The sequence below is a fragment of the Pan troglodytes genome, chromosome 1 (assembly GCF_028858775.2).
Source record: "Pan troglodytes isolate AG18354 chromosome 1, NHGRI_mPanTro3-v2.0_pri, whole genome shotgun sequence".
Taxonomy (NCBI): Eukaryota; Metazoa; Chordata; class Mammalia; order Primates; family Hominidae; genus Pan; species Pan troglodytes.
Genome location: NC_072398.2, coordinates 95,651,466 through 95,795,644, shown reverse-complemented (window position 1 = coordinate 95,795,644; position 144,179 = coordinate 95,651,466). Strand labels below are relative to the sequence as shown.

Here is a 144,179-nt window from a genome sequence, read left to right as displayed (position 1 = left end):
CCTACCCTGCTGCCCACACTCCTCCACAGCTTTCCTGTTCTGTGAAGCTGGGGATGGACCATGCCCTGGGAGATGGAGGCTGCTTGGGGTCCCTCGGCTGCACAAGGGCTTGAGCCATTGCATAAACACAGCAGGGAGCCTTTCACCCTCTCTTGGTTAATTATTGTGTCTGGGACCCCAGGATCACTGGCTGAAGAGAGGAAGCTAACTCTGAGGTAGTGGAGGGGAAGAGTTCTTTGGAGAAGCCAGATGCGCTTCATGCCTAAGAGGAGAAGAGGAGGTGGCCAATTCCCCAGGATTTCAGGAGGAACAAATCCTCTCCCCACCACTAACAAAATGCTACTCAGATTAACTGGCTTCCAACCTTGAAGACTGTGGTGTGTTTCTGTTGTTACAAAGAAAATATTTGTAAAACAAACATCTGATAAGGGATTAATATCCAGAATATAAAAGAATCCCTACAACTCAACAACAAAAAACAAACAAACCAATCAAAAAATGGGGAAAAGACTCAAATAGACACTTCTCCGAAGAAGATATACAAATGGTCAATAAGCATATGAAAATTACTAATCTTTAGGAAAACATGAAGCAAAACGACAATGAGATACCACCTGACACCCACAAGGATGACTACTACTTCTTTTAAAACCCAGAAAACAACAAGTGTTGGTGAGGGCATAGAGAATTGGAAGCCTAATGCACTGTTAGTGGGAATGTAAAATAGTGCAACTGTTATGGAAAACGGCAAGTTTGTTCCTCAAATAAATAAACACAGAATTACCATATGATCCATCATTCTGCTCCTGGGTATATATGCAAAAGAATTGAATGCAGGGATTCAAACAGATGTTTGTACATTCATGTTCATAGCAGCATTATTTACAAGAGCCAAAAGGTGGAAGCAACCCAAGTGTCCCTCAACACATGAATGGATGAAGAAAATGTTTTGTGGGGACATGTGTTGTTGCCAAGGGCTAAATCCATTCCTACCCTGCTGCCCACACTCCTCCACAGCTCTCCTGTTCTGTGAAGCTGGGGATCCACCGTGCCCTGGGAGATGGAGGCTGCTTGGGGTCCCTCTGCATTGCACAAGGGCCTGAGCCATTGCATAAACATAGCAGGGAGTCTTTCACCCTCCAAAATAAATCCAGCTCTCTCTGGATGTGAGCCATTGGGGACCCAGCACAGTGCCCAGCACACACAATAACAGCAGCCACAATCACTGATCAGAGCAAATCATGGCAAAATACTAGTTCACACTCACTCAGCTTTTCCCATGTCCGGGAACTATTCTAAGTGCTTTATTTGCATTGATCATTTAATTCTCACACTAATCCAATGACGTATGTACTATTATAATGCCCATTGTACAGATGAGGAAACTAAGCCCCACAGAGAGACATAATAATTCAGCGTATCAAATGTTTGAGTGACTCATGATGTGATGTGACAGCATCCACTTCCTATTCCTGCCTGTAATGCCTTTTGTCCCTGTAATGTCCTCCTCACCATTCCTGATCCAGCTCAGGCATCATCTGCTCCAAGTCCATCCCTGATCCACCTGCCCTCACCCCATCAAGGCAGAATTAATTCTTCTCTCCTCCAAGCTACCCAAATCCTTACCCATCACAGCATTTGCCCTGCTATGTTATGATTCACTTGTTTATTGTCTGTCTTTTCTTTGGGACCAGGAGACCATTTAGAAAAGAAATCACATTTCTTTTCACAACCCTAGGGCCTGGCACCTACTACATGTTCAATTAATACTTATTGAGGGATAAATGAATACAAAATTAAGTTTGGCCCTTCCCTTATCCAAGGCAGAAATTCTCTTTATCACAATCAGCCATCTTAAATCATTTCTGGAAGAAGGCAGGGTATAAATTCATCAAACAAATGCAGTCTGACTTCCTTGACAAAAGATGAATCAAGCTCCATCTAGGAAAACAACGCCATTTCTGACATGACAAGTTTTCAACCAAGGATCCACCCTTGGTTAATACCTATTATTCACCACGTACTATCCTATGTGACCAGCATAACAGCACCTGCCTCAAAGCACCATATCATATTTTCAAAGTATTTTGCATCCACTGACTCATTTGATATTCCCAGCAACCTAGTGATGTGGACATTACAAGTATAATTATCCCTATTTGACAGATGGGGAAACTGAGGCACAGGGCATTACTTCAGGTCCTTCCCCAGGTCCAGTGAGGGAGTCCTAAGTGGTGACCTCCTTCCCACATCATGTACAGGCTGACCAGCAAGATCGTGAAATGTCACCCCCTCCCCAGAAACTGCGCCCCTGGACAGCCTTGGGTGCTTTGGGGACAGCAGGAGCCAGGCTGAGCTGACCTTGCAGCAAAAGGTATCAGGACTTGGGTAAGCACATCTGGGGAAAGGCAGAGGCTGTAAGCAGCCTGGCGGACATGGGGCAACCTAGAGGGAGCGGAACCTGGTCATGTTTACAGGAAAGGGCTTAGTCCCTGGGTGTGTCCCAACAGACCTGACAGGCCCATCCCTGAGGCCAAGGAAATGAGGACAGAGCAGGCAGAGCTGGTGAAGAAACCCCCAGAAGGGGGCAGGAGAGGGCAGGGAGGACTCAGGCTGGGTGCGCCTGCTTCGTACTCAATGCCTGTGGAGCCCAGCACTTCTCAGGTGAGACAGGTATTTCTCCCCTGGGCCTGCAAGAAGAGCGGCCCAAGTAACTCAGGCGATGGTCTTCATGCCTCTAGACACAGCCAGGGGCCTGCAGGAAGGAGCACAGATCTAGGTCATCAATTCCAGCCCCACAGGCCCCAATTCTGCATTCCTTCCCCAAACACCTGCTGAGCATTTATGGGGACGCTGAGGTCCTGTCTCGGTGGAGAGTACGAAACAAGCACAGTGTGGCAGAAGATGCCCTTCCACAGGAAAGAATGCAAAGGGGAATGGGGTGCAGACATCTCCCGAGGGGTGGAGGGCCCAGCTAGGTCCTGAAAGGCAAACTAAGCTGATGGCAAGTGTGGGAGGGACAGCAGGCCAGGCCCAGAGCAGCAGGGGCAAATTCTGCCCCAGAGCCTGACTGATGAGAAACAAGGTCTCCAGCTCAGCTCCAGGGACAATCCACCATGTATGGCGCAAAGGACCAGGTGGGGAGGGAACCAGACCAAGTTTCTTAAGTGACCCTGCAGTCCTGTATGCAGGTGGTATATCACCTGCCATCACTCTTTCAAAATCCATTATTTCTATCTCAGTAAGCTCAGGACACCGGTTCCCAGACCAACCCTCAGAAAAGACAACCCTCTAAAGTGGGCTCTGGCATTTCCTGAAGGCAGAGGAGACCCTCCCTAAGGGATTCTGCATTAGATTCCTAGAGTCCCAGGGGAGAGGAAGAGGAAAAAGAAACAGAGCAAGGGCAGGGACAGGTCTCAGGTGGGTGGGGTCAGGGACACCGGAGGACTCAGATCAGTGGTTCATGAATAGCCCTGGGTCAGGAGTAACCCTCACATCCATCATCAAGTTGTAGAAAAAAACAGACCAAACCCTTCTCTCCCTCAGGAAGCCTTCCTGGGTTGCCTGTCACCCAGGTTCTACTCGTTGCTCTTCCCTTAACAGGTGTCTGTGGTTCTGCCAGGCTGGATTGTTGGCTCAGCTCCTGTCAGTGTCTGACTCAGCATGTGCAAACCCAGCACACAATATTCCCTGCAGGCTGGCTCCCACCCAGGCACCGAGGTCCCATGCCAATCGCCAGCACCTGAAACCTCCACCTCATTCTGGATCCTCCTCTCCCTCAGTCTGCGCCCAGGTCTGGACTTTGATGTTCTGCCTTTTCTGATGCCGCCTCCCTCCCTTCCGTCCCCATGAAGCTGTTTACCTCCTCTTCACAGCCTCTAGCCAGGCTGTGCAGGTCTGATCTGTCTTCCTCCACCCCAAACCCCTACCACTAGTTTCCTAAAGCACAGAGCTGGTCCCAGAGCCCTCGCCCCTTCCCCACACTTAACAACTAAGGATCCCTTACCAAAAGAATAAAGTCCAAATTCCAATGCTCAGTTTTCAGGGACTTCCAGACTCTGGTCCTAACCCACCCATTCAAGCTGACTTCCTACTGTTTTCTCCATGAGCACTAATTTCCAAGCAAACTTTCTGTTGCTCCTAGACATACTTTATGATTTTCTACTGTTGTTCCCTCTGCTAGAAATGCACCTGCCTCCCGATCCTGGTCTCTTCCCAGGCTCAGCCCCACCCTTGCTCACTGATTCTTGGGGCTCTCTTTCAGAGCAGGGATGCTGTCGGAGCGGCATGTTAGTTCACCCCTACTCTCACCCCTGTGCTACCACCTGTGTGGTGGGTGAGTGAGTGACCACGAGCAAGGCTTCGCTATCTCCCCAAGAGAGGAGACTCTTCCTTCTCAGGCTGAACACTGCGGGTGGGGACTGTCTCCCTATCAGATAGGGCCCCCTGGAATCAGAGGTGGTGTCTCTCCCATCCAATATAAACTCCCTAGAGGAATAAGCTGTGTCTCCTCCTCAGACAGGGGCTCCCTGGAGATAGAAGCTGTTTCTTCCCCTCAGACAGGGGCTCCCTGGAGGCAAGGGCTATTTTGTTGATCTAAAATGGATCTTTCCCAGGTTGGGACCGAAACTTCTTTTTCTGGATTGTAGGTGAAGCCCAGAACCATATACTGACAAATCCTTGGAAATATGTATGAAATTGCTTTATTCTCTCTCACATTGATGTCCTTTCCACAGACATGTGCACACATGTGCACACACACACAGGGACACACACAGACACACACAGCTGTGTTCTCCATTCAGTTCCTGATATCCAGGTCACACCTCCTCCTGGGTCTGGCTCCGGTGGGCAGGAGGCTGCCTGAGCTCCCTCTAGTAGAGGCTGTGTTGGGCACAGTAGTGGGCACACAGCTGCCGGTGGTACTGCAGGTGGTAGTCCTTCACCAGCTTGCCCAAGATGTAGAGGAACTCGTCGAAGCAGATCTGGTTGTCCTTGTTCTTGTCTGCCGCCTGGAACAACTCTGTGATATAGTATGGCTCCTTCCGGCCCTGAGAAGTGGGCAGAGCATCAACAACCCACCCAGGCATACAGCCCACCTGCCAGGCTCCCCACTGCCCACTGGGAGGGGATGGGGTAACTGTGGCCTGGCCTTGCCTGCAAGGAAATGACTCCTCACTCCAATAGTCAGTGACTAGGACTCTGAATGCTGCAAAGTCAGGCTCAAGAGACAGGGGCATAGTTGGTGCCCCCATAACCGAGCCTGGAGCTAGCTGCATGTGTGCAGACAAAGGAGGTAAACTGGGCACCATTGACGGTTTACTGTCTGCAGTGCCCAAGAAGCACTGGCATCCCAGACGACTTCGCATCCACTGGCAGCAGCTGTTTATACTTCTCTTCACAGCTGAACTGGAGGCTCCTCTGGAGAAACACCCCAGCCAGGGCTTCCTCAAGGCAGGGCAGTGCCTTCCTCCTCCACACTGGGAGCTCCCCAAGAGCAGAGTCGACCTGGCCCTCGAGTCTGCATCCCCAGCGCTGCTGCAAGGCTGGTGCCCAGGGGGTCAGAGGTTTGCATGTCTGTGCATTTGCCTGCATCAGGAGCAATTCCCAGGCAGATGGTCAGCATGCGAACCTCTGACCCCCTGGGTGCTGGGCCCACATAGAGCGCAGAACAAAGGAAAGGACAAAGCCAGGAGCCCTGGAGCTGTCCAGGTTGTTCCGAGGCAGGCGGCCCAGATGTGGCCCTGAGGGCTGAGAAATGGGGATGGTAGAGGAGAGGAAAGAGGCATTTGAGGTGGAAGAAACAGCATGAAGAAAGTCAGGGGCCAGAGCACAGCACGGGGACAGAGCGGGAAGAGACAAGGTGGGCATCGGGAGCACTGGGCAGGGCAGGTGAGGCAGCTTTCAGCAAGATTTGGCTGGTGGGCATGAGGACCAGTGTGAAGCCCTAGAAACCATCTGGGGAAGCAGCTGTGGATAGGTTTGCAACCTCTCTCTCCTCAGGGCCCACCCCCACCACCTGTTCCTGTGATCTTAACTGTTCCACAAAGCTGGTTACCCAGAGAGGAGCTGGAGGCTCCCTGCCCGGGACAGGCTCTCCCAGCTTCCCTCACCTTGGCCCACCTTCCCCAGGACTGCCTTCTGTGTCCAGGTTCTATCCCCGCAAGGGCCCCGTACCCGGGCGGGGCTGTGACCCCCATGAGTGCAGGGTCCGGGCCATCCTGGTACAGTTTGCCCTGGAAAGGACAAGGTTTCCTGGAAACAGGACCACCAACAATCACTTCCTCCTCACTCCGTCCCTCTCTACAACCCTCAGAGTAACACTCCAGTAAGCAGAGGCAAGGCAGGGGAGATGGGAAGTGACTGAAGAAGAGCCTTTTCCTGGATGGAGTGGCCTTGAGTCAGGATGGACCAGAAGTCCTCTGGAGATGACAGTCCAGACACCCCGGGGCATGGATAGAGAGCAGCACCCCACAGACACCCTTGCAGGCCCCAAGGAGCCCAGTAATCATGGGTCTAGGTCTGATGACAAAGAAGATGGGCAGGGCCTGAGGGCTGTCTAAGCCCGGATTTGGTAGCTGGGCCTGTCCAGGTCTGAGAGACTCTGGGGATAAGAGGTGGAAGGGGAAGTAATGTTTCCTAACCCCACCCCACCCTACTCCCACCCTGGTTAGGGGGACCACCGCAGCCCCTGCTATCCTTCCCCCGGGCATGGGGGCAGGAGGGCCAGGTTTGTACAGCCCAGGAGAAGGGGCTGAGCTCAAAGGGCTTGGAAGGTGGCATGGGGTGAGGGGCAGAGGCGCTGCCTGGATGGGCCTGTGGGCAGAGGGGAGGTGGAAGGCCTGTACTCAGGAAGCAGGATGGGCCGAGGCATAAACAGATTTGGGGTTAGGACTGAGTCCCAGGAAATCAGCTAAGTTTGGGCTGGAGTGAGGCCAGGCAGGGAATTCTGGGAGAGGGAAGGACAAGAAACACAGCTGTGCTGGGGCCACCACACTGTGGCCACAGATCCTGCCGTCCCATGAATTAAAGATTCTCAGGGCCGGGCACGGTTGCTCACACCTGTAATCCTGGCACTTTGGGAGGCTGAGACGAGTGGATTGCTTGAGGCCAGGAGTTCGAGACCAGCCTTGCCAACATGGTGAAACCCCATCTCTACTAAAACCACAAAAATTAGCCAGACGTGATGGTGTCCACCTATAATCCCAGCTACTCAGGAGGCTGAGGCACGAGAATCACTTGAACCTGGGAAGCGGAGGTTGCAGTGAGCAGAGACTGTGCCATTGCACTCCAGCCTGGGTGACAGAGTCAGGCTCCATCTCCAAAAAAAAAAAAAAGATTCTCATGGGAGACAGCGCCCTCTGTAATAACCTCAGCATTTGCTTTCAACACTCACTTGCCACCCCAGAATCCACCCTGTACCGGTGCCCTGGCCCCACTTCAACCCCCACCCTGATCCCAGACCCTGCGCACCAAGCTGTCCATGAAGCGGGGCACGTTGTCCATGAGCAGGGCCTGCAACTCCTGCAGGGACAGGGTCTCCATATCACCTTGCCGGGCTGCATACTGGTGGAAGCAGTGGATGATTTGGAAGAGGGATTCCTCCACTGGGGTGTCTGTCATGACTGCTGGGCCCTGGCCCCAGGCAGGGGGCAGACAGACCTGGAGGTGCAGGGGTGCAGCAGCCGGGGGCAGTGGATGGAGAATCTGGGAGAAGAGAACAGCACCTTGTCCCAGCCAGTCCACAGATGGTGCTTCCTCCAAGAACCTTCCACCCTCTTGTACCTGCCCACATTCCCGCACCCTGTCTCAGGCCCCCAGGGTCCCTGCACTCATCTGACCCCTTGCAAACGTGACTCAAAGTCGCTGCCCTGCAAGAAGCTTTCCTGAAATTTCTCAAGACAGGACTCTGTCCGTTCGCTGGGACTGAGGGCTTCCTGGGCACAGGAGCTGCATCCTCCTCCCTCCAACCTACCCCAGTTTAGCAGATGCCTCAAGTCAAGAATAAGGAGAAACTAAAGACTCTGAAGCAAGCCAGTGTTTGTGTTGCTTTCCAATAGAAATATTTTTAAACACTTGAAAAGGCAGAATCCGCACTACCATAAACTGTCTTGTGCGACAAATGGAATATTAGAATAACCACACTACGCAGAAAACTGGGCCCTGCTCTTGAGTCGTTGTTTTCTTTCCCAGTTGAATGCACAGGCAGCACATGTATCCCACCTCTCTTCCTGCTGCCACCACACTGTGCCACCCTCTCCAGAGGGAGTCCCCATGCCATCAGCACCATCCCTTCGGCCCTCACATCCCATGGCCCTCCCAGAGCCTCTGTGCAGCTCCTCTCTGGTGCTCTGATGCCTGTGACCTCCCATTCCCCACTTCCTCTGGAGATGAGACAAGATCACCCTGTCAGGTCAGCAGTGCTCCCTGGACTCTACAGATAGGAATCAGGACAACTGCTGCTTCCACCGCTCATGGAGCCAGCCAGGCACCAGGTAAGCACTTTACACAAATTATCCTGTATCCCACGTAACCCTCACGTGGGCCATAGAAAGCAGGCATATTTACCCCCAGTTTCCTAAGGGAGAAATGAAACCCAGAGAGGATAAGTAATTTCCCCAAGATCACACAACTGATCCACTTGGAGCTTCGTTCAAACCCATGTCTTTGGGAACAAGCCCAAAGGCATGCTTTCAGTTCCGGTCCTACACCCGCCTTGGGCCACAATTGTGCTGTTGGGATGTCCATCCACACTGTAAGTGTTCTCCAAAACAGGTAAGCTGTCCCCACCTCTGCTTTTTAGAACCTGCACAGACCCAACACAGACCCTCACCCCCACAATTCTCTTGGAAGAGGCACTGACCTGTCACTGTTGGGGTGAGTATCCAAATCCACAGATCCAGCCTGTAGTTGATCCCAGAGATTCCCCAACACTCAGGCAGGAGGCACCTGTGTGAGCCGCGAACCCACCACCAAGCCCCACATCCCACCCATCCTCAGTGCCTCCAATTATGGCAGCCAGTGTTGTGATGCTTCACAGGTCCTTCAGGAGCAGGACTGAGCCTTAATTGCATTCCTGAGGTGACATCACAACACTTAACTTGCTAAGATTAACTCAACCAGTTTCAGGGGCCCATATCCCTTGGAGCAGGATCTGAAGCATCTAAGAATCACAAAAGGTCCCATTATCTGTCTCCCTGCCTCAGAGCTTGTCCTCTCAGCTCCAGGGCTTGGGTGGGGTCAGACACACACTTAACTACATCTCCCTGGGGTGTCCTCCCTCCATTAGCGAACCCCCAAACTCCACTGTCATGAAGCACATTCATTCCTTCATTCATTCAACGAATATTCTTGAGTACCTACAGTGTGCCAGGCCTTCTGCTAGGCAATATGCATCAGATACAGGGCCAGCTCACAGGGTAGGGACATGTGAGGGGACAGTCACACACTGTCACTAGGCACATGGAAGCCAACTGAGTGACACAGACAGGTGCTCCAGGCACCCAGAAAGGGATACCTTCCACCTGGGGAGTTGGGGGGGACTTCCTTAGGGAGGCGATATTTCAGCTGCGACTTGAAGAGACATTTTGAGTTGCAAGGAGGAAAGGAGAACCAGGCACTCTAGACAGAGGACATGGCACAGGCAAAGGCCTGGGGCTGTAAAAGAGCGCGGCCTCCTCAGGGGATGGAGTCCACAGGGTGCACAATGAGAAGTTAGAAGAAACAAGGCTGGAGAGGCAGGAGGGAGACAAGACCGGAAGACCCTGTGCCAAGCTACAACTGTGACTTTATCCTATCCAGCTCATAGTCTGTCAGTGGAGGCAGACATCTAGCCAAAACTCCAAGGTACTGTACTTAGAAAAGCACCACAGACTTGGTGCCAAACACGCATCTCCCACCTCACAACCCCCACTACCCATGGCCAGGGCAAGACTGTGATACACAAACAAGAGAGGAAGCTAATAGAGGATTTTTTAAATCAGTTGGGTGATGGATGGGAGGTGAAAGAGAAGTGGTAGAACCAGATTTGTTTACTAGTAAATCACCGACTGCAATGTGGAAGTCACCCTACTCTGAGGGGGGCCAGACCTTCAGGCTCGACATCCCTACAGATGCTACCTGGGCCCTTGAGTGAGTGACAGGTGGGGTCCCCTCTGCCAACTCACCCCAACACAAGACTTCTCCCAGCCGGCCCCTTCTACTTGGCCCCATTTCACCCCACACAGCTCCCTTGGGAGGGCCCGCACAGGCTGATGACTGAATCTTCCAGAATGGGGCGCCAAAGGGCAGGTCATCAAACCAGAGACTCCATCTATGCATCTCTGAAGGCTGGAGAGAAAATCATAGGTAGATACCGAAGCCAACAGCTTTTCCAGTTTGCTGGGTGAGCCTTCATCTACTCAACATAAAGATTTCCCTAGCAAACAAGTGGTTCATCAATACACTTTCCTGTTTCTAAACTAAAAACATGGCTTGAATTTCTTAGCATTGCCAAGCTAGAGCTGCAAAAAATTGTATCGAATTCTTTGGTTCAGCCATCATTACCCTGGCAATTTCTCCCAAAACAATTAATTAAACAGATATTTTTAAAATTATCAGGAAAATGTCCACCATTGCAATATCCATAACCAAGAAACAAAAATAAAAGCAAAACCTTAAAACTATCTAATTAACAAATTTGGTATACCCATATGGCTTACTGTTGGACAATTGCTGGATAACAGCTTGTTGTTTAGAAGAAACTTCATTTCTGACCTATGGCTGGGGATGGGGGGCAGACTGCACTCCTTTTCACCCTACCTTTTGTTCACTCTGGGACAAAACAGCCCCCTACGCCATGCCAACACCCAGTGATGATCCCTTGCACAGCTGCGCTGTAACTGCACTTTTTGCTTAATGTTATGCTGTGGACATCTCACATGCTTAATCAATGCTAGCCTGATTTTTGGCGAGTACATAGCGATCATCTGTTTGCATTTATCAAAATTTGTCTTATGAATCCATTATTGTTAGACATTAAATTACTTTTATTTATACATTTTAATGTCAACTCTTCCTTAATGTTTATCAGAATTTTGCCACGTGTTAGGTGCTAGGTGCACCTGTGCTAGGTGCTGTGGAGAAAGGGGGCGGAAATGAATTGAATAACATTCTGCCTTCCAGAAACTCATAGTCTGTAGGTGGAGACAGACATTTGGCCAAAACTTCAGGTTACTGTACTTAGAAAAGAACCATAAACATGGTGCCAAGCATGCATCTCCCATGTCACAACCCAACCACCCATGGCCAGGACTAAGATTGTGATCTTGACAAACACAGTCTTCATGTCTTTCCAGTGTGCAGACCAGACACTGAAAACAATGTCCCGTGACATCCAGAAGCCAGTACAGCAAAGGAGTAGCGCTTTCTGGTGAAATTGAGAAAGGAGGTTACCCAAAACTGGCCCTGAAGCACCCCCATCCCTGCTTCGGCCGCACCCAGGGTTTTAGACACCTCAAGAATTGGAAATACTTCAAGCAGGATAATATTCAATTTCTGACTAAGAGGGCAGTGAGGTGGTGGTGAAGAGGATCAAGTAATTACCTTAAAAATTAAAGAAATCTCGTATGGTACTTGAGACGATGAATCGGGTTATACTGATGGAATATTGAGGGATTTTTGCCAGTTCTTACCAGCGTATATCTATTTTCTTTTTTCCAAACCTTTTTTATCTTTAGGATTAGAGCAACCTGATATCCCAGTCAACAGCCTCAAGAGTATCTGAAATGTGTGTTAGATGGGCTGTGCTTGAAGGGGAGCTGCTAGATGCATTAGAATCCTCACAGAAAATGTGATAAAGGAAAGAAAGGGCGCATTATTGCCGTGTAGAGAAAAAGAATAGGATTTGAGCATAGGGAGTCCCTAGGCTGCTTCTGTAGGACCAGGAGGCTGCTGGAGAGTGAGAAGATGATTAACAGTATTAAGTTCTTCCTCTTTGCTGAGCACTGCTCCATGGGCTTTACATCCACCCATTCATCTCATCTTCTTAACAATTGCTGAAAAAGCCCAAGGAATGACAATTACAGGAGCATGCTGGGGACACAGCTAGTAATGCAGAGGCACATTTCTAACCCAGGCCCATGGGCCCCACATACCTGTTCTCAACCGCTACATTACCCTGTCCCCGAATAACAGGAAATCCAACCTTGGGGAGAGCAGGAGAAGGGCCCCATGGTTAGAGGAAAGAGCTGGAACAGAGGTGCTCAGGTGGGAGCCAGCTAGGGCTGACAGAGGGGCAGAAAGAAGGGCTGGAGTGGTGTAAATGGAGCCCAGAAAGACAGGAGATGAGGTCTGAGGGGCAGGCAGAGGACAAGCCAACGAGGACTTTGCAAAATTTGGACTTTAAGCAGGATGGGAAGCTACTAAAAGTTTTTAGTAAGGGATATGCCATGTTCATAGCAGCTTTACATGCTATTGTAAAGCTGACAGTTCTCCCAAACGTGACCTATAGATTCAGTGCAATCCCAGTCCCAAAGTCCTTGCTGGAATTTTTGTAGAAATTGACAAGTTAACTGTAAAAAGTATATAGACAGGCCAAGAATAGCCAAGGGAATCATGAAAAAGAAAAGACATGGGAGGATCTACAGTACTAGATGTTAAGATTTATCATAACAGCTCCGGTAACTAAGATACTGCCTGGCTGGTTCAAGGACAGTCACATAGATCAACAGAACTAAATAGAGGTCTGAGAAAAAGACACACACGTATGGTATATTTATTCTGTGACAAAAGTGGCACTGCTGAGCACAAGCCTTTCAATACATTTTACTGGATCAACTGGATGCTCATGCTCATGAAACTAGACCACACAAGCAGACAAAATGACAATTCCAAGTGGATGGTAGGTCTAACTGTGGAAAGTAAAGTCATAAAGCCTCAATAACATATGCAAAGATATTCAAGACCTCAGTCTTGAAGATTTACTTCTATATTTTCTTCTAAGAGTTTTAGTTTTAGCTCTTATGTGTAGGGCTGTGACCTATTCTGAGTTGATTTGTGCCTATGAAGGAAGGAAGGGGTCCAGCTTCATTATTTTGCATGTGGCTGTCCACTTGTCCCAGCATCATGTGTTGGAAAGACTACTCTTTCTCCATTGAATTGGCTTGGCGGGCTTGTTGTAAATCAATTGACTGTGAATGTGAAGGCTGAGAACACTTTATCATGAACTGTTAGCTTCACCTATGTAAAGATATCTTCTGTCGAAATCTGACACGACTCTTGCTCAAAACAAGCTTTGTTTCCTGAGTTCCGTGGCCTTGTCTCATGTGGAGCAATCATGTCACATTAACCCCCTCCCCACCCCCACTCCACGTCCACCCTGTGGGCCACGGCCCTGCCCTTTCCCAGCTGTTTCATGATCTGCTTTTTCAATTAGGACTATGTTTAAAACACTTCCCCAGTTCTTAAATATTTTTGAGCGATTGATTCCAAATAGCTACATTATATGGAATTCCTGAACCATTCTGACTAACAACACTTTTGACGCCAAATGTGTGGGGGTTATATTTCCTTTTTTTAAAATCCCCACACCAACCAATTCTCCAATACTCTGAACACCATCGGGGTATCGTGCAATTCCGTTCTGATCCTAACTACTCAGAGTTAGCACAGACCCCACAAGGTGAAGGTTCAGCCCCACAACACTGCTCCCACTTCAGATGCCAATCGCAGCACCTGACCGCCCATACTTCTGACTGACTGGCTAAAATGGGAGGTTCCTACGAACCCCCTCCTCAGGTTAGATAATCTGCTACAAGAGTTCACAGGACTCAGGGAGGCACTTTACTCATGATTACTGGTTTATTACAAAGAGTACAACTCAGGAAAAGCCACTTGGAAGAGACACGCAGGGCCATGTATGAGGGGCAGCACGGAGCTCCCAGGCCCACTACAGGAGCCCACCCTTCCGGCACCCCACCTGCTCAGCAGCCCGACAGTTCTCTGAACCCCATCGTTTGGGGTTTCTATGGCAGTCACTTCATTTAGGCATGGTTGATTAAATAATTGGCCACTGGTGATTGAAGTCCTTCCCCAGCCGCTCTCTGGAGGCCCAGTGTGGGGCTGAAAACTCCAGCCCTCTAATCACATGGTTGCTTCCTCTGGCAACCAGCCCCATCCTGAAGCTATCTAGGGGTCCACCAAGAGTCACCTCATTAGCACACACTCAGTATGGCTGGAAGGGGATTGTTATGAATAACAAAAGATGCTCCCTCTCCCCTGTCATTCAGGAGATTCCAAGGATTTCAGACGCTCGGAACAGGGACAAAGACCAAATGTCCATTTCGTATCATCACAGGGATTCCATGTGTATAGGCATCAAGATTTACTTAACCCACCATTACTAAAAATTTAATTATTTTTATCTCTTCCTGTTTCTACCAACTTGATTAACAATTGTATCCCCAATATACTATTTTATGCAGTGTCCTCTGGTAAGCATTGGAGAGAGAAAAGAATACAAATTAAGTAAGAAAAGCCCTCTGCCTTTCAGAAGCTTTTGGTGAAGATCTCTTTTTTTAACAGGGGCAAGATTGGTGCCCGACGTGGGACTCACAACCTGAAGAAGGGCGGGAACCACGAAGGACCCAGCCACGTGGTACTGCCTCCGGCGACAACCAGGGCGAGGTGGGTGCTCGGTGGCGCCACCGTGTGGAAGCTTGGGAAACAGAAAACCAATTCTCCGCGCTCAGGGCCAGAGTTTCGTCCTGGGCCTCTGACTGGGGCCAACTGTAACAGGAACAGCCCTGACTGTAAGTCAGAATCCTACAGTCCTCTTTGGCCAGGGAGCCTTCCTGGAGTCCCCCCCACCCCGCACTGCTTTCTCCAGCTTGCCAGTTTTACCTACACGGCCCAGCCTCCTCTTGAAATTGGGCGAGATGAGGAATGATCATTATCAACTTGAAATTTGGTTGAACAGATCAATTTCTCAGGGTACGCATGGGTCACTTCCCAGCACTGTCTGTGTATGTGGCCTCCGAGAAAGCAACCTCCCTTATCAGGCTAACAGAATTGACAGTAAATCCTCCCAGCAAACCCATTCGACAGGATGGTGGGTGTTAGTCCAAACTGCACCATTTTGTAAGCCCCCTGCCATTTTGCGGACCCTGGTCAGACTGAAACATTCCATGTGGATTCAGGCCATGAGAAACATCCTGCCTAACCACCTGACCGCAAGGCACAAGAGCATCCTTATCATACCCTGCTGGGCAAAGGCACAACTGAAGGAACATCCCCATCATATCCTGCGGGGCAAAGGTCCAAGAAACAGCCTATCACATCCCGCCGGAAAAAGGTCCAAATCACCTGATCACAGGAACATCTTATCAATGTCCTCACGGTGAGCTAGCCATACTGCCCAGACCCCCACCTAGACCTATAAATTACCCCAGCCTGTAAGCGGCAGGGGGCTCTGGCATTAAGCTTGTCCCCCACCTCCTCAGTTCTTGTGCTGGATATAAAACCTGCCTTTCCATAGAGCCACCGACTCTCTCTGTGTCTTTTTTTAACCCTTGCCTTCCCTTCAAAACCTAACAGTGGGACCACAGGCTCTGGGCTGCAGCTGGGTGTTCTCATCCTCCAGTGTGGATGGCTCACAGCAGAACTGAGTCCTAATAATCTCTTGTGAATGCTGCGGAACTCTCTCTCTGTCTCTCTGTCCCGCTCCCCCAACTGCTGCACGAGTCCAGAGATGCAGCTGGCCAACACCACCCAGAAGGACCCCAAACAGAACAGCTGGCTGTCTCGGAACATTCCCGTGGCTCCCTCTGCCCTGTCCCTCTCGCCGTGGCTCCTGGAAGTGCTCTATGGCCTATTGAAAGGACGCCCCTACAAAGCTTCCCCTGGTTCCCCCACCTGAAAAGTGATTTCTCCTCTTCCAAATTCCCACACACTTTATCTGAACCTTTCTGAAGACACCTGCCTCACTTGCTAGTTTGGCCAATGTTTATGGAGTTCTCTGCACTGGAGGCTGGGGACACAATATAAGACATGGCTGGGCGGCAGCAAACATAGCATATTTGTGGCCAGGGCTGTCACTGAGACATGCAGGGACATGGGGATGATGGCTCTGCCTGGAGAAGGCTTCACAGAGAAAGTGACCACTGAACTGCCTGGGGACCTGGGGGCTTCCGGGCTCTGTCAGACTCTACTCTCTCACCACCCAGTGCCTTATATTGGAGTTCTCTTCTGGGGCCAGAGCATTGCTCAAAGCATGGTCCACATCCACTCCATCTCCCTGCCACCCTGACACCTGCACACCCACAACAGAGTCAGCACTCACAGCATAAATGAATGGATAAAATACAGCAAAAAGAACAAATTGCTTTCTGTCCTCTTCCCCCAGCAACTTGAGATCTTCTAGAGACCCAGGAGTATGTTGCTTCTACCTCAGACTGGGGAGAGGCGAGCTCCCCAAAACGATGGAGGAGATGAAGATATCAACCAGCCAAATTCCTGTTCACGACCAGCCTGTTGTGAGCTCTCCTGGGGGATCAGCAGTGGCTTGGAGGTTGGATGTGTGATAGGATGGGGTGGGTTTATGGAGAGTGTTTGTTCCAGACATGACACAGGGGAAAGGCTCACAGGGTTCAACCTGATGAGCAGGTGCAAAAGATAAGGCCCCTATTAAAGCTAATTTGCTAAGATTTTGATTTTAGCAAAAACAAATGATCAGTTTTTTGGATGTCTCAAATATGTTTGATATTTTTGGAGAGGTTCCAAGATGGCCGAATAGGAACAGCTCCAGTCTACAGCTCCCAGCGAAGCAGAAGACAGGTGATTTCTGCATTTCCAACTGAGGTACCGGGTTCATCTCACTGGGGCTTGTCAGACAGTGGGAGCAATACGGTGGATGCAGCCCACAGAGCATGAGCTGAAGCAGGGTGAGGCATCGCCTCACCCAGGAAGCACAAGGGGCCAGGGAATACTTTTCATAGCCAAGGGAAGCCATGACAGACGGCACCTGGAAAATCAGATCACTCCCACCCTAATACTGTGCTTTTCCAGTGGTCTTAGCAAACAGCACACCAGGAGATCATATCCCGCGCCTGGCTCAGACAGTCCCACACTCACGGAGCCTCGCTCACTGCTAGCACAGCAGTGTGATATCAAACTGCAAGGCGGCAGTGAGGCTGGGGGCAGGGTGCCCGCCATTTCTGAGGCTTGAGTAGGTAAACAAAGCAGCCAGGAAGCACAAACTGGGTGGGGCCCACCACAGCTAAAGGAGGCCTGCCTGCCTCGGTAGACTCCACCTCTGTGGGCAGGGCATAGCTGAACAAAAGGCAGCAGAAACTTCTGCAGGCTTAAGCGTCCCTGTTTGACAGCTTTGAAGAGAGTAGTGGTTCTCCAAGCACGGAGTTTGAGATCTGAGAACTGACAGACTGCCTCCTCAAGTGGGTCCTTGACCCCCAAGTAGCCTGACTGGGAGGCACCTCCCAGCAGGGGCCAACTGACACCTCATACAGCCAGGTGCCCCTCTGAGACAAAGCTTCCAGAGGAACAATCAGGAACCAACATTTGCCATTCTGCAATATTTGCTGTTCTGCAGCCTCCGCTGGTGACACCCAGGCAAACAGGGTCTGGAGTGGACCTCCAGCAAATTCCAACAGACCTGCAGCTGAGGGTCCTGACTGTTAGAAGGAAAACTAACAAATAGAAAGGACATACACGCCAAAACTCCATCTGTACGTCACCATCATCAAAGACCAAAGGTAGATAAAACCACAAAGATGGGGAGAAGCCAGAGCAGAAAAGCTGAAAACTCTAAAAATCAGAGCACCTCTTCTCCTCCAAAGGAACGCAGCTCCTCACCAGCAACGGAACAAAGTTGGATGGAGAATGACTTTGACGAGTTGAGAGAAGAAGGCTTCAGATGATCAGTAATAACAAACTTCTCCGAGCTAAAGGAGTTTGTTCAAACCCATTGCAAAGAAGCTAAAAACTTTGAAAAAAGATTAAATGAATGGCTAACTGGAATAGACAGCATAGAGAAGACCTTAAATGACCTGATGGAGCTGAAAACCATGGTACGAGAACTACATGACTCATGCACAAGCTTCAGTAGCCCATTTGATCAACAGGAAGAAAGGGTAGCAGTGATTGCAGATCAAATGAATGAAATGAAGCGAGAAGAGAAGTTTAGAGAAAAAAGAGTAAAAAGAAATGAACAAAGCCTCCAAGAAATATGGGACTATGTGAAAAGACCAAATCTAAGTCTGATTGGTGTACATGAAAGTGAGGAGGAGAATGGAACCAAGCTGGAAAACAGTCTGCAGGATATTATCCAGGAGAACTTCCCCAATCTAGCAAGGCAGGCTAACATTCAAATTCAGGAAATACAGAGAGTGCCACAAAGATACTCCTCGAAAAGAGCAACTCCAAGACACATAATTGTCAGATTCACCAAAGTTGAAATGAAGGAAAAAATCTTAAGAGCAGCCAGAGAGAAAGCTCGGGGTACCCACAAAGGGAAGCCCATCACACTAACAGAGGATCTCTTGGCAGAAACTCTACAAGCCAGAAGAGAGTGGGGGCCAATATTCAACATTCTTAAAGAAAAGAATTTTCAACCCAGAATTTCATATCCAGCCAAATTAAGCTTCATAAGTGAAGTAGAAATAAAATCCTTTACAGACAAGCAAATGCTGAGAGATTTTGTCACCACCAGGCCTGCCTTACAAGAGCTCCTGAAGGAAGCACTAAACATGGAAAGGAACAACCGTTACCAGCCACTACAAAAACATGCCAAACTGTAAAGACCATTGAGGCTAGGAAGAAACTGCATCAACTAACGAGCAAAATAACCAGCTAACATCATAATGACAGGATCAAATTCACACATAACAATATTAACCTTAAATGTAAATGGACTAAATGCTCCAACTAAAAGACACAGACTGGCAAATTGGATAAAGAGTCAAGACCCATCAGTGTGCTGTATTCAGGAGACCCATCTCATGTGCAGAGATACACATAGGCTCAAAATAAAGGGATGAAGGAAGACCTACCAAGCAAAAGGAAAGCAAAAAAAAAGCAGGGGTTGCAATCCTAGTCTCTGATAAAACAGACTTTAAACCAACAAAGATCAGACGCGACAAAGAAGGCCATATGGTAAAGGGGTCAATTCAACAAGAAGAGCTAACTATCCTAAATATATATGCACCCAATACAGGAACACCCAGATTCATAAAGCAAGTCCATAGAGACCTACAAAGAGACTTAGACTCCCACACAATAATAATGGGAGACTTTAACACCCCACTGTCAACATTAGACAGATCAATAAGACAGAAAGTTAACAAGGATATCCAGCTCTGCACCAAGCAGACCTAATAGACATCTACAGAACTCTCCACCCCACATCAACAGAATATGCATTCTTCTCAGCACCACGTCACATTTATTCCATCACATTTATTCCAAAAATGACCACATAGTTGCAAGTAAAGCACTCCTCAGCAAATGTAAAAGAACAGAAGTTATAACAAACTGTCTCTCAGACCACAGTGCAATCAAACTAGAACTCAGGATTAAGAATCTCACTCAAAACCACTCAACTACATGGAAACTGAACAACCTCCTCCTGAATGACTACTGGGTACATAATGAAATGAAGGCAGAAATAAAGACGTTCTTTGAAACCAATATGAACAAAGACACAACATACCAGAATCTCTGGGACACATTCAAAGCAGTGTGTAGAGGGAAATTTATAGCACTAAATGCCCACAAGTGAAAGCAGGAAAGATCTAAAATTGACACCTTAACATCACAATTAAAAGAACTAGAGAAGCAAGAGCAAACACATTCAGAAGCTAGCAGAAGGCAAGAAATAACTAAGATCAGAGCAGAACTGAAGGAGATAGAGACACAAAAAACCCTTCAAAAAATCAATGAATCCAGGAGCTGGTTTTTTGAAAAGATTAACAAAATTGATAGACCACTAGCAAGACTAATAAAGAAGAAACGAGAGAAGAATCAAATAGACGCAATAAAAAATGACAAAGGGGATATCACCACCGATCCCACAGAAATACAAACTACCATTAGAGAATACTGTAAACACTTCTATGCAAATAAGCTAGAAAATCTAGAAGAAATGCATAAATTCCTGGACACATATACCCTCCCAAGACTAAACCCGGAAAAATTTGAATTCCTGAATAGACCAATAACAGGCTCTGAAATTGAGGCAATAATTAATAGCCTACCAACCAAAAAAAGTCCAAGACCAGAGGAATTCACAACCGAATTCTACCAGAGCTACAAAGAGGAGATGGTACCATTCCTTCTGAAACTATTCCAATCAACAGAAAAAGAGGGAATCCTCCCTAACTCATTTTATGAGGCCAGCATCATCCTGATACCAAAGCCTGGCAGAGACACAACAAAAAAAAGAGAATATTAGACCAATATCCCTGATGAACATCAATGGGAAAATCCTCAATAAAATACTGGCAAACCGAATCCAGCAGCACATCAAAAAGCTTATCCACCGTGATCAAGTGGGCTAAATCCCTGGGATGCAAGGATTCAACATATGCAAATCATTAAATGTAATCCATCATATAAACAGAACCAAAGACAAAATCCACATGATTATCTCAATAGATGCAGAAAAGGCCTTTGACAAAATTCAACAGCCCTTCATGCTAAAAACTCTCAATAAATTCGGTATTGATGGGACACATCTCAAAATAATAAGAGCTATTTATGACAAACGCACAGCCAGTATCATACTAAATGGGCAAAAACTGGAAGCATTCCCTTTGAAAACTGGCACAAGACAGGGATGCCCTCTCTCACTACTCCTATTCAACATAGTGTTGGAAGTTCTGGCCAGGGCAATCAGGCAGGAGAAAGAAATAAAGGGTATTCAATTAGGAAAAGAGGAAGTCAAATTGTCCCTGTTTGCAGATGACATGATTGTATATCTAGAAAACCCCATCGCCTCAGCCCAAAATCTCCTTAAGCTGGTAAGCAACTTCAGCAAAATCTCAAGATACAAAATCAATGTACAAAAATCACAAGCATTCTTATACAACAATAACAGACAAACACAGAGCCAAATCATGAGTGAACTCCCATTCACAATTGCTTCAAAGAGAATAAAATACCTAGGAATCCAACTTACAAGGGATGCGAAGAACCTCTTCAAGGAGAACTACAAACCACTGCTCAACGAAATAAAAGAGGACACAAACAAATGGAAGAATATTCCACGCTCATGGATAGGAAGAATCAATATTGTGAAAATGGCCATACTGCCCAAGGTAATTTGTAGATTCAATGCCATCCCCATCAAGCTACCAATGACTTTCTTCACAGAATTGGGAAAAAACTACTTTAAAATTCATATGGAACCAAAAAAGAGCCCTCATTGCCAAGACAATCCTAAGCCAAAAGAACAAAGTGGGAGGCATCACGCTACCTGACTTCAAACTATACTACAAGGCTACAGTAATCAAAACAGCATGGTACTGGTACCAAAACAGAGGTATAGAGCAATGTAACAGAACAGAGCCCTCAGGAATAATACCACACATCTACAACCATCTGATCTTTGACAAGCCTGACAAAAACAAGAAATGGGGAAAGGATTCCCTATTTAATAAATGGTGCTGGGAAAACTGGCTAACCCATATGTAGAAAGCTGAAACTGGATCCCTTCCTTACACCTTATACAAAAATTAAATCAAGATGGATTAAAGACTTACATGTTAGACCTAAAACCATAAAAATCCTAGAAGGAAACCTAGGCAATACCATTCAGGACATAGGCATGGGCAAAGACTTCATGTCTAAAACACCAAAAGCAATAGCAACAAAAGCCAAAATTGACAAATGGGATCTAATTAAACTCAAGAGCTTCTGCATAGCAAAAGAAACTACCATCAGAGTGAACAGGCAACCTACAGAATGGGAGAAAATTTTTGCAACCTACTCATCTGACAAACGGCTAATATCCAGAATCTACAATGAACTCAAACAAATTTACAAGAAAAAAACAAACAACCCCATCAAAAAGTGGGCAAAGGATATGAACAGACACTTCTCAAAAGAAGACATTTATGCAGCCAAAAGACACATGAAAAAATGCTCATCATCACTGGCCATCAGAGAAATGCAAATCAAAACTACAATGAGATACTATCTCACACCAGTTAGAATGGCGATCATTAAAAAGTCAGGAAACAACAGATGCTGGAGAGGATGTGGAGAAATAGGAACACTTTTACACTGTTGGTGGGACTGTAAACTAGTTCAACCATTGTGGAAGACAGTGTGGCGATTCCTCAAGGATCTAGAACTAGAAACACCATTATTTGACCCAGCCATCATATTACTGGGTATATACCCTAAGGATTATAAATCATGCTGCTATAAAGACACATGCACACGTATGCTTATTGCAGCACTATTCACAATAGCAAAGACTTGGAACCAACCCAAATGTCCATCAATGATAGACTGGATTAAGAAAATGTGGCACATATACACCATGGAATACTATGCAGCCATAAAAAAGGATGAGTTCATGTCCTTTGTAGGGACATGGATGAAGCTGGAAACCATCATTCTCAGCAGACTATCGCAAGGATAGAAAACCAAACATCACATGTTCTCACTCATAGGTGGGAATTGAACAATGAGAACACTTGGACACAAGAAGGGGAACATCACACACCGGGGCCTGTTGTGAGGTTGGGGCAGCGGAGAGAGATAGCATTAGGAGATATACCTAATGTAAATGACAAGTTACTGGGTGCAGCACACCAACATGGCACATGTATACATATGTAACAAGCCTGCATGCTGTGCACATGTACCCTAGAACTGAAAGTATAATAATAATTTTTTTTAAATGTTAATTATCTAATACAGATTATATAATTAATTTAATAATAACCTCAATACAAAAAAAGAAATTTATATGTATTCTCTATGGTCAGGCACAAATTTATGAATGCACGTGTATATAAATAAATTTGTGTGTCCTTCAAATATTTTGTATCAGGAATCAGCAAATTATGGTCTTAAAGCCAAATCCAGCTGGCCAACCAATTCTGGAGATTAGTGTTTACTAGAAACAGCCGTCTTCATCCACGGGGCCCTTATGTCCAGGGCTGCTTCTGGGCTGTGGCAGCATCTGCCCGCCCTGCTCTGCACCACTACTGGTGTTTTGTTATCTGACAACTCTGTTGAGTTCCTGGGCAGACTCTGCCAAAACCTGCCAAGTGATATAAATTTGTCAGTTTTCATTAATTTCTTTCAATGTTTGCTTTGTATAATTCAATATTATGTTCTTGTGTATATAAGGATAAGACTATTGCCAGGTGCAGTGGCTCACAACTGTAATCCCAGCACTTTGGGAGGCCGAGATGAGTGGATCGCTTGAGGTCAGGAGTTCGAGACCAGCCCGGCCAACATGATGAAACCCCATTTCTATTAAAAATACAAAAATTAGCTGGACATAGTGGCAGGCACCTATAATCCCAGCTACTCAGAAGGCCGAGGCAGGAGAATCGCTTGAACCTAGGAGGAGGAGATTGCAGTGAGCCAAGATGACACCACTGCACTCTAACCTGGGCTGCAAGAGCAAAAGTGTGTCTCATGTAAAAAAAAAAATTAAAAAAAAAACAAGAAAGCAAAAAAAGATAAGACTATTGCATCTTGGTGACTTGCACACTAATCAATAGGAAATATTCTTCTTTTTCATTTAATCCCTTTTCTTAGAATTCTTTGTTGTCTTGTATTAATATTGTTGTCCCTGATTCCTTTTGTATTGCATTTCTTCTGTTCCTTTTTTTTCTAAACAGTGATGATACGTAACTCAAAATGAATCATAGACCTACATGCAAACACAATGTTACAAAACTCCTAGATGGTAGCATAAGAGGAAATTTGATCATCTTGGTTTTGGTGATGAGTTTTTAGATGCAACACCAAGGCACAATCCATGAAAGAAAGAATTCATAAGCTGGACTTCTTTAAAATTTAACATTTCTCTTTGTGAAAGATATTGTCAAGAGAGTGAAAAGATAAGCCACAGACTGGGAGAAAATATTTACAAAAGACATATCAGACTTTGTATGTTATCCAAAACATACAAAGAACTCTTAAAACTCAGAGATAAGAACACAAACCAAACAATTAGAAAATGGGCCAAAGACCTTAACAGACATCTCATCAAAGAAGATACAGAAGGTGACAAATAAGCATATCAGCTGATGCTCCACATCATATGTCCTCAAGGAAATGCAAATTAAAACAACAATGAGATACCAGTACACACTTATGAGAATGCCCAAAATCTGGAACACTGACAGCACCAAATGCTAAAGAAGGATGTGGAGCAACAGGAACTCTCATTCATTGATGGCAGGAACACAAAATAGTACAGCCACTTGGGAAGACAGTTTGGTGCTTTCTTAAAAAACTAAACATACTCTTACCATAGGATCCAGAAATCACACTCTTCGGGATTTACCCAAAAGAACTGAAAGCTTATGTCCACACAAAAACCTGCATACACATGTATATGAACACATTGCACAGTGGTGAAGTCCGGGCTTTTAATGCAGCCATCCTAAATAACATGCATTGTACCCACTAAGAAATGTCTCCTCCTTCACCCACCACCTGACCTCCTGCTCTTCACTGTCTCCAGTGTCTATGATTCTACTCTCTCTCTACCTCCATCTGTATGCATGATGTACCTCCCACTTACACATGAGGGTGCACAGTATTTGACTTTCTTTTTCTGAGTAATTTCACTTAAGATAATAGCCTCCAGTTCCATCCATGTTGCTGCAAAAGTCATCATTTCATTCTTTTTATGGTTGAGTAGTATTCGTCTGTGTGTGTGTGTATGTGTGCGTTTGTGTGTGTGTTTGTGTGTGTGTGCGTGTGTGTGTGTGTGTATCTTTTGCCACTAAAAGTAATATTGCCGTCATATGGGAAACTGGGAGAGGGAGAAACAGGTCCCCCTGGTTACATAAGAACTGACAGAGAAGGAAGTTGAAGAAAGATGATGGGTGGAGAAAATAGGTCCCACCTAGGGAGACAGCACATCAGCTCTATGGAGCCCCAGAGTGCTTAAAGGGCTGGCACTAAATGAACCAGGACCTCTTGCGGCCTACAAGGAACATTGTAAGGGGGTAGCAGAAAAAGTCCATTTCAGTGATTCATCATCTCCTTTTCCTCACCATGCCCCAGGGACTCCTGTGCCTTCCCAACCCTCTTGCCCCTACCTGGGTCAGCCTTTCCACAGCAGGTTAGGGCACATTATAGCCAAGGGCACAACTCCCAACTCCTACACAGGCTGTTTTGCATAGGAGGAGGAAAAACACTGAAGACTTTCTGGGAAGTTAGTGCCATGGGGCAGGAAAGAACTTTTCCCACTCCCTACCTCCAGGCTCATTCCATGGGGGGGTCACTCCACCACTAAACCTAGATAGTGAGGCCCCTGACCCCAGTCCCCCCACCTAAATCCAGGGCTTCTGTGAGGGGCTGACCAATGGTTAGCAATGAAGTAACCCTGCTTCCCTGCCCTGTTCCCATAGGGCAGACCCTGATGCAACCCAAGACCTATAGCACACGGGATAAGAGTAAGGATTTGATTCAGGCTTTTCTTTGTTCGTGTGATGATTTGTTGTGTTTACTAGCTGAGTAAACTTGGGAACATCTCAACTTCTCCTTTCCTAAAATAGAGATTGCAGCACCTGCCTCTTAAGACTATGAGGGGAGGGTTGAGGAGGATGCAAGAGCAGCAGGTGTCTTGATGTCTAGACATTAAAACGCTCAGTAAGCGGTGGGGGTCATAGAACAGGCTGTCACAACAAATGTGTGGAAGTACTGGGGGAGGGAATAAACAAGACCATGCTGCCTTTGGGAGTCTGAAACTCCAACCTCTTTGGGTCCAGAGGCCCAGTGCTCTTTTCTCCCATTTCGTGACCTGTTACTACACATGTACCACTGCCTTACCGTCAAATCAAGATTGAGCCAGAGAAGGCCCCAAGTGAGGTCTCTGGGGTGGGGTGGGACCTGGTGACCTGGGACCCTGGCCAGAAATCCTGAGCACAGCCTCCTGAGTGTGTCCCACCCACCTGATATGGGGCAAGCCTCCAAGAAACAGATGACAGAGGTGGCCCCAGGCCTCCCAACCCGTGGGAAGAGCCAGGCTGAGCCTTATAAAGGACTGCTCTTTGTCCAAACACACACATCTCACTCATCCTTCTCCTCGTGACACTTCCCAGTTCTGGTAAGTCTCACCTGCCTCTTTGCATTTTCTAGAAGTGCCCAGTGCCCGGCCTGCCATGCTGCCTGTAGGAAGGGAAAGGGCTGTGGACAAAGACTCAGAAGCCTGGGTCTAGGCCAGCTCTGCCATTAGCTGGGCTGTGTGACCTTCACTTGACCCCAAAAGCCCACATCTGTACAACCAGGTGGCTGAACCAGACCTGTCCATTGCTCCTTTGGGATCTCCTGAGACAACTCCTGTGGAAATGTCCCCAGTGGGACCTGAGCACAGGACCCTCCCTTTCCTTCCTGTCTTCTTCCTCCCTGGATTCATTCTCCTTTTGGGATCCCCGTTGCTGAATCCCCTCGCCAGCTCTGCCCCCACAGAGGGAGGAGGGATAAGGATCCCCTGTGAATGCTTTGGAGGCTCTCCAAACCCCCAGGCCTGGGACCTGTAAATTCTCAGTCAATCTCTGGGCATAGGGCTTGGCCTCTGGCCTTGGCCTTGGCCTCAGATTCAGAAAGCTTTGAGTGGCTTCTCTTAGTCAGTTGCTGGCACGGAGCTTTCTCCTGCGTTGAGAGGTGTTGGGGGTTTATTGTCAGATGCCCACATGTGTTAGCCAAGGTCCTTTTCTGGTTCTTTGGAAAGTGTAGAAGTGAGAGCTGCACTGTCTTATTTTTCAGGCTTGGGGTGCAGGGCAGCCCAGGCTGGCTACTGGCTGGAAGATCTGCTTTGGAAAGTCAGACATTTTTATTTAAACAGGGTCAACCCTTGGTGATTCGGAGGGTGCAGATATTTCCCAAGAGCCGACATGAAGCGACTCCCACCTCACTCCCACCCCATCCAGCAGCTTAAGAACCAGGGAGTTATTTCTGTTGCTTGTAACAGAGGCAATTCTTGTTTCTCATTCCCAAGGGAATGTAGGAAGGGCCCCCTGTACTCGGGAGAGGGCTGTGTTTCCTGCTCACACTCACGTCCACGCTCACATGTGCACCTGGAGCCTGCACGCACTGTGTCATGCAGGGCTTGCACTTGAGTCAAGGTGGGGCCCACGGTGTCTGGTTCCTGAAGCAGCCCAGGAGGGTCAGACACCAGATCACTAAGGCCATTGTCCTGCCCCCGTGACTCTCACCCCGACTGTGAAGCTGGAGGAGATGGATTTGGTGCTGTTTCAAGAGTGGGGTCTGCCATGTGCTGGCTGAGGCTGGGGTGTCCCAGCTTAGTTCTTCCATGTGTTGCTGGCCCCCGACTCTCCCTGCTTCTCCCTCTCTGAAGCACTGTCCACAGCTGGACTTCTGCCATCCACCTGCATCTCTTCTTGGCCCTGGCCAGGATGGGCCGGGTCTCAGACTTGGTCCTACCCTCTCATTTTTGAACAACTTATCCCATCACATTTAAAAAAATCAAGTTCCTTCTGCTCCATCTTAGGGCTGTTTTTACTCTGTCCTCAGCCCTCCTTCTAACACCCCCACATAGAGACCTTAATTCAAACTAAGGTAAGAAATGATTGTCTTTATTTCCTGAAGCCTTTTTGAAAGCAAAGATGAGCAACACTCAAGCTGAGAGGTCCATAATAGGCATGATCGACATGTTTCACAAATACACCAGACGTGATGACAAGATTGACAAGCCAAGCCTGCTGACGATGATGAAGGAGAACTTCCCCAATTTCCTCAGTGCCTGTGTGAGTTGGGGTCTAGCTTCTCAATGTCGGTTGGACCCTGGCATGGCTGAGGATACATTTTGCTATGTGGCCTTGGACAGGTCACCCTCATCCTCTGATTAAAAAGTTTCCCATTTGCAAATAGGGCTTTATTGCTTGGATCATATGTGAATCTAAGGATGGTAGGCGAAAAAGTATGAAAATGGGAAAGAGTTATACAGATATAAAGGAGGTTATTAGATGGTCAGCAAAGTGTGCAGCTTGAGGAGAGTGCACAGTCCTCTCCCAGCGCTCACTGACCCTCTCTCTGTGAGACTGAAACTCACATGCTCAGGTCCTGCTTCCCAAAGGCCCCACATCAACATCCCTGAGATTACTGGGAAAGCACTAGAAGTTCCATTGCTAGTAGAAATCAATAGCCCTCTTTGCAATAAAGAAAACTCATTGGCAAATCTGAAAAAACCTGTGGGCTACTAGGTACCAAAGGGTCTAGATGACCAAGAGTAGGGAACCCAGAAGATGAGTTTGGTGGAAAAGGAGAAGAAAGGAGAGGAGGTCAGAGAAAGAAGAGAACAAAGCATGAGGGCCAATTTTGAGGCCCTGGGGTAGAACTAAGGTAGGCAGTGCCCTTAAATGCTGGGAACAGGCAAGATTGAGGCTGGGGCAGGGGACTGCTCTCCCCAAGGTCACTTAACAGAGTGCCTCGGGACAGGACCTGCCTCCCATCCTGAGGTGTGAGACAAAAAGACTCCCTAGAGAACTCCAGGGATAACACTCACGTCCTCACCCCAACTTCACCCGCTCACCCTGTGCTCTCAGCCCCACCACCATGCCTGTGCAGATCTAGGTACTTGTCTGTATCTCTGCCTCCTCCTCTCCCCTCCCAGCCCAAAACTTGTTTGTGATTGAATTTTTCTATTTTGTATGTTTTTCTCTTCACAGGACAAAAAGGGCATACATTACCTGGCCACTGTCTTTGAGAAAAAGGACAAGAATGAGGATAAGAGGATTGATTTTTCTGAGTTTCTATCCTTGCTGGGAGACATAGCCACAGACTACCACAAGCAGAGCCATGGAGCGGCGCCCTGTTCTGGGGGAAGCCAGTGACCCAGCCCCACCAAGGGGCCTCCAGAGACCCCAGGAACAATAAAGTGTCTCCTCCCCCCAGACACTTGCCTTATTTCTTCTTCTCTTTGGTGACCTACATTGTCAAAACTACCAATTCCAGGTTAACTTTGTTGGAGAATTTCCCCCACCCCCATCCAGTGGGTCACCCAGGAGTAATGTCCCTCCGGCAACGTTCCCCCTATGGCCTCCAGCAGAGCTGAGCTGCCTCTCATACAGGTCCTGGTGTCCGCCTCTGCCCCGTTCCCTAAATGCAGCCACCTTGGCAAGTTCCAGGTGGAAGTTGGTAGAAGGCCCCTGCCAGGTCACAGCAATGCTCTCCTTGTCAAGGCATGGACCAGAGTCATTCAGACACATTCAGATACTGCACTGAGAAGGAGCTGGCATCTCTCAGTGTGCTCCTGCCCTCCCACTCCCGCACCAGCTGTTCTCCAGGGCTTGGAGAAACAGAAACCACTCACATAGGGATTCCTGGATGGCTTCAGGTTCAGCGCCCTTGTGGCTATGAATGGGAGGCTCAGCAGTGCCCTGAGGATGGGCTTCCTTGTCCTGTGGCCTCTGCTCCAGGGGCAGTGTCCTTTCCCTGTGCTGTGTGCTTGTGTGCATGTGTCTATGTGGGTGACCCTGTGGAAGTGAGAAGGAGTCACTGTGATGCTTAGCTGTCCTAAATGATGGTTTGCTCAATGCCAGGACTGGGTTTCTGGTGATGAATGAATATTCCAGATTTTGAGGAGCTCTAAGTGGTCCAGGAGTCCAAGTAAGCAGTCTGGCTGGAATAAGGCAGCATCACGGAAATTCCGTAAGGACTGACACAGAGAGCTCATGCTGACTGTGATGAGAAATTGCAGCACCTCTATCTCACAGGTAATGGAGTAGTTTGTTATTGGTAGTCTACTCCAGGCCAGGCAGTGTGTTATGGGCTGAGGATGCAGAAACAGGCAGGACACAGTGCTGTCCTAGCAGTGCACTGGCGGGTCTCTCCATGCAGGCCACAACACAGGGTCAGTGTTCACCTGGTGTCACTTCCAGGCAATGTTCTGTGCAGCCACTCTTAGTATTCTTCCTTGAGGCTCACATCATGTGTCCCTATCACTCTTACTACTCTGGTCAGTCTCCAGCTAACCTCTCAATCAGGCAAACATTCTTCTTGGAGGAATCAGGCAAACATCTCAAAAATTCTCTTTCCATCCCACCAGCAGCAGTGTGTAAGATGGGCTATTTGTTCTTTGGAATGACTGCTCCACTCCACACTCACACCTCTATTCACAGACCAGCATCTCCTCTCCTTATCAGGAACATTCCTTCCTGAACATATTCCGCACCTCATCAGCCTTCAGGACTGATCTGCCATTTTCACCTCTAAATCCCCATGTCTGACCATTAGTTTTCTTCTCTTTCCTTCTCTCCCTTTCTCATTCTCATTCCACCTGTTCTTGGAACTCACGGAGACCTACAGTCCCTGGGCTTTCATTTTCTCCTCCCAGCCCCCTGCTGCCTTCTCTATGCAGCCTGCCCCCCATCATCCACCCCAGAATTGCTCTCTTTCCTCTCTTAGCTCTGTTGCCCACTTTCCTTGGGCCATACCTTCCCTGCAGATCTCCAGCCCAGAACCATCTTCCCCTGTTGTCCTCCTCTCTCCTCCACCGGGACTGCTGGTCACTGCTCAGAACCATCATGCCAGGGTCCCAAAAGTGTGGGTGCATGACTTCCTCTCTGTACAGCACTCTCTGAATCCCTCCTATTCACCTAGCCGCTGTTATTCCCAGAATGCGCAACATACCCCCGATCAATATATCTCAGTATTTCATGTCTCAATACCAATTTTTAAACTACTGCCTCTACCAGAAATGTCTTTTAATACTTCTTCTGTCTCATTAACATTACATTTCAAGGCTGAGCTTTAATGTCAGTGTCTCTTAGACATTCAGAGGGTGAACCACCATCCCTTCACCCCAAAGAAATGATCTCTGCTTCATTTGTGCCTCCCTCACCATGACCCCACTCTTACCATAGTGGCTACATTACTTCAGATTCCCCTAATGTCTTTCCAGCCAGACTTGGAATCATGGAGGGAAAACACTGTTACCTCAGATCTCCTGGTTACCCAGCACATAGTAGTACTGGATTCCAGCTCATAATAAGTACTGTATATCATTTTTCAATATAAAATGCATTTGTGCAAATTCTAGTCAATACTACTTCATGTAAACAGCAGTGGAAAATCTAAAAACTTCCAGTCCTGGAGGCAGGTTGTGCAGCTTAGGAGAGGACCCCAGAATCTGGACCCCAGAGTCTGGAAGCAGGCCAGAAAGGATAAGGCAAATGACTGAACAGTTCCCTCAGGACTCACGTACTGATCTCCCAAAAGAAGAGAGGGTCTCCCTGGGGTGGGGTTGCTGGACCTTCAATCCATCGCTACAATCCAGAAGGCAATTGGCCACTCCTAATGTGGGCCTGCCCTCCCTTTATTTTTCCAGTTCTTATTTCACCTGATAATATTCCGTCCAATTGGCAATGGCACATAAAAATTAGGATGGAGTGTGTGGACAAATACTTCTTCATCTTCTTGTCTAGGATTAGAAATCACCTTCTCAAGGGAGCCTTGTCTAATGTTCCTGAGACTATTTCACACTCTCCATGCTTATGTCAATGCAGGACTCATCACATCTATTCAGATATTCTGTTTACACACCCATGTCATCCCAGAGAGGTGATCACAGGGCAGGGACATATGTGTGGCATACAGTTCCTAGTTAAGATCCCAAATCCTGAGATATTGCTGATGTGCTATGGCAGGTCGTCAAGAGAACTGTGTCATTCCAAACTCACCAAGGTGGCTTATAGAACAGAAGCAGATGGATATAAAGAGGAGAGGGGACCAGACTATCTCCGCAACCACAGCCCAGAGCTCCAGTCACCAGATAGAAAATTGATTTGATTTCATCCAATATTCCTTCGAAAGAGTGTCAAGGAATAGGGTGGGGCAATGTGTCATTCTGCATTGGAAGGAGGACATTTTAGACCAAGGCCTAAGGGCACAGGTATTAGTGTCATATTGATCAGAATTCAACCTTTGTTCTAACACATACTAGAGCAAGAATTTACTTGATTTGGAATAATTAATAGCTACTGGACATTATATTGGTACTAAAGAGAAAGAATACTTGACAGCTCTATGCCCACACTCACATTACAGCTGATGTGAAAGAGATTCTGGAAATCCAAATGTTCCCCAGAAATTCTGATATCAAAACATTCCAATAACTTTTTTTTTCAGGCGCAGTCTCACTCTGTCGCCCGGGCTGGAGTGCTGTGGGCTGTCCGTGGTGCTGAATTCACTGTGACGTCACTCCTGTCTCTCTTTGCTTTCTTCTGACTGACATTTATTCAGCCTTCTCTACAGGAATCTCTTCTGTTCCCCCACATGCAGGTGGTTTTTCAGTAGGCTCCTGAAGAGTGATCTCAACTTTCCAGGAAGAAAAGAGGGCAAAGGGAACAATGTGAAAAGAAGCAGAAAATCATAAAAGACCATGTGTTTGATAAACAACCAGATTGTTTCTGGTTCCCTGCCACTATAACAACACCATGACAGCATACTCATACATGTTCCCTTATAAATCTGTGAGGTAGTTTCTTTGGTATTCTTGCCCAGGAAATGGGTTGATTCATCGCAGATTTTATATATATACTTTTTTTTAACTAAGTGTGAGATAATATCTTATTGTTTTTGTAACTTGTATTTTACAAGAGTTCTGACCAGCACCAGATAAGCTTCAGTGCTCTCCTTTCTTTGGCCTCAATATTATTGGATTAAAGAATTACTGCCTCTCACTAGGAGCATCATTTATTTACCATTATTTTCAATTTCATATTAAAACTCAATTTCTAGTAGAGTCTTTGGTTTCCTTGGTTTATTTTTCTATTTAAATATTTTTTATCTTTTATTATTCTTTACCATGTTTTGAAGTAAATTAAAGCAGTTAATATGAGCCAATCAACTTCTTTGGGAATTACATAGAAGAGCATGAGAGCCTTTATTTCAGGCAATGCAACAATGTAACTTTAAAGAAATTTAAAGTGGAACTCCAACTCATATCCACATTGCTCTATGCACAGTTAGCATTATTACATCCGAGCTACATTTACTTCATAATGTGCTGCCACAGTATTTGTCTACCCACTTCTCCACGAATACCTTCCCTAACCTCATATTGCCTCCCACTCCTTAACACCACAAACAATACTATGGGGAACATCATTATATATATTTCCTTATGTATCTGTGTGAATATTTTTTGGAGTATATATATATATATATATACTCCAAAAAGTAGACTACCTGGGACACAGACTCTATGTGCTCTTGGCTTGACTATTGTTTTCTTACCAACAGTACCAAGAGTTCCTATAGCTCAGCATTACTGCCAATATGTCTGCTTCTGGTTATGGAGTACTTTCATAGCAGACTAATTATCCTAACAAAACATAGAAAACGTGGATGAAAATCAGAAAATTATCTGCTTCAAAGCATCAAAAAGCTACCAAGTAACCAGGACTTGAAGGCTCTGGTTATCCAAAAGAAAGAAGACTCGATCAATGCACTCAAAATTAAAGCTGCTTCTCTTCCTGAGGAATTTATCATTTCTCAAGTAGTTTGTACAAAGAAGTTAAAAACCAAACAGAAAGTAACTTCTAAGAGACAAAGAAGATTATTTGCGACTTTAATAGTCATTCAGGGCTGGTGAGATTAAAATCAGTGTTGAGGACTTCCAACACAGCCAGAACTTGAAAAGCCAAGAATTTAGATAAAAGAGAAGCAACAAATGGTGAGTTGATTACTCTAATTTTCTCCCTTTGAGGCATGCGTCTTTTCACAAGTTGCACAGGACAAGAGGTACAGACCATCAGAAAATCTTTGTTAAAAACCTAAATAGCTAGTAAGAGCCTTTAGGAGATAAACATCAAAGCTCAGAGGATTTCCAAGGTAGAGGTACCCTTCTAAACATTCCAGGATTTCAGTTAGAACCCCTAAAGTGCTACTCCTAGGAATAAGTATATGGATCAGAAATATAAATCCTAAAATTTAGTTTTGAATCAACTTTATCCTAGATTGGATTTAAATGATCTGCTACTTGAATTCCTTTCCAGAAGCTAAAGAAAATTCTCTAGAGGGAGAGAAAATCATCCATATCCTGAAATAAAAAAAAATCATTTTTAATGTTCAGCATTCAAAAAAGCCAAGTACACCAAGAGAGAAGATAAAAATAGGAAATGGAAATAAGGGAAGACAATAGAAGATGTAAACAAACCCAGAGATGATAAGCCAGGCACAGAAAGATAAATATCACATGTTTTCACTCATCTGTGGGAGCTAAAAAAAAAAAGTTGGTCTCATGGAGGTAGGGAGAATGATGGTTACTAGAGGCTGGGAAAGGTGAGTGGGTGGGGTGAAGGGAGATTGGCTAAACAAATAGAAACATCTAGCTATATTGAAGGAATAAGATCTAATGTTTTATGGCAGAATAGGGCAACTATAGTTAACAAGAGTGTATTGTATATTTCAAAATAGCTAGAAGAGAAGATTTCATATGTTCCCACCACATAGAAATGATAAATACTTGAGGTGATTGATGCCCTAAATACCATGACTTGATCATTATACATTCTGTGCATGTAACAAAATGTCACCCATGTACCCCATAAGTATGTAACAATATTAGACATCCATAAAAATTTTTTAAATACTGTAAATGGAAGCAGAGAATTGAGAAGAATGCAGAGGAGAGTGAAGTCAAAATAATTATTTAAGGTCAGACGAATAACAGTGTATTTGTATAGAATGAAAAGACCAGAAAACAGAAAAAAAATGATGGTGCATAAGAAAAAGAGGAGAATTTCTGTAGAGGGTGTTTGAAAAAAGCAAGGAGGATGGGATGTAGTGAAAGAGGATGGATAGACCTCTGCTGGGAACATAAAAAGTTCATGGTAGTTGGGGGAAGGCAGAGTGTATGGCCACTGATTCTGATAAGAGGGTAGATGGGGTAATTGAAGTATGCAAATACTCTCTTATTTGTATTGAATGTGCAGTTGGATTAGTGGTCATGAATTTGAAGTGTGACCAGTCAACAAGGTAAGCACATTTTTCTCCAGACTGGTTTATCTGCAGAAGTGTAGGCAGAGTTGCATTTACCCAGTGTTGGCAATGATCATTCATAGCTGATACATAAGAAAAAGACACCCAGACATGTACTCTTGATAGTAGACAACCCCATATTTGAAGCAATCTGCTTTAAAAAACCTGAACCCTGAAGATGCTTAAGGCTCTAGATCTACCGAGTTACAAAGGGAAGAGAGAGGCTGAGTAATCTGTTCATTGACACCACATGGATGCAATCAGGAACTCCACACTGTAAGAAATTCTACAGGACAAATGTCCCAGTTTCTACAACAACAACATCAAAATGAAAGGAGAAAAAGAAGAAATGGAGAGTGAAGCTGCACATTTAAAAATCTTGGCTGAGTGCAGTGTCTCACGCCTGTAATCCCAGCACTTTGGGAGGCTGAGGAGGGTGGATCAAGTGGGTAATCCTAATTAAATATTTGTTAAATCAAAAATAATAATTCCTGGCCCTGCACAGTGGTTCACACCTCTAATCCTAGCACTTTGGGAGGCCAAGGTAGAGGATCCCTTCAGCCCAGCAGCTTGAGACTAACCAGGGCAACATAGTGAGACCTCCATCTCTACAAAAAATAAAAAATTAGCCAGGCATGGTGGCATGTGCCTGGAATCCCAGTTACGTAAGAGGCTGAATCAGAAGGATTACTTGAGCTAAGAAGGTCGAGGCTGCAGTGAGCCATGATCCCGCTGCTGCACTCCAGCCTCAGCAACAGAGCATGACCCTGTCTCAAATAATAATAATCATTCCGAAATAAGGGACATAATTTTTAAGGAGAGTTAAAAGGCTGAAAAAATAATAGCATACAAGCCAGAATGGAAGTCTCTGAATTTAAAGTGAATTATTTACATTGTTTAGGAGGAGAATAGAGATATTGATTAACTCTAGTCTAGTATATATTGCAAGTTAAAATTTCAAAGGTAACCACAAAAATTGTGTGCCTGTGTGTGTTTGTGTGTGTATGTCCAAACCTATAAAAGATGGGGATAACCACATAAAAAAGAACAAAATGTGGCTCACGTCTGTAATCCCAGCTCTTTGGGGGCCCGAGGTGGGCACATCACTTGAAGTCAGGATCCAGGCAGATCAGCTGGAGACCAGCCTGGACAACATGGCAAAACATTGTCTCTCCTAAAAATGCAAAAATTAGCCAGGCATGGTCGCAGCCACCTGTAATCCCAGCTACTTGAGAGGCTGAGGTAGGAGAATCACCTGAACCCAAGAGGCAGGGGTTACAATGAGCCAAGATCACACCACTGCATTCCAGCCTGGGCAACAGAAAAAGACTCTGTCTCAAAAAAAGAAAAAAAAAGAAAGAAAGAACGAAGTAGCTAATCAAGAATCAACTGTGTTGCCAACATGCATATTTAAAGAGAAAAAGGAAAAGAACCCAGCAACCAGAGCAGGGGACCAGTTTACTGGCTCTTGGTGTCTGCTGAGCCAGGGCCTGGGTGGAGAGCCCATGGGCTGGGCTGGGCTGAGATGGGGCTGGGTCATCCATAACCTTTAGAACAGGGCTTCTGGCCATGGGACTGATGGTGTAATTCCTTAGCAACTGCAGCAACACTGGAGACAAACTCAGAAAAATTGACCTTCTCCTCATGATTCTTGTCCTTCTTAAACAACTTTTCCAAGAAATCTGGGCTCTTTTTTTTTCCTGTGGGGAGAAGATATCAAACAAAAGGAAGGTTATAACCTGGGGCTGGACTGGGATTGTGAGAAGGAGATGGCAGAAGCTAAGGGGAAATACGTAGCGGGTGAGGTGGGGGTTTTAGGAGGGTGGGGTTGGGACAGCTGTAATGGATGGGATGGGGAGCCCTAACCCTGGCGTTTTAATTGGTGACTCTTGGTTCAAATGAGAGCATGCATAGCAGATCCAAAAATTCTGAGGCCAGGTCTGTCTGTGCCCCTTGGAATGCCTGATATTCATTCTACATGGGCAAACACCCTTTGGACTCCAGTCTCAAAATTCCCTCCACTCCTCATCATCCCATCAAAATACACCAATCCTGAATCCCTTCCTTGTCGGAGCTCACTCTCTGTGATTCAATCTGTTGCATTATTTGTGTCAGTGAGGTCAGTGGGTGCTAATGGTTTAATGGTGAAGTTAGATGTTATAGTGAGTGGGAATCAAAAACTCTCCAGGGTTTTAGGGCTGCCTCATTTCACTTGGCATTATGATTCTGTGGTGTCACTACTGCTCCCAGGGGTACATGAAAAGAAGCTTCCAGAAGGAGCAGACGAACCGAGAGTTGAATCTAAAGGGGGAAATTTTTTTACAGACAGAAGAGAGATACTTTAAGCCAGGAGACCTTCTCTCGACCCACAAGTCACATAGCCTGCTGACTGTCTAATAACAATCGTTAACACCACTATCCCTCTTCCCATCTTACAAAGCATCGCACATGTTTTACCTCATTTAAATGTTCATAACAATCCCAGGAAATAAGTGACATTGTCCCCATTTTTACATCTAAGGTAACTAAGACTCCCTGAGTTGGTGTTTACGTATTTGTAACAATGAAATAAGTAAACAGCAGGGGCTGTGCAGGAAATCGGTTCTTCTCACCCCATCCTGGACTCTGTCTACTACACACCTTCCATTCAGGAGTAGAGGTGCAGGTGGCTGGGGGGAGGTGTGAGATGCTCGCCAGCCTGCCACATCGGTGCCTCTCCATGAGCTGGTTCTCAGGCCAGTCAGGGCCATGGGTGCCATGCACTCCTGCCCCACTCCCACCCAGCCGCTGGGTCCCTGCTCACACAGGCTGATAGAAAGGTGGGGGAAATGCATGACGTTGGACATCCAGATCTGCCCATGGCATCTGAATCTCGGGTGTATTTGTGACATAGGTTGAGCAAGCCCTTCAGCAGCTCCTCAGCTCCCATGTCCAGTAAGCTGCAGGAAAGGGCGCCAGTCGCCTGGCTTGCTTTCCAACGTCTGAGACTGTGGGGAACAGGGATGAGAGGAGACAGGATAGGAAGGGAATGGAGTGAGGGCCGGTGCTGCAGGGAAGGTGAGAGGCAGCCCTGAGAAGGAGCAAAAGGAATCTGATAATCCTTCAGTCCAGGTGAAATCCAGAGGAGGGAATAAATGTTTGAGGAGAGGGAGGGGAAGTCGTGGAAATTGTAAGACCCAGGGTGGGATGTGTGGGCAGAGGGAGGAGGGGGTTGGCTGCAGGAGTGGAAGAATGAGGTGGTAGCGTCTGAGGGATCCTGAATTTAAGGTGCTGGGGAAAGTAGGAGTCTGCCTAGGGATCTATTACTGCTGAAATCAGCAGTGAGACCTTCCAGCAAAACACTGACATGAAGAAAGGCACGATCACCCCCTCGCTTTCCCAGAGCTCTGGGATCTCAGATAAAATATAAAGAACCCAGGTGGTGCCCCGTCCGTGTGGAGCTACTGACAGGTCAGCAATCAACAGCCCAGGGGAGGCCTGAGCGACCCCACTCCATGTGTCTCCTGGACCTCTGGGCTCAAGTCCTCTTACGATGCTCCAGGGGGCACTGGAGGGCTCTGCCAATCCCTGCACATTTGTACCGTCCCTGTGCTCCCAACCCTGGGCCCAGGGCTGGGAGCAAGGGGGAATTAAGGGAACGGTACAACCATGAAGGATTCACTCTGGACCTCTCCAGTGCCTCAGAGCATCTTGAAGAGACCTGAGCCCAGGAAGCCACGAAATGAACAAACCACTCAGTAGAAAGAAGGACTGCAGCAGGTAGAGGCGGTGCTGGGAATCCTGGACTTGGCTCTGGCCTCATGGGTCTACAGAGACATTCTCTGCAGTAGCTCTTCTGTGAAGCTCCTTGGTGTCACAAGACCACCAAAAGTCAGAACAGAAAGGATATAGATTATCTGGTCCAGCCCCTCACTGCCCAAAAGAAGATGCTGAGGCCTGGAGGGAGAGGATGAATGACTTCCCTGCAGGTTGCACAGGCCAGTCAGGGACAAGCTGTAACTTGAACCCAGGCATCCTGACTCCCAGCCCAGGGCCTTCCTCCTGACATAAATAGGCAGCAACCAGGATGGAGCATTGTGCCTTAAACATAGAAGCACAAGGGCACACGGGGACTCACCAGACCCTGCAGAGAAGGCCTAGAGGAGGGTAAATGGGAGAAGGGTGTCAGATGGAGAGCAGTGCCTTTGATGGTGCTCAGATTTAGGCTGGGACCAGGACTGGGTGCCTGGGGCTTATTCCATCAGCTGCCTCAACAGGATGCTGGTCCGGGTGGGAACTCAGCTGACACTGCCCTGGGGCTCAGTTGTGCCTGCCCAGCGAGGCCCCAGCAGAGTCCTCTTGCCTTTCTAAGTCCTATGGGGCTGGAACGGTGGGTGATGACAGAGGGAATGTGAGAGTGCTGCTGTGCCCCCAGGACATAGGGCATTTGGGGATTTGCAGGTGGAATCAGAGTCCCTGATTATGTATCCAATGAATCATTTGAGGAGCTTTCATTACCTGTCAGTAATGTAAACGCAGCTGTCATTTGTGACAGGTTACCACATGCCAGGCAGTCTGCTAAGAGCTTTGCATGCATTGTCTCATTTAATTATCAGAAGAATCCTGTGTGATGGGTATTACTATCTCAGTTTACAGATGTGAACTGAGAGTTTAGCTAGATTTGCCAAGAGTACACCCTTAGAAAGTGGCAAAGCCAGGATTTGAACCCAAGTCCTACTGACTCCGAAGCCCAGCTTCTAGCCATCTGTGGAAATCCAGGGTCTGTGCTGTCAGTCTTGGCTGAGCATGGAGTTACCCTGCCCCACAGGAGCCACTGTCCAGTGCAGTGCACAGTAGAGGAACCAGGGCTCTGACCTGGACATGGCCCAGGGACCTTTGTCCAGGCTGTTCTGTGAGCTCTAGGCCCCAGATGGCAGGCAGGAAGCCTCTGTGTTCCCCCGAGCACACTCCTGCTGGCCACAGTGGCCTCCAGGTCACTCCAGAAGGGAAAGCTGCTGACTAAGACCCTGTGCTTTCTAAGGAAAGCCACTTTTATTTGAGATGTCTTGCTGATCCTCCCAGGGCACCCAGGAAGACAACTGAGATTTTTATCTCATCTTACAGCTGAAGGAAAAAGGGTCACTGGCAGGTGGCTTGCACAAAGTCGCAGAGCTGGGGAGGGGCAAACATGGGACCATGTCACAGAACTCTGTCTCCAATGAGCACTCTTGCTGCTTGATCTCAGAGCCCCACCAGGTTCCTGGACACACCAAGACAGCCATGGTCCATCCGCCACAGAAACCTCAGGGGCAGGGACAAGTCCTGCCAACTCACTGGGCTTACCATTGGCCTAGTATGTAATGCAAATTATTCCCCACTGGGAGAGGGGAGCCCGGATTAGTCAGTGGACATCCACTCAGGTACGCTGGTGCTCCTCAAGGCTGCTTCTCATGTCTCCTTTGAATAGGGCCTGTTCATGGAGCCCTTCATATTCCCCCTACAGTGCTCCTCATGCTCCCAGGGTCTGTCAGGAGCACCAGTGGCCTTCCTGACATCAGGGCTCCCTGGCTCTGCTATTCTCTCGATTGCCCCTCATCACATGTGTGCACACACGCACACAAACATGCATCTGTGCACACACACACGCATCTGCACACACAAACACACACACACGTGCACCTGCACACATGCACACACAAGAACACGTGCATCTGCGCACACACACATGAACACCTGCATCTGTGCATACACACACACAAACACGTGCATCTGCACACACACACACACGAACACGTGCATCTGTGCACACATGCACACACACAAACACGTGCATCTGCGCGCACACACACACACACGTTGGCACTGAATACATCTGCACTGGTGCCTTGGAACTGTATCCTCTGCACAGCTTCCCATCCACCCTCCTCCAGCCAGGCCCTCTTTCTGCAGAGTTTTCAAATGTGTTTATTCCAAGATATTTTCAGGAGTCAGAGATGTCAAACTGTAAAAAAGCACAGGAGCTTAGGGAAGGGATGGAGGTGAGGCTGTAGTCCCAAATCACCTCCAAAGCCTTCCGGTTAAAAGCACGGGTTCCAGACACAGGCTGCCATACAACTTATTACCTCTGTGTGTCAGTGTCCTCATCAGTAAAAGTGGTGACAAAGATAGTAGATTCCTCCTAGGTTGTTGTGAAAATTAAACGAGTTAATATATGTGAAGGACTTGAGAGGGTAATCAACAAGTGGTATTTGCTAAATATACTTACTATTATTATTATTCTGTCTATATTCAAGAAAGCAGCATAATGAGGTATTATTTGCACTACCTTTCCCCAGGGCAGGTGCAGGAGGGGGTATTTGGAAGATGGTTTCATCTTGAGCAGAAAGGGCAGAACCTCGTTGCTTGTCTCAGAAATGCCGAGTTTTTTACCATCACCTGAGGGTCCCAGAATGAAACTGTGTGTGCAGAAGACAGATCTGAGGATTAGCCAGCCTCTCTAGTGCTACCTATCCAGGTGTGGCTCCCTTCAGTTAGTATGGAGAGCTGAGACCTTACCTGAGGCATAAGTACAAATGCTTGCCCAACTAGTGGGGTTGGTTCCAGCCTGATCCCTGCAGGCAGTCTGTCTAAGACGGTGGTTTGCACAGTGTGCCATAGGGGCCCCCTTGGAAGAACACGTGATGAAATGAAGCAACTGGGGCTCAGGCACCAGCCCAGGAGTTAGGAGCACTGAATTCTTGTCTGGGTGGCTGCGGGTGAGCCCCTTACCTCCTTCTGTAGAGTTGTCTCATCTACTGAAGGATGAAAAGAACTCATTGCACAGAATTCTCCTGAGGTTCACAAGAGATAATGGGGACAATGGTAATATATAAATATAAGGAGATGGCAGTTTTGTTTTTGTTGGGTTTTTTTTTGTAAACAATAGTGATTTTCTTTTCTTTTTTAATTTAATTTTGTGGTTTTTTTTAAGTTCCAGGATACATGCATAGGATGTGCAGGTTTGTTAGTTACATAGGTAAACATGTACCATGGTGGTTTGCTGCACCTATCAACCCATCACCTAGGTATTAAGCCCCGCTTGCATTAACTATGTATCCTGATGCTCTTCCTCCCCCCGCCAAAGTGACAGGTCCCAGTGTGTGTTGTTCCCCTCCCTGTGTCCATGTGTTCTCATTGTTCAGCTTCCACTTATAAGTGAGAACGTGCAGTGCTTGGGTTTCTGTTCCTGTGTTAGTTTGCTGATGATAATGGCTTCCGGAGATGGCAGTTTTGAGAGACTTAGGGCCGATGGGGTTAATTGGAGCCAGGTCAGGTGGGGCAGCAAATTAAAACTAGCAAGAGAAAGTCCAACAAGGGGGTGACAGGTGCATCGAAATGAGAATCAGGCAACTTGCTCCTAACAAACCATGTGGCCAGCAGCGGGCACACCTCAGGCCTCTCTTTCTTCATCCATAAAATCGTATGAAATCCTGTGTCATGAGGGAGTGCTCCCATATCAGCAACACACTCCCCCACCACCATTATAATGCACTCTCCTTGATTCAGCACCCTCCAGGATCCCTTCTGAGACATACTCTCCTGGTTCCTCCTGCGTCCTTTGAAGGCAGGGGTTGGCCATTGGAGATGCTGATACTGAACTAAGTACCCTGGCTTAAATGAGAGTGACTGGATCCTACAGCAGTAGAGGCAGGTGACAGAACTTAACCATTAGAAGCAAGGTGGCCTCACAACATACCAGGCAGCAAAATTAGGCTGGCCGCAGGGGAGTGTGTCCCGCAGGGATCTACGGAGTTGGCTAAAGAGCATGGTGCTGATAGGAACAAGATATACAGGCATCTGTGTCAGAAGGAATTCAGCCTTGCCCACAGAGAGGCCTGGCCTCTGCCCTGGGATTCTGGAGGTCATGTCTAAGCCCTGGAAATATCATCCCCAAGAAGCATGTCCTTGTTTTCCTGGAAATTAGAACCACTCCAGAAAGCCTAACAATGTGATTGATGGTGGAGGCTTTGAGTCATGTCTTATCAGCTCAACTTCTGGAGGGCTGGAGACTGAGGTCAGTCACACAGGCAGTGCACCAAACGGTCCTCATAAAAACTCTGGTCACCAAAGCTCAGATAAGGTTCCCTGGTTGGCAAAGCCACAAGCTGTTACCAGGAGCAGCACTGCCCATGACTGCACAGGGAGAGGATGACTGGATGCTCCTGCTTGGAGCTTTCCTGGACTCTGCCCCATGTGTCTCTTTCTTACATATTATAGTCTGTATCTTCTCCCTATAATCAACCTCAACTATGAGTATAACCACTTTCAGTGAGTGCTGCAAGTTCTTCTGGAAAATTATCAAAACACAGGCTACTGCTAGAGACCCCTGAGCTTGTAATTGGTGTCAGCAGTGAGGGCTGTCTTGTGGACTGTGCTCCCTCCAACTCTAAAACAGCCAACAGGGTACAGCTTAATATAATCAATAAAAAGAAACCAAGAATGAAAGCAGAAGGCTGAGATCAGTCACCAGATAGAAAAGTATTATCCTTTGTCAGGTCTCCACACCTGAGCCAGTTCTCAGACCCCGAACCCAACATTAGAAAGAGAAGCCTGGTCCCCATAGAGAGACCTTGTAATATCACAGCAAGTGCATATAACAGCGATTTCTTCACCTTCATCTAAGGTGCCTATGGCCAATTCCTCTGCTTGATCAGTTAGGCTCCTCGTGCCAGGACCCCAATTGCCCCCAAAAAGGTGTAACTTCACAGGAAGGGTAATTGACTCTGATCACCATGTAGGACTGCTCCTACATAATGGGGTAGGGAGCATATTTCTGGGACTCAGGTGATCCCCTGGGGTATCAATTATTATCCCTACATATAGTTTTAACAGTAAATGGGTAAGTACAGCAACCAAGGTCTGATAAGGGCATAGGAACCAGGAGCATGCAACCCTCAGTGATGAGAGTCTGCGTCACCCCACCAGGTAAGCCACCTAGACCAGCAGAGGTGCCAGCCACCAGGAGGGAAATCTATAATAAATCATAGAGGGGAGAGAGGATGTGCATCAGTTGTGACCTCTAAAACAACCGCAGCAGGACAGCCTATAGTAGCCCCCAACCCTTCTTTTGTAAAATTACCCAGAAATCAAAACCAGCTAGAATTGGAGAAGCAATCGCTGGATGGAATGAATCTGATGTGAGAAGCAAATAGATCTGAGTGGGCATAAGGTGTGGACTGCAGTAGATACTGTGATGTCCACCCTCATCCCTGTTACCTGATCCGTGTGCCCGTCTCCAGCTTCTGTTAATGTTGGCCACTAATAGGGCACGACTGCACCCTTCTCCTAAGAGCAGCCCCTGATCCATTGGAGCTCCCAGCCCGGAAATGCCTAAAAGGCTCTGCCTCTCCCTGGGGGTGGCCTACAGCCAGTGACAAACCGTGCAGGGATACACAAGGTGGGCCTCTTTGCCTCCAGGTGGGGTAACTCCATTCAGGCTGCAGAGCTCCCTGTGGGATGAGAACAAAGCTAGACTGAAGCTGAGCTCCTGTCTCCAATGAGCTTTTTCCCCGTCCATGCTGTCACCCCCATGTCCTCCCAGGTTTCCCCTGAGAGCACTCCCTGATAAACCATATCACTTGCAGGGGAATCCCCATCTTAGTCTCTACTTCTGGGAAATCTTACTGTGAACTTACCCCAAATAAGTTCTCCTGGTAAAATAGAAAGGGTGATGTCAGCCAAGTATTATCTGGTGGTGGGGCAATATCAAGAGTGAGGAGAATGCAAGAATCCGATAAGAAAGGAGGATAAGCCAGGCAAGGTCGCGCGCCCTCTGGTCCCAGTTACTTGGAAGGATGAGGCCAGAGGATCGAGTCCACAGTGAGCTGTGATCACACCACTGCATTCCAGTCTGGGTGACAGAGAAAGACCTCATCTACTTAAAAAAATTATTTAATGGAGGGGGCCAGGCATGGTGGTTCTCGTCTGTAATCCCAGCACTTTGGGAGGCTGAGGCAGGATTGCTTAAAGCCAGGAGTTTGAGACCAGCCTGGGCAACCTAGCAAGACCCATCTCTATAAAAATGAAAAATTTTAAAAATAGCCAGATGTAGTGTCCTGCACCTCTAGTCCTAGCTATTAGGAAGGCTGAGCCAAGAGGATCTCTTGAGCTCAGGAAGTTGAGGCTGCAATGATCTATGATGGCACCACTGCATTCTATCCTGGGAGACAGAGCAAGACCCTGTCTCAAAAAAAAAAAAGGAGGATAGGCTGGGCGCAGTGGCTCATGCCTGTAATCCCAGCACTTTGGGAGGTCAAGGTGGCAGATCACTTGAGGCCAGGAGTTCAAGACCAGCCTGGCCAACATGATGAAACCCCGCCTCTACTCAAAATACAAAACTTAGCTGGACGTGGTGGCTCACACCTGTAATCCCAACTACTTGGGAGGCTGAAGCATGAGAATTGCTTGAACCAGGGAGATGGAGGTTGCAGCGAGCTAAGGTTGAGCCACTGCACTCCAGCCTGGGTGACAGAGGGAGACTCCAAAAAAAAAAAAAGAAGGAGGATAATCCTATGACATGAGGCTCAAAGATGGAGGAATTTACAGAAGTGTAAGGAATAATAGGGAAATTGGGGAAATGGTCTGAACATGGCCCTGGTGATTTAAATGAATGCTGATCCTACTGCCTGGCCCAAAGGGTTTGAAGGGCTTAAAACTGGGAAGAATTAGCAACACCCAGTGGAGAGGCCACAAGAAGATGGGCATCTTGTGGGGAGGAACAGCCATTGCATCATTTTTATTTCTGCATCTTCATTGTCTGGCAGAGTACAAGGCTCAGAGATAAGCATCACTGTCTCCTCCCTGCCCTTCATCTGATGCTCCTTATCCAACAACGACCACCCCAAAAGCATGGACCTGAATCAGCTGGACTTGTAGCCAGTTTCATGTGTTTTGGAAGGATTCCCCCACTGGCCCAAAACTGACTGTCTTGCCTTTGCATCCCCAGTGCCCAGCTGGATGCTGGCATTCAGCAAATCACATTTCATAGAAAGACAACAATATCCACTCACACTGATCCCAACAAGCAGACACAGGAGCAAGGCCAGAGCTGCAGGGGTCAGGCCAGAGGACAGGGGTCTAGTGCTCACTGCTGCTCCTTTCTACTCATGACAGTGGTGCAGAGAGCAAGTGCCTATCTGGCCTCTGGCAAGGCCCCAGGCAAGGGTTCCAGTTTACACCCTGATCTAGGCTCACCAAGCTAGGTAGGTAGGATGCGTCCTCCCAGGTGTATGAGCATAGGTGAATCTCAAAGCCCAACAACCAAAAAAGAAGAGTGACCAAATCAGGATTCAGGACACTGTGGGGAGCACTCTGGAAGCAGACATTTGCTGGGGAGCATTTCTGTACCTAGTGGAGCATCTACAAAGCAGTTAACCAACAACTTCCTGTTCTATCTAAGATACACACGGCCAAGGAAAAGGAGGAAGTATCTTGTGGGAGTAGATGCTTTATTGTTCATGGGGGTCTCCAGAGGCCCCTGGGTAGGGTGGGATCACTGGCTTCCCCTGGAACAGGGTGCCACTCCATGCATTATCTTGTGGTGGTCTATGGTTATATCCCCCAGCAAGGAAAGAAACTCAGAATAATTAACCTTCTTATCCTTATTATCATCTTTTTTCTCAAGGGCATTGGACAAGTAATCCATGTCGCTTTTTTCCTGCATGGAGAGAAACACGCAAGAAAGAAAAATGATATTTGAATTGGAAAAAGAGGAAAGAGGTATCCTGTGGTGTGAACATGACAAGTGGGTAAGTGGGACAGGAGTGGGTAGAAGAGAGAGAGCAGCATTGCTGGGTTGTTCCTGAGGAGTTCTTCATTGAGTGACTCCATGAGGAAAACACAGAGATTGGTGTCAGGCTCCGCCAGGAACCACACTGGTAAGGAGTGAGGGGCCTTCATTGGCCACAGACCCACAGACCCACCCACCTACCCACCTGTACAGGCGCTGTCTCCTTTCTCCCCAGGGGCCCAGCACAGGCTGACCGCCTTCCTTCTCTTAGATGTTGACTCTTCTCCCATTCCATTTCTTTCCCATTCAAACTGTTAAGTGCCAGGTTCCCTTTCTTTAGGACCCAGTGCTCTATTCTCTCTTGTTATATTTTACTAATAAGAGTGATGCATTCTAACAGTGAAATAAAACCCAGTATATGAATGAGCTCTGCCAAATATAAAGGGTGGTGCTCATGTTATCAATATTCTGATTTCCATTGAGTTCCATCTTGACAAGGCTCCACTTGAACCTAGAGGAGTGACTCTCACAGAGGGACAAGGTTACGTTGGGCAGAAGAAACAAATGGCCAGAGCGTGTGTGTAACCTCTCCAGGTAACGTGGCAGGGGGCCCAGTGGCAGGACAGGAGCCCAGCATGTCTGATTCTCAGTTCCAGTCTCCATCTCTTGAATGGTTAGTCTCTCCACGGGGCTGGTCCTGCCTAAGGCTGGGACAGATGGATCAGTGAGGCATACCAGGCTCAGAATTACCCAATAAAAATAGTGAATTCAGCTCCCAGAGATGAGTCCTCAGACATGTCACAATGCACAGGACCTGTCCAAGAATCACTACTCCATTGCCCCGCACAAATATAAAAGCTCTCCCAGCCAAGGGCGGGCAGAGTCCCCACTCACACAGCCACTGAGGAAGTTGGGGAAGTTCTCCTTCATCAAGTTCACCAGACCTGGCATGTCCATCCTACCATCATCTCCACTGTATTGGCGAAACATCGCGACTATGTCCAACATGACTTTCTCACCTAGAGGGATATTCATCTTTGCTTTCAAAAAGCCTTCAGGAAATAAAAACAATGATTGTTTTCCTTCTCTAGTGAATGACTGATATTAAGAAGATGAGAAGGGATTGAGGAGCAAATGAGGATGAGGCTAAGGTGGACCAGAGAAACCCGTGTTTCTCTGTGTGGTGGGATAAATTGCTTCCAAAGAGGAGGGTAGGGCCATACCTGGGATCTGGGCTCACACAGGCCGGGGAGCAACAGGAGAAGAGGAGACAAGCAGAAGCCCAGCTATGGGCCGTGCTTGTGAGAGGGAGAAGCAGGGAGAGATGGGGGCCAACAACACATGGAAGAACTAAACCCTGAGCAGGGACCCCCAGCCACAGTCAGCACATGGCAGACTCCACTCCTCAAACAGCACCAAATCCATCTCCTCCAGCTTCACAGCCAGGGTGAGAGTCACGGGGGCAGGACAATGGCCTTGGTGATCTGGTGTCTGACCCTCCTGGGCTGCTTCAAGAACCAGACACCGTGGGCCCCACCTTGACTCAAGTGCAAGCCCTGCATGACACGGTGCATGCAGGCTCCAGGTGCACATGTGAGCGTGGACATGAGTGTTAGCAGGAAACACAGCCCTGTCCCGAACACAGGGGGCCCTTCCTAGACCCTCACAGGAATGTGAAAGAGGCACGGGTGACCATAGCTAGCCTCTGTTAAAAAGAACAGAAATAACTCTCTGGTTCTTAAGCTGCTGGATGGGGTGGGATTGAGGTGGGGGTCCCTTCACGTCTGCTCTTGGGAATTATCTGCACCCTTTAAATCACCAAGGCTGGATGTTATTTAAATAAAAAGTTCTGACTTCCCAAAGCAGATCCTCCAGCCAATACTCAGTCTGGGCTGGCCTGCACCCCAAGCCTGAAAAATAGGACAGTGCAGTTCCCACTTCCCACACTTTCCAAAGAACCAGAAAATGACATTTGCTCATGCCTGTGGCCATCTGACAATAAACCCCTATCACCTCCCAAAGCAGGAGAAAGCTCTGTGCTGGCAACTCACTAAAAGGAGCCATCTAAAGCCTTTTTGAGTCTGAGGCCAAGGCCAGGGGCTGAGCCCTGTGCCCAGAGGGTGACTGAGAGTTTGCAGGTTGTAGTAGGGAGTGAGGGAGCTTTGGTTGCTCAATACATTACCCAGGTAGGGGCAGGTCATCTCACCAGGGCTATGCTGTGTGGAGGTCCCAGGCCTGAGGGTTCAGCAAGCCTCCAAAGTATTCTTAGGGGACTCTTAGCCCTCTGTGGGGGCAGACTTGGGGAAGGGATTCAGTACCCCAGACCCCAACAGGAGGATGAATCCAGGAAGAAGACAGGGAGGGTCCTGTGCTCAGGTCCCACTGGGGACATTTCCACAGGAGTTGTCTCAGGAGATCCCAAAGGAGCAATGGACAGGTCTGGTTCAGCCACCTGGTTGTACAGATGTGGGCTCTCGGGCTCGAGTGAAGGTCACTCAGCCCGGCTGGTGGCAGAGCCAGGCCTAGATCCAGGCTCCTGTGTCATCATCCACAGCCCTCTTTCCTCCTGTAGGAGAAAGTGAATGGTAGGCCAGACACTGGGCACTGCTAGAAAAGGCAAAGAGGTAGGTGAGACTTACCAGAGCTGGGAAGCATCACGAGAAGAAGGATGAGTGAGATGTGTGTGTTTGGACAAAGAGCCGTCCCTTTATAAGGCTCGGCCTGGCTCTTCCCAGGGGCTGGAAGGCCTAGAGCCACCTCTCCCATCTGTTTTTTGGAGCTTTGTCCCACATCAGATGGGTGGGACACACCCAGGAGGCTGTGCTCAGGATTTCTGGCCAGAATCCCAGAAATCTGGTCCTACACCACCCCCAGAGATCTCACCTGGAGCCTTCTCTGTTCCAACCTAATCCAGGTCTGGGGCAGCCAGTGGATGTGTCAGATTAGGACAAGGAATGGGGGAGAGAACACTGGGACTCTGGATCAAAAGAGGATGGAATTTCAGACTCTAGAAGGAAGCATGGTCTCTGTTCATACATTCAGTTCTTTTACCTTTGAGCTACCTAGAACTCTCACCACCACTTACCCAGCATTTTGATCTCCCCAGCCTCGAGATCCCTGCTGTACATGAGTTTCTCTTTAGTCCTCACAACCCTCTGAGGTAGGTGCTGCTATCCCCAATTAAGGAAAGAGGGAATTGAGATGTTAAGATTAAAGAAACAACCCAAGTTTACTCAGCTAGGTTCCCTCAGCCATCCTGAGCTGAGACATGGACCCATTCACTATGAAGAGTAAAGCACTCACTTTGCTTTATGTTGAAGATACAACAGTACATTTTTTTAAAAAGGGGTGGGGGACTCAGCTCACCTCAGGATGCTCACACTTTAGAAGAAAAGAAGAAACAGAGGCTGAGCAGGGTGACTCATGACTGTGGTCCCAGCTACTTGTGAGGCTGAGGCAGGAGGATCACTTGAGCCAGGAGTTTAAGGCTACTGTGAGCTATAATCATGCCACTGCACTCCAGCCTCAAGGAAAGAATGACAACTTGTCTCAAAAAAAAAAAAAAAAAAAAGAAAGAAAGAAAAGAAAAAAGAAAGAAAGAACGAAAAGAAAGAAAAAGAAAGAAAGAAAGAAAGAAAGAAAGAAAGAAAACATAGAAAAAGAATAAAATAGAATCTGTAGCTGCTAAAAGATGTACAGTGAGGCTGTGTCGACCCCAAGAAGAGAGCAGCAACTCTGGGGAGGAGAGGTGGACAGAGGAAAATCCAGCTGGAGGTGGTGCCTGAGTGTAGGCTGACACCTCCTGATCATCAGCCAAAGGAAGTGAAAACCAACCCAGATCCCAGCCATGAACAAACGCTCAAGGGCAGAAAAACACATAATGTCAGGACTGAGACAACTGTAACTAAAAAAGAAAAGAAAATCATAAAAATTTAAAACCCATATTTCGTGCCTGGGTATGAGGAGAAGGATGCATGGGGCTGGCACTAATAATGTGGCCAACTCAGTACCCAGACCGTTTTCAGAGCTCAATGCTTCCCAGTTTTGCTTCAGTGTTTATACTGCCCAGGGCCAGGAGGTGAGTCCCGCATGGTCTGAGCCACTCCTGACAGTCCTGTTCCTGCTCTGCCTGCCTCCCTGGCAACTACGACTGATCGTGTGTCCCACTCAGTTCCAGCCAAGGAAACTAAGTTCTGCTGGGTAGGGCGCCTGGGAACTCTGTTTTCCTGGCTGAAGGGGACTGGGGCAGTTGGGGACAGGGACAGCTGGCCTAGCCCTGTGCTCCTCCCCTGCCCCCATGGCAGGGACCCCGGTGCTGGGCACAGAGCAGTCTATCAGATATTATTAGCTCTGATCAAGTCCCTGTGCAAGCCCTGCATGTCACACATGCACGCCCTGCATGTCACACGTGCACGCCCTGCATGTCACACGAGCCCTCCTCTGGCTCCTAGCCAAGAACAATAGCGTTCATCTGGCCTTCACCCTGTCCTCTGCTCTGTCACCTGCTCCATGCAAGGATTCTTTTTTTTTTTTTATACTTTAAGTTTTAGGGTACATGTGCACATTGTGCAGGTTAGTTACATATGTATACATGTGCCATGCTGGTGCGCTGCACCCAATAACTCGTCATCTAGCATTAGGTATATCTCCCAATGCTATCCCTCCCCCCTCCCCCCACCCCACCACAGTCCCCAGAGTGTGATATTCCCCTTCCTGTGTCCATGTGATCTCAATGTTCAATTCCCACCTATGAGTGAGAATATGCGGTGTTTGGTTTTTTGTTCTTGCGATAGTTTACTGAGAATGATGATTTCCAATTTCATCCATGTCCCTACAAAGGACATGAACTCATCATTTTTTATGGCTGCATAGTATTCCATGGTGTATATGTGCCACATTTTCTTAATCCAGTCTATCATTGTTGGACATTTGGGTTGGTTCCAAGTCTTTGCTATTGTGAATAATGCCACAATAAACATACGTGTGCATGTGTCTTTATAGCAGCATGATTTATAGTCATTTGGGTATATACCCAGTAATGGGATGGCTGGGTCAAATGGTATTTCTAGTTCTAGATCCCTGAGGAATCGCCACACTGACTTCCACAATGGTTGAACTAGTTTACACTCCCATCACACTACCTGACTTCAAACTATACTACAAGGCTACAGTAACCAAAACAGCATGGTACTGGTACCAAAACAGAGATATAGATCAATGGAACAGAACAGAGCCCTCAGAAATAACGCCGCATACCTACAACTGTCTGATCTTTGACAAACCTGACAAAAACAAGAAATGGGGAAAGGATTCACTATTTAATAAATGGTGCTGGGAAAACTGGCTAGCCATATGTAGAAAGCTGAAACTGGATCCCTTCCTTACACCTTATACAAAAATCAATTCAAGATGGATTAAAGATTTAAACGTTAGACCTAAAACCATAAAAACCCTAGAAGAAAACCTAGGCATTACCATTCAGGACATAGGCATGGGCAAGGACTTCATGTCCAAAACACCAAAAGCAATGGCAACAAAAGACAAAATTGACAAATGGGATCTAATTAAACTAAAGAGCTTCTGCACAGCAAAAGAAACTACCATCAGAGTGAACAGGCAACCTACAAAATGGGAGAAAATTTTCACAACCTACTCATCTGACAAACGGCTAATATCCAGAATCTATAATGAACTCAAACAAATTTACAAGAAAAAAACAAACAACCCCATCAAAAAGTGGGCGAAGGACATGAACAGACACTTCTCAAAAGAAGACATTTATGCAGCCAAAAAACACATGAAAAAATGCTCATCATCACTGCATCAGAGAAATGCAAATCAAAACCACTATGAGATACCATCTCACACCAGTTGGAATGGCAATCATTAAAAAGTCAGGAAACAACAGGTGCTGGAGAGGATGTGGAGAAATAGGAACACTTTTACACTGTTAGTGGGACTGTAAACTAGTCCATGCAAGGATTCTTATGGTCCCCCAGCCTGATGGCTCCTGTCTCAGCTTTGGTGTGGAGCATCATTCTCCTGTCCCAGAACTGAGCAGGAGGCCAGGCACTAAGAGGTGCTCAAGCCATGAGAGGAGAGAACAAAGCCAAGGGAGAGGAACCCAATCACGAGGGAGGGCCTGACCTGCCCTCCACCCCATCAGGACACAGCTCCAGGGACTGCCCCATAGTACGGAGGGGTGGTTCTCTCTTAACCTCTCACTTTCTAGGAGGACAAACAGCACAGGTGACCCTCAAATCCGGGGCATGTGTCTGACACCCTCTGGGTGGCCCCACCTCGGTATAAAGAACCATCCTATGGTAGAAGAGTCCTAGATCACTTCTCCCATGGCCTGTGGAGACACTTGAGTGGGTCAAGTACAGCAGGAAGCTGCTGGGTCTCTGGTCCTCACTTCTCTTCAGTAATAAGCACTTTCCTGGAGATGGAGAAGAAAGCACCTGCAGGTTACCCTCCCTCTCCAGGGGAAGGAGGATGGTGCAGCAGCTCATCCTCTATTCAAGCCCAGGTTGGCTGCATGTGGGCTGGAGAGTAGTGGTGGATCCCAAGTGTCAGCAGGGTGCCTGGGTCATAGAAGCTCAGGACCTCAAGGAAGCCTCGATAGGAGGGAACACAGACGGGCTAACCCCACGCAGAGCAAATTGGCAAGGGAGCAAACCAAGAACTGGCTCTTCTCTTAAAGCTCACCTAACACCTAAAAGGAGAGAGATTCCTGCAGTGAGCAGTGCTCTGACATCCCAGAGCCCTGTGGCTCTGTCTGTGGTTCCCCCCAGAGACATTGCCACCCATATGTCCCCAGTCTGCAGACTCAGAGAGTCTTCAAAATTCAGAGCTAAATGTGATGGGAGATCATCCAATCCTGACCCTCATTGTACACGTGGAGATGCTGGGGCCCAGAGAGGGGTGTGTCTCGTCCAAGGTGACACAGCTTAGGGTGGCACAGCTTGGTCTAGACCTGATTCCCAGCCCGTGACTGTTCCTCCTGCATGAGTGGGCAGCACAGCAGGCTGGAGAGTGAGCACTACCCAGGAGGAAGTGAAGTCATGGACCCCAAATCGCTAGCCTGACTCAGAGCCGTGGAGGAGGCAGAGGAAGACCTGTGTAAAGAGTAGATCTGGGCAAAGGAACAGGACCTCCAGTGAGTCTCAGACCTGGCTAGGAGCCTCAGGCTGTGAAGCCTGGCCGTGTTCCACCACCCTCCCAGAGCATGGTGGCCCTGCCCAGCAATTCCCACCAGATGCCCAGGTCCTGAAGGATCTGCCCCACCCAGACAACTCATCTGAACCTTCTGTCCCATCGCCAGCCACATGAGGCTGTGAGGTAAAAGTGATAGGACCAGGGGTTAAAATTTCCCTTACAATTTCCATGACTTCCCGTCCCTCTCCTCAAACATTTATTCCCTCCTCTGGATTTCATCTGGACTGAAGGATTATCAGATTCCTTCTGCTCCATCTCAGGGCTGCCTCTCACCTTCCCTGAAGCCCCGGCCCTCACTCCATTCCCTTCCTATCCTGTCTCCTCTCATCCCTGTTCCCCATAGTCTCAGATGTTAGAAAGCAAGCCAGGTGACCAGCATCCTTTCCTGCAGCTTACTGGACACGGGAGGAGAGGAGCTGCTGAAGGGCTTGCTCAACCTATGTCACAAATACACCCGAGATTCAGATGCCATGGGCAGATCTGGATGTCCAACATCATGCATTTCCCCCACCTTCCTATTGGCCTGTGTGAGCAGGGACCCAGCGGCTGGGTGGGAGTGGGGCAGGAGTGCACGGCACCCATGGCCCTGACTGGCCTGAGAACCAGCTCATGGAGAGGCACCGATGTGGCAGGCTGGCGAGCATCTCACACCTCCCCCCAGCCACCTGCACCTCTACTCCTGAATGGAAGGTGTGTAGTAGACAGAGTCCAGGATGGGGTGAGAAGACCCAATTTCCTGCACAGCCCCTGCTGTTTACTTATTTCTCTGTTACAAATATGTAAACACCAACTCAAGGAGCCTTAGTTACCTTAGATGTAAAAATGAGGACAATGTCACTTATTTCCTGGGATTGTTATGAACATTTAAATGAGGTAAAACATGTGCGATGTTTTGTAAGATGGGAAGAGGGATAGTGGTGTTAACGGTTGTTATTAGACAGTCAGCAGGCTATGTGACTTGTGGGTCGGGAGAAGGTCTCCTGGCTTAAAGTATCTCTCTTCTGTCTGTAAAAAAATTTCCCCCTTTAGATTCAACTCTTTGGGTTCATCTCCTCCTTCTGGAAGCTTCTTTTCATGTACCCCTGGGAACAGTAGTGACACCACAGAATCATAATGCCAAGTGAAATGAGGCAGCCCTAAAACCCTGGAGAGTTTTTGATTCCCACTCACTATAACATCTAACTTCACCATTAAACCATTAGCACCCACTGACCTCACTGGCACAAGTAATGCAACAGATTGAATCACAGAGAGTGAGCTCTGACAAGGAGGGGATTCAGAATTGGTGTATTTTGATGGAATGATGAGGAGAGGAGTGGAGGTGGTTTTTTGTTTGTTTGTTTGTTTGTTTGTTTGTTTGCTTGCTTGCTTGCTTGCTTGCTTGCTTTTTTTAGATGGAGTCTCGCTCTGTCTCCCAGGCTGGAGTGCAAAGGTGCAATCTCAGCTCACTGCAACCTCTGCCTCCCAGGCTCAAGCAACTCTCCTGCCTCAGCCTCCCAAGTAGCTGGAATTAGAGGCACGTGCCACCACACCTGGCTAATTTTTGTATTTTTAGTAGTGATGGGGTTTCACCATGTTGGCCAGGCTGGTCTTGAACTCCTGACCTCAGGTGATCCACCCGCCTCAGCTTCCCAAAGTGCTGGGATTATAGGCGTGAGCCACCACACCCAGCCAAGTGGAGGTAGTTTTGAGACTGGGGTCCAAAGGGTACTGGCCCATGTAGAATGAATATTGGGCATTTCAAGGGGCACAGGCAGACCCGGCCTCAGAATTTTGAGATCTCCTATGCATGCTCTCATTTGAGCCAAGAGTCACCAGTTAAAATGCCAGGGTCAGGGCTCCCCATCCCATCCATTACGGCTATCCCAACCCCACCCTCCTGCAACCCCCACCTTACCCCCTACATATTTCCCCTTAGCCTCTGCCATCCCCTTCTCATCTTCCTAGTCCAGCCCCAGGTTGTAACCTTCCTTTTGTCTGATATCTTCTACTCAGAGGAAAAAAAAAAAGAGACCGATTTCTTAGAAAAGTTGTTTAAGAAGGACAGGAATCATGATGAGGAGATCAGTTTTTTTGAGTTTCTCTCCAGTGTTACTGCAGTTGCTAAGGAGTTACTCTATTAGTTCCATGGCCAGAAGCCTTGTTCTGAGGGTTACAGATGACCAAGCTCAAGCCCAGCCCAGCCCAGCCCAGCCCATGGGCTCTCCACCCAGACCCCAACATAGCAGACACCAAGAGCCAGTAAACTGGTCCCTTTCTCTGGTTGCTGTGTTATTTTCCTCTTTCTCTTTGGTCATGCATGTTGGCACTACAGTAGATTCTTGATTAGCTACTTTGTTTTATCTTTTTTTTTTCTTTTTTTTTTTAGACAGTCTTACTCTGTCACCCAGGCTGGAGTGCAGTGGCAGGATCTCAGCTCACTGTAACCTCTCCTTCCCGGGTTCAAGCAATTCTCCCGCCTCAGCCTCCTGAGTAGCTGAAATTACTTGTATGGTATAGTGCCCACCACCATACCCGGCTAATTTTTGTATTTTTAGTAGAGGCAAGATTTCACTATGTTGGCCAGGCTGGTCTCGAACTTCTGACCTCAAGTGATCCACCCACCTCAGCCTCCCAAAGTGCTGGGATTACAGGGGTGAACCATACGTATTTTTTTGTGTGGGTTTTCCCCTCTTTTATAGGTTTGGACACACACGCACAAACGCATACACATAAGCACTCAATTTTTGTGGTTACCTTTGAAATTTTAACTTGCTTGCAACATAAACTAGACTAGAGTTAATATCTCTTCTCTCCACCTGAACAATCTAAATAATTCACTTTAAATTTAGAGACTTCCCTTCTGGCTTATATGCTATTTTTTTTTTCAGTTTTAACTCTCCTTAAAAATTACATCCATGTGGTGTCAATTAACAGATTCCTCAGCCTCTCTCTTCCCTTTGTAACTCAGTAGATCTAGAGCTTTAAGCATATTCAGGGTTCAGGTTTTTTAAAGCAGATTACTTCAAATGCGGGGTTGTCTACTATCAAGAGTACATGTCTGAATGTCTTTTTCTTATGTATCAGCTATGAATGATCATTGTCCCTCCTTTAGGAATGATTATTATTTGAGACAGTGTCTTGCTCTGTTCCTCAGGCTGGAGTGCTGTGGCAGGATCATGGCTCACTGCAGCCTTGACCTTCCTAGCTCAAGTAATCCTTCTGACTCACCCTCTTAAGTAGCTGGGATTGCTGGTGTGTGTTAGCATGCCTTGCTGGTGTGTGTTAGCATGCCTTGCTAATTTTTTATTTTTTGTAGAGATGGGCATCTCACTATGTTGCCCTGGTTAGTCTGGAAGTCCTGGGTTCAAGGGATCCTTCCACCTTGGCATCCCAAAGTGCTGGGATTAGACATGTGAGCCACTGTTCAGGGCCAGGAATTATTATTTTTGATTTACACAAATATTTAACTATGATTACTCACTTGTTTGCTATTTCCATTATTTATCATTCTTTGTGCATTAGGGTAGTTTTCCCTTTACTTGCGGTACTGTACTTGCTTTTGAGGTTTCTTTAGTAAGAGTGTGGTGGGGGTTAAGTCGTCTTAGTTTTGTACATCTGAAAATGTCTTTATTTCATCCTTTTAAATTTTTTTAAATTATGAAGTAATTTTTCAGACACATTAAGAATAGAGAAAATAGTGTGATAACTCCATATGTATTCATTGCCCACTTTGATGATGGTCAATACATGACCATCTTGTTCCACTTATAGTACCATCCACTCCTATCCTTCATTTTTGTTGGGCAAATTCCAAACTTCATATAATTTCATCTCTAACCATTTCAATTTGTATTTCTAAAAGATAAGGACAACCTAAGAAGCCCATAATCACAATGTTACTATCATATCTAAAAATAATTAATAATATTTCTTTAATATAATCAAATATCCTGTCAATATTCACATTTTTCCAGTTGTGATGGATTTTTTTTAAGTTTACTTAACCAGAGATTAACTAAGTTACATACAGTATATCTGATTGATACGGCTCTAAAACCTTTTCGTTGTTGTTTTCTTTCTTTTTTCTTTTTTTTTTTTTTTTTTGGCTTTTTGTTTTTTGTTTTTTCTGGGGGTTTTTTGTTTGTTTGTTTTTGTTGTTTTTCTTGTTTTTGTCGTTGTTGTCGTTGCAAGACAGAGTTTTGCTTTGTTGCCCAGGCTGGAATGCAGTGGTGCAATCTTCATTCGCTGCAACCTCCACCTCCCAGGTTCAAGTGATTCTCTTGCCTCAGCTTCTTGAGTAGCTGAGATTACAGGCATGTACCACCACACCCGGCTAATTTTTGTATCTTTAGTAGAAATGGTTTTTCATCATATTGCCCAGGCTGGTCTCAAACTCCTGGCCTCAAGTGATCTGCCCGCCCCGGTCTCCAAAACTGTTGGGATTACAGGCATGAGCCACAGCACCCGGCCAAGGCTTTTTAAATATGCAGCTTCACTCTCAATTTCTTCTTTTTCTCCTTTCATTTTGTCGTTGTTGTTGCAGAAAGTGGGTTATTTTTCCTGCAGAATTTCCTACAGACTGGAGTTCCTGATTGCATCCATGTGGTGTCAATTAACAGATTACTCATCCTCTCTCTTCCCTTTGTAACTCGGTAGATCTAGAGCCTTAAGCATCTTCAGGGTTCAGGTTTTTTAAAGCAGATTGCTTCAAATGTGGGGTTGTCTACTATCAAGAGTACATGTCTGGGTGTCTTTTTCTTATGTATCAGCAGAATGATCATTGCCAACACTGGGTAAATCCAACTCTGCCTACACTTCTGCAGATAAACCAGTCTGGAGAAAAATGTGCTTACCTTGTTGACTGGTCACACTTCAGATTCATGACCACTAATCCAACTGCACATTCAATACAAATAAGAGAGTATTTGCATATTTCAATGACCCCATCTACCTTCTTATCAGAATCAGTGGCCGTACACTCTGCCTTCCCCCAGCTACCATGAACTTTTTATGTTCCCAGCAGAGGTCCATCCGTCCTCTTTCACTACATCCCATTCCCCTTGCTTTTTTCACTCACTACAGAAATTCTCCTCTTTTTCTTATGCACCATCATTTTTTCTGTTTTCTGGTCTTTTCATTCTGTACAAGTATACTGTTATTTGTCTGACCTTAAAGAATTATTTTGACTTCATTCTCCTCTGCGATCTTCTCAATTCTCTGCTTCCATTTACAGCAAATTTTTTTAAGAAAAGAATTTTTATGGATATAAAATATTTGTACGTACTTATGGGGTACATGTGTGACATTTCTATCACCTCAAGTATTTATCATTTTTATGTGGTGGGAATATTTGAAGTCCTCTCTTCTAGCTATTTTGAAATATACAATACACTGTTGTTAACTATAGTTGCCCTACTCTGCTATCAAACATTAGATCTTATTTCTTCTATACAGCTGTATGTTTCTACCCATTTAGATAAAAGAGAAGCAACAAATGGTGAGTCGATCACTCTAATTTTCTCCTTTTGAGGCATGCGTCTTTTCACAAGTTGTACAGGACAAGAGGTACAGCCCATCAGAATATTTTTGTTCAAAACCTAAATAGCTAATCAGAGCCTTTAGGAGATAAAAATCAGAGCTCAGAGTATTTCCAAGGTAGAGGTACCATCTAAACATTCTAGGATTTCAGTTAGAACCCCTAAAGTGCTACCCCTAGGAATAAGTATATGGGTCCCTTCACCCCACCCACCCACTTTCCCAGCCTCTAGTAACCTTCATTATACTCTCTACCTCCATGAGATCAAATTTCTTAGCTCCCACAGATGAGAGAGAACATGTGATATTTATCTTTCTGTGCCTGGCTTATCATCTCTGGGTTTGTTATATCTTCTATTTTTCTATTCTCTTTTTACCAGTTTCTTTCTTTTTTTTTTTTTTTTTTTTGTGCAGTGGTGAGATCTTGGCTCACTGCAACCTCTGCCTCCCAGGTTCAAGTGATTCTCCCACCTCAGCCTCCCAAGTAGCTGGGATTACAGGCGCACGCCACCACGCCCAGCTAATATTTGGTTTTTGTTTTTTTTTTTTTTTTTTGGTAGAGACAGGGTTTCACCATGTTGGCCAGGCTGGTCTTGAACTCCTAGCCTCAAGTGATCCACCTGCCTGGGCCTCCCAAATTGCTGGGATTACAGGAGGGAGCCACTGCACCCAGCTGATTTTCTATTTTTATCTTCTCTCATGGTGTACTTGAATATTTTGAATGCTAAACATTGAAAATGAAAATTTTTCATTTCAGGATATGGATGATTTTCTCTCCCTCCAGAGAATTTTCTTTAGCTTCTGGAAAGCAATTATAGTAGCAGATTATTTAAATCCAATCTGGGATAGAGTTAATTCAAAACTGAATTTTAGGATTTATATTTCTGACCCATATACTTATTCCTAGGAGTAGCGCTTTAGGGTTTCTAACTGAAATCCTGGAATGTTTAGAAGGTACCTCTACCTTGGAAATACTCTGAGCTCTGATTTTTGTCTCCTAAAGGCTCTGATTAGCTATTTAGGTTTTGAACAAAAATATTCTGATGGGCTGTACCTCTTGTCCTGTACAACTTGTGAAAAGACGCATGCCGCAAAAGGAGAAAATTAGAGTGATCGACTCACCATTTGTTGCTTCTCTTTTATCTAAATTCTTGGCTCTTCAAGTTCTGGCTGTGTTGGAAGTCCTCAACACTAATTTTAATCTCACCAGCCCTGAATGACTATTAAAGTCGCAAATAATCTTCTTTGTCTCTTAGAAGTTACTTTCTGTTTGGTTTTTAACTTCTTTGTACAAACTACTTGACAACTGATAAATTTCTCAGGAAGAGAAGCAGCTTTAATGTTCAGTGCATTGATCGAGTCTTCTTTCTCTTGGATAACCAGAGCCTTCAAGTCCTGGTTACTTTGGTAGCTTTCTGTTGCTTCGAAGCAGATAATTTTCTGATTTTTATTCATATTTTCATATGTTTTATTGGGATAATTAGTCTGCAACAAAAATATTCCAAAGCCAGAAACAGACATATTGGCAGTAATGTTGAGCTATAGGAACTCTTGTTACTGTTGGTAAGAAAACAATAGTCAAGCCAAGAACACATAGAATCTGTGTCCCAGGTAGCCTATTTTTTGGAATATATATATACTCCAAAAAATATTCACACAGATACATAAGGAAATATATATAATGATGTTCCTCATAGTATTGTTTGTGATGGTAAGGAGTTAGAGGCAATATGAGGGTCGGGAAGGTGTCCGTGGTGGAGAGGCAAAATACCGTGGCAATACATTACAGAGTAAATGCAGCTCAGATGTTATAATTCTAACTGTGCATAGAGCAATGTGGATATGAGTTGGAGTTCCACTGTAAATTTCTTTAAAGTTACATTGTTGGATTGCATGAAATAAAGGCTCTCATGCTCTTCTATGTAATTCCCAAAGAAGCTGGTTGGTTCACATAAACTGCTTTAATTTAGTTTGAAACATGGTAAAGAATAATAAAAGATTTAAAAAACACTTAAATAGAAAAATGAACCTAAGAAACCAAAGACTCTACTAGAAATTGAGTTTTAATATAAAATTGAAAATAATGGTAAATAAATGATGCTCCTAGTGAAAAGCAGTAATTACTTAATCCAGTAATATTGAGGCCAAAGAAAGGAGAATACTGAAGCTTATCTGGTGCTGGTCAGAACTCTTGTAAAATACAAGTTACAAAAACAATAAAATATTACCTCACACTTAGTTAAATATATACACATATGTATTCTCTATGATGCATCAACCCCTTTCCTGGGCATGAATACCAAAGAAACTACCTCACAGATCCATAAGGGGACATATACGAGTCTGCTGTCATGGTGTGGTTATAGTGACAATGTGGAAACAATCTGGTTGTTTATCAAACACATGGTCTTCTATGATTTTCTGCTCCTTTTCACATTGTTCCCTTTGCCCTCTTTTCTTCCTGGAAAGTTAAGATCACTCTTCAGGAGCCTACTGAAAAACCACCTGCATGTGGGGGAATATAAGAGATTCCTGTAGAGAAGGTTGAATAAATGTCAGTCAGAAGAAAGCAACGAGAGGCAGGAGTGACGGCACAGTGAACTCAGCACCACGGACAGCTCACAACACTCTGGGTATATTTATGCAATATACACAAGTTACTGGACCAGCCTGCCCAACATGGTGAAACTCTGTCTCTACTAAAAATACAAAAAAATTAGCCGGGCGTGGTGGCAGACGCCTGTAGTCCCAGCTACTCGGGAGGCTGAGGCAGGAGAATGGCGTGAACCCAGGAGGCGGAGGTTGCAGTGAGCCAAGATTGCGCCACTGCACTCCAGCCTGGGCGACAGAGCAAGAGTCCGTCTCCAAAAATAGATTAATAAATAAATAAATAAATAACAAAAAAATTCAAAAAGTAGTCGGATGTGGTGGCGCACATCTGTAATCCCAACTACTCGGGAGGCTGAGGCAAGAGAATTGCTTGAACCCGGGAGGCAGAAGTTGCTGTGAGCCAAAATTGCTCCACTGCACTACAGCCTGGGCGACAGAGTCAGACTTCGTCTGAGAAAAGAAAAAAAAATTATTGGAATGTTTTAATATCAGAATTTCTTGGGACCATTTGGAATTCCAGAATCTCTTTCACATCAGCTGTCATGTGAGTGTGGGCATACAGCTGTCAATTATTCTTTCTCTTTAGTACCAATATAACGTACAGTAGCTACTAATCACCCTAAATCAAGTAAATTCTTGCTCTAGTATGTGTTAGAACAAAGGTTGAGTTTTTCTTTTTTTTATGCTTTAAGTTTTAGGGTACATGTTCACAATGTGCAGGTTTGTTACATGTCTATACATGTGCCATGTTGGTGTGCTGCACCCATTAACTCGTCATTTAACATTAGGTATATCACCTAATACTATCCCTCCCCCCTCCCCCCACTCCACAACAGGCCCCAGTGTGTGATGTTCCCCTTCCTGTGTCCATGTGTTCTCATTGTTCAATTCCCACCTATGAGTGAGAACACGCGGTGTTTGGTTTTTTGTCCTTGCGATAGTTTGCTGAAAATGATGGTTTCCAGCTTCATCCATGTCCCTACAAAGGACATGAACTCATCCTTTTTTATGGCTGCATAGTATTACATGGTGTATATGTGCCACATTTTCTCAATCCAGTCTATCATTGTTGGACAGTTGGATTGGTTCCAAGTCTTTGCTATTGTGAATAGTGCTGCAATAAACGTACGTGTGCATGTGTCTTTATAGCAGCATGTTTTATAATCCTTTGGGTATATACCCAGTAATGCGATGGCTGGGACAAATGGTATTTCTAGTTCTAGATCCCTGAGGAATCGCCACACTGACTTCCACAATGGTTGAACTAGTTTACAGTCCCACCAACAGTGTAAAAGTGTTCCTATTTCTCCACATCCTCTCCAGCATCTGTTGTTTCCTGACTTTTTAATGATCACCATTCTAACTGGTGTGAGATGGTATCTCATTGTGGTTTTGATTTGCATTTCTCTGATGGCCAGTGATGATAAGCATTTTTTCATGTGTCTGTTGGCTGCATAAATGTCATCTTTTGAGAAGTGTCTGTTCATATCCTTTGCCCACTTTTTGATGGGGTTGTTTGTTTTTTTCTTGTAAATTTGTTTGAGTTCATTGTAGATTCTTGATATTAGCCCTTTGTCAGATCAGTAGATTGCAAAAATTTTCTCCCATTCTGTAGGCTGCCTGTTCAGTCTGATGGTAGTTTCTTTTGTTGTGCAGAAGCTCTTTAGTTTAATTAGATCCCATTTGTCAATTTTGGCTTTTGTTGCCATTGCTTTTGCTGTTTTAGACATGAAGTCCTTGCCCACGCCTATGTCCTGAATGGTATTGCCTAGGTTTTCTTCTAGGGTTTTTATGGTTTTAGGTCTAACATTTAAGTCTTTAATCCATCTTGAATTAATTTTTGTATTAGGTGTAAGGAAGGGATCCAGCTTCAGCTTTCTACATATGGCTAGCCAGTTTTCCCAGCACCACTTATTAAATAGTGAATCTTTTCCCCATTTCTTGTTTTTGTCAGGTTTGTCAAAGATCAGATAGTTGTAGATATGCGGCATTATTTCTGAGGGCTCTGTTCTGTTCCATTGGTCTATATCTGTGTTTTGGTACCAGTACCATGCTGTTTTGGTCACTGCAGCCTTGTAGTATAGTTTGAAGTCAGGTAGCGTGATGCCTCCAACTTTGTTCTTTTGGCTTAGGAACAAAGGTTGAATTCTGATCAATATGACACTAATACCTATGCCCTTAGGCCTTGCTCTAAAATGTCCTCCTTCCAATGCAAAATGACACATTGCCCCCACCCTATTCCTTGACATTCTTTTGAAAAAATATTGGATGAAATCAAACCAATTTTCTATCTGGTGCCTGTTTGGAGCTCTGGGCTGTGGTTGCGGAGATGGTCTGGCCCCCTCTCCTCTTTATATCCATCTGCTTCTGTTCTATAAGCCACCTTGGTGAGTTTGGAATAACACAGTTCTCTTGACAACCTGCCATAGCAAATCAGCAATATCTCAGGATTTGGGATCTTAACTAGGAACTGTATGCCACACATGTGTCCCTGCCCTGTGATCACCTCTCTGGGATGACATGGGTGTGTAAACAGAATATCTGAATAGATGTGATGAGTCCTGCATTGACATAAGCATGGAGAGTGTGAAATAGTCTCAGGAACATTAGACAAGGCTCCCTTGAGAAGGTGATTTCTAATCCTAGACAAGAAGATGAAGAAGTATTTGTCCACACACTCCATCCTAATTTTTATGTGCCATTGCCATTGGACGGAATATTATCAGGTGAAATAAGAGCTGGAAAAATAAAGGGAGGGCAGGCCCACATTAGGAGTGGCCAGTTGCCTTCTGGACTGTAGCAATGGATTGAAGGTCCAGCAACCCCACCCCAGGGAGACCCTCTCTTCTTTTGGGAGATCAGGACTTGAGTCAAGCTCTTCAGTCATTTGCATTATTCTTTTTGGCCTAGTTCCAGATTCTGGTTTCCAGAATATCTCCTAAGCTTCACAACCTGCCTCCCAAACTGAAGTTTTTAGATTTTCCACTGCTGTTTACATGAGGTGGTATTGACCAGAATTTGCACAAGTGCATTTTATAATAAAAAATTATATAGAGTACTTATTATAAGCTGGGATCCAGTACTGCTATATGCTGGGTAACCAGGAGATCTGAGTTAAGAGTGTTTTCCTTCCATGATTCCAAGTCTGCATGGAAAGACATCAAAGAAATTTGAGGTAATGTAGCCACTACAGTAGGAGTGGGCTCAGGGTGAGGGACGTGCAAATGAGGCAGAGATCATTTCTTTGGGGTGAAGGGATAGTGGTTCACCATCTAAATGTCTAAGAGAAGTTGACATTAAAGCTCTGTCTTGAAATGTAAGTTAATGAGACAGATGAATTATTAAATGACATCCAGCAGAGGCAGCATTTGAAAGACTGGTATTGAGGCACGAAATACTGAGATATATTGATGGGGGAAGGTGTTGCGCATTCTTGGAATAACAGCAGCTGGGTGAACAGGAGGGATTCAGAGAGTGCTGGGGAGAGAGGAAGTCAGGTACCCACCCTTGGGACCCTGGCATGATGGTTCTGAGCAGTGACTAGCAGTCCTGGTGAAGGAGAGAGGAGGACAACGGGGGAAGATGGTTCTGGTCTGGAGATCTGCAGGGAAGGTGTGGCCCAAGGAAAGTGGGCAACAGAGCTAAGAGAGGAAAGAGAGCAATTCTGGGGTGGATGATAGGGACAGGCTACATAGAGAAGGCAGCAGGGGTCTGGTAAGAAAAAATGAAAGCCCAGGGACTGCAGGCCTCTGTGAGTTCCAAGAACAGGTGGAATGAGAATGAGAAAGGGAGAGAAGGAGAGAGAAGAAAACTAATGGTCAGACATTGGGATTTGGAGGTGAAAACTGCAGATCAGTCCTGAAGGCTGACAAGGTGCAGAATATGTTCAGGAAGGAAGATTCCTGATGAGGAGAGGAGATGCTGGTCTGTGAATAGAGGTGTGAGTGTGGAGTGGAACAGTCATTCACAAGAACAAATAACTCATCCTACACACTTCTGCTGGGGGAATGGAATGAGAATTTTTGTGATGGTTGCCTGATTCCTCTAAGAAGAATGTTTGCCTGATTGAGAGGTTAGCTGGAGATTGACCAGGGTGGTAAGAATGATAGGGACAGATGATGTGAGCCTCTAGGGAGAATACTAAGAGCAGTTGCACAGAACATGGCCAGGAAGTGACACCAGGTGAACACTGACCCTGTGTTGTGGCCTGCGTGGAGAGACCCACCAGTGCTCTGCTAGGACAGCGCTGTGCCCTGCTTGTTTCTGCATCCTCAGCCCATAGCACACTGCCTGGTCTGGAGTAGACTACCAATAACAAACTACTCCATTACCTGCCAGATAGAGGTGCTGCAATTTCTCATCACAGTCAGCATGAGCTCTCTGTGTCAGTCCTTAGGGCATTTCCGTGGTGCTGCCTTATTCCGGCTAGACTCCTTATTTGGACTCCTGGACTACTTTGAGCTCCTCAAAATCTGGAATATTCATTCATCACCAGAAACCCAGTCCTGGCATTTAGCAAACCATTGAGGACAGCTCAGCTTCAAGATGACTCCCTCTCACTTCCACAGGGTCACCCACTTAGGCATATGCACACAAGTGCACAGCACAGAGAATGGACACAGCCCCTGGAGCCCAGGCCACAGGACAAGGGAGCTCATCCTCAGGGAACTGCTGAGCCTCCCATTCATAGCCACAAGGGCCCTGAGCCTGATGCCATCCAGGAATCCCTATGTGAGTGGTTTCTGTTTCCCCAAGCCCTGGAGAACAGCTGGGGCAGGAGCGGGAGGGCAGGAGCACACTGAGAGATGCCAGCCCCTTCTCAGTGCGGTATCTGAATGTGTCTGAATGACCCTGGTCCATGCCTTGACAAGGAGGAGCATTGCTGTGATCTGGCAGGAGCTTTCCACTGACTTCCACCTGGAACCTGCCATGGTGGCTGCATTTAGGGAGCGGGGCAGAAGCAGACACCAGGACCTGTGTGAGAGGCAGCTCAGCTCTGCTGGAGGCCATAGCGGGAACGTTGCTGGAGGGACATTACTCCTGGGTGACCCACTGGATGGGGGTGGGGGAAATTCTCCAAGAAAGTTAACCTGGAATTGGTAGTTTTGACAACATAGGTCACCAAAGAGAAGAAGAAAATAAGGCAAGCGTCTGGTGGGAGAAGACACTTTATTGTTCCTGGGGTCTCTGGAGGCCCATTGGTGGGGCTGGGTCACTGGCTTTCCCCGGAACAGGGTGCTGCTCCATGGCTCTGCTTGTGGTAGTCTGTGGCTATGTCTCCCAGCAAGGACAGAAACTCAGAAAAATCAATCTTCCTATCCTCATTCTTATCCTTTTTCTCAAAGACATTGGCGAGGTAATTTGTGCCCTTTTTGTCCTGTGAAGAGGAAGACATACAAAATAGAAAAATTCAATCACAAACAAGTTTTGGACTGGGAGGGAGAGGAGGAGGCAGAGATACAGACAAGTACCTAGATCTGCACAGGCATGGTGGTGGGGCTGAGAGCACAGGGTGAGTGGGTCAAGTTGGGGTGAGGATGTGAGTGTTATCCCTGGAGTTCTCTAGGGAGACTTTTTGTCTCACACCTCAGGATGGGAGGCAGGTCCTGTCCCAAGGTGCTCTGTTAAGTGACCTTGGGGAGAGCAGTCCCCTGCCCCAGCCTCACTCTTTCCTGTCCCAGCCTCTAAGGGCACTGCCTACCTTAGTTCTACCCCAGGGCCTCAAAATTGGCCTTCAAGCTTTGTTCTCTTCTTTCTCTGGCCTCCTCTCCTTTCTTCTCCTTTTCCACCAAACTCATCTTCTGGGTTCCCTACTCTTGGTCATCTAGACCCTTTGGTACCTAGTAGCCCACAGTTTTTTTCAGATTTGCTAATGAGTCTTGTTTATTGCAAAGAGGGCTATTGATTTCTACTAACAATGGAACTTCTAGTGCTTTCCCAGTAATCTCAGGGATGTTGATGTGGGGCCTTTGGGAAGCAGGACCTGAGCATGTGAGTTTCAGTCTCACAGAGAGAGGGTCAGTGAGTGCTGGGAGGGGACTGTGCACTGCCCTCAAGCTGCATACTTTGCTGACCATCTAATAACCTCCTTTATATCTGTATAACTCTTTCCCATTTTCATACTTTTTCGCCTACCATCCTTAGATTCACATATGATCCAAGTAATAAAGCCCTATTTGCAAATGGGAAATTTTTTAATCAGAGGGTGAGGGTGATCTGTCCAAGGCCACATAGCAAAATGTATCCTCCAACATTGAGAAGCTAGACACCGACTCACACAGGCACTAAGGAAGTTGGGGAAGTTCTCCTTCATCATGGTCAGCAGGCTTGGCTTGTCAATCTTGTCATCACGTCTGGTGTATTTGTGAAACATGTCGATCATGCCTATTATGGACCTCTCAGCTTGAGTGTTGCTCATCTTTGCTTTCAAAAAGCCTTCAGGAAATAAAGACAATCATTTTTTTCCCTTCATTTAAGTTAGGGTCTCTATTTGGGAGTGTTGGAAGGAGGGCTGAGGACAGAGTAAAAACACGGATAAGGTGTAGCAGAACGAACTCAATTTTTTTTTAATGTGATGGGATAAGTTGCTCAAAAATGAGAGGGTAGGACCAAGTCTGAGACCTGCCCCATCCTGGCCAGGGCCAAGAGGAGATGCAGGTGGATGGCGGAAGTCCAGCTGTGGACAGTGCTTCAGAGAGGGAGAAGCAGGGAGAGTCGGGGGCCAGCAACACATGGAAGAACTAAGCTGGGACACCCCAGCCTCAGCCAGCACATGGCAGACCCCACTCTTAAAAGAGCACCAAATCCATCTCCTCCAGCTTCACAGTCGGGGTGACAGTCATGGTGGCAGGACAATGGCCTTAGTGATCTGGTGTCTGACCCTCCTGGGCTGCTTCAGGAACCAGACACCGTGGGCCCCACCTTGACCCAAGTGCAAGCCCTGCATGACACGGTGTGTGCAGGCTCCAGGTGCACATGTGAGCGTGGACGTGAGTGTTAGCAGGAAACACAGTCCTGTCCCGAGCACAGGGGGCCCTTCTTGCATTCCCTTGGGAACGAGAAACAGGAATGGCCTCTGTTACAAGGAACAGAAATAACTCTCTGGTTCTTAAGCTGCTGGATGGGGTGGGAGTGAGGTGGGAGTCACTTCATGTCTGCTCTTGGGAATTATCTGCACCCTCTGAATCACCAAGGCTTGACTGTTTAAATAAAAATGTCTGACTTCCCAAAGCAGATCTTTCAGCCAGTAGTCAGTCTGGGCTGCCCTGCACCCCAAGCCTGAAAAATAGGACAGTGCAGTTCTCACTTCCCACACTTTCCAAAGAACCAGGAAAGGACCTTGGCTAATGCATATGGGTGTCTGACAATAAACCCGCAACACCTCTCAATGCAGGAGAAAGCTCCATGCCGGCATCTGACTAAGAGGAGCCACCCAAAGCTTTTTTGAATCTGAGGCCAAGGCCAGAGGGCAAGCCCTGTGCCCAGAGGGTGACTGAAAATTTGCAGGTTGTGGTAGGGAGTGACGGAGCATTGGTTTCTCAATACCTTACCCAGGTAGGGGCAAGCCATCTGGCCAGGGCTATGCTGTGTCGGGGTCCCAGGCCTGGGGGTTTGGAGAGCCTCCAAAGCATTCACAGGGGACCCTTAGCCCTCCACCCTCTGTGGAGCCGGAGCTGGGGAGGGGATTTAGCAACCGGGACCCCAACAGGAGGATGAATCCAGGGAGGAAGAGGCCAGGGAGGGTCCTGTGCTCAGGTCCCACTGGGGACATTTCCACAGGAGTTGCCTCAGGAGATCCCAAAGGAGCAATGGACAGGTCTGGTTCAGCCACCTGGTTGTACAGATGTGGGCTTTTGGGGTCAAGTGAAGGTCACACAGCCCAGCTAATGGCAGAGCTGGCCTAGACCCAGGCTTCTGAGTCTTTGTCCACAGCCCTTTCCCTTCCTACAGGCAGCATGGCAGGCCGGGCACTGGGCACTTCTAGAAAACGCAAAGAGGTAGGTGAGACTTACCAGAGCTGGGAAGCGTCACGAGTAGAAGGATGAGTGAGATGTGTGTGTTTGGACAAAGAGCAGTCCTTTATAAGGCTCAGCCTGGCTCTTCCCAGGGGCTGGGAGGCCTGGGGCCACCTCTGTCATCTGTTTCTTGGAGGCTTGCCCCATATCAGGTGGGTGGGACACACCCAGAAGGCTGTGCTCAGGATTTCTGGCCAGGGTCCCAGGTCACCAGGTCCCACCCCACCCCAGAGACCTCACCTGGAGTCTTCTCTGGCTCAACCTTGATTTGAGGGTAAGGCAGCGGTACATGTGTAGTAGCAGGTCAGAAAATGGGAGAAAAGAGCACTGGGCCTCTGGACCCAAAGAGGATGGAGTTTCAGACTCCTGAAGGCAGCATGGTCTTGTTTGTTCCCTCCCCTTATCCTTCCACACATTTGTTATGACAGCCTGTTCTATGACCCCCACCGCTGACTGAGCATTTTAATGTCTAGATATCAAGATACCTGCTCCTCCTGCATCCTCCTCAACCCTCATAGTCCTAAGAGGTGCTGCAATCTCTATTTTAGGAAAGGAGAAGTTGAGATGTTCCCAAGTTTACTCAGCTAGTAAACACAACAAATCATCATACGGACTCAGAAAAGCCTGAATCAAATCCTTACCCTTATCCCCTGTGCTATAGGTCTTGGGTCACATCAGGGTCTGCCCTATGGGAACTCAAAGTCCAGGGAGGGAAGCAGGGTTACTTCATTGCTAACCATTGGTCAGCCCCTCACAGAAGCCCTGGAATTAGGTGGGGGGACTGGGGTCAGGGGCCTCACTATCTAGGTTGAGTGGTGGAGTGACCCTGCCATGGAATGAGCCTGGAGGCAGGGAGTGGGAAAAGTTCTTTCCTGCCCCATGGCACTAACTTCCCAGAAAGTCTTCAGTGTTTTTCCTCCTCCTATGCAAAACAGCCTGTGTAGGAGTTGGGAGTTGTGCCCTTGGCTATAATGTGCCCTAACCTGCTGTGGAAAGGCTGACCCAGGTAGGGGCAAGACGGTTGGGAAGGCATGGGAATCCCTGGGGCATGGTGAGGAAAGGGAGATGATGAATCACTGAAATGGACTTTTTCTGCTACCCCCTTGCAATGTTCCTTTTAGGGTGCAAGAGAGTTCCAGGTTCATTTAGTGCCAGCCCTTTAAGCACTCTGGGGCTCCACAGAGCTGATGTGATGTCTCCCTAGGTGGGACCTATTTTCTCCACCCATCATCTTTCTTCAACTTCCTTCTCGTCAGTACCTATGTAACCAGGGGGACCTGTTTCTCCCTCTCCCAGTTCCCCATGTGATGGCAATATTACTTTTAACAGCAAAAGATACATACACACACACACAGTGGAATGCTACTCAGCTATAAAAAAAGAATGAAATCACGCTTTTTGCGGCAACACGGATGGAACTGGAGGCTATTATCTTAAGTGAAATTATTCAGAAAGTCAAATACTGTGCAACCTCATGTGTAAGTGGGAGCTACATCATGCATACAGATGGAGGTAGAGAGTAGAATCATAGACACTGGAGACTGTGAAGGGCAGCAGGTGAGGCGGTGGGTGAAGGATGAGACATTTCTTAGTGGGTACAATGCATGCTATTTAGGATGGCTTCATTAAAAGCCCAGACTTCACCATTGTGCAATATATTCATATATATGTGTATGCAGGTTTTTGTGTGGACATAAGTTTTCACTTCTTTTGGGTAAATCCCAAGGAGTGTGATTTCTGGATCCTATGGTAAGCGTATGTTTAGTTTTTTAAGAAAGCACTAAACTGTCTTCCAAAGTGGCTGTACTATTTTGTGTTCCTGCCATCAATGAATGAGAGTTCTTGTTGCTCCACATCCTTCTTCAGCATTTGCTGTTGTCCAGTGTTCCAGATTTTGGGCATTCTCATAAGTGTGTACTGGTATCTCATTGTTGTTTTAATTTGCATTTCCTTGAGGACATATGATGTGGAGCATCTTCTGATATGCTTATTTGTCACCTTCTGTATCTTCTTTGATGAGATATCTGTTAAGGTCTTTGGCCCATTTTCTAATTGTTTGGTTTGTGTTCTTATCGTTGAGTTTTAAGAGTTCTTTGTATGTTTTGGATAACATACAAAGTCTGATATGTCTTTTGTAAACATTTTCTCCCAGTCTGTGGCTTATCTTTTCATTCTCTTGACAATATCTTTCACAAAGAGAAATGTTAAATTTTAAAGAAGTCCAGCTTATGAATTCTTTCTTTCATGGATTGTGCCTTGGTGTTGCATCTAAAAACTCATCACCAAAACCAAGATGATCAAATTTCCTCTTATGCTACCATCTAGGAGTTTTGTAACATTGTGTTTGCATGTAGGTCTATGATTCATTTTGAGTTATGTATCATCACTGTTTAGAAAAAAGGAACAGAGGAAAAGCAATACAAAAGGAATCAGGGACAACAATATTAATACAAGACAACAAAGAATTCTAAGAAAAGGGATTAAATGAAAAAGAAGAATATTTCTTATTGATTAGTGTGCAAGTCACCAAGATGCAGTAGTCTTATTCTTTTTTTTTTTCTTTTTCTTTTTTTTGAGACAGAATTTCGCTCTTGTTACCCAGGTTAGAGTGCAGTGGTGTCATCTTGGCTCACTGCAACCTCCTCCTCTTGGGTTCAAGCGATTGTCCTGCCTCAGCCTCCAGAGTAGCTGAGATTACAGGTGCACGCCACCACATCCAGCTAGTTTTTGTATTTTTAGTAAAGATGGGGTTTCATCATGTTGGCCAGGATGGTCTCGAAGTCCTGACCTCAGGTAATCCACCCACCTTGGCCTCCCAAAGTGCTGGGATTACAGGTGTGAGCCACCAGGCCCAGCAATAATAGTCCTATCCTTATACACATAAGAACATAATTTTGAATTATATAAAGCAAACACTGAAAGAAATTAATGGAAACTGACAAACTTATATCACTTGGCAGGTTTTGGCAGAGTCTGCCCAGGAACTTCACAGAGCCATCAGATAACAAAACACCAGTAATGGCACAGAGCAGGGCAGGCAGATGCTGCCACAGCCCAGAAGCAGCCCCAGACACAAGTCCCTGTGAATGATGACGGCTGTGTCCAATAAACACTAACCTCCAGAAACAGGTGGCCAGCTGGATTTGGCTTAAAGACCATAATTTGCTGATTCCTGATATAAACTATTTGAAGGACACACTTAAATTTATTTATACACACATACATTCATAAATTCATGCCCAACCATAGAGAATACACATAAATTTCAAACATATTTGAGACATCCAAAAAACTGATCATTTGTTTTTGCTAAAATCAAAATCTCAGCAAATTAGCTTTAATAGGGGCCTTATCTTTTGCACTTGCTGATCAGGTTGAACCCTGTGAGCCCTTCCCCTGTGTCATGTCTGGAACAAACACTCTCCATAAACCCACCCCACTCCATCACACATCCAACCTCTCAGCCACTGCTGATCCCCCAGGAGAGCTCACAACAGGCTGGTCGTGAACAGGAATTTGGCTGGTTGATATCTTCATCTCCTCCATTGTTTTGGGGAGCTCCCCTCTCCCCAGTCTGAGGTAGAAGCAACATACTCCTGGGTCTCTAGAAGATCTCAAGTTGCTGGGGAAAGAGGACAGAAAGCAATTTGTTCTTTTTGCTGTATTTTATCCATTCATTTATGCTGTGAGTGCTGACTCTGTTCTGGGTGTGCAGATGTCAGGGTGGCAGGGAGATGGATTGAAAGTGGACCGTGCTTTGAGCAATGCTCCGGCCCCAGGAGAGAACTCCAATGAGCCACTGGGTGGTGAGAGAGTGGAGTCGGACAGAGCCCGGAAGCCCCCAGGTCCCCAGGCAGTTCAGTGGTCACTTTCTCTGTGAAGCCTTCTCCAGGCAGAGCCATCATCCCCATGTCCCTGTGTGTCTCAGTGACAGCCCTGGCCACACATATGCTATGTTTGCTGCCGCCCAGCCATGTCTTATATTGTGCCCCCAGCCTCCAGTGCAGAGAACTCCATAAACATTGGCCAAACTAGCAAGTGAGGCAGGTGTCTTCAGAAAGGTTCAGATAAAGTGTGTGAGAATTTGGAAGAGGAGAAATCACTTTTCAGGTGGGGGAACCAGGGGAAGCTTTGTAGGGGCGTCCTTTCAATAGGCCATAGAGCACTTCCAGGAGCCACGGTGAGAGGGACAGGGCTGAGAGAGCCACGGGAATGTTCCGAGACAGCCAGCTGTTCTGTTTGGGGTCCTTCTGGGTGGTGTTGGCCAGCTGCATCTCTGGACTCGTGCAGCAGTTGGGGGAGCGGGACAGAGAGACAGAGAGAGAGTTCCGCAGCATTCACAAGAGATTATTAGGACTCAGTTCTGCTGTGAGCCATCCACACTGGAGGATGAAAACACCCAGCTGCAGCCCAGAGCCTGTGGTCCCACTGTTAGGTTTTGAAGGGAAGGCAAGGGTTAAAGAAAGACACAGAGAGAGTCGGTGGCTCTATGGCAACACAGGCTTTATGTCCAGCACAAGAACTGAGGAGGTGGGGGACAAGCTTAATGCCAGAGCCCCCTGCCGCTTACAGGCTGGGGTAATTTATAGGTCTAGGTGGGGGTCTGGGCAGTATGGCTAGCTCGCCGGGAGGATATTGATAAGATGTTCCTGTGATCAGGCGGTTTGGACCTTTTTCCAGCGGGATGTGATAGGCTGTTTCTTGGACCTTTGCCCCGCAGGATATGATGGGGATGTTCCTTCAGTTGCGCCTTTGCCCAGCAGGGTATGATAAGGATGCTCTTGTGCCTTGCGGTCAGGTGGTTAGGCAGGATGTTTCTCATGGCCTGAATCCACATGGAATGTTTCAGTCTGACCAGGGTCCGCAAAATGGCAGGGGGCTTACAAAATGGTGCAGTTTGGACTAACACCCACCATCCTGTCGAATGGGTTTGCTGGGAGGATTTACTGTCAATTCTGTTAGCCTGATAAGGGAGGTTGCTTTCTCGGAGGCCACATACACAGACAGTGCTGGGAAGTGACCCATGCGTACCCTGAGAAATGTATCTGTTCAACCAAATTTCAAGTTGGCAATGATCATTCTTCGTCTCGCCCAATTTCAAGAGGAGGCTGGGCCCTGTAGGTTAAAACTGGAAAGCTGGAGCAAGCAGTGGAGGCCACTCCAGGAAGGCTCCCTGGCCAAAGAGGACTGTAGGATTCTGACTTACAGTCAGGGCTGTTTCCGTTACAGTTGGCCCCAGTCAGAGACCCAGGATGAAACTCTGGCCCTGAGCGCGGAGAATAGGTTTTCTGTTTCCCAAGCTTCCACACGGTGGCGCCACCGAGCACCCACCTCGCCAGAGTTGCGAGGCGGTTCCACGTGGCTGGGCCGTCCTTGCCGGTTCTCGCCCTTATTTAGGTTGTGTGTCCCACTTCGGGCAGCAGTCTTGCAGCTTTTTAAAAAAGAGATCTTCACCAAAAGCTCCTGAAGGGCAGAGGGCTTTTCTTATTTAATTTGCATTCTTCTCTCTCTGCAATGCCTACCAGAGGGCGCTGCACAAAATCATGTATTGGGGATGCAATTGTTAATTGAGTTGGTAGAAACAGGAACAAATTAAAATAATTAAATTTTAGTAATGGTGGGTTACGTAAATCTTGATGCCTATACACATGGAATCCCTGTGATGATACGAAATGGACATTTGGTCTTTGTCCCTGTTCCTGACACCGAGCGTCTGAAATCCTTGGAATCTCCTGAATGACAGGGGAGAGGGAGCATCTTTTGTTATTCATAACAATCCCCTTCCAGCCATACTGAGTGTGTGCTAATGAGGTGACTCTTGGTGGACCCCTAAATAGCTTCAGGATGGGGCTGGTTGCCAGAGGAAGCAACCATGTGATTAGAGGGCTGGAGCTTTCAGCCCCACACTGGGCCTCCAGGGAGCGGCTGGGGAAGGACTTCAATCACCAGTGGCCAATTATTTAATCAACCATGCCTAAATGAAGTGACTGCCATAGAAACCCCAAACGATGGGGCTCAGAGAGCTGTCGGGCTGCTGAGCGGGTGGGGTGCCAGAAGGGTGGGCACCTGGGGTGGGCCTTGAAGCTCCGTGCTGCCCCTCATACATGGCCCTGCGTGTCTCTTCCACGTGGCTTTTCCTGAGTTGCATTCTTTGTAGTAAACCAGTAATCATGAGTAAAGTGCCTCCCTGAGTCCCGTGAACTCTTGTAGCAGATTATCTAACCTGAGGAGGGGATTTGTAAGAACCTCCAATTTTAGCCAGTTAGTCAGAAGTATGGGCGGTCAGGTGCTGCGACTGGCATCTGAAGTGGGAGCAGTGTTGTGGGGCTGAGCCTTCACCTTGTGGGGTCTGTGCTAACTCTGGGTAGTTAGGATCAGAACGGAATTGCATGATATCCCGACAGTGTTCAGACAGTTGGAGAATTGGTTGGTGTGGGGATTTTTAAAAAAGGAAATATAACCCCCACACATTTGGCATCAGAAGTGTTGTGAGTCAGAATGGTTCAGGAATTCCATACAATGTAGCTATCTAGAATCAAGCACTCAGAAAATATTTAAGAACTGGGGAAATGTTTTAAAAATAGTCCTAATTGAAAAAGCAGATGATAAAGCAGCCAGGAAAGGGCAAGGCTGTGCCACAGGGTGGACGTGGAGTGGGGGTGGGGAGGCGGTTAATGTGACATGATTGCTCCACATGAGACAAGGCCACAGAACTCAGGAAACAAAGCTTGTTTTGAGCAAGAGTCATGTCAGATTTTGACAGGAGGCAGAGCAGAGAGAAGATATCTTTACATAGGTGAAGCTAACAGTTCATGATAAAGTGTTCTCAGCCTTCACATTCACAGTCAATTGATTTTCAACAAGCCCGCCAAGCCAATTCAATGGAGAAAGAATAGTCTTTCCAACACATGATGCTGGGACAAGTGGACAGCCACATGCAAAATAATGAAGCTGGACCCCTTCCTTCCTTCATACGCACAAATTAACTCAGAATAGGTCACAGCCCTACACATAAGAGCTAAAACAAACTCTTAGAAGAAAATATAGAAGTAAATCTTCAAGACTGAGGTCTTGAATATCTTTGCATATGCTACTGAGGCTTTATGACTTTACTTTCCACAGTTAGACCTATAATCCACTTGGAATTATCATTTTGTCTGCTTGTGTGGTCTAGTTTCATGAGCATGAGCATCCAGTTGATCCAGTAAAATGTATTGAGAAACTTGTGCTCAGCAGTGCCACTTTTGTCACAGAATAAATATACCATACGTGTGTGTCTTTTTCTCAGGCCTCTATTTAGTTCTGTTGATCTATGTGACTGTCATTGAACCAGCCCGGCAGTATCTGTTACCAGAGCTATTGTGATAAATCTTAACATCTAGTACTGTAGATCCTCCCATCTTTTTCATAATTGTCTTGGGTATTATTGGCCTTTCCATATATTTTTTAGAGTTAACTTGTCAATTTCTACAAAAATTCCAGCAAGGACTTTGGGATTGGGATTGCACTGAATCTACAGGTTGTGTTTGGGAGAACTGACAGCTTTACAATAGCAGAGTGTTCCAGTCCATGAACGTGTTATATCCCTTACTAAAAACCTTTCAGTCATTTCCCATCCTGCTTAAAGTTCAAATTTTGCGAAGTCCTCATTGGCTTGTCCTCTGCCTGCCGCTCAGACCTCATTTCCTGTCTCTCTGAACTCCATTTACACCACTCCAGCCCTTCTTTCTGCCCCTCCATCAGCCCAGGCTGGCTCCTACCTGAGCACTTCTGTTCCAGCTCTTTCCTCTAACCATCGAGCCCTTCTCCTGCTCTCCCCAAGGTTGGATCCCCTGTTATTTATTCTGAGCCAAATATAAGTGACCGTGGCCCAAGACACAGGCCGAGGAGGGTGGATCACCTGAGGTCAGGAGTTCGAGACCAGCCTGGCCAACATGGCAAAACCCCATCTCTTCTAAAAATACAAAAATTAGCCAGGTGTGGTGGTGGGTGCCTGTATTCCCAGCTACTCGGGAGGCTGAAGCAGGAGAATCACTTGAACCCAGGAGGCAGAGGTTACAGTGAGCCGAGATCGCACCACTGCACTCCAGCCAGGGAGATAGAGCGAGACTCGGTCTCAAAAAAAAAAAAAAGAAAGAAAGAAAGATTTAAAAGGTCTGTAAAGAAGAAAGTATAAATAGGCTAGTGAGAACTGGCAAAAATCCCAAAAGGAGCCTCAATATTTAATCAGTATAACCTGATTCATTGTATTGAGTACTATACTACATTTCTTTAATTTTTAAGATAATTGCTTTATCCTCTCCACCCCAACTCCACTGCCCTCTTAGCTAGCAATTGAATATTATCCTTCTTGAGGTCTTTCCAATCCTTGAGTTGTCTAAAACCCTGGGTGGGAGCGGGCTTGGGGTCAGGGGTGCTTAAGGGTCAATTGTGGGTAAACTTCTGAAGACTAAATTATGATTTTTTTTATCTTGCCCAAATTCCTATCTAAAGAATCTGAGGAGTCAACCCCTACAAACCATAAATTCTCATCAGATGGGTTTTATTTAACCCTATATATCATGACTTACTTTCCATCCTGACTCTGGTATAACATTACAAGGCAAGGAGGAAAATCAAAATATTTTACCCCAAAAACATGTTTCTTTGTCACAAGTTGAAATGGCCCTGCAAGCTTTGTCCTTTTAGGGGAAAATTCACATCTGTAAAAAATCTCTATTAACATAGCTAGACCTTTTTCTTCCAGGCCCCTCCAATTCTGAATAGATTAACTAAGAGTCTAGCAACTTTTAAAGGGTCTGAATACTAAACATTTTGCCAACTATTGTTTCTAAGGGCAACCGCTATGAGACTTCAAAAGAACATTGGTCTCCACAATCTTTTATCTTAACCTGAACATTTTCTTTCGATTTATCCCAGGTCCTTCCTCTCCATTAGCCTGCCCAGCATACCTGGAGCCCCTGCAGATGGCAAGCTATGGGATGTAAAAGCTGGAAAGCACACACATCCTCTTCCCTAAAGGCAAGCACTTGCTAATCACAGGTCTTACCTGAGGGAAGGGAATGAGAAGTCTTGTCTTTGAATGAAGATTGAAGTGTCTTGAACAGCACAAAGGATACAACTGGAATGGCTGTGAGAGGCCACTCATGAGAGGCAAAGCAGGTGGGAGTTGGAAGTGATGGGCCAGGACTTCGGGCAATTTATCTTAGCAATCACTTGACTCCAATGACACCAGGCATGGAAAACCCAATGCTGAATAGAATAACACTGGAAAATGAGAGTGAGTGGTTCACTGTGGCCCCAATCCAAAAGAAATAGTCTAATAGGGGAATTTCAGTAACAAGCTGGAGGTGAGATACTTCGAGGTATAGGACCTTTTTCTTGTCCCTCAAATCCCCGTTTTTGACCAAATAATGGCATATATATATATATATATATATATATATATATGCCACTTTGGGTTAGTTTGGATCCTCCAAGAAGAGGCCAAGACAAGATTAGGCATGCAAAAATGTTATTAGAGGAAACACCTGTGAAGGATGACTGGGGAGGAAGAAGATAGCAAGAGAAGGAAGGGAAAGCCTTCAGACTTCAATGCAAGCCTGAAACCTGAGAAGGGACCCGGGAGGAAGGAGAATTGGGTAAGAAGAGTCTCAGACTACAGCATAGTTCCAAGAAAGGGTTGGCCATGCGTGTTGGGAGTCCCCAAGCCAGTCATCCATGGAGGACCCCCACATCTTTCAGTAACAGGCCCACTTGGTATTCCTGCCATGCTCAGTCATTGCCTGAGAGAAGCCCCACAGGAAGTGTGGCCCAAGTGCAAAAGTTTTGGTGGATCCCAGCAGCAGGGGCAGCTGCTGGGATTGTCAATCCACTATGCTACCTCTAGCAGGAGAGCCCTGTAACAGGCATATTTTTATAACCTCTGTAGTCCACTTCTTGTCCATCACAGATCTGCTTTTCCACATTGGTTAGGGAAGAGCTCCTCCATGGTTACCATGGGCCTCTTTCCCCAAAGCATAACTCAGAAGACAGAGACTAGGGAGTGAATTACCACCCATCATCGTAGCTGGTCTCTGGGATGCAGCTGGTACTCCTCTCCCTCCTCTTCTATGCACTCTAAATTCCCCTCACCCTTCACTATCACCTTGGTAGATCTTAATGATTTTCCTAATGGTATAACCCAAACCTTTATTTCTGAAGATGCTGAGTCCTTGACCATCATCTCATTCTCAGACCAGAGTTTCTGCACTTATCTATTCACAGTTACAACGGGGCAAGGGAGTAACAGGAAGTGGCCAAGTGAATCACTTGGATTCTACACATATTCCTCCCTGCCTCCATTGTGTAACAGCAACCCTATCTCCTGTGGATCAACATCAATTATTCCTGCCCCAAGATTGACTCATCTTCTGCCCTGTTGGTCCCCTTTCCCCAGTTGGTCCTCTGTTGACCTCCTCTACCCTGTTGGTGCCCTGGTAGCAGCTGTAGCTTGTAGTTCAATGCGGCCTTGTTGTGTCCCCTGGCAAGAATGTGCCTCCTCTGGGGACAAAGATCTTCAACCTTTCAGAACCAAGAGTTGTGGGGATAAAAACTACAAACTCCCCAGGTGGGTCCCTGAAGTGATTGTAAGTGGGGCCAACCATGAGTCTTCAGGAAGGAAAGGAAATAGTTAATGTATCTACTGCTTCCTGAAGGATAGAACCTCAGCCTTGCAAAGTGTTGCCTCTGAGCAGGTGCTTCAGCTGTGCCTTTTGAGGCGGTTCCAGGGCTCTGTGAGGCCAGCTGCTTCTAGGGGATGTGGTGTGTGATACCACCATGATCTGGATCCATCCCACACCCACTTCCCTATAAAACTGAGTCCCCTGGGTGCATTCCATGCCTGTGGATAGGCATTCTGTAAGCCCCTAGATAGTGGTGCTGGCCAAGGCTATGCAGACAGGAAGGGAAAATCCACACCTGTGAGAACAAACCATTGGCCGTTTTTGTATAAAAGGTGCCCAGTGTAGCACATTTGGCTCCAAGTGGCTGGTTGATCTCAGTGAGAAATAGTTCCATAGCTGGAGCTCAGCATTGGTCTCTGCTGCTGACAGGTTGGATATTCAGAGGCGACAGCTGTTGCAGGAAGTCAGGGACCCCGAATGGAGGGACCAGCTGGAGCCACGGCAGAGGAACATAAATTGTGAAGATTTCATGGACACTTACCAGTTCCCAAATAATACTGTCATAATTTCTTACATCTGTCTTACTTTAATCTCTTAATCCTGTTAGTTTCGTAAGCTGAGGATGTATGTCACCTCAGGGCCACTATGATAATGTGTTAACTGTACAAATTGATCGTAAAACGTGTAAATATTGATTGAACAATATGAAATCAGTGCACCTTGAAAAGAACAGAATAACAGCGATTTTAGGGAACAAGGGAAGATAACCATAAGGTCTGACTGCCTGTGGGGTCGGACAAAAAGAGCCATATTTTTCTTCTTGCAGAGAGCCTATAAACGGACTTGCAAGTAGGGAAGTTATCACTAAATTCTATTCCCAGCAAGGAATATTAATAATTAATACCCTGGGGAAGGAATGCATTCCTGGGGGGAGGTCTATAAACGGCCACTCTGGGAGTGTCTGTCTTATGCAGTTGAGATAAGGACTGAAATAAGCCCTGGTCTCCTGCAGTACCCTCAGTTTTATTAGGATGGGGAAAAAACTGCTCCCTGGTGAATTTGAGGTCAGACTGGTCCTCTGCTCTCAAACCCTGTTTTCTATTGTTTGAGATGTTTATCAAGACGATACGTGCACCACTGAACATAGAACCTTATCAGTAATTTTGCTTTTGCCTTTTGCCTTGTGATCTTTGCTTTTGCCCTTTGCATTGTGATCTTTGTTGGATGCTTATCAGTAGTTCTCTTTTGCCTTTTGTCCTGTTTCCTCAGAAGCCTGTGATCTTTGTTCTCCTTTTTGCCCTTTGAAGTATGTGATCTTGTGACTTACTCCCTGTTCTTGCACCCCCTCCTCTTTTGAAATCCTTAATAAAACTCTCTGGTTTTGCGGCTCAGGTGGGCATCACAGTCCTACCGATATGTGATGTCATCCCCGGAGGCCCAGCTGTAAAATTCCTCTCTTGGTACTCTTTCTCTTTATTTCTTAGCTGGCTGACACTTATGGAAAATTGAAAGAACCTATGTTGAAATATTGGGGGGGTTCCCCTGATAGACAGCAGCTAGGTCAGCCTTGGTAAAGGGAAGTCCATGTTCTTGGATTCACTTGTAACTTCCATGTCTGCCATTATGGCACTCCATTAGAGCACTCCAGTCATGCGCCCATTGAGCCAGTTCTGGGGTGGCCAATGACAAAGCTATCTAATGTCAACTGGCCAAATTGTCTACTTGACTGTTCAGTGCCTCTCCCTTATGCTTTACGGTGGGTGATAAACTGTAATAAAAAAGATCTTCATGCTCTGTCCCCACCCCCATATGTTCAACCACATGCCTCTACCCCAACCTCCCTGTCTCTTATCTTCTGATCCTTTTCCACTCAGCCCTCTGACTACATGGCCAGGCCATTGGCTGCTGCAAAGAATCTGTATATATTCTCACCTCAGGCCAGTTCTCCTTCCAAAGTGGATGACAAGGTCCCTTGCTCACATGTGTTCCCATTCCCATGTACCTACATGTGAGCAAGGTACCTCTGACTGTCTTCAAAGTCACATTTAAACGTGGCTATAATCCAGCTGCTGTCCACTTCTGGCTTTCACTCATGTACCAAGTTGACCATTCACAGACCAAGCTCAGGCCTTCTTCTGTTCCTTCAGCCTATCATATGAGAAATCACACATAGCTATAGGCTTGGGTTGGGGAAGAGACATGATGGAACCCTGGCAGATGACATGGTGTTCTAGGCTGCATCCCCATGCAGCTTACTCATGCCCTCCAGCTGTGCTCAGGCTCAACTCCAAAGATGCCATTTCTATTTTATGACGGCCTGCTGTTGGGCCCATTTTATAACTCAGTAGGTCCAACAGAGGCCAGCTCACAGTGGACAGTTTCAGATGCATGATCACTTGATGCCCCAGGATCAAAGCAGGGTCCAATAATATGCCAGGGCCTGTTTCCTAAAAAATCATATACTTCCCTGCTGTGGATGGCACGGCCTTGCTCCAGAATCCCAGGGACCTGCATTGTAATTCTCCCAATGGGGCTTTCCAAAAACTCCTTAGTATATTTTTACCACCATCGACCCCTCCAACATCATAGGGTATACCAAATCATATGACCCAACTGGATGGCTCTGTGCGCTATGATCTGGACCTGCTGCAGAGCCCTTTCCCACTCCTGGCCCCACCAGACCTGGCATCCTTCTATGCTACCCAGTTCATGCACCGAGCAGTATTCCTAGGTGTGGAACATGTTGCCTCCAGAATGCTGTGAGATCCATGTGCTTCCTTCTTCATGATAGGGCATACAAGATCAGCAATTTGTCTTTTATTCTGGGTGGGCTATTCCAGGCCACCTCTGACCAGAAACCTCACTGATGTAGTAGAGTCCCTGAATTTTCAAAGTGTACATGCCTTACCAAGATCTCTAGAGTAGCAATCACCCCTTGCTCATCCTATCTGATCAACATTATACCACTCTGAGGGAGGTTAATGATAGAGGGAGGACCAAGTCCAGGATCAGCCCACCAGAGCCCTTCTGGCAGAACCTCTCATCTTACCTGGATTTTCAGCCACACCAGGGCCCAAGGATTCTTCCTCTCCTGACACCTCTCCCAGCCTCAGACCCAACAAGACCTCCACTCACAAAACCCACACAGATTGTAGGGAATTCTCCTTCCTCACCTTTGACAGACCTAACTTATCTAGTGTATCATCTTCTTGGATGTTATTGTGAAATAGATCAATCATGGCATCACAGACTTCTCGGCATGGGTATTACTCATCTTTGTTTTCAAAGGGCTGCTGGAAAAAAATAATAAGTGGTGTGTTTTGTCAGAAGGTCTGTGACAAAACAGACCTTGTGTATGGGTCTGTCCGGGAAGAAGGAAGCTGATGGATGATAAGATGTGTTGGAAAGGCTCTAAGGGAAGGAGGGTGTAATACGTGTGAGGGCTGTGCTAAAATAGAACTGGATTGTGATGCACAGAGACGGGAGAGAACTGAGCTTCCATGTGTGGTACAGGAGCCTGCCTGGCGCTGGGGGTCTGCTGGTTATCAGAAGATCCTGTGATGAACAACAAAGGAGCACCACATTTGTTGCAAGACTCCCCAGCCAAACACTGCATGTCTTCTCTGCCTCAACTCCAAGACTTAGCAGCAAACTCTTCCCAACAGCCTGGAGGGTCAGGGCTGGAGTCTGATGTCTTTGGCAGGACAACCATCCTAAAGAATATAACTGATTCACTCTGGACAGGCCCCCTCAGAGTACTGGACCTTCTCTCCTACACACATATGCATATGCACACATACACACACACACACACACGTGCACACAAAACAGCATGATGGCTCATGCTGTCCATAGATCACACTCTGGTGCGGCCTCCACTTTAACAAAACCAGCACTTACTGACCACCTCTTGCTGATGAGTGTAAGTGTAAACAGGAATAAATATCCCAGGAACATAAAAAATATATATATATTGTAAGCAGTAAGCAAGTAAGCAGAGGTTGTAGCCCCCAGTTACTTCCAGGCTATAAATCAGAAGAAATGCATGCCAAACTTGATCTGATGGAGGGGTCAGAAGGTCCTCAGATTAGCCACTGTTGTGAGTTGTCTACTCCTGCTCCCTCTCAATCAACCAAATCAAAGACCTTAACTTTAAAAAAAAAAAAAAAGATTGGGTCTAGGATATGCAACTGACCAGAGAAGGAAGGACACTGGGGCACAGAGAATGACTCATCCCAAGGTCACATAGTCTAGTTGGTGGCCGAGCTGGTGAACTGGATCAGGCTGATAACCGTTAAAGGCAGTTTTTCCTGCTCTTCAGGAATAGCACATGGGCTGTATACTTGTGTGCACCACCACGCTCAGCTATTTTTAAAATACTTTGTAGAGATGGGGTCTTGCTATGTTACCCAGGCTGGCCTCAAACTCCTGGCCTCAAGTGATCCTTTCGTATTGCCCTCCCAAGCCCTGGGATTACAGGAGTGAGCCTGTAATCACAGAGGCTGACCTGAACCCTGTAATGATTCATTGAAGAGAAGGACATGTTGGTAAGGAAGAGGTGCTTCTCTGGGACCAAGAACTGGCCCAGCACCAGTGTTCCACCAACCTCCAGGCCCGGTGCCCACGCTCAGCTACTTCCAGCATGGCCCCAGAGCTCATTAATGCACCAGAACCCTGTGCCTTCTGAGCCTTCTGATCCGCCCCAATCCCCAAGGCTGAGGCAGCGTAACAGGATATATTGGGTTGGAACAATGAAGAGAAGTTTGCTGAGCCCCACAAAAACTCCACTGTTCATCCGGGGATGGAAATATGGTCTCCACTGATTCCCTTTCCAGTAATTCAAAAATAATAGCTATTAACAACTACCAATCGTTCAACACTCTGTGCCAGGCAAATACAATGTGTGATTTACACATATCCCTTTATTTAATCTGCAGGAAAATTGTGTTAGGTAAATACATCGTTCCATCATACAGGTAAAGAAACTGAGACTTAAAATGTTTACATTGCCGGGCGCGGTGGCTCACACCTGTAATCCCAGCACTTTGGGAGGCCAAGGCGGGCGGATCACGAGGTCAGGAGATCAAGACCATCCTGGCTAACACAGTGAGACACAGTCTCTACAAAAAATTAGCCGGGCGTGGTGGCAGGCACCTGGGAGGAAGAGGTTGCAGTGAGCCGAGATCATGCCACTGCACTCCAGCCTGGGCGACAGAGCAAGACTCCGTCTCAAAAGAAAAAAAATAATGTTTACATAATATGGACAGGTCACCCAGTGGGTAGATGCACAACCAAAATTCAAACCCAGGCCAGCATGACTACTAAACCTGGCTCTTAACCCCTCTGCTATCCTAAGGAGTCCCTGCTTTGTCACACCAGGGCCTGCTATGGAGGATCCCACTGTCCAGAGAGCAGACAGGCATGTACTTTCAGAGCAGAGTCTGCTGGGGTCTGACAGGCACAAGCCCAGAGACCTCAACCCAGGCAGTTGTGTGGACTTCAGGGCCCAGGGCAGCAGTGAGTGGAACCTCGGCAGGCTGCAGAGCCCTGGACATCATATTCTTTCAGTCCACAGGCCACTCTGGAAAGAATTTGCTCTCCTAGAGTTTAACATCAAGATATAGCATCTTGGCCAGGTATGGTGGCTCACACGTGGAATCCCAGGGCTTTGGGAGGCCAAGGTGAAAGAATCACTTGAGGCCTCGAGTTTGAGACCAGCCTGGGTAACATAGCAAGACCCCATCTCTACAAAGTATTTTAAAATTAGCTGAGCATGGTGGCACACACCTATAGTCCCAGCTACTTGGGAAGCAGAGACAGGAGGATCAGTTGAGCCCAGGCGTTTTAAGTTGCAGTGAGCTGTGATCTCACCACTGCACTCCAGCCTGGATGACAGAGTGATACCATGTCTCCAAATAAAATTTTAAAAATAAAAAGAGGTAAATTTCAAACAGAAATAATAATGATTCTCTTGGATTATGGAGGAAGTCACTGCCAGAGGCCCATTCACAGTAAACCAATATAGAACATCTTCAATTTTAAACTATTTAAGATTAAGTTTTGGCCAGGTGCAGTGGCACAAGCCTGTAATCCCAGCACTGTGGGAGGCCAAGGTGGACAGATCACTTGAGCCCAGGAGTTTAAGACCAGCCTGGGCAACACGGTGAAACCCCATGTCTACTAAAAATACAAAAAAAATAGCCAAGTGTGGTGGCACACACCTGAGGTCCCAGCTACTCAGGAGGCTGAGGTGGGAGGATCCCTGGAGCCCAGTGAGTCAAGGCTGCAGTGAGCCATGATCACACCCCCACCTGGGCAACAGAATGAGACCCTATCTCAAAAAAGCAAAGAAGATTAAGTTTTATAAAAACTTGAGATGCCCTGAAATCTTATGGCTCATATGTGGAAAAAAAAAAAACTTGATAGAGGTTTTCCCAAGTTGGCCAATAATCCTAAAAATTTACATAGCATTATGTATAAAGATGTGAAGCTAAAAACAAAAACCTCTCTAAATTATCAGTAGGAATTCAATCAATAATATGAAAGACGAATGGTCTTTCTAGTCTCATGTAGAAAATGATTTTACAAAATGGTCATCACGTGAAGCAAAATCACAGAGCCAGGAAAACATAGAAAAATAAAAACTATAGCTGTATCACCCAATTAATAAAAATATTGTCATTTTCTTAGCTTTGGCAATGTTTGTGGTATTTCTCAACTTTCTGAAATTCATAATTTGCTATAACTCTTTTCTCATTCTAAATGAATATTCACTTTCATGTTTAGTTTTGCACTGCTGATTTTTAATTATTTTTCTGAAAGGAAGTCCCCCCAAAAAGTGTCAGGGCCCACAACCCCTTTTTCCAGTCCTCAAACTCTTGCTGATTTTGTCCACGGTTTTGACTACACCACACCCTCGGTCTGGCATCCCCTTTCATATCTTCTCTGCCTAGAAAATTCCTAACCCTTCTTCAAGGCCCTACTCAAAAGTCACCTCCTCTGTGAAGCCTTCCTTGACTAGCTCAAGAAAGTAGAATCTCCCTCCACTCCGGAACACCGCAGCACTTTGTTAGCTCTCTCTCCTTGGCATCTCATGGCCCTGGAATCATGCTCTGCAGAAGCCTCCCCCACCAGCTAGGCAGCAGGCTCCCAGGGCAGCCACAGCAGGAGCTCACGGAGAACATGTTTGCGAGGTGCAGTAAAGGCCCCGGGCATGGAGGGGTGGGACTGGGGCTAACACAAGGCCCCCGAGCCAAGAGTGCAAGGTTCTAACTCCCTTTGTGACCCTGGGCAAAACCTGTATTTCCTTTGTCTGAGAAGTCTGTGTCTTCTCATCTGTCAGAGGAGAAAGGAATTACTATTTCACAGAGATAACATATGTGAAAGCCCAGGGAGAGGTAGAAAGTGCTATATCAATGTAGGGGGATTTGTATTATGATTGTTGGCAGATTCAGGTTTGTTGGCAGGAGACACTGAGTTAAATCCTGCGACTTAGAAGCCCAAATCTCTCACCAGGCACACCTCAGTTTATACAAGTGGGTGGTGGCACTGCAGTTTCAGCTTCACAGGGTGTGACAGCCACCAGATTAAAAGATGAATGTCAACTGCACAGTGGGAAGGAGGCACCCTGACTCCCAAATGTCCCTGAGGCGAGAGCTCAGCCTTCAGGTGAACTCGACTTCCCAGATGGTTCTCAGCAGAGGGGACATGGAGTCCCTGGCTCAAGTCTGAGCCCCTTCCTCCTCCCTAGTCTCCAGCCCACTCATCAGCATGAACTCCAGGCATTCAGCTCAAACCTTAAAGCAGCTGGGGGCAAAAACAATAAAAATAATAAGTTATGCTTGTCTCCACACCAAACTCCACCCTAGAAATACTGCTGACATCAACATCTGCCATTGACTTCTTGCCCTCATCCAAAAAGACAAACTTTTATCAATACAAATCTTGCCTAAGATTGGCTTTTTTTTTGTTTTAAATGCAAATGCTCATTTCCCCCAGCGCTGTGGAGAAGCAGGACCAAAGGTCAGTGTTTGATTTGTAGCAAGAGGTGTGTGCACATCTGTGTCTCCCTGCTATGGATCCAGGCCCCTAGAGACTCTAGAGTGACCAGCTGACTGGCCCAGCAATTCCCCCTCCCTGCCCAGCCATTCTCACTTTGCTTCCACCAGTTGGTGGACAGGCCCTCTCCCTGATGCAAGCCATGGCAGGGCAGAGTCTGTGCCTGGTTTGTCTTTAGAAACTCCCCCCATTCTCCTTTTTGGGAAGGAGAGTGAGCTTGCAAAAGCAGCATAGCATGGTGGTCAAGAGAGCCTTCGCCCTGGAGCCCAGGTGTCCCAGTTCAGCTCCAGCCACGTGTTTATTAGCTGTGTGATCTTGAGAAAGTTACTTACCCTCTCTGTGACTCTGTTTCATCATCTGTAAATCAGGAAAAGTAATAGTATCTTCCCATCATGTTGTGCAGATTAAGCGAGTTAATATCATAATGTGTTTTGGAACAATGTCAAATGTGTGTATGTGCCTAGTTAATTGTCAGCTTCTTCCCTGAAAACATAACACCACATGGGCAGGAATTTCTACCTGTTTTGTCATTGCTCTATCCTCAATCTCTGGAATGGTTCCTGGAACATAGTAAGTTTTAAATAAAATACTACTTAATGAATAGATCTCCTCTCTAAGCAAATCTTTATTCAGACAGAGAAGACAAGGGTATCCCAGTCTAACTGAAGAGGACTTCTGCAGCATCTGTGAGGATGCAATCATTTGTTCATTTACCCAACAAATATTTACTAAGCACTTATTATGTGGCAAGCACAGTTCTAGACCCCTCCTGATACATTTATGTGAGTGATTTTTAGGTTGGCTAGTGTGATCCAAAGCTCCCCACTCCCCACTCCCTCCTCCTGCACTTCTTGTATATCCTCTAGCTCCAGCCCAGTTCCCAGCCCCAGCCCTGCCACTCCAAACCTAGTCCCACCCCACTCCTCTCCTGTCTCCTAAGTTTTTCCCAGACCCATGGGTCCCTCCAGAATTGATTTTAATCAAGTCATATATGTACATAATTTTAAAGTCAAACAGTTCTCCAAGGTTAATCAGTACTCCCCAATTGAGTCCTCCCCACCCTCAAGTCCCCACCCCTGAGGCAACCACTTTCCTCCCCTTTATGCATTTCTTCCTGTATTTACTTCTGTATTTCTACATAATCGATTTGTATTGCTATTTGATTTTTTTTCTGTTTTTTATACTAGTTGTTAATGACATCCTACAATGACATCCTACAATGGAAAACAAAAATTTGGTTCTTTGACAATACATATACACACAAATATGCACATACTTCCCCTCCCTGCAAAATTCCTCCAGTATAGTTACATGATCGTTTTTGGTTAGAACAGAATTAGGGTACAGAGTATTATGATCATGTAAGTACTATTCACAGATTAACAATGCAGTCTGCTTTGAGTGTATTTTCTTTCTTGTGCAACTTTTAAATTTTCTAAGAAGTTAATAATTGATCTTTTTTTCATTTGTTTAGTTTTCTCTTTTCCTGTCATTAACCCTCCCCAAACTCCCCACTACATAGTAAATTTCCTTTCAATTCAGTTAAACACGTTAGATGATCTATAACCTTTTTGTTACCTGGAGATGTCTCTCCTGGAGTTCCCCACGATTCTACTCCAATTTGGACTGATTTATCTCTAGATCGGCCACAGGACCATCTTCTTGGCTCTAAACTGCTCCCTCATCCTAGGATTTCCTTTTGCCTTTCTCCCATGTGGCATCACCTACTGCCTGGACCTTATGCCTTCCTCTTTCTTGGCTTAATCCCCTGTTTTGGAAGAGCACATTCTCCAATAACTTCCTGAGAAAGGGTTCTTAGGAAGTAACGTTAAGACCTTGCATGTCTGGAAATATTTTTGCTGCTCTTATAATTGACAGTTTGTCTGGGTATAGAAACCTAGACTGTAAATGGACATAGAAACCTAGATTACAAATTACCTTCCTTCAGAAGTTTAGAGACATCACATGATTTTCTTCTAGTTTCTGGAACTGTATTCTGTTTCATCCAGCTGGAAAGAATCTGTTTTTTGTCAGGGTGTTCTAAAATTTCATAATTACATGCCTTGCTAAGAATCTTTTTTTTAATCCATTGTGCTAGGCAATAAAGGGATTCTTTTACATGAAAACGTAGTTTTCTTTTACCATGCCTTTGATAATTTCTTTGTCTCCATTGTCTTGGTTCACTCTTCACTCCTGGACTTGATTCTCTAACATTCATTTCTTTTCTGTCCTATTTTCCATATTTTTTTTTAGGCGGAGTCTCCCTCTGTCACTGAGGCTGGAGAGCAGTGACACGATCTCGGCTCACTGCAAACTCTGCCTCCAGGTTTAAATGATTCTCCTGCCTCAGCCTCCCAAGTAGCTGGGATTACAGGTATGTGCCACCACACCCAGCTAATTTTTATATTTTTAGTAGAGATGGGGTTTCACCATGCTGGTCAGGCTGGTCTCAAACTTCTGATTTCAAGTGATTCGACCTCCTCAGCCTCCCAAAGTGCTGGGATTACAGGCTTGAGCCACTATGCCCAGCCTCCATATTTTTTTAATTCTGCTTTCTGTTCAACTTTATCTTTTAACACTTACATTGAATGTTTATTTCTGCCAACAACGGGGGGAAACACAGAAGCAAATCTATTTTATAATTTCAAAGATCTTTTTCTTTTCTGAAAATTCCTTTTAAAATTTCTTCCTGGCCAGGCACAGTGGCTCACACCTGTAATCCCAGCACTTTGGGAGGCCAAGGTGGGCAGATCACCTGAGGTCAGGAGTTCGAGACCAGCCTGGCCAACATGGTGAAACCCCGTCTCTACTAAAAACACAAAAATTAGCTGGGCGTGGTGGTGGGTGTCTGTAATCCCAGCTACTCAGGAGGCTAAGGCAGGAGAATCGCTTAAACCCGGGAGGCGGAGGTTGCAGTGAGCTGAGATCGCACCATTGCACTCCAGCTGGGCAACAAGAGTGAAACTCCGTCTCAAAAAAAAAAAGTCTTCCCGTTTCATAGATTCAATATATTCTCTTAGTTCTCTGAAGATATTGATCTTTTACATTTTTTTCTATTACCTGCATTGACTCAATTTTTTCCAAGTTCCTTTTATCTATTTATGGTCGGGGGAGTTCTTTGTCTCTCCTATATAAGGTCTTCCTTAAATATCTGGTGATTCTTGGCTTATCCGCTCCATTTTTTAAATGTTTCTTTTTTTAATTATAGAGATGGGGTCTCGCTATGTTGCCCAGGCTGGAATGCAATGGCTATTCCTCCCACCTCAGACTCCTGAGTAGCTGAGTGGCACACGCCACTGCACACAGCCTATCTGCTCCTTTTAAGAATGAGGCATTAAAAATTATCAAGAAGCTCTGTCTAAAAGGACAAGATTTGTCTACCCATGATCTTCATTCCAGTGTAATCTGGCTGAGTTGTTTCATGGAGGCCTTACTGAGATGGTCAATTTTCCCAGAAAGGAATCTTCCAATCTCCTATTGGAGATGTAATAAACCTGGCTGGTAATGTTCTTGAAGGTGAGTGGAGGAAGGGCTAAGATCCTTTCACAATTCAGTGTGCAGACTTTTACCTAATTCCCTTGTTTAAGTGTAGCATCTCTGCTCCTGGCTCCTTTTGGGGACCTCATTTAGAGTCAGCTCGGGTCACAAAATAAGAGTCACCTGTCTGCAGGGTGGGAAAGGAGACATGGAGTCCACCTGCTTTTTATACAGACTTTCCAACAGTCTTCTCTTCATCCACACAGACACAACAAACTCCCATGGCAGTTCAGTGTGGGGTCCAGCACCAAAGTCAGATTTCCAGGTTCAAATCCTGCTTTACCATTCATGAGATGTTTGACCCTTAAACAAATTATGTCACCTCTCTAAGCCTTTCCCCATTTGAAAAAAATTAAAATTAACATAGTATGTAGGCCAGGCGTGGTGGCTTATGCCTGTAATCCCAGCTACTCGGGAGGCTGAGGTGGGAGGATCACTTGAACCTGGGAGGCAGAGGCTGCAGTGAGCCAAGCTCGTGCCACTGCACTCCAGCCTGGGTGACAGAGCAAGACTCCATCTCAAAAAAAAAAAAAAAAATAGTATCTAATGTGGCATTGTTTTGGAGATTAAATAGCATAATGAATGTGAAGTGTCTAGAATAGTGGCTGGTACATAGTAAACTTTCAATAAATATTAGATCATATTATTATTTGTACTACTCCTCTTTCCCAGCCTCCTAAATGTACTCCCTTATCCTCTCTTCCCCTTTCCAATCCCAGTATACATTCTTCCCTCAGAATGACCTTTTTCAAACATTAATCTAATCAATCAAGTCCATCTTTTTGCTTGGGACTAAGGGGTTTCCCAGACACAGGACTTTCAGTGCTAAAACCTTCAGGTCAAACATTCCAAGCAAACCGGGACTAGCTGGTCATCCTGCCACTCCCCTACGTAAAAAAGCAGGTGAGGCTTCCCCTTTCTGTCTGAGTAAAGTACAAATCCCCTGCCACTCAGAGCCCGGGGCATCTGGCCCCTGCCTGCCGGGCTCCAGCCTCTCCTCCCTGCCCACTGCTCCACCTGCTCTGGCTGGTTCTGGCTCCGCCCTCACAGCCCCATGCTGTTCCACACACCCGTTTGCCTTCCCTTCTCCCCAGCTAACTTGTGCTTTAGGTATCTGGCAGGAAGACCTTTTCTGAACCCCCAGATACGGCCATGGGCCCTGCAATAAGGACTCCTCAGGAGAACCAAATGGAAGGGGTGTCTGTAAAAGAGTCTCTCCTGTTTCTTCACAGCTGCATACCTGGCAGCCAGCACAAGGCCTGCCCCACAGGAAGATCCAAGTGGCTTTCTGCTGAATGAATTAAGTCATTAAAATGTGAACAGCCCTTTATTATCTGGTGGCACTTGGTGGTGATCAGTTGGCACCCTGCTGGGAGCAAGGCGCTAGGAAAGATACACCAGATTTAGAAATAACTTTCGAAGGGGGCTGCCTTGCCTCTTCCTCAGCTCTGCTATACCTATACGGAAGGAAGACTCCAGGGGAACCACCACCAGACCTAGGCATTTCTTAAAACCCTCCTCACTCTGGGAATTAGGAAACTTGCCCTCCACGCCCCCGCTGTCAGCCCAGGGACTTGGCTACACCTGCCTTGCCATAGGCACAGCCCTAATTGGGATGGGTTCCAGTGAAGGGTTAGCACATGGACGCTGGCACCAACACAAAGCAAATTTTGTGATCTTACTGCTTAAATTCACCTTGGAGCAATCTGCCACTGTGCAGCTCCGTCTCAGCCTCTCTCCCCTCTGCATTCCTTCTCCCACTCAGGCCTTGCTCAAGCCATCTCCATCTTGTTGATCCCCCCTCTCCCCATCCCAAACTCTGCCCCCTTGGGGAGCTCTTCCCCTGACTCAACTCCCACACCACTCCCATCTCAGAGAGCTGCTGCCTCGAGCAACACCCTAGATCTGCTGGCCAGGTTGTTTCCATGGGGTTCCATTCAAAGAGATTCTATTCAAAGGGGTTGCATCTTGCCCTGCATGGAGTGTCTGGTGAAAGAGATTTCAACAGCTATATCTGAATTTCTAAAGGGTTAAATCAGAAGTGGGGAGCAGGAGGTAAGGAAAAGAGAAAATAAATTTTAAAAAGAATTAAACCATCTCTTAGAAAATGGGAGTACTCGGTGACAATCTCTTAACTTGTGACTCCCCAGCCGGCAACCACATCACTCTGACCTTTACTTCTGCCATCACACTCCCATATCTGACTCTCCCTGCTCCCTCTTTCCCTGTCGGGGACCTCTGTAGCTATCTTAGGTCCATCCCAAAAATCCAGGGTGATCTTTCCATCTCAAAATCCTTAACTTCCTTTTCAGCAGAGACTGTGTTTTCCTCACTGAGACTAGATCCCCTCTGAGGGCCAGAGCTTTCTCCCCTCACCTGGGTGTTCCTTAGAAGAAGAACTGTGTCCCTGCTCAGCTGGCAGCTTATTCAAGGCCGAGCCTCAGTCTCCCTGTGAAGGCTGGGGGCCCCATGAGGGCCTCCCCACCTCTTTCCAGCCCAGGGGGTCTTGAGCATGCAGAGGGAAGGAGACCATGGTGTACCTCCATCCTAGCCCCTCAGGGATTGAAGGTTGGAAAGCAGGGCACAGCTTTAAAATGCTGCCAAGCTGGAAATTAAAAGGGGTTCCACTTGGCTTCTGATGTGGGGTTGGACCTGAGTTCCAACTCCCAAGGCTCTGGTGGAACCAACAGCAGCCGTGGCCTCAGTGAGATCTGCTGTGGGTCCAGAGCTATCATGCCTGCCACAGCAAGGCTCCTGCAAAGCCATCCTTCTGGTTTCCTCTGCAGTGGCTCTCAAGGAAGCACAAGGGAGAAAATAGGAATTATCATATGTTTAGGGCTTCCTGCTTGCTGGCCTTGCATCACTGCCTCACATTACCCAAATATTTACAGGCTACTTCTGGATATTCTGAAATGGTCTGGAAAGGAAGCAGTAAGCCAGCTCCCCATTTTCCAAGCCAAGGTCTAACAAACCCTGTCCACTAAGTGCAGCTTCCTCCAGGACTGTCTCTGGCAACCGCCCAAGAGCTAATGTGGATGTGATCATCCAATCAACAATTACTGGTGAGCTGCTCAGTGCCACGTCTAATCCAGTTAACATACTGGGACTCTCCCCTCCACCACCCTGCCACCTCACCTCATCAACTTGGCTTAGATTTGTGTGTAGTCACAGTCAAAGGATTCACAAATCTGACTACAGAGGTAGCTATAGGTTTTTTTAAAGGACTCAACCACAGGATTTAACCAAAGCACTGTACAGAAATCTTCTCAGAAATTTTCACCAGAGACATTTCCTCTCCCGAAACCCCCTGCCTCAACGCAAAAATCTCTCCAGCTCTCTCATCCAGTTCCCTTTCCAGTTCTCTCACTGCTACATCATTCTCCCTGTCCTCTTTGTCTTTCCTCGCATTGCCATTCCTAGCCAAAAGTAGCCACTCAGACATCCGTTCCTCCAGCCACTGCCTTGCCACCTCAGAGAGCAGAGGCACTTAGCAGCTCCATGATCTGCCTCCTTCAAACTCAGCAGACGCAAGCGCGGCACCTGCAATGTTTAGGTCCACACAAGTCAGTTGTAGTCCTGTATACTAGCAACAGTTAGTAAAAAAGTTAACAATGCCATTTGTTATAGAACAAACCATTGAAATATCTAGAAATCAACCCAGCAAGATACACCAGTTTTGAAATGTATCTGGAAGAGCCTAGATAATTTTGAAGTTGAACGAGATGGTGGATGTGGCCTACCAGAGAGAAGACTTATGTAAAGCAGTGATCGCCAAGACATTAAAGTGAAGGCATAGAGATAGAAAAGCAGAACAAAGCAGACATCCTAGAATTAGGCCCGTACATAAATGGAAACGTGATCTGTGAGACAGGTGGGCATTGCATGAGACACTGAGGCACGGGGTGGGGAGATTGCAAATCAGTGGGAAATGACAGCCGAGTCAGTAAGTGACACTGGGATAATTAAGTATCCATATACATAAAAAACAGATTTAGATTTCATTCTACATCACATAATATGCAAAAAAAAAAAAAAAAGAGTTAGAAACTTAATTAAAAAAAAAAAAAACTTTAGGCCGGGCATGGTGGCTCATGCCTGTAATCCCAGCACTTTGGGAGGCCAAGGCAGGCAGACCACCTGAGGTCAGGAGTTCAAGACCAGACTGGCCAACATGATGAAACCCCCTCTCTACTAAAAATACAAAAATTAGCCTGGTGTAGTGGCGCATGCCTTTAATCCCAGCTACTCAGGAGGCTGAGATGGGAGAATAGCTTGAAACCCGGCAGGCGGATGTTGCAGTGAACCGAGAGCACACCATTGCACACCAGCCTGGGTGACAAGAGCAAAACTCCATCTCAAAAAAAAAGAAAAAAAAAAAACTTAAAAATGGGCCAGGCATCCTAGCATTTTGAGAAGCTGAGCCAGGAGGATCGCTTAAGCCCAGGAGTTTGAAACCAGCCTGGGCAACATAGTGAGACTCCATCTCTACAAAAAAATATATATATATATTTAGCCAGGTGTGGTGGTGTGCACCTGTGGTCCCAGTTACTTGGGAAGCTGAGGTGGGAGGATCACCTGAGCCCAGGAGTTTGAAGCTATGGTGAGCCATGATCCTGCCACTGCACTCCAGCCTGGGCAGCAGAGTGGGACCCTGTTTCTGTTTCTTTTTCTCTTTTTTTTTTTTTTTTGCAGTGGTGGGATCTCAGCTCACTGCAACCTCTGCCTACCAGGCTCAAGCAATCCTCCCACCATTATCCAAGAACTCATCGCCAAATCTAACATTGTTAAGCTTTTCCCCTGTTTTTAAAGAGTTTTATAGTTTTCGCTCTTACATTTAGGTCTTTGGTGATGGTTTCTATCTTAAGCTGGTGGGTAATCAAGCATTCCTTATGTTATTTGTTACATTGCAGGGGATGTGGGGGAGTGTGGGTTCTCTTTTGCTGTGCCTGCTTTTCTTACATTGCATGAAACACAAGTCCAGTCAAGTTCTCTCTGCCATGGTCACTAGTATTACTGCCTAGAAGATCATCTTATGTATATCTTACTGAGGCCATTGTCTTCTTCTCTGTCTCTGAAATGGAGCAAGAAGCAAGTAAATCTCATCTAGAGAATGGGAGTCTTACCAGAGGCTGGGAAGGGAAGAGGGAGAGGGGAATAAAAAGAAATTGAATGGGAATTCAATTGCTGGGAAGGGGAGAAGGAGAGGGGAATGAAAAGAAATATATAAAGGGTTATATAGAAGGAATACAGAATACAGTTATATAGAAGGAATAAGTTCTAGTATTTGATAAGTTCTAGATACTAAGTTCTAGTATTTGATAGTACTAGATAATACAATAGGGAAATTACATTAACAATAATTTATTGTAAATGTGAAAATAGCTAGAAAAGAAGAATTGTACTGTTTCTAACACAAAAGATAAGTATTTGAGGTTATGAATATTCCAATTACCCTGATTGGATCATTACACACTATATACATGTATCAAAATATTACATGTACCCCAAAAATATGTACAACTAGGATATATCAATCTTTTTTAATTCTTTGGTGAGCTGGTAGTGTTAGACAGCAATCTTTAATGACCAGTACTGCTCCCTGCGGAGCAGGACTAACTCATAGGCAGCATGCCCAGAGTCAGCCATGATATGTCCATTTTTTTAATACAAAAAAAAAAAGGGTCTTTGCCCTTATCCAACTGCTAACCCCCCAGGACACCAAAAGCTCTGAGCTAATGACTGGGAATGAGAGACCAAGCCGACATCTGTCTGGGTAGATGGCACTGCCCTCCAGCACCCTCCTCCCTGAGTCTCCTGCACTACTGCTTGCCCTGGAGTCACTAGGAAGGAAATCCAGATAGGGCTGGCTTCCTCATACAAGGGCTTGAACACAGTATGAAAAACACAAATTAGAAAGCTCTGGAAAGTGGGTACACCCTGGAAGGAAGCCCAGACATACCAGAGTCTTTATCACACTAAAATCACATGTGCCAAGTGCCAGGCTCACGAGGCAAGGCCTGTGTGTGCTGGAAAGATGTGTGAGACACTGCCCTTGTGCTAAAAAAAAAACAACGCAGTTGTGGAGGCTGCAGTGTATAAACCCGTAGTGAAGAGCACTAGCCTTGGGGGCCAAAAATCACAGGTTTGAACCCGGTTCCTCTACTTCCTAGCTATGTGGATGTGACAAGTTACATCTCTGAGCCTCAGTTTCTCTGCCTGTAAAATGGAATAAAAAATATTCAGGTCAGGCGCGATGGCTCATGCCTGTAATCCCAGCACTTTGGGAGGCTGAGGTGGGCGGATCACCGTAGGTCAGGAGTTCGAGACCAGCCTGGCCAACATGGTGAAACCCCATCTCTACTAAAAATACAAAAATTAGCCAGGCACAGTGGCGGGCGCCTGTAATTCCAGCTACTCGGAAGCCTGAGGCAGGAGAATCGCTCGAACCCGGGAGGCGGAGGTTGCAGTGAGCCAAGATCGCACCACTGCACTCCAGCCTGGGCAATAGAGTGAGACTCCATCTCAAAAAAAAAGCTTTACATCTATGAATGTATTTAATCATTACAACACATTTAAGAGGTAGGAGTTATTATTATCACCCCCACTTTACAGATGTGAAAGCTGAGGCACTATAGGATTATGTAATTTGCCCAAGATCACACAGGCAGTAAATGGTCACACCTGGATTTGAACTCAGGCAGTCTGGCTCTAGAATCCTTGCCCTTAATTGCTGGACTCTGACACCTAGTTTAAACCTGTTTATTTTTAGCTCTCGTGCTACCCACCTTGTGAGCTGTGACTCTACAATAGCAGAAGTGACGGTGGTAATGGCAGTGGAGTGGCTGTGGTAGTGGCGGCAGAGTGGCGGTGGTAGTGGCGGCGGAGTGGCGGTGGTGGTGGCGGCGGAGTGGCGGTGGTAGTGGCAGTGGAGTGGTGGGGACAACAGTGCGAATCACAATCAGGGAATTCAAGGGCACAAATGGGAACATTCAACCACTGCCATGAAACTGCAAAACTTGAAGGCTCTAACACTGAACCTTCAAATTTATTAAAGTTCTATCTCAATCCTAAAATTAAAGCCATATAGTGGCCTTTTCCTCCTGAACCCCGAGGTGGGGTGGTGCAGAACACTCCTGGACAAGTGGGATTGGGCCGAGTTCACTGCAAAAGGAGGGATGAAAGTGGCTTTCCCGAATTCCTCACCCACCATCATTCCTCCCGTCTCAAACAGGAGGACGAGAGAGTCAAATACTGAGCAAGGTAAATGGAATCGCCACTTTGGGAACTCTGGATGCATGCCACTTCCTTTCCCAGGGAGGAAAGGCCCCTCCAGGCCTACCTGGTCCTGGAGCTGGACAGGGCCCATCCAAGAGTCCCACCCTGAGGGCGGGAGCCGCCACCTGTTGTCAAGTCTGAAAAGCCACCATCTGGGCTTCCTTCCCAGGGATTGATTCATCCTTACGTCTGTCCTGGCAGCCTTCGCAGATTACAAAACCCTCTTTATCCCACTTAGTTTTTATGACAGCAGTCAGAATGGTGACTTCATCTGAGCCCCAGCCAACCTCACGGTGTAATGTGAATCCCTCCTAATGACGAAACGAGACATTATCCCTTTTGCTTTGATTTTTTCACTGTTGCTGCTGCTGCTGTTAGGCCCTGCACCTGGCAAAAGTAAGTGCAATACTCATCTGGAAATGAGTGATTGAAAACTCTAGACAAAAACTCTGCAAGCAAACCAAAGAGGTTAATTTGTCTGAAGACACAGAGCTAACAGAGGCTAACAGAGGCTGAGCTGTGATTCACACAGCAGTCAATCTGACCCCACAGTGCTGCTGTTTCATAGATGACGAAAACAAGACTGGGAGAGGTGAAGTGGCTTGCCCAAGCCGCAGGGCTGGTGAAGAACTGAAGGAGACTTAACTCAGAGCTCCAGATCCCTAAGACAGGCACTCATGCTTTCTTTGAAGAAATGGGGGACTCCACTGACTTCTGAGAGAGGAAATACCTATGCAATCCGCTGACGGTCTTGGTTGGCAAGCCACAGAGTGTGACACACAAGATAGAAGAGGGAGGCACTGAAGCCTCCTCAGTTCTCTTGGGGTGGGAGGTCCAGGAAACCCCACCATCACCCCTCAGCATGTTTGAAGAACCCCATCTCCAGCCCAGGACCCCATAAGCCTTTCACCAAATCCCTTCCCAGCCCCTCCCCGCCCCCCACTCAGCACTCATGATCCCTCCCCTCTGCCAAGCATCCCCACCCACAAAGCCCCTCACAGTCAGCCCCTGACTTCCAGCCTAGCCTGGTCAGAGCACTGCCCCTCACAAAGACAGGAACTCCCCAGCTGGGGCTGCTTCTTCCCCATCAGGCAGACATCTGCCGTTGCCCTTCTGCACCCCTGTCCTCCCACTGCTAAGGGCAGGGAGTTCAGACCTGGAAGTTCAAGAGAAAGAGATGAGTTCTTGTCTCTACCCCTCCCCAGGTCTTCATTTCTACCCACTCCCAGGAGTGTCCGGCCTCTGGGGAGTTTTTCCTCATAGAGGAAGGAGGAATATGTTGCCCAGGAGACAATGCCAGCCTCCACTCTGTGAATTCAAGGTGAATCCTCATGGTTGAAACTACAGGAGGAAAAACAGAGACTGAGGTGGCTTTGGTCTCGCCGTCTAAGTAAACTCTAGCACAGGTGCCGTGGGGTGTCCCTCACACAAAGCCAAAGCACTCAATCTACAGTGCACCTTGAACCCACCATACAGGTATTCTTAAACACAAGAGCTTGCCTCCTCTTTCCCTGCAAACCCCAAGGACTTGGTCTTCTTGCCTCCCCTCTGCAGTAATTCTGCCACTCCTCTGTTCCTTGGGTTTGCAGTAGTCACTGCTGTTCACCAACCATCCACCAGTCCCCTCTCCTTCCTTCTTGCTGGCAGACCACACCTTCCACAACAAAGGCCAACAATGCCAAAGACTTGGTCTCCAAGCCTCCTGTGCCTCTAGAAGTGGCCTAGATGGGACCTAGTTCTGGCTGGTGATATGAAGGAGATGTCTTCTGGAGAGTTTATGAGAAAGATTTTCTGCCTTTCTCCAAAAAAACAAAAAAAAAAGTTTTGGGAGAAAAAAAAAGTTCCCTGCACTCCCTATTTACTTTGTTTTTGTTTTTGTTTTGTTTTGGTTTGTTTTGGTTTGGTTTGGTTTTTTTTGAGACAGAGTCTTGCTCTGTTGCCCAGGCTGGAGTGCAGTGGCGCCATCTTGGCTCACTGCAACCTCCTCCCCCCGAGTTCAAGCAATTCTCCTGCCTCAGCCCCCTGAGTAGCTAGGACTACAGGCATGCACCACCATGCCCAGCTAATTTTTTGTATTTTTAGTAGAGACAGGGTCTCACCATGTTAGTCAGGCTGGTCTCGAACTCCTGCTCTCAAGCAATCCACCCGCCTTGGCCTCCCAAAGTACTGGGATTACAGGCATGAACCACTGCGCCCACCCCTATTTACTTTGGACGTTGTCATGGAAGGAGCTGTGCTTATTGCTTCTCAAGAAGAGAGAAAAGAATTACAGTGAAACTGGAATGGTTGAGCTGCAGGGACCTCTTATCTCTAGATTTCTTATTATATGAGATAATAAACTTATATTTATAATCCACTTTAAACCAGTTATTTTATTTGTTTACAGCTGGAAGGATCTCAAATGGTACAAATTTCCTTTTCCAAGACTATTCCTATTCCAAGAATAATATTCTTGGAATTCCTATTCCAATATTCTCAGAATTTCCTATTCCAAGAATAATGAAGGGACACTCAATCTGCAGCCACCCTCTCTGTTGCCACCCAGAAATTGGACATAATCCATAAGTCCCAACCAGACACTCTCTGGCCAAGGGGTCCACTTGGGCTGAACTCCTGCCTCCTGCCTGTATCACTAGGAAAAGAAGGGATTGAGCAAATATATGGCAAATGGAAGATGGAATCAGATAATGAAACCCCCATGAGAAGTTTGGGGGTGAGAAAAATGATGCTTGAGTTATTCCACTTGGCTTTTTCCACTGATGCAGCTTGGTGTGACACCTCTACTATTTTCTCTCTTTTTTTTTTTTCTTTTGAAATGGAGTTTTGCTCTGTCGCCCAGGCTGGAGTGCAGTGGTGCAATCTCGGCTCACTGCAACTTCTGCTCCCCAGGTTCAAGCAATTCTCCTGCCTCAGCCTCCCCAGCAGCTGGGACTACAGGCACAGGCCACCACACCCAGCTAATTTTTGTATTTTTAGTAGAGACAGGGTTTCATCACGTTGTTCAGGCTTCTCTGGAACTCCTGACCTCAGGTGATCTGCCCATCTTGGCCTAAAGTGCCGGGATTACAGGCGGGAGCCACCACGCCCAGCCCCCTCTACTATTTTCTAAATATCCAGGTATGTGACTTCTTCCTTCTGTGACTTCCTCCTCTTTATTAAATCAGCATACCAATTCTAACCCCTCCAGCCCTTGCGTGTGAGGCCCTCCACAGCCCACCCCAGGCATGTTCCTCCCCAGGAGCTGTAGCACAGTCTGCTCCAGTCTGACAGGTCTCACGGTGGCCACCTTCCGAGCCCAGATCAAGTCCTGTCAAGTCCTGCTTGCTCTGTGAAGCCTCCCTAACCACAACAACCCTTCTGCCCTCTTCCTTCCACAAATGCTTGAGATTGTATTTCCTCCATCACTTTATCCAGTCTTGTAATTACACAATCATCATCATTTGGCTACCATAAATGTTTGTTTCGTGTAACGAAAACCAGGACCCTACTCTTGAGGTCATGGCCCCAGAGCAAATAGCTGGTAAGGCCACCCTGGCTTGCAAATTCTCAGCCCATGGGAGCAGGCTCTGCCTGCCTCAATTCTGAATCAAAGAAGGACATGTTCACAAAGACTTTATTTGTGAACAACATGTTTTCCATTACCATGCCAACACAGGCCTAATCTTCCATCATCCAAAGCAGCACATCTCATAAACCACAGCTAACATCTTTAACAAACAAAGCGCAGCTTTTTGTGACTGCTTTCACAGGTCTTAGGGTATCATCTCTGCTATCTGCACCACAAACACTATCTCTGGCCACTTCAAGCTTTTCTACATCTACCTCCAAAATATAAATCTTTATATAGTCTTCTCTACTAGAATCTATAAATTAAAAATTCTGAACTGCATTAGATGCCTACATGTCAGCAGGGGCCTCTCTGTTCATAACTACCACCACCCTGCCCTGATTCCACCCTGCACCCCCCGAATATGTCCAAAGCCCTCGCCAAGATTCCCACAAATTACAGGAGTCTGTATATTCTGGTGCTCATTTCTGCCTATGGAACCTGTATTCATGCATGAAATATCTGGCCTATACCTTGAGCCACATGCAAAATTCAACCCTTACCTCAATTTCCACCCAACACAAAACAACACAGATGAAAAACATCAACACATTCATGAATGTAGATGATGTTGTTAAACATCAGGGTGGGAGATTCTCAGTGAAGCATCATTTCCATCTAAAAAGGAAAGCCACTAGATTTTCCTGAGGTTAGAGAAAATTCAGAATGCACCAGAGGAGGAGAGTCTTCCGCAAAACCAAGTGCCACTAAGGGGCACTTGGAGGCAAAGGAAAAGTCAACCCCCCCACCCCTAGGCGGGTAAGGTGAGGCTGAGCTTCTGGTAAGCAGAACCTTGGCATGGATGATGTCTGATTTCAGCAACAAAGAGGGGAGCTGGAGATTGAGTGTCCCTCCCTAATTAGTCCCTCCCTAATTAGCTTGCAACAGTTGGGAGCCTTTTGATTGCAAAAAAAATACATTAATTGATTTAAAGTGGATTATAAATAGAGGATTATTATTTCATATAATGAGAACCTAGACATAAGAGGTCCCTGGTTTGGTAAATTCTGCAGCTCAACCATTCCAGTATCTCTGTAATTATTTTCTCTCTCCTCAAGAAGACCATGCAGACCTCCCCTGCCAAAGCCAAGGTATGAAGCAGGATGGCACCTTCCCAGCTCCCACCAAGCCCCTCCCCACCTTCCTTCTGAGAGCCCTTTCCATCAAACCATCTCCTCCCTTTTCCCTCCTTCCTCTGCCTGCCCTCTCCTGCTAAGGTCTACTCTGCCCCCTGCTGGCCAATCTTGGCAATGGCCTAGGTCTACTCCGAGACCCTTCCCCTGGTCCCACCCACTTTCTAAATTAAGAGTACTGATGTCACCCCTCACCCAACCACTGCTCCCAGGAGGCCAGGGGACACATCATTGACTTCTTGCCATCAGACTGGAGGCGAAAGAGGGGGGATCAGTTTTGGGGTCACTCTGACCCACGCAGGGAGAAGCTATGGTGATGCCCTATCCTTACCGTGAGACTAGGAGCTCCTGTGGTCATGAGTGGTCTTCCCCTGAAATGGGAGCTCCCTAGAGGTCACTCTGTGGTTAGGGCCACAGGCTGTCGTTCTGAGTCCCTCGGGCCAGCTGAGGGAAAGCTACTGGAGCAAAGCAACAACAAGCAAGGGTGAGCATGGTAGGTGAACACCCAGCTGGGGAGGACAGGCTGGCCCCAGGGGACATTTGCTTGGGGTCACACCTGCTCTGAACTGCCCTAAGACAAAGAGGATCCACTCCCAAAGTATGTTGGATTTTTCCCAGAGATTAATCCCATCCTTAAAATGCAGAACACATAAGGTTCTCTTTGCCTGCTGGCCTGGCTTCCCCACCCGCCTCTCAGAACAGCAGGCTGTGACCTCATCCCTCCCCAGGACCCATGGCAGGTATTACCCCAGTGGCCCGTGCCTCACCCCATGCCCACCCTATCACCTCATCCTACAACCTCTGGGCTCCCCAGACAACAGCAGGGGCGACAACACGGCCAAGGCAGATGTGAACACTAGGAATCTTCAGCAAGAACTAAGGCCCCAAACCCAGCTCAGACGATCCAAGCCTCAGAGCACTCTGGAGCGGGGAAGCTCTGAGAGGCCACCAGGGAAGGGGCAACACTCCAGCCAACTCAGATGAGGTGAAGCCCACCTATGCCTCCCTTGCCCCCAAATGCTTCTCTCCCAGGGTCTATCTTCCTGCATTCAATCCACTTAGCACCTGCTGGGGCCAGGCTGCCCTGGGCACTGGAAAAACAAAGATAAGACAGACAGGATTCTTGCCCTGTTAGAGCTGATGGTCTGAGAATTAAGAAGTCATTGTTAATTTTTCTTTTTCTTATCTTATTTTCATTTATTAATGATAAAAAGTAATCCATCCTCATTACAGAAAATGCGGACTATACAAAAGCATGTAAATTAGAAAATAAGAACTATCCATTATGTTCCAAATTATTTTGTTTTTTATGTTATAATGCATCTTCCATTATTTTTATATTTTTATCTAATTAATACATGTACATAGCTTTTATAAAGTCAAATAGTTCAAAAAAATTTATAATAAAAAATTGGTATTCCCACTATGCAGGCATAAAAAAGAATGAGTTCATGTCTTTGCAGGGACATGGATGAAGCCGGAAGCCATCAATCTCAGCAAGCTAACACAGGAATGGAAAACCAAACACTGCATGTTTTCACTCATAAATGGGAGTCGAACAACGAGAACACATGGACACAGGGAGGGGAACATCACACACCCGGGCCAGTCAGAGGGTAGGGGACAAGGGCAGGGAGAGCATTAGGACAAATACCTAATAGCATGTGGGGCTTAAAACCTAGATGACAGGTTGATGGGTGCAGCAAACCACCATGGCACATGTACACCTATGTAACAAACCTGCACACTCTGCACAGGTATCCCAGAACTTAAAGTAAAATAAAAAATAAAAATAATAAATAATAATAATAACAATTAAAAAATAAAAATAATAAAATTAGTATTCCCTGCCTTACCTGCAGTCCCTCTCCTCAAAAGGAATCAATCGTTTTAACAATTTCTCATCACTTATTGAGTGTACTCCCATCATTCTAATAACGTGGCTTATGTTTCTATTACTTAATGCATTGCCTTTAAACATTATCTGCGGAATGCCTACAATGAAAGATAGGGATATAACTCTCTTTTGTTCTACTTCCCAACTCTTCACTGTTCTCCTCCCCAGTTTTGATAGTTATATTATAATTTTAGCTCTTCTCTTGACTACCTTTGTAACTTTTAATAATAAGCCTAAGCCTCCCTTTGTTTTCAGACAGTGCCTCTGAACTCCCCACCCTAGAAGAGGATATGTGTGTCTCCCCGCTTCCCTCCAACCTCCCTCCTCACCTTCCTCCTCCCACCTTCTGTCAGTTACAACTTTACTTGTCATGTAAACACTGTCATGTAAAACACTGACATTCTGTTCTGGAATCATAATTAAGTCTTTGGGCTTTGTTTATAGATCTGTTAAAAATAATCAAAAACCAGAAAATAGTGTTTACATTATTATGGCAACATTATTATTGTTTATTACAAAGCTAAGATGACACTTCTTTCTGTAATGATCCAGAGTTACAACCTCTTGTCTCTTACAGAATAATATTCCTAGCATGTCAATAAAATTCTTTTTTTCTTTTTGCTATAGACTGAATGTTTGTGCCCCCAATATTCATATATGGAAACCTAATCCCCAATATGATAGTATTTGTAGGTGCGGTCTCTGGGAGGTGATTACGTCATGAAGGTGAAGCCCTCATGAATGGAATTGGTGTCCATAAAAAGACATTGCAGAGAGCCCCTTTACTCCTTCCACTTTGAGGACACAGTGAAAAGACTGCCATCTATGAACCAGGAAGCCGACTCTCACCAGACACTGAATCTGCTGGCACCTTGATCTTGGACTTGGAGCATCAGGAGCTGTGAGAAGTACATTTCTGTTGTTAAGCTACCTAGCTTATGGTATTTTTTTATAGCAGCCCGAATGGACTAAAAGTGCTAAGACACTTTAACTGTCAATTGCTCAGTATCATGCCACACTTTTTTTTTTTTTTTTTTGAGATGAGGTCTTGCTCTGTTGCCCAGGCTGGAGTGCGGTGGTGCAATCACAGCTCACTGCAGCCTCGACCTCCCAGACTCAAGTGATTCTCCCACCTCAGCCTCCCAAGTAGCTGGGACTACAGGCACATGCCACCACACCTGGCTAATATTTTTTATTTGTAGTGATGAGGTCTTGCTACATTGCCCAGGCTGCATGCCATATTTTAGAGCGCTTTCTTCCTGGACCATTTTTTCTTTTATCTGAGGTCTCTCATTGCTTTGGGTTTTTTTTTTTTCTTTTGTTAAAAAAGAAATCTATACTTTTGCCTTATATTACTAATGTCTTCTAGTTTCTTATTCTATTACATGAATTCTATTACAAAGTCATTTTTCTGGAAACCCCCTTATTGAATCTCTTTGAAGATGCAGTTTTCTAGTCCTGCGTTTCTCCTTTTCTTCCAGGGCTATTGCTTATTCTGTATGTTATTTTGTCTTTTCTCTTTTGTGCTGGGAGTATTCTTCATATTTTGGTGATTCTACATCCTTAAGAATAAAAGGTTAAGTTAGTTTTTCTAAATAGCTCTTACATTGATGCAGGGTTTACTGTGCTATTGTGAATGTATATCTATTTTCCCAACTGGTTTCTCCTCTGCATAAGAAGGTTGCTTAGAAGTACCACTTATGGGACAGTCACAGTGGCTCAAATCTGTAATTCCAGCATTTTGGGAGGCCAAGGCAGCAGGATTGCTTGAGGCTGGGAGTTCAAGACCAGCCTGGGCAACATAGCAAGACACCATCTCTACAAAATATTTTTTTTAATTGGCCAGGTGTGCTAGCACATGTCTGTAGTCCCAACTACTTGGGAAGCTAAGACAGGAGGATTGTTTGAACCCAGGAGCTTGAGGCTACAGTGGGCTATGATCACACCACTGCACTCTAGCCTGGGTGACAGTGAGATTCCGTCTTAAAAAAAAAAAAAAAAAAGACACCATTTATGGCCTGGCAAGCTTCACTTGAGGGTGAATTGACAGGAACCAGCTGTTTATGCTGGAACTGAGAAGGCTTTATTCTAGGGGGCCAAGGCAAACGAGCCAGAGTATGTGTTAATTTTTTTAAAGAAGAGCAGGACCTAGACAGCTATTGCTCTGCAAGCAGATGAGAAAGAGAGGAAAAGGGTTTGACTGCCCTAGCTGGTGCCTGGACAGACTTTCAGTTAACCCTAGCATTGCCTGTCCCTTCTCATTTCCACCCTACATGGTCAACTCATCCCTAAGTCTCTCTGGGGCTCCAAAGTGTAGGTCAGCTCCACCTCCACCCCAGTCCTTTGCAGGCATCATATTCTGTTCTGAGGCTTCCTCCACTCTGTTTTATCCATCAGCACACCTCCTTTGCCTTTCCAGCTTGGGGAAATGTTTAAATCTCCTACCCACTGTCTGATCCACCTTATATCATCTCTGCTGTGATGGGTTTATAGTCGCCCTTTAATGGGATCTCTGAAGGGAGACACAAACACAAGTCCTCAACCAATATTTGGAATAAAATATCCTTTATGCTTCATTTGTTGTATTTCCTCCCAGACTTTTTTATAGCCATAAGTTTACGTTTCGCACCATACTAATTTCACAGGAGATTCATAAGTTTTCAGAAAAGAAAAGGGAAAAAGTACAGACAAATAACTTTGGAAAATTTCTCCCTTTTAGAAATTCACAGTACACATTAGTATAATAATGCGTCAGTCAATATTCAGAAATGCGAGCAGCAGAAACTGCCTCAAACTGATTTGAGCAGAACAAAATTTTACTTAAATAACACTAAATTCTAGTATTCTCAAAAAACTGAAATAATTCTAGATTCAAGAAGACTAGAGAACTAGGGTTTAGAAGGTGGGCAAGAACAAAGGAAAGTTACACAAAGAGAAATGCCAAAATCACACCGCCAAAACAGCCTGGTGAGGACCTTGGCATAGTCACTCTGAACACTGAATGGCATGGGCACTGAGGAATGTGGCTGGCCCCTGCCAGGAAGGGTTCCCCACCACCCCTGCTTCCAGGGGTAACCAGCCCAGCTCCAACTCCCAGACAGATGTATCTATCCGACTGGTGAAGCCACCAGGGAAGAGAAAAGGTAAGGAACTGGGATCATCTGCTTCTGCTGTAGGAGATGGACACTGCCTGATGAGACGAGAAAGTCCACACATGGAAGATGAGGGTCCAGGAGTTGGGTGGCCAAAAAGAAAAAATATCCAATAAGGCACTGAGAAGACTTGCCAAAATGAAATGGTTTTACATGGTTTTGCTTAGATTTTCCTAGCCTTGTTTTACCAGATCCCTTTTTCTGGAACAATTATTCACAAACATCTCATACAAAGTAGTGTTCTACAGAAAGCAATATGAGAAATGCTGTCATATAAGTTTAGAGAAATAGTTACCATTTTTACACAAAATTGGAATTACACTGTACATACAATTTTGCATCATTTAATGTGTAACAGCATGTAACTTACCTGTATATCAGTTAACAGAGCATAGTTAATTTTCTTTTCTCTTTTTTTCCTTTTTTTTAAGAGACCAGGTCTTGCTCTATTGCCCAGGCTAGAGTGCAGTAGCTATTCACAGGAGTGATCCCAATACTGATCAGCACAGGAGTTTTGACCTGCTGCATTTCCGACCTGGGCCAGTTCACCCTCCTTAGGCAACCTGGTTGTCCCCTGCTCCCAGGAGGTCACCATATTGATGTCAAACTTAGCGTGGACACCCAATTAATTGGCATAGTGCACTGCAGCCCAAGACTCATGGGCCCAAGAGATCCTCCTGCTTCAGCCTCCTGAGTAGCTGGAACTATAGGCACGCACCAGCACACCCAGCTAATTTTTTATTTTTTGTACAGACGGGGTCTCCCTATGTTGGCCAGGCTGGTCTTGAACTCCTGGCCTCAAGCGACCCTCCCGCCTTGGCCTCCCAAAGTGCTGGGATTACAGGTGTGAGCCACTACACCCAGCCTGTTTTTCTTTTTAATACTTCCTTACCCTTTCCTTTGCTTTCTGCTTTCATTTTATGTGTCCTGTTTTGCTTTATCAGATGCTCTGGTTATTTGGAAAACATGTTTTGCTCTCCATTTTCCCTGCATGTACTTTAAAGATTTTCAAAAACATTTTTACAAATATTATTCTAATCTTGAAAATTAAGAATAAATGTATATCCTTTTATTCTCATCATGTAAAATGAGGAAATTAATACACTTTTACTCTTTCTCAATCTACTTGCTACTTACTGGTGTCCAGCAATATGGCTTGTGACTTAAACTCTGATTCTTGCTAATTCTTTTTTCTTTTTTGAGAGGTAGTCTCGCTCTGTCGCCCAGGCTGAAATGCAGTGGCACAATATCGGCTCACTAGTGGCACAATATCGGCTCACTGCAACCTCTGCCTCCCAGGTTCAAGCGATTCTCCTGCCTCCGCCTCCCGAGTAGCTGGAATTACAGGTGCCCACCACCACACCCAGCTGATTTTTGTATTTTAGTAGAGACGCGGTTTCACCATGTTGGCCAGACTGGTCTCGAACTCCTGACCTCAGGTGATCCTACCACCTCGGCCTCCCAAAGTTCTGGGATTACAGGTGTGAGCCACAGGGCCCAGCCTGATTGTTGCTAATTAATTGTATTTTCATTTTATTTTTTCTTGAAATAATTATTTTTTAAGCTTACAGTAAATTTTATTATTATATTTCAATTATTTAGATCTAACAGTATGTTTAACTGGTTTTATTCGTTTACCATCAAGAATTCTTGATGGTAAGTCACCATTCCAGAATTCTTAAAATTTTTATTCATCTTTTAGCCAGTCTTGAAGTAATTTACTTCAAGAAGAGAATATGATTCTTTACTTCAAGAAGAGAATATTAGGGACCTTTGTATATCTAGGGATATTTTTCTGGTGTCCTCACAGATGGATAGCTGCTTAATTATGTTTATGCAATTCTGAGGCACAACCTTTTCTTTCCTCAAAAACTGAAGATTTTGCTCATTTGTAACTTCTAAGAAATATGAGATTCACTTGAATTGCTTTTTTATAGGCAATCTTTTTATTTTCTTTTGAGCAATACTTTTGCCTGAGAGTGTCTAAGCATATCTGTGTTTTTATACATTTTGCCTGGGTTGCAGAGAGCCCTTTTGGTCTACACAAAATCTATGTGGTAGATGCTACAGCTCTAGAGAAAGTTGGGATTTGTTGTGGCTATTTACCTGTTGTCCATGCCTGTTGTGACTGACATCAGCAATGTTGATGGACACTGTTAGGAGCTACTCTTATTGTAACAATGAGGGTGCCATGCACCACTCCCAGTATTCTCTTTCTTCTCTCTTACGTCTACTTTCTGCCCAGTGATCCTTTATTCTCTTGTTAGATACAGAAATATTGGGAAGACCAAGGAAGAGCTCAGGGCTCTGGCTGCCTTATAGTGATAGGCAGATAGGAAGGCAAACACTAACTTAAATTAAATTAAATTAAATTAAATTAAATTAAATTAAAATATAAAATAAAATAAGCCCTACAAGGAGTTGTCTGGTAGTAACCCTATGTAGCCAGGAAGCTCCATCTTGCCCAAGTTGGGGCAGGGGATGGAAGACTACCCCTTCCATGCACCACCACCTCCCTCGGTTTCCAGGCCCCACCACCCGTGTGGGCCTTTGGTGGGTGGGATGGGAGGCTCAGTGAAGTGTCCAGGCCCTATGTTCCTCCTGCTGGCACTGATCAGTACTGGGAGGGCCATCTCAGGGCTAGAACTGTTCTGTGAGCTCAGTGCTCTCAGCTCCTGCCCCCACCAGTCATCCCATATGGATTGGCTGGGGTCATGGTAGGAAGCTTAGGGAACGCTTACATATGCTTCCAAATCTTTATTATCTTGCACCTCTACCCTGGCTTTTTAAAATGCAAGCACCAGGACGGGCGCAGTGGCTCACATCTGTAATCTCAGCACTTTGGGAGGCCGAGGCAGGTGGATCATGAGGTCAGGAGTTCAAGACCAGCCTGGCCAGCATGGTGAAACCCCGTCTCTACTAAAAATACAAAAATTAGCTGGGCGTGGTGGTGCGCACCTGCAATCCCAGCTACTCGGGAGGTTGAGGCAGAAGAATCACTTGAACCTGGGAGGCAGAGGTTGCAGTGAGCCGAGATCATGCCACTGAACACCAGCCTGGAAGACAGAGTGAGACTCCATCTCAAAAATTAAAAAAAAAAAAAAAATTCAAGCACCAAAAGTGTGACACCTGTTTTTTCTGGTTCTTCACTAACCACATTCACTAAAGCTGCCAGTGACGCTGCTCCAGCTGCCTGGATGCAGGACGGGCTCCAGAAACCATTCAGTGAAGCCTGGTTGGGAGAGAAAACACAAAGGGATCCTCACACCCTGTCTCTGGGCCCTCCCAGGAGCAGACCCTGTAGGACAGCAGTTCTCAAAATGTGGTCCCCAGAACGGCAGCAACAACGGTACCTGGGATCTTACTAGAAATACAGAGTCTCAGGCCACCACAGACCTGCTTGTGTTAGGACCTCTGAGATAGGGGCCCAGAGATCTGTGTTCTAACAAGCCCTCCGGTGATCCCAGTGCCCACTCAAGTGTGGAAATTACTGCGCAGTTACCAGGTGTCCTCCCACACTTTCACAGGCTGTAGAAACTAGTCTAAGAGAGAACGGAGCACAGAGCACTGACCCAGGGTCTTTGTATTTCCTTGTGCTTGCTGTTTGTTGGGCTGGGTAGTGTAGACATTTTGCCTTACTCCCTACCTTCAGGAGCCATTTCACAAGAATATGATGGTGTCACGGTCTGTGGGCCAGGTGCCTTTTAAATTGGAAGCTCTCTTTTAAGACTCAAGGCAGCTTTATAGGATAGATAATTGTATCCCATTGCTATGTCTTGAATATTTGGCCTCTCTAAAACTCATGTTGAAATTTAATCTTCAGTGTGGCAGTACTGGGAGATGAGGCCTGTAAAAGGTGATTGGGTCATGAGGTCCCTAGCCCCACAAATCCACTAATCCATTCATTCATGGATAAATGGATTAACGGATTAATGGGTGATCATGGGAGTGGGATTGGTGGCTTTATAAGAGGAGGAAGAGAGACCTGAGCCGGCGCACTCAGCCCCAGCACCACTTGATGCTCTGTGCTGCCTCAGAACTCTGCAGGGAGTCCCCACCAGCAAGAAGACCCTCACCAGATGCAGCCCCTTGACCCTGGACTTCTCAGTCTCCAAAACTGTAAGAAATAAATTCCTTTTCTTTATAAATTACCCAGTTTCAGGTATTCTGAAACACCAAAAAACAGACTAAAACACTAGTTTTTCAGCTGATGAAACTAAGTCTCACAGAAGTTAGCTGCTCTTTCTAAGTCAAAGTCTAACTCCCTGCTGCCTTCTGCAATGCCATACTGCCTCACAGTGGCACTGCCATCTCAGCCTGGCACCAGATCACCTGGGTTTGCATCTCAGCCCTGGCACCAGCCCTGAGGCATGAGCACAGCTCTTCACTTCCCTGAGCCTCTGTTTCCTTACCTGCAAAATAGGGGTAAACCCAACCTGCCCAACCCACCTACCTCCCAGAGTCATTTGCAGGGCCAAGTGGGAAAGATGATCTTAATACAGTATTAATCTTTCCATTTCCCCAGTTGTGTGTGTGTTGGTGGAAAGCAGTGGTACAAGTGTGGGCAGAGGACAGTGACTCGAACAGTGAGGCAGAGGAGAGTCACCAAGGGTACATGTTGCTATGACACAGTGTCAACGTGGGGGCTTCTGAACGGATGTCTTAGTATTTTAGATATTTTGAGGGGAAAAACTCCTCTACTAAGACTCACTTCAGAGAAAAAGAGAAGCTGACCAGGTGTGGTGGTTCACACCTGTAATCCCAGCACTTTGGGAGGCCGAGGTTGGTGGACATCACCTGAGGTCAGGACTTCAAGACCAGCCTGGCCAATATGGTGAAACCCCATCTCTACTAAAAATACAAAAATTAGCCAGGCGTGGTGGTGTGAGCCTGTAATCCCAGCTATTCAGGAGGCTGAGACAGGAGAATCATTTGAACCCAGGAGGCAGAGGTTGCAGTGAGCCAAGATTGCACCACTACACTCCAGCCTGGATGACAGAGTGAGACTCCATCTAAAAAAAAAAAAAGAAAGAAAGAAAGAAAGAGAAAGAGAGAGGGAAGAGACAGAGAGGGAGAGAGAGAGGGAAGGAAGGAAGGAGAAAAAAGGAAAGAAAGGAAGAAAGAAAAAGAAAGAAAGGAAGAAAAAAGAAAGAAAGAAGAAAGAAAGAAAGAAGAAAGAAAGGAAGGAAAGAAAGAAATAAGGAAGGAAAGAGAAAGAGAGAGAAGCTGGGTGCAATGACGCACACCTATAGTCCCAGCTTCTCAGGAGGCTGAGCTGGGAGGATCACCTGAGCACAAGAGTTCAAGACTGTATTGTGCTATGATCTCACCTATGGCTAGGCACTGTACTTCAGCCTAGGCAATACAGCAAGACCCTGTCCCTAAAAAAGAAAAATAAAATAAGAGAAAAGAGTTCACAGCACTGGATCATACAGGGGTAAATGCCAAAACTCATATAATGTCCCCTGGCTTCTAGATGCCATTGATGCTCCATCTCTCTTTCTTGGGAGATCTTGCACTCTCTTGCATGCTAGGAGGGCTTCTGTGTGAGACACAACTTTGGTCATTCACTGGTAGCAATCCAAAGGAGAGAGGACATTCTTTCCCTCACATCCTTCCCCCAGGAAGGGGCCCTGATTGGCCCAATTTACTGTAGTGCCCACCTCTTCAATAATCATTGTGGCCAGAGTGACATCATCACAAAAGCTAGATTTGAGGCTTGGAAAAAAGAGCCCTCTGATGGGTCATTTGTGTAAAGTTGGTACTTGTTGCAAAAGACCCAGAGAATGCCATTTCCTCAGAACATTCCAGAGGATGTCAGCCTGGGGGATGTTTGCTGAACAGGCCCCCAAGTTTCCCCTCACGTTCTCAACTTTGTCTTATTGAAATTCCAGCATAGCTACCTGACATGGTGTATTAGTCCGTTTTCATGCTGCTGACAAAGACATACCCAAGACTGGGAAGAAAAAGAGGTTTAATTGGACTTACAGTTCCACATGGCTGGGGAGGCCTCAGAATCATGGTAGGAGGCCAAAGGCACTTCTTACATGGCAGCAGCAAGAGAAAAATGAGGAAGAAACGAAAGTGGAAACCCCTAATAAATCTATCAGATCTCGTGAGACTTATTCACTATCATGAGAATAGCATGGGAAAGACCGGCCCCCACGATTCAATTACCTCCCCCTGGGTCCCTCCCACAACACATGGGAATTCTGGGAGATACAATTCAAGTTGAGATGTGGGTGGGTGCACAGTCAAACCATATCACATGGTCTCTAAACTGTCTTTAGGAAACCATATTACCTGGATCCAACCTCTAGGTTCCAAATTCAATTTCTTCTCAGCTACAAAATCCTTCTTGCTACATCACCCCTGTACGCACAGCCACATGGCACCCAGGTCCACATGGGCAGTGAGCCACCACCTCTCATCTGCTTCCTCTGTCACAGGACTACAAGGGGCTGAGCAAGGTAGGCATGGTCAGGGTGCCAGGCATCAAGGGACAGGGCTATCGGATCAGCCAGGCCTGTGCTGTGACAGGTAGGAGTGAGGCAGTATGATTGGGAGCACCACCAGAACCACTAAAAATGGGGAGAGAAAGTTCCGCTAGGAATGAGGTTATCAGAAATGGGAAGAGACGGTGGTCAGACCTGTGTGGGTGAAAATGAATGCAGGAATGACACGAAAGACCGGCTAGCTTCCACAGCCCTTTGCAGGATGCTCTGAACTTGCTGAGCCCTTTCACACCCGCCACCTGGTCCCAGTTGACCCACCAGCTGTATGCAGCTGACTATCTTCACCAGCTCCTTGAACAAGAATTTCCATTTCCAAGGCCAGGGTGGGGGAGGCTGCAACATTTTTTGCCAGAGAATCCAAAGAGCACATGAGTCAGCTGCCTGGGTCAAGGCCCAGATCCCTGTGGCGGGTCAGCCAGAGAGCAGGAGCTGGCCCTGAAGAGGGGAAGGGGGAAGAAAGAAACCCAGAGGGCTCAGAGAGCACAGGACCCTGCCCACGTGGGCCACTCTGCAGAGGCCAGGCCCAAGGCTGAGTTGGGCCTCCCACACAGACATGGAATGAGAAGGCTGTCAGTGCAGGACAGGGTGAGGACACACTCAGTGGGCACGGCTTTCTCCCCTAACAGCCACTCCACCCAGGGGCCAGAAACTGACTTCACCTCTGCACTGAATTCCTCCCCCCATGTCTCCCTCTTCCCACCCATCCTCCTCCTGGTGCTTCCAGCAGAGCCAAGAAGGCTTCGCCCCACCTACTCCCCTCCTGCTGACACAGACCCCCCACACACACACCCAAGGAACAGGAATACCAAAAATGATACTACCAGAGTGAAGCGTGTCCTGCAGACATTATCTCTTTAATCCTAACTATAATAGTCCCTATTTCAGAGATGAGGCAAATGTGAGAGAACAAGTAACTTTCCCAAGAACACACAACCAAGAAAAAAGAAAGCCAAGATTCAAGTGCAAGTCTGCCTGGGGGTCTGGAGCCGGCTCCCCTGCTGCCCCCTGCCATCCCTCCCTTCCACTCCCACAGCCCCATTTTCCACCCAGAAGCCCTCCTGGAAGCAACCCTCACCCCCAGGCCCCGTTATTCTAAGTCCAGTTGTTCACAATTCATTCTACAAGCCCTCATGTAATGGAATGCTAAAATAGAACTTTGTCACCAGCTCCTTTTTTATGTTGGTCTCAAAGCTGAGGACAAAGGGCATTAAGTTTCTATATATTCTTAAGAGAGGCTTTTGACCATCTATGGAGAAATTTCTAGGTGGGAGGTGAACCAAAAACACAGTTCAGTGACTTTATCTTCCCCTCACCTCAAGGAAAGGAAAGGCTGGGGACTGCTCAGAGAGGGCGGGGTGAGGGCGCCACGTGCTGCCCACCCTCACCTCCATGAAGGAGGGCAAGTTTCCTCCTTCCCCCTTCAACCAAGTGAGAGGAGCTGTAAGAGAACCCCTCAGAGAGCGTGAGCTGTGTCCTGTAGAATTGGGGGATACAGGAAATTCTTCCTGACTCACACCTATAAAAGTCCAAAGGCAAGAGGCTGCCTGCCCCAAAGCAGATGAGGAGGGGCGTCTGTGAGAGGCCTGAGGCTGAAGCCGATTGATGTTGGAGCAATGCTGGGGTCCTGTGGCCAGACAGGGATCCCCACAAAGGGAGCCTGCCTACAGGACAGGGCCACCCAGCAAGGAGTCTGTGTGGAGACTTCTCCTGGAAGCCAGGGGCAGGGGCCGGGAGGCCACCTGAAGAAGGCAGCAGCTACATCAGGAGATCATGAGCTGGGGAGCCCACCCCAGGGGTCAGCGTTCAAGCATCCACCACCCAAGGAGGCCACCAAGGCCAGATTGTAAACATGCCAGTGAGAAGACCTTTGTGACCACTGCCTCTCCTCCTGCTTCCCCCACTTAGAAGAGCCAGAGGACACACGGTGTGGGGAAGGAGGGCTGAAAAGACAGAGGGGAGACAGTGAAGAAGCTACCCACATGCCCTTCCCCGCTGCAGGGCAAAAGCCAGTCCAGGCAAGAGAGGGCCTTTGAGAAGACGAGATTGAACTTCAGGCCGGACTTTTCACAGCCTGAAAATTGAGGCCTGGCCCTGCGCAGTGGCTCACGCCTGTAATCCCAGCACTTTGGGAGGCAGAGGGGGTTGGATCACGAGGTCAGAAGATCGAGACCATCCTGGCAAACACAGTGAAACCCCATCTCTACTGAAAATACAAAAAAGAAAAAATGAGCCAGGTATGGTGGCACACGCCTGTAGTCCCAGCTACTCGGGAGGCTAAGGCAAGAGAATCACTTGAACTCAGGAGGCAGAGGTTGCAGTGAGCCAAGATCGTGCCACTGCACTCCAGCCTGGGCGACAGAGTAAGACTCTGTCTCAAAAAAAAAGAAAAGAAAAGAAAATTGAGGCCTAAGATTGACTAGAAAGGCTATGGGACCTGTCAAGATTGCATCCAGGAATAAAAAAAATAAGAATGTGAGTTTATTGGCATGCATTTGAAGAGAATTGAGTTTTGTTTCCAATTGCACATCACCATGTCCTGGGCACTCAAGAAGCCGGTAGTGATTAGTAAGCACCTGCTGTCCTCCAGGCATGGAGCTGGGTGTGAGGGACACAGCAGCAAACCAGCACCCTGGCTTCCTCATCAGGACTGAGCCCTCATTGCCTTCCTGAGATCATGACTGGTGGACACCCTCTGCCCAGCACCTGCAGTCTGAGATCTGTCTGTTGGGCCTGATCTCAAGTATTCAATCCACCTCCTTGCCTCAGAGCTGAACTCATCTTCCAAGATTTGTGTGGGTCAGAATACAACGTAAAAACACCTTGCACAGGAACTCTCTCCCCTGCCCTTATTCCACAACCCTCCACAATGTGAAAGTATGTTCATCCATCCCGCAAAGATTTACTGAGTACCCACCATGTGGCAGGTCCTGTGCTAAATGAAGACGAGGATGACACGGTCCCTCACACTGAAGAGCCTTTGGTCTAGATAACAGGAGTGGGGGGAGTAGAAGAAAGGCGAAGTGGAGGGGGACAGGCTTGTACACTGATCCTTTCACTAGGGTGTGCTAAGGGCAACTGTAGAGGACTATATTGGGTACAATAGGAGAGAAGAACAGGGAGCTGAGATGTCACCAAGGAGGTCCCATTTGAGCTAGGTATGGAAGGCTGGGGGTGGAGGAGGATACAGAGACAGAATAAATTGCATGAACAGATCATGGAGGTGCAAAAGGGCATGGCAAGATCAGGAGACCAGGCAAGTGTCTGGCATGTGTGCCATGCTCCCTCTTTCTGCCAGCAGGGGGTGTCCTCAGCAAACCGCAGGGAGGCCGGTGCATTTGGCCCCATAGAAATGGGGCTAGTGGATGTTTTATCCCCACTTTGGTGCTTGGCAAACACCACTCACCACAATAATCAGTATTTCTACACAAAGGAAGCACATCCCCCTATTAATACAACTTCAACATCCTCTTTGTAAAATATTAATACTGGCTTTATTATGCTATGGTGCATTTTGTTTGTTTCCACTTTAATCTTTCAAACATCATAATCTGTTATTCCTCTGCCTGAGCCATCAGGCCAAATAACACCTTGCACTCACATGTTGTTATAACCCCAAACTTCTCTACACATAACTGGAGCAAAGGTTTCCTTTGTCTCTAAGAATATCTCTGCCCAAGGCACAGATCCAGGCCTAGGGAAGGGGGCAAATTGATGAAAAAATAAACAGAAGAAAAGACTGAGACAAAATTGAGAAGGGCCTTGGGTGCAAGCCTGAGGAGTTAGATCTTGTTCTATGGGCATTATAGGAAGTCAATATAGGATTTTAAGCTACAGACCAGTTTTATTAGCAAAAAAGGCAAATGTTTTCTTTTTGTTGTTTTTGTTGTTTGGTTGATTGGTGCTATTTGAGAGTGAGTCTCACTCTGTCGCCCAGGCTGGAGTGCAATGGTGCAATCTTGGCTCACTGCAACCTCCACCTCCCAGGTTCAAGCAATTCTCCTGCCTCAGCCTCCAGAGTAGCTGGGATTACAGGCATGCATCACTACACCCGGCTAATTTTTGTATTTTTAGAAGAGACAGGGTTTTGCCATGTTGGCCAGGCTGGTCTCGAACTCCCGACCTCAAGTGATCCACCCTCTTCAGCCTCCCAAAGTGCTGGGATTACACGTGTGAACCACTGCACCCAGCCCAAAGAGCCAAATGTAACAGCAATGTGGAAGACAAATTGGGACTGAGAAGTCTAGCTCAGTCTTTTCCTTACAGGGCAGGGCTGCCCATCACTGGGGCAATGTGACTTGAGATTTGACCCTAAAGAAGAGCAGAGGGGTCTGGCTTCTGCTCCAGCCAGCTGTTGTTCAAACATCTGGCCATCAGTGTTTCTCCCTTGGCAATCCCAGCACTCTGCTAGACCCCTCAGGCCTCTCCGCAGGCAAGACCATGACGATTGGAGACTGGATGGTCGGCAGGGGGAGCCAAAGGACCGGTAGTGGCAGCCCAAGGCTGGCCCGGTCTCCTGCCACGTGGAGGAAAAGGTAGATGCCAGTGTCCAGGGCCCGGGGCAGCCTGACCCTGTGGGCTCCCTCATTCCCAGGCCCAAGCCCTGACCTCAAATGGGAGAACCAAAAAAAAAGGTGGGGGGAAAGTCTCATTTTTATTCCCAAATTTGAGGCAGGAGGCTGGGGAGATTGACACCCACACCCACAGATTTTTTTTTAAGGTTCTCAGTTTCTTGGAAAGTTTTTTTGTCTGTTTGTTGTTGTTTGAGGCAGAGTCTAGCTCTGTACTTTTTAATGATGCTTTTTGATTAACACAAATTTTTCATTTAAATGCAGTAAAGCGTTTTCTGGGCTATGTTCTTTTTCTTCTTAAGGAAACCTTCACCACCCCCAAGGTCATAACGATCTTTTTCTATATTTTCTTCTAAACATTTTAAAGTTGTTTCTTGTTTGTTTTGTCCTGTTTTGTTTTGTTTTTTAGAAACAGGGTATCACTCTGTCACCCAGGCTGGAGTGCAGTCTCATGAACACGGCTCACCGCAACCTCGACCTCTGGGACTCAAGTGATCCTCTCACCTCAGCCTACTGAGTTGCTAGGACCACAGGAGCAACCTCACCAGGCTAATTTTTTTTTTTTTTTTTTATAAAGACAAAGTCTCACTATATTGCCCAAGCTGGTCTCAAACTCCTGGGCCCAAGTGATCCTCCCACCTCAGCCTCCCAAAGTACTAGGATTCCAGGTGTGAGCCACAGTGCCTGGCCTCTGAGAGAGTTGTTACTCACCAAATTCAACAGTTTCCTGATCATTCATTGCATATGGTAGATTTGTATGTTCCTAAACTAACACTGTGGCTCTGAGCTGCACACAAAGGGCACCAGTCAAAACATAAAACATAGTCCAGCGCTGAGCTCCAGCCACAGAACAATCTGTAATAACTCACACTCTTAATAACTTCACAGCTAAAAGCGGTATTTATTAACGTATTCGCACAAGCAATCTGTAACTAGGGGGAGGAAAGGACACCCAGAATGTCAAGAAGTAAGGGACATTAGCAAAAGTTGAACATCAGCAGGAAGGATCTGTGTGTTGTCATCAAAATGGTAATTATGCCTTCATAGGAAAATTTGGTAGGAAAATAGTAATGCCTGTTTTGGGGGGAAAGGGAGGTGTGCACTAAAAGGAGTTTGGACCCATTCCTGGGAGTGGTTTCCTCAGGGCAGACTATTAGTAAGTCTCTTCCCTCACCTAAGAGACTAAGAGCACGCACATGGGGCTTTTTGCTTGGCTGGAGATTTGAAATTTTTGTGTTTTATTTGATGTTTTGCAGTGTTTTTCTAATTTTTTTCAAAATATATTAAATACATAGTTCCAGTGTTTTTTAATGCAATAAATTCTGAAAACATTTACATATAAAACAGGTATTCACCCCAGTATTTTATTAATGCAGGAAACAAATACCAAGATACAGGTATTGACATTTTGCTCCCATAAAACAACCGCTAAGAATGAGCCCTCCTAATCTCAACCAGTTTTTCTGTTGCTATGAGGTTTTTTGTGTGTTTACTTTCCACTTTTATTTGAGATTCAGAGGGTACATGTGCAGGTTTGTTACAAGGGTATATTGTGTGATGCTGATATTTGGAATATGCTAATTGTCCTATCACCCAGGTAGTGAGCAACCACTAAAGTTAACCAACTTTAACCAAAACAGCATGGTGCTTGTGCAAAAACAGACACATACACCAATGTTGCTATAATCGAAGCTGCAGTTAGGACAGGGCTTCTGGAGTGGAGGGATGAAAGCAGCGGGGTCGGAAGGGGGTGTATCCTGGGGGAGCCAGGAAAGTACAGAAGGAAAGGGGAGTCTGCAGTGGAGGACATGGGACAAGCCAGACTTGGAGAATTGCCAAAGCATGGCATTTGTTGTCAGGTGTGCTGGCAACAGGGCAAGAGCAAGAGAAGGAACCAAGGCCTTGGTGGGTTCCCAGGAGACAGGGTAGAACTAGCCCTCATGGCTGACCCCTCAGCCTTCTCACCGTCAGGACCTGAGGTCCCAGCTGGTCCCTGCTTAGGGCTTCCTGTGAATAGAAACTTCCTTCTCTGCTCCAAGCACCCACCAGCTGCCAGCCCAGTGAGCAGTGCCATCCAGTGGCAGTCAACACCCTAATACAGACAACACGTGCACACTAGGAGAAGTTTTCCATTGCATCCCTAGGATAACTATACAACCAAAGGGCACCCCGGACACCTAGTGGGGTGGTGGAGAGGACCTGCCTCTGATGCATATGGTGGAAGGGGCAGATTCATGCCATTGGGTCAAACAAAAGCAGTAGAATGACAAACGGTACACTCTCCTTGAGTATAACAATGCAAAAGCCAGACACAAGGGAAGATAACATGAAAACCCAACTGGAAATCACTGTTAGGATGGTAGAATTTTGAATTTTTTGTGTTTTTATTTTTGTATCTGTCATGGCGTCTTTTCAAATTTTCTAAGTTTATTGCCCCACGCAATAGACTTCCCTTCTCTCAAGAAAGGCCAAGCTGACTGCCCACCACAGAGGGCAAATCTGCTTGCACCCCAACCACCAGCCCCCATTGTCCAGGAACACTCACGTCCTCCCCTAGGCGGCAGGCTTCACCGGGCGCCTTTCACTCCATGCCCACCCTCCCAAACCCCACCCAGCTCCCTCACTTCTCCCTCTGCCCAGATCCTCCCAGAAGTGTCCCAGGCAGCCTCTCTCCCTGACTGTTCCCTCGTCTCCAGGTGTTCAAGATGAACAGATGGTCCAAGGAGCAATGGGTTCATTTCTCCACTATGCTGGGCTCAGCCGGCTCGACTCTATTGTTTTTCTTATTGTTTTCTCCAAAATAATAACCACACATGGTGACAAACTGAATTTTACATTCTCTTGTTCCACCCCTCCCTACCCACAGTCCCTGTGGCAAATTTTTTTTTCTTTTTTTTCCATTGTTGAGGTCAGGTTTTAGGATACCACAGTGACAAGACTGACGGGGCCCTGCCCTTGCAAAGTCCACAGTCTAGATGGAATCTTTGTTGTTTTGTTGGTTTTTTGGTTTTGGGGGTTTTGTTTGTTTGTTTGTTTGTTTTTGTTTTTGTTTTGAGACAGGGTCTCTCTGTCACCCCAGCTGGAGTGCAGTGGTGCAATCACAACTCACTGCAGTCCCTAACTTGTGGGCCAAGCAATCTTCCCACCTCAGCCTCTGGAGTAGCTGGGACCACAGTTGCGTGCCACCACACCCAGCTAATATTTTTTATTTTTTGTAGAGGCGGGATCTTACTATGTTCCCTGGGCTGATCTTGAACTCCTGGGCTCAAGCAATCCTCCCAACTCAGCCTCCCAAAGTGCTGAGATTTACAGGTGTGAGTCACCAAGCCCAGCCAGTGTATCTTCACTTAAAGATGACAAAATTAAGGATCAGAGTGGTTAAGTAGCTTGCCCATGGTCATGTCTCTAGCAATGGCACAGGGAGGATTTGAACCTGATTCCACCTTATTCCAAAATCTGAGCTCTAACCATTATGCTCTACTGCACCCCTAATACTGAGCCTGTGTGGATCACTGTGCCAGGGGAGGTTCCCATGCAGACAGACAGGTTCACATGCAGACAGACAGGTAAACAGATGGTTATGATCAGGTGCTGTTGTAGAAGTATGACAACATGCCACATGCACAATGAGCTATGTTCTAGATCCTGGCCCAGCTGACTGGACAGCTGGATTTTCCAGGACAGCAACAGATAAGTGAGATCTCCTCTACCCTTCTTTGCTCAGGGAGAGAGATGTGGGTATTGGAAAGAAGCTATTTGGAGCTTGAATCAAATAATTCAATGCTTCAAACAGAACTGCACAGAGCTAATGGAGTGACCCTTGTAAAGAAGCTCAGAGGCAGTTAAGAGCCACAGTAATGCCAGGATTGCTGGCATTGAGACACGGTCTCTCTCTGTCACCTCCCTCCCAGGAGGAGGGAGGAATGAGAAGTGGGTGATAATGCGTAATAGGTTTCTTTGGGGGTGATAAAAATATGCTGACAGCAGACAGTGACGATGGTTATACAATTCTGGATACATTTAAAAACACTAAACTGTACACTTCCAAAGGGCCAGTTTTATGGTATGTGAATTATATCTCAATAAAATATTTTTTAAAAAGAAAGAAAGTCTGGGCTATTTTTCCTTAAGAAGAAACACCTCAGGCCAGGTGCGGTGGCTCACACCTGTAATCCCGGCACTTTGGGAGGCCGAGGCGGGCAGATCACGAGGTCAAGAGATGGAGACCATCCTGGCTAACAAGGTGAAACCCCGTCTCTACTAAAAATACAAAAATTAGCCGGGCGTGGTAGCGTGCACCTGTATTCCCAGCTGCTCAGGAGGCTGAGGCAGGAGAATCGCTTGAACCCAGGAGGCGGAAGTTGCAGGGAGGCGGAAGTTGCAGGGAGGCGGAAGTTGCAGTGAGCCGAGATTGCGCCACTGCACCCCAGCCTGGTGACAGAGCGAGACTCCATCTAAAAAAAAAGAACCACCTCCACCTCCTTCCCTCTGCACCCACCTGCCCTGTGAGGTGTGCCGGCCTCCAGGCAGGGTGGGCACCCATTGGGCACTGGAGGCGTAGCCCTGAGGGCCCAACAAAATGATTAATTTTTGTTTCTTTTACAAGCAGAGAAATTTGAACATAATCATAATGAATCTATCATAGTGAATTCATCTTGGCTTGTATTTGTCTTTATACCAATGCAGTCATGAAATGTTATTTTTAATATTTTTCTATGAAGGAAAGCGCCCACAGAGCCAAAAGTGCTGGGGCCTGTGGAAGTCATAAGGCCCTAGGTAACCCATGAGGAACTCAGTCTCAGGCTTTGCATGCTGCAGAGAATGATCAGAATTGGAGGGTCCATCCCTCCCTTCTGGGTGTAGGACTGCACCGCCACCTGAAACCTTCAGAGCCACGCAGCCTGGCTCAGGAAAGCTGCATCTGCACTCTTCAGTGCCAGGGAACTAAAGGCTGGGGCGAGGTGCAGAGCTCCCAGAGGAGCAGGCACACAGACTGTGACAGGAGGCGGGGGAAGAGGCGTTCATTGAGAGGGGCATCTGTGTAGTATTCTTCCTAGCTGAAAACCCTAAACTGAGCCTGGAGGCAGGAGAGGGGCTTTCTGATGCTGTGGCTCTTCCTTCCTGTGGAGGAGGACTGGAAAGGGGTCCCTTGGGGCCCTCCCCAGCCTCCCTCATTCTTCTGGACAGAGGGCTGGGCTGCTGTCCCCTGGACTTGGGGAGGACACAGGCAGGGAAGCTGGGTGCTCAGAGGACAGAGAAAGGATCTCCTTGGACAGCCCACTGAGCAATGGCCAGTGGCTCGCCAGGTTTCTCCTTCTCTGCTCCCTGCTCTCTTGCCACACCCTTCCTGGTATGAAGCAAGACAAGCTCCGGTAGTGAGCCCCTCCCTGACTCCCTCGCCCTAGGCACTGCCTATAATGGGGTGGGGCAAAACAGCTCCTCTCTCCCAGCTTCCTCTTCGGGCTCCACTGGGTCTGTCCCTGCTCACCACCTGGACTAGGTCCCTAGGTGTCAGGACAGCTGGAGCTGTCTCCAGGTGTGTCATCATCACTGGCATCCTGGCCACCCAGGAGCCATACCTAGGCATCCTAGACCCCCTCTCTAGGCTCCATCCTACCTCCTCCCACCCTGTTACCCTATAGCCAACAAACCCTGCGTGTTCATCCTTGGGCACACGTCTGCCCTCTTCCTGCTACCCCACTCCACCCCAGGTCACGTCCTCATTCTCTCACCGACCCAGGGCACCAGCCTCCTGGCAGGGGGCTCTGCCTCCACTCCAGGACCCCTTCTCCAGGCTCCAGGTCTCCTTGAAGTCCAGGTTTTCATCACATCACCACTCTGTTCAACCTTCACCTACTTTACGGCTTAGAGATGAGGCTTTCAAACATCTATTTATTCCTAGAACCTGTCTTTAAAATAAAACCTTATGAGGAAGGCTGATATATGAAAAATACAGGGCTCTGGCTGAAATGGGGTAAGGGACCAGGAGTCTCACCCACGTGAGCCACCACCCTCTCATGAGGAAGCCCTTAAGTTGCCTCTGAAGATCCACTAGAGCTCTTGAAGTTCCTATTAGTATCCTATTATTAGTGGGGACAAAACTAAAGTGATAGTGCCTGAGGCTGTTAGGGATGCCAGGAAAGGCTGCTCTCATTTACTACTAATGTGAAGTGTGAATTGCTATTGCTGTTTTGGAAAACAATGTAGCAACAGCTATTTAAATTAAATATACATATGCCCTGCAACCCAGCAGTTTCACTCCTGGGAATCTGTGCCACAGAAATAAAAGCACCAGGCCAGGCGCAGTGGCTCACGCCTGTAATCCCAGCACTTTGGGAGGCTGCGGCGGGTGGATCACGAGGTCAGGAGTTCAAGACCAGCCTGGCCAACATGGTGAAACCCCATCTCTACTAAAAAGACAAAAATTAGCTGGGCATGGTGGCGCATGCCTGTAATCCCAGCTACTCGGGAGGCTGAGGCAGGAGAATTGCTTGAACTGGGACCAGGGAGGTGGAGTTTGCAGCGAACCGAGATCGTGCCACTGCACTCCAGCCTCGGCTACAGAGCAAGACTCCATCTCAAAAAAAAAAAAAAAGTAAAGAAAAGAAAAGAAATGAAAGCATCAGTCCTTAAGGTTGTGTTATAAAGATGTTTACTCAGCAATAGTATTATTAGTTGTAGTGAAAAAAAATTAGAGCAGGAAAGGCCCATGACTAGGGAAATAGGAAATGATCAGATCAATTGTGGTGCTTCCATACTTTGGAGTAATAATATATAGCCATTAAAAAGAATGATTTAGATCTATCTCTATCAGTTGACTTGAAGAAATGTTCATGATAAACAAAGAAGAAATAAAATGCAGAAAGTATACATCATGATCCCATTTTTATAATGCAACTACATTATATAAAAATACCCCTTAGGCTGGGTGCTGTGGCTCACACCTGTAATCCCAGCACTTTGGGAAGGCTGAGGTGGGCAGATCACCTGAGATCAGGAGTTCAAGACCAGCCTGGCCGACATGGCAAAACCCCGTCTCTACAAAAAACACTAAAACTAGCCGGGTGTGGTGGTGGGTGCCTGTAATCCCAGCTACTCGGGGGGCTGAGGCAGGAGAAATCATTTGAACCCGGGAGGCGGAGGCTGCAGCGAGCTGAGATCGCGCCACTGCACTCCAGCCTGGGCGACAGAGAGAGACCTTGTCTCAAAAAAAAACAAAAAACAAAAAAAACAGAACTCTTATATGTGAAACTACATTTATGTATAGTGACATGATCATAAAGCTATGAAAGAATGTGTTATAATCTATTAACGCTGGTTATTTGAGTGTAGGGAAATAAAACAGTCCATTTCAGTGAACTTTTCAATGCTCCAGTAAAAGCTCTACCTGACCTCCCAAAATTCTTCACATACCTTGAGAATTAAGATTTATAGCCATTTGTGTAGTTAACTGCATGATCCAAAAGGATGGTAAAACTTCTCTTATCTCCAGAAGAGAGATTAAATGCTCACCATCTGTAAGTCCCTAGGTTAAACCAGTGCCTAGAAGACTAGATAGAGTACTATCTCCCTAGGGATTTACACTTCAAAAGGGCCAGGTGGATGGCTCAAGCCTGTAATCCCAGCATTTTGGAAGGCTGAGGTGGCCTGATTGTCTGAGGCCAGGAGTTCGAGAACAGCCCGGCCAACGTGGTGAAACTCCGTCTCTACCAAAAATACAAAAATTAGCCAGGCCTGGTGGTGGGCGCCTATAATCTCAGCTATTCGGAAGGCTGAGGCAGGAGAATCACTTGCACCCAGGAGGCAGAGTTTGCAGTGAGCCGAGATCATGCCACTGCACTCCAGCCTGGATGACAGAGCAAGACTCTGTCTCAAAAAAAAAAAAAAAAGAAAGAAAGAAAGAAAGAAAAGAAAAAATAAAAAGAAACAGTGCCTCTAAAAATATCACTGCCTTCAAAAGGAAGGAAACCCTGTCACATGCTACAATATGGATGAGCCTTGAGGAGAAAAAGACAAATACTGTATGATTCCACTTATATGAGGTATCTAATGCAGCCAAATTCATAGAGACAGGAAGTGGAATGGTGGTGGCCAGGGGCTGGAGAGAGGGGGAATGAGGTGCTATTGTTTCATGGGGGTAGAGTTTCAGTTCCTTAACATGAAAAGAGTTCTGGAGATTGTATTGCACAACACTGTGAATGTACTTAACACCACTGAACTGTATACTTAGAGATGGTTAAGATGGTACATTTTATGTGATGAGTCTTTTACCACAATAAAAAATAAAAATAAAAAAATTTTAAATATCACCAATAAATCACCATGTATTATATGATCCCATATATGAAAAATCATATATCTAAAAACAGATGCATAAAAGGATATAATCAAACCAACGGTCATTTCATGGAGATAGGACTTCAGATGACTTCTTTTTCTTTACATTTTAAAATATTTTTCAAATTCTTTACCATCACTAAGTTTATTGATATAATAAGGGAGGAAAGTATTTTCACTGAGAAAAATAAATAGACAAAAATAAGCATCGGGCCGGACACGGTGGCTCATACCTGCAATCCCAACACTTTGGGAGGCAGAAGCAGGCAGATTGTTTGAGGCCAGGAGTTTGAGACCAGCCCAGGCAACATAGTGAAACTTTGTCTCAACAAAAAATTTTAAAAATTAACCAGGTGTGGCAGCATGCACTTGTAGTCCCAGGTACTTGGGAAACTGAGGCAGGAGAATCGTTTGACCCAGGAGCTTGAAGTTGCAGTGACACATGATAGCATCATTGCACTCCAGCCTGGGCAACAGAGCAAGACCCCATCTCAAAGAAAAAAAAATAAACCATCGATAGACAAGTTGGAAGGAAGCCACTGGTCTACAGGATGATGTCTGGAGCCCCCCTTTCACCTCCTCCTCCACTTTACCCTGAGCTGCATCTCCAGCCAGAATACCTACGCCTCCCCATCTCCCTGCCAGGCTGGACCGCTCTCCTCATCATCCCCGAAACCCAGAGCTAGACTCCTCTGACTGGCTGTGATCCTCACTGAATTAAGCCACCAAATTACTTTCCCTCTTTGGGATTCCAGCACTGATGCTAGATGGAGGAAGGAGAAGCCATATTATTATTGATTTTTTTTAAAGCACCAGAAACCTTGTATTAGTTTTTTAAATAAATTTTTGGAAGTGTGAACCTCCAAAATTTGAGACAGGTCTCAATTAATTTAGAAAGTTTATTCTGCCAGTGCCAGGCGCGGTGGCTCACGCCTGTAATCCCAGCACTTTGGGAGGCTCAGGGGGGCGGAACACGAGGTCAGCAGTTTGAGACCAGCCTGACCAACATGGTGAAACCCTGTCTCTACTAAAAATACAAAAATTAGCTAGGCGTGGTGGCACGCACCTGTAATCCCAGCTACTGGGGAAGCTGAGACAGGAGAATTGCTTGAACCCGGGAGGCAGAGGTTGCAGTGAGCTGAGATCGTGCCACGGCACTCCAGCCTGAAAAAAAAAAAAGAAAGAAAGAAAGTAAGTTTATTTTGCCAAGATTGAGGACACAGCCTCAGGAGGCACCCGTGACACAGCCTCATGACAGGTCCTGATGACATGTGCCCAAGGTGGTCAGGGCACAGCTTGGTTTTATACATTTTAGGGAGACATGCGACATCAATCAATATATTTAAAATGAACATTGGTTAGGTCCGGAAAGGTGGGACAGCTTGAAGCAAGAAGGGGGCGGGGCTTCCAGGTCACAGGTAGATGAGAGACAAAGGTTGCAGTCTTTTGAGTTTCTGATTAGCCTCTCCAAAGGAGGCAATCAGATATGCATTTATCTCAGTGAGCAGAGGGGTGACTTTGAGTAGAATGGGAGGCAGGTTTGCCCTGAGCAGTTCCTAGCTTGATTCTTCCTTTTAGCTTAGTGATCTGGGTCCAAGATATATTCCTCTCACTGAAAAAACCACACATATAATAGGTAAAAGTGAGTGTCCAAGCCAAAAGAGTCTAGGAAGAGGCCCCAGAGCCCTGGCCATAGGCATGCCCCTTATTCTGTTAGCTAAATAACATCCCTGGGCCTGTTAAATCTACATGCTGCCTTTGTACAAATGAGAAAAAGGTGTCTCATCCTCTAGGCAGAGGTAGCCAGGCACCGAGGTGGTGGCTTAGAAAGCTCAGCACAGGCTGAATTTCAGCCCTCACTGATTCCCCTAGCATGAGCTTTTTGTGCAGGACACAAATTGGAGGGCTGTTCTCGGCAGCTCTGCCTAGGGTAACTCCAGGGAGCACAGCCTTAACACTATAGACTAGACCGTCTCTAACATCCCACCCAGCTCTGGTTTATCAGACTTCTTCAATTCCACAGCCTCACTCCTGAACAAAGCAGTTGGGCTATGTATTTTTGTGAGATACCTATCGCAGCTATTAAATCCATTAAAACCAAGTATCTTAAGTAAACTGAAATGACTTCTGAATTGCTGTGGTCAGGCAGTTCCCTCAGGGCAAAGCATGGATCTCAACCATCAGGGCAGCCCCAGCAATAAGGATAGCTCCTGCCACACAGAAGGCACTCTCTGAGTACACATGTATTGAATAAAACAATAAATAATGACAGGATAGGTATCTTGGCCAACCAGAAACATCTCAAAATGCTACATAAAATATGAAAACCTTTTTAAAGTGCATCAGTGAAACAATTTGGTAAGAAATATTCAGAGGCCAAATATAAATAAAAACAGAAATCCAGGAAAATTAGAATAGCTTTGAAGCTGGGTTTTGCTTTGAGGGCATTTGCCAATCTTGGTAAATTGAGTTTCTATTGTCATAGTGAGAGGTGACAGCGTGCTGGCAGTCCTCACAGCCCTGGCTCGGTCTCGGCGCCTCCTCTGCCTGGGCTCCCACTTTGGCGGCACTTGAGGAGCCCTTCAGCCCACCGCTGCACTGTGGGAGCCCCTTTCTGGGCTGGCCAAGGCCGGAGCCGGCTCCCTCAGCTTGCAGGGAGGTATGGAGGGAGAGGCGCGAGCGGGAACTGGGGCTGTGCGCGGCGCTTGCGGGCCAGCTGGAGTTCCGGGTGGGTGTGGGCTTGGCGGGCCCCACACTCGGAGCAGCCGGCAGGCCCTGCCGGCCCCGGGCAATGAGGGACTTAGCACCAGGGCCAGCGGCTGCGGAAGGTGTACTGGGTCCCCCAGCAGTGCCGGCCCACCGGCGCTGCGCTCCATTTCTCGCCGTGTCTCGCCGCCCGGCAGGGCTCGGGACCTGCAGCCCGCCATGCCTGAGCCTCCCACCCCCTCCGTGGGCTCCTTGTGCGGCCGAGCCTCTCCGACGAGCGCCGCCCCCTGCTCCACAGCGCCCAGTCCCATTGACCACCCAAGGGCTGAGGAGTGCGGGCGCAAGGCGCGAGACTGGCAGGCAGCTCCACCTGCAGCCCTGGTGCAGGATCCACTGGGTGAAGCCAGCTGGGCTCCTGAGTCTGGTGGGGAGGTGGAGAACCTTTATGAGTAGCTCAGGGATTGTAAATACACCAATCAGCACCCTGTGTCTAGCTCAGGGTTTGTGAATGCACCAATCGACACTCTGTATCTAGCTACTTTGGTGGGGCCTTGGAGAACCTTTGTGTGGACACTCTGTATCTAGCTAATCTGGTGGGGACGTGGAGAACCTTTGTGTCTAGCTCAGGGATTGTAAATGCACCAATCAGCACCCTGTCAAAACAGACCACTCCCGTCTACCAATCAGCAGGATGTGGGTGGGGCCAGATAAGAGAATAAAAGCAGGTTGCCCTAGCCAGCAGTGGCAACCCGCTCGGGTCTCCTTCCACACTGTGGAAGCTTTGTTCTTTCGCTCTTTACAATAAATCTTGCTGCTGCTCACTCTTTGGGTCCACACTGTCTTTATGAGCTGTAACACTCACTGCGAAGGTCTGCAGCTTCACTCCTGAAGCCAGTGAGACCAGGAACCCACCAGGGAGGAGGAACAAAGAACTCCAGATGCCCCTCATTAAGAGCTGTAACACTCACCCCGAAAGTCTGCAGTTTCACTCCTGAGGCAACAAGACCACGAACCCCACCAAAAGGAAGAAACTCCGAGAACACATCCGAACATCAGAAGGAACAAACTCCAGACATGCCGCCTTTAAGGACTGTAACACTCACCGCGAGGGTCTGCGGCTTCATTCTTGAAGGCAGTGAGACCAAGAACCCACCAATTCCAGACACAATAGCCTCCCAGGCTGGGTGCGGTGGCTCACAGTCTGTAATCCCAGCACTTTGGGAGGCCAAGGCAGGTGGATCAGCTGAGGTCTGGAGTTCAAGATCAGCCTGGCCAACATGATGAAACCCCATCTCTACTAAAAATACAAAAATTAGCCAGGCATGATTGTGGGAGCCTGTACTCCCAGGTACTGGGGAGGCTGAGGCAGGAGAATCACTTGAATCCGAAAGGTGGAGGTTGCGGTGAGCTGAGATCACACCACTGCACTCCAGCTTGGGCAACAGAGTGAAACTCTGTCTCAAAAAAATATATATATAATATAATATATACAGAGCATTATTAGAGAAAAATAATCACTCTGTATTACTACAAACATTTCAGAAGACATAACAATTCCGAACTTGTTTGTATCTTTTAGTATAGCCTCAAAAAATATAAAGAAAATGACTGAATTACTAAAATAAATTTATAAAATCACAGTCTTAGTGGGATATTTCAACATGCTTCTTTCAGTAATTGAGAGATCAAGCAGACAAAAAGAGAACCTCAATAAGAAAAAAAGAAAACATGACTACAGAACACGCATTCTTCTGAAGCACCCACACAACTTTTCTGAAAATTGACTACATGCTAGAGCAAAACAAGTCTGAACATATTTTGTAAAATTATACAATAAATCCCCTGCTATCAAAACACAATGTAATTAAAAATCAGTAACAAAAGGATAACTAGAAAAAAGGTACATGTATGAAAGTTTAAAAATATACTTCTAAGAAATATTCATGGGAAGATAAGAAATCATAATGAAAATTTGAAAAACTACACTTTGACCAATCAATAAAGAAAAGGAAACCTTAAAAATGTGGAAAAATCAGCCAGGTGAGGTGGCTCACACCTGTAATCCCAGCACTTTGGGAGGCCGAGGCGGGCAGATCACTTGAGGTCAAGAATTCAAGACCAGTCTGGCCAACATAGTGAAACCCTGTCTCTACTAAAAGTACAAAAATTAGCAGGATGTGGTGGCAGGTGCCTGTAATCCCAGCTACTGGGGAGGCTGAGGTGGGAGAATCACTAGAACCCGAGAGGTGGAGGTTGCAGTGAGCCGAGATCGCACCACTGCACTCCAGCCTGGGCAACAGAGCAAGACCCTGTCTCAAAAAAAAAAAAAAAAACCAAGAACACAAAATAGATGGTAGGAGTAAGAACAAATATATCAGTAACATCAATACATATGAATGAATTAATTGTTCCAGTTAGAAAAGAGAAATCAACTGGTCAGATTTTTTAAATCCATATGTGCTATTTACATAAAAACAAATCTAAAGCAAAAGAATACAAAAGATTAACAGGAGAAGAATGAAAAAATATATAACATGTAAATATAACCAAACAAAAGCTGGTTAATATAACATGTGTAGAACTAACCAATATATGTATTGTTTAGGCTGGGCGTGGTGGCTCACACCTGTAATCCCAGCACTTTGGGATGCCAAGGCAGGTGGATCACCTAAGGTCAGGAGTTCGAGACCAGCCTGACCAACATGGCAAAACCCCATCTCTACTAAAAATACAAAAATTAGTTGTGTGTAGTGGCGCGTGCCTGTAGTCCCAGCTACTCAGGAGGCTGAGACCAAAGAATAGCTTGAACCCAGGAGAAGGAGGTTGCAGTGAGCCAAGATCATGCCACTGCACTCTAGCCTGGGTGACAAAGCGAGACTCTGTCTCAAAGGAAAAAAAAAAAAAAAAAAAAAATATATATATATATATATATATATATGTAGAGAGAGTTTAGTAACTCCAGCTGGTTACATATTATGTACATTTATAAGACAATATAAAACTTATTGGGTAGCTAAAATAGTACTTAGATGAAGTGTATAGCCTTAAAGTTATATATTAGAAAAGACAAAAGTCTAAAAATAAATGAATCGGGCCAGGCGTGGTGGCTCACACCTGTAATTCCAGCACTTTGGGAGGCTGAGGCAGGAGGATCACTTGAGGTCAGGAGTTCTAGACCAGTGTGACCAACATGGCAAAACCCGGTCTCTACTAAAAATACAAAAATTAGCCAGGTGTGGTGGCGCATGCCTGTATTCTCAGCTACTCAGGAGGCTGAAGTAGGAGAAGCTCAAACCTGGGAGGTGGAGGCTGCAGTGAGCAGAGATCGTGCCACTGCACTCCAGCCTAGGGACAGAGTAAGACTGTCTTAAAAAAAAAAAAAAAAAAAAAAAAAGAGAGGGTGACAGAGAGAGAGAGAGAGATCAGCCTGGGCAACATGGCAAAACCTCGTCTCTATTTAAGAAAAAGAAAGAAGGAAAGAAAGAGAGAGAGAGAGAAAGGAAGAAAGAAGAAAGAAAAGAAAAGAAAAGAAAGTTAGTTCTCCCTATTCTTGGTTTTCTGAGATTTTTTTTTTCCCCAGCACAGCACAGCAGTTCTACAGAGAGGCCACCAGACTGCTTATTCATATGGACCTCTAGTCACCCCTGGCAGTGTTTTCCAGCCAGCAAAGGTTTCAAACCTCCCTGGATGGAGCTCAGAGAGGAAGGGATGAGCCACCATCTGTGCTGTTTGGCTGCTTTAGCCACTCTTGCCTTTGGGCTTTGAGGAGTCTGAGGCAACTGCGGGCTGGAGCGGACCTGCAGCATACCACAGCTGCTCTACAAAAACATGGCCAGACTGCTTTTTTAAGCAGGTCTCTGATCCTATTCCTCCTTGCTGGGCAGGAGGTTAATAAGCTGGTCTGCAGCTACCTCTGCCATTGTTTTCCAGCAGGCAGCAGTTCCAAACTTCCTTCAACCTGCCCAGGTCATTGTGCACAAGGGGTCGAAGGATGGAGCTGTCAGAGGTGTGGAGTCCTAATAGGAAAAAGGAGTCAGGCTGGTGGGACCAGGGAAAAGCAAAAAGAGAAAGCAGATCAACTATAAGTGGGCCTTTCTTCATGATCCAGGACTCATAGCACTCATGTACAAATAACTCACAATCTTCCTGTGCCCAACTGATAGAGGATTTTGCTCCTTAACTCAGCTAAATCCAGGTTCTTGTGTTACAACCAGGAAACATTAGGCATATGGATGCATTGAAGGATGAGGAGGGTGAAATTTATTGAGCAAAAGAGGGGTCCCCTCTCAGCAAATAGAGGGGTCCTGCAAACAGGTTTCCACCTCACAATTGAATACCAGGGCTCCCACATATGCACTGAAGAGTCAGGCTCCTTCCCTTGCATAAGGTATGAATTCCTGGTGGCTCCACCCCGACCTTTCGGTGTGCATGGGGGCCCTTAGTCTGAGCCACTCCACACTGATTTATTTCCCTTACTGTGCATGTGTTAAGGGGTGGAATTTTTCACCGTGCACATGTTTAGGCAAGCCCCTGTGCACAATGACCTGGGCGGGTTGGAAGTTCTCCAAGGACACTTCCCTATCTGCCTAGGCATTTGGCTGTCCGTTGCCTCTATCACAACTATCACCAGACCCTCAGCTGATAGAAATTGGAAGTTAGCTCACTGCAACCTTGGCATTATCGGTACTGCTGTGCCGATGTAACCATCCGTACACAGAAAAGAGCTATCCTATAAAATCCCCAGCAAGCCTTTGTTTCCTTGCAGTCAGCTCCTCTCTTGCTGACTCTGCCAGTTGCTCTTTTGCAACATATTCATACTTTCTCTAATAAATCTGCCTATCTTTACCTACAACTATCTTGGTAAATTATTTTACCGTCCACACATTAGCAGCCCCAGAGAGTTACTGCTCACCTGTGACATTTTAGTTGCTCGTAGGGGAACTCTCTCTCCTTATGGGGAACTCTCTCACCTCTCTCTTTCTCTTTCCCAACTGGGGACCCTTGGTGGACAGCATCTAAGCATAAAAACAACTATAGGTCTCTGGCTGGAGCTACACTTTGGTGGAACTAAACGGTGTCCATGTGGAACTGTCTTACGGCTACCACCCATTTGGGTGAGAGGCCTAAGTTTATGTTATCTTTTCAGTCTCCCAGCAGCTGGCTTCTAATATCCCTCTGGCAATTGATAGCCACTAGCCCAGGCCACTCTCCAGTGTTACCTGAAGGCCAGAGGGTGAATGGGGCTGGCCACCTTGCCCAGAAGAGAAGAAGGCTCTCTCCTGTATTTTCTGGTTGGAAGTCCCTAATCCCTATGCATGCAACTGGCCATGGATGCTCATTCAGAGCAAATTCACACACGTTTTGGGTGATTCAGACCCTCTCTTTCTTACTCTAAATTCTCCTGTGGAGTCAGCCAGGCATCCTGTCCCAGATGTTGCTAAATCAGGTGATCTCAGACAGCCTCGGAACAATGAGTCTTCCCCTACCCGCCCCCTCCGCTGGGCTAGCACAGGCAGAGCGCTCCCTTCACCTGTTTTCCTTGTACCTGGATTGGCCTTATGCGGGATGGCAAATGCAGGTAACAAGGAAGCAGCCAAGTGGTCTTTTCTAATAGGTGGGACCCCCCTTTAGAAAGTGCACCCCCAAGTCCCTCAGCAGACACAGTGGAACCCTTTTTCATCTTGGAGGGACACCTCGAGAGAAAGTGTGGTTCATGCTCCAAAAACAGTCCCGCCCCCAAGCACATGGTTCCCAGGCCCACCATGGGACAAACCCTGTCTGTTCCTTCAGACTCACCTCTAGGCTGCATCCTAAAGTATTGGGGCAAATTCCACCCCCAAACTCTCAAAAAAGAAACATCTGGGTTTTCTTGTGTAATACAGCATGGCCGCTATGCAGGAAATCCTCAAATTAACCTCCTCAGTCTTTTATATTTGAGAGCAGAATAAGGATAACAGGACTAAAAAGAGAAAGAAAAATGCAGAGACAGGAGGCAGACTCAACTGTTGGCTGCTTCACAAGCCCTCAGCTCCCTCCAGGTTTCCCTAAAAGCACTCGTCGAAGTAATTGCCATCAGTGCAGAAGGCCAGGCCGATAAAAGACAAAGTGCCCCAATAAAATAAATGGGAAAAAGCCCTGTATGGCTTGGCACCTCTGCCACAAGCTCAGCCAGTGGAAACAGGACTGCCCTGGAAACCAAAGGGCCCCTGGGAAGGAATCCTAACCCCTGATGGCCGTGAGCTAAAGGGGCTCTCTTCTCCAGCTGAAAAGATCTCACCTTAACTGGTGAGTTGTGAAAGGGGATGAATTTGTCCCAAACCGTGTAGGTCCGGGGTGCTAAGGCTCTCCCTAATGGGAAATAAACAAGGGTGGTAGGGTGCTGCCACCACTCCATGCAGTGGCTAGAAGGCTCACGCCTGTAATCCCAACATTTTGGGAGGCCAAGGTGGGCAGATCACTTGAGATCAGGAATTTAAGACCAGCCTGGCCAACATGGCGAAACCCTGTCTCTACTAAAAATACAAAAATTAGCCAGGCGACTAATTTTTGGTGACGGGCGCCTGTAATCCCAGCTACTTGGGAGGCTGAGGCAGGAGAATCACTTGAACCCAGGAGGTTGGAGGTTGCGGTGAGCTGAGATCAGGCCACTGTACTCCAGCCTGGGTGACAAAGTGAGAATCCATCTAAAAAATATATATAGATATATAGATATAGATATATACCTCAATAAAATTGTTTTAAATTTTTTAAAGACATACAAATGGCCAAGAAGTATATGAAAAAATGTTCAGCATCACTAATCATCAGGAAAATGCAAATCAAAACCATAATGAGATATCTCATCTCGGTTAAAATAGGGTATCAATAAAATATCTATTATCAAAAAGATAGAAAATAACAGATGCTGGCAAGGATGTGCAGAAGGGAGAACACTAGTCTATTCTTGGTGGGAATGTAAATTAGTACAGTCACAATGGAGAACAGTATGGCGGTTCCTCAATAAAGTGAAAATAGATCTGTCATACGATTCAGCAATCCCACTGCTGGTAATATATCAAAAGGAAAGAAAATCAGTATATCAAAGGGATATCTACATCCTTATGTTTGTTACAGCACTATTTATAATAGTCGAGATATGGAATCAGCCTAAGTGTCCATTAATGGATGAATGAATAAAGGAAATGCAGTATATATACACAATGGGATACTAGTCATTCACAAAAAAAGAATGAAATCCTTCCACTTGCAGCACGATACAGAAATACAAACATCAAATGTTCTCACTCATATATGGGAGATAAAAAAGTAAATCTCATAAAGGCAGAGAGTAGGATGGTGATTCCCACAGGCTGGGAAGGGTAGAGGAGGGGGGAGGATGAAGAGAAGTTGGTTAATAGGTACAAATATACAGTTAAACAGAAGGAACAAGTTCCAGTGTTCCATAACACAGCAAGGGAACTTTAGTTAACAAGAACGTATAGCAGATTTCAGGACAGCTAGAAAAAAAGATATGGAATGTTCCCAACACAAAGAAATGGTAAATGTTTGAGGTGATGGATACCCAATTACCCTGATTTGATCATTGCATATGGTATGCTTGTATCAAAATATCACACGTACCCCATAAATATGTACAGCTGTTATGCATCAATAAAAAATCATGTTGCACATGAAAAAAATAGAAGAGATTAGCTGAGAGTCTAGCACCTTTTAAACATCTGAATAGGAAATATTTGCCATCTATTGCCTCTAAGGGTGGCCGCCTATGAGACTTCATCTACATAATAAGAACTTTAGTCTCCACAATCCTTTATCTTAACCCAGACCCTCCTTTCTATTGATTCCGGGTCTTCAGGTAATAATTTAACTCTTTCAATCAATTGCCAATCAGAAATTATTTCAATTCACCTATGACGTGTAAGTCTTCACTTTGAGATGTCCCATCTTTCCAGACCAAATCAATGTATACCTTAATGTGTTGATGTTTGCCTGTAACTTCTGTCACCCTAAAATGTATAAAATCAAGCTATAACCCAACCACCTTGGTCACATGGTCTCAGGACCTCCTGAGGCTGTGTCATGGGTCATGGTCTTCACATGTGGCTCAGAATAAATCTCTTTAAATACTTTATAAGCCAGGCATGGTGGCTCATGCCTGTAATCCCAGCACTTTGGGAGGCTGAGGTGGAAGGATTGCTTGAGCCCAAGAGTTCAAGACTAGCCTGGACAACACAGTGAGACCTCATCTCTTTTTAAAAATAATAATAATTAAAAATAAAATACAAAAAATATATACATATATGTTACAGAGGTTGGCTTTTTCATAAACAAAAATATGGCATTTGCAACAATGTCAATAAATTGTACAATTAAATATATACATGGTGAAAATGATAACATGTTATTCAAAGACATTTAAAAAATCCAGGTGGGGCAGGGTGGCTCACACCTGCAAGCTCAAAACATTGGGAGGTTGAGATGTGAGGATCATTTGAGCCCAGGATTTTGAGACCAGCCTGGGCAACATAGTGAGACCTCATCTCTACAAAAAAATTTAAAAAAATTAGGCAGGCATGGTGACATACACCTATAGTCCCAGCAACTCAGGAGGCTGAGGTGGGAGGATTGCTTGACCCTGGGAGGTGGAGGTTGCAGTGAGCCAAGATTGCACCACTGCATTCCAGCCTGGGCAACAGAGCAAGACCCTGTCTCAAAAAAAAAAAAAAAAGAAAGAAAAAGAAAAAAAGCAAATTAATACCTTCTTAATTTTCAGTCCTTAAAAGAGTGCAAAAACAAGCCACAAACTAGATGACATTTGCAACATATATAAGGACAAGAGCAAAAATCTTGACCAGAAACTTCACAGAAAGAGAAACTTATGGCCAATAAACATATGAAAAAGTGCTTGGCCGGGCACAGTGGCTCACGCCTGTAATCCCAGCACTTTGGGAGGCCAAGGAGGGTGGATCATGAGGTCAGGAGGTTGAGACCATGCTGGCTAAGACGGTGAAACCCTGTCTATACTTAAAAAAAAAAAAAAGAAAAAGAAAAGAAAAGATGCTCAGAATCATCAGTAATCCTGGAAATACAAATTTTAAAAATCAGTTAACATTTCATACTGGGCACCAAAAAAAACTTAGCCCAACAAAAAATAACGATGTGGAATAAATGGAACATGCAAAGCTGTTATGAGTACAAATTAGTACAATAACCTTGAAAAACAAGGTGGCATTTTCTAGTAAAAATGAAAGTGAGTACTCTACACACCAGCAATTCCACTCATAGGTACAAACCTCCAGCAACTCTGGTACGTATCCTAGGAGATATCTTCAGGAATGGTCACAGAAGCACTGTTTGTAATGGGGAAAATAGAAATAACCCAAAATGATAATTAGCAATAGCCAGGATAAATAATGTTATAGTCATATGATGAACTCTTACATAGCAGTGAAAACTAGCAAACTAGAGCAACTTGGATAAATCTCAAACATAACGTTGAGTGAAAAACAGCCAGTAACAGAAGAATGCACATGGCATTATTCCATTTACATAAAACTCACAATAATGTAAACCCATATATCGTTTAGAGATGAAAATACATGTAGTAAAAATTATTAAGAAAGGAAATGACAAATAGTATTACCAGACAGCGGTCCCACTGAGAGGGAAGAAAATGGGATGGGGAAGACAAGTTAGGGAATTAGAAGGTGATGGTAATGTTCACTTGTTATACTGGGTGGATTTTGTGTCATTGTTCTTGTATCTTAGATTTAGTCTATAAACAGTTTTATATATTCCCAATATCTAATTAAAACATTTAAGAGAAAAAGATAAGGAAGAAATGGTCAAAGAATGTCATGAGACAGGCACTAATGAGCTGGCCTGGAATCAGGAGAACTCAGCTCTGCTCGCAGCTCCCTCTTAACTTACAGTCTGACCTGGGTAGACGCAATGGCTTCCCTGTAGCTCCCTCTTCTCACTTGTCCAGTGGGGTTAATCATATATACTACACAGGCTGAGCACAGCGGCTCACATGGCTCACACCTTAATCCCAGCACTTTGGGAGGCCAACTGGGGAGGATCACTTGAGGTCAGGAATTCAAGCCCAGCTTGAGCAAAACAGCAAGACCTCATCTCTACAAAAAATAAATTAGCCAGACATGTTGGTGTACACCTGTAGTCCTAGATACTCGGGAGGCTGAGGTGAGAGGATCACTTGAGCCCAGGAGTTGGAGGCTGCAGTGAGCTATGATAGTGTCACTGCACTCTATCCTGGGCAACAGAGAGAGACAGTCTCTAAAAAATTAAAATACAATAATACATACTACACACAAATCTTCTAAGATGACAAGAGGCAATGGCTATGATAGGTGCCTCACAAAAATGAAGGTGGTGGCATTATTCTTGACAATTTCCTTTTTGCTTGGCAAAAAACAGAGAGCTACTTCCTGTGACTCAGTCCTAAACCCCCTTACCTGGGGCCCGCCCCAGTTTACAGAGATGGTCTGTGGTGCTGCTGTTGCAGCTTCACCAGTGTTAGGGTGATTAGATTGTAGGATTAATGTCAGTGATGGGAGGACCTCAACTGAAGGAAGTGGAGAGACTAGAGCCACTCCCACTGCTCAACCTTCGGAGAAGCAAAGTGACCTCTCATGAAGCCCTCAGCTCACATCCTAACTTTTCCCCATCCTGTAAGCCCACACCATACTCAACAGTGAGCTGAAAGGATTCAATTCCAACTTTAAATTGGTTGGAGCAATAAAACGTCCAGTCTATGCACCTCTCCACACCCAATTCCACCATTTGACTGCTGCACCTACCATATTCCATTGTAAATGCTGCTTCCCTCCCCTACCCTGCGAGAAAAAAAAAAAAAACACACCTAAAAAATTATACCCCTAAAGATTTGCTGTTTGTTTTGTTTTTTGTTTTATTCTTGAAATTCATGTTCCCTTTCCCCTCCACCACTGTGGAGAAGCAGAAACGAAGGGACACGCCTGTTTACTTAGCAGATGGACTGTGCACCTGTGTTGATTCTCCTGCACCGGTGGCCTGCCCACCCACCAGAGCTCCCCAGGAACGCCCGGCAGACGGCCTTGCCTGAGCATCCCCTCCCCGCAGCAGCGGGCTTCCTGTCACTGAAACTCCTCTTCCCTCTCCTCAGGCAGCATTGATTTGTACGAAGGTCTTCTAGCCCTGCAGGTTGGGGAGGGGAGGCGCAGGGTTCCGATTCCATTTGTCTTTACAAAGGGACCGCCTTTCCCTCATGGACTTGCTTATGGTAGGTGTGTCGATTGTGAAGCTGAGTTGCTTAATTCTAGGGCTGATTGCCGGGAGCTAAAGGATCCCCCTACCCTGACATTCCCGGGGCGCCCTATTCTGTCTTCCTCTTCCTAAGGACTCCCCTGACTGCCAGGCCACAGCCTCACGGCGGGCCCCTGCCAGAGGCTCAAGAAAACCAACCCGACTGTCCCCGCAGCGCCCTGCTCTCTGCCCACAGGAGGGCGCTCGCTCCGAACCCCAAGTTGTCAGCCACTGGAAGGCGGGCGGAGAGGGACTGGAGAAAGGGGGAGGAAAGGAGTGTAGGGCGGGAACCTAGAGGGGCGCGGGAGGGGTTGGGGAGCGCGTACTTTTCCAGAGGGAGGTGAATAGAGCCAAGGCTTGGGCACGGCTGTGCAGAGAGGGAATTCGGCCCCCGGTCTCTTGCAACCAACAGCGCGACTTCTCCCTGCAGGGCAGGGGAGGCAATAGAGAAGGAGGGCCTCCAAGAAGGTGCAGCTCCCAGCTGTTTACCAATCCCCACCCAGTGGGGACAGAAGACAACTTAATTCCACAAAGTTGGACCCCCAAGGGAAGTGGGGAGGTGAGAGGGAAAGAAGGATGTGGTCTCCATCTAAAGTCAAGATCTCTTCCCCAAAAGCTAGAGGTAAACTTGCCCAGCTCGGACTAGGCCTAGAGAGGCTGAATGATGTGGCATCACCCGGAAACAGCGTTTGCCCTCCTTATCCTCTTCCCTTCTGCCTGAAAACACTAATCCAGATGATGGACAATGATTCAATTAGTCATCTTCTCTGATGGGGGCTGAGATCCAGGCCGGGATCCCGTGGAAGTGCCGGGTGAGTCATTACGCTGAGGCTGCAGGGATACCCCGCCCCATTACTGAACACCCCGTGGTTCACGTGTTGGTGCAGCTGCCAGCTCCTCAGACCACCGTTCCAACAAAAAGCCCTCACCCTGAATGCCGGGACACACTCCTAGAGTGTGCCTCCTCCACTCCACCTGGGACCTGGGCAGCCGCAGTAGACTCAGTCACACAGCGTCCTCACTGGTGTGGGAAACTCCCTGAGCCAAGCCTCAGGCATCTCAGATGTGCCCTATCTAACCCCGGCGCTGTGGTGAGAAAGGGGACTTGCCCCACCCCAGGGCCC

At 46.4% G+C, this 144,179-nt stretch overlaps 3 protein-coding genes across 4 annotated transcripts; 1 reads left to right on the top strand and 2 right to left on the bottom strand.

Annotated features, from left to right (window-relative positions):
* Window positions 1-4,688: 4,688 nt before the first annotated feature.
* LOC101059219 (protein S100-A15A) lies at window positions 4,689-32,362 on the bottom strand. The gene is made up of 3 exons (XM_003949560.6): window positions 32,253-32,362; window positions 7,474-7,707; window positions 4,689-5,051 (listed from the first exon to the last, which is right to left on the bottom strand). Exons 2-3 carry the CDS (start codon window positions 7,621-7,623, stop codon window positions 4,875-4,877), a joined length of 327 nt encoding a protein of 108 aa, XP_003949609.4. The 5' UTR covers window positions 7,624-7,707; window positions 32,253-32,362; the 3' UTR covers window positions 4,689-4,874.
* On the top strand, window positions 27,429-32,956 carry LOC469501 (protein S100-A7). The gene is made up of 2 exons (XM_016927385.3): window positions 27,429-27,959; window positions 28,881-32,956. Exons 1-2 carry the CDS (start codon window positions 27,819-27,821, stop codon window positions 29,043-29,045), a joined length of 306 nt encoding a protein of 101 aa, XP_016782874.1. The 5' UTR covers window positions 27,429-27,818; the 3' UTR covers window positions 29,046-32,956.
* Window positions 32,957-67,437: 34,481 nt separating this feature from the next.
* Window positions 67,438-134,633, bottom strand: S100A7 (S100 calcium binding protein A7). 2 transcript variants are annotated; one of them, XM_054671174.2, is made up of 3 exons: window positions 130,112-134,633; window positions 68,565-68,722; window positions 67,438-67,664 (listed from the first exon to the last, which is right to left on the bottom strand). In XM_054671174.2, exons 1-3 carry the CDS (start codon window positions 130,398-130,400, stop codon window positions 67,500-67,502), a joined length of 612 nt encoding a protein of 203 aa, XP_054527149.2. In that variant the 5' UTR covers window positions 130,401-134,633; the 3' UTR covers window positions 67,438-67,499. The 2 variants fall into 2 exon arrangements, with proteins under 2 accessions (XP_054527149.2, XP_054527143.1); XM_054671168.2 differs by lacking the exon at window positions 130,112-134,633 and adding an exon at window positions 115,614-123,307.
* Between the last annotated feature and the right edge of the window lie 9,546 nt (window positions 134,634-144,179).

What these genes read in the sequence shown, in the direction of transcription:
- LOC101059219 (XM_003949560.6), bottom strand. Translation starts at nt 7,623, where the DNA reads ATGACAGACACCCCAGTGGAGGAATCCCTCTTCCAAATCATCCACTGC. An exon ending in CCCGCTTCATGGACAGCTTG is followed by an intron (nt 5,052 to 7,473) that starts GTGCGCAGGGTC and finishes CCCACTTCTCAG; the next exon opens with GGCCGGAAGGAGCCATACTA.
- LOC469501 (XM_016927385.3), top strand. Translation starts at nt 27,819, where the DNA reads ATGAGCAACACTCAAGCTGAGAGGTCCATAATAGGCATGATCGACATG. An exon ending in CCAATTTCCTCAGTGCCTGT is followed by an intron (nt 27,960 to 28,880) that starts GTGAGTTGGGGT and finishes TTCTCTTCACAG; the next exon opens with GACAAAAAGGGCATACATTA.
- S100A7 (XM_054671174.2), bottom strand. Translation starts at nt 130,400, where the DNA reads ATGTTCATTTTAAATATATTGATTGATGTCGCATGTCTCCCTAAAATG. An exon ending in CCCAGTAGCTGGGATTACAG is followed by an intron (nt 68,723 to 130,111) that starts GTGCGTGCCACC and finishes TATTTCCTGAAG; the next exon opens with GCTTTTTGAAAGCAAAGATG. An exon ending in CCAACTTCCTTAGTGCCTGT is followed by an intron (nt 67,665 to 68,564) that starts GTGAGTCGGTGT and finishes TCCTCTTCACAG; the next exon opens with GACAAAAAGGGCACAAATTA.